Source organism: Echiichthys vipera (assembly GCF_963691815.1).
Source record: "Echiichthys vipera genome assembly, chromosome: 7".
Classification (NCBI taxonomy): Eukaryota; Metazoa; Chordata; class Actinopteri; order Perciformes; family Trachinidae; genus Echiichthys; species Echiichthys vipera.
This window is the reverse complement of record NC_139832.1, coordinates 16,628,638-16,770,011: the sequence shown is the minus strand read 5'-3', so window position 1 is coordinate 16,770,011 and position 141,374 is coordinate 16,628,638. Positions and strand designations below refer to the sequence as shown.

General features: G+C 40.4%; 1 protein-coding gene across 1 annotated transcript; it reads right to left on the bottom strand.

Annotated features, from left to right (window-relative positions):
* Positions 1–32,010: 32,010 nt before the first annotated feature.
* LOC310948744 (PDZ domain-containing RING finger protein 4) lies at positions 32,011–82,931 on the bottom strand (the record flags this gene model as incomplete). The annotated part of the gene is made up of 8 exons (XM_083915970.1): positions 32,011–33,453; positions 34,462–34,590; positions 35,376–35,477; positions 37,784–37,846; positions 42,051–42,149; positions 51,357–51,459; positions 53,660–53,913; positions 82,863–82,931. The coding sequence occupies 8 exons, from the start codon at positions 82,929–82,931 to the stop codon at positions 32,011–32,013; spliced, it is 2,262 nt and encodes a 753-aa protein (XP_083772096.1).
* Positions 82,932–141,374: the final 58,443 nt, after the last annotated feature.

Here is a 141,374-nt window from a genome sequence, read left to right as displayed (position 1 = left end):
TTAAGACTTTAAATATCCTTGGCCTTGAAAACTGCAGCTAACTGAGCTACTGGAAATCCTACAGACTACATTCTAAATAGAGGACAAAGAAACCTTTAATGAATAATACTTTTATCACCAGATTTTAATACGATTTAAAATTGACTTCTGAAATATTAATTTTGCTCCTCTTGTGCTATAGCTTAATGATCACCCTACTTACAATGGTAAAATATTTACCAGAACGTGTAAAATTTTATGAGCAAAAGGCTAATTAACAGAAACAGACTTCATTAACTGACCACATTTCAAAATCAGATTGATTTCCCCAGGATCAGCTAGTGAAACACTGGTTAGTCTCATATTGAGAATGCTGAATGTAAGATATTTTTATATACACCGGAGATCAAAATTAGAGAACAAAGTATTAATATTTGATGTATTGTCAAGACTCGGTTCTGTCAGTACCCTCCTCTCTTCCTTTTGTGTGAGTTTGTCTCCCTTTGTCTGTGTTTCCCTGCATGTCTGTGTCTTCTGTTGTCTAGGTCCGGTAGGCGTTCCCCCTAAGTTGCAGCCTGTTACGCTGATCACCAGGATCTGTACTTATACCCGGACAGGCATGCAGCGCCAGACCGTTGTCGACCCTTGATTGGTAAAACTATTCCCCCTGGATTGGCATCCCCTTTCTCGTTGTGGTTATCACGCTCCGTTATCACGTCGTTAAGTATATACTAATCGCGTTTGTTGTTCCTCTCTCTCCGTAGTTTCCCGTGTTCCTGTTTCCCGTCCGTCTCCCTGATTCTTTCATCGTCTCCTCGTTCCTGTTTTTCCCTCGACGTCTTGTCATTTGTGTTACCTATTTACCCTGTAGTGTTTTTGTGTTCGTTATTATCATTAAACGTTTGTTTCTACTTTTACTTCGTGTCCGTGTCTGCATAGGGTCCACCATTTTTGTATGTTATTTCTGTACCGTTTGTGACATGTATTCTGAAATACTCTTATTTTTTATTGTTCAGAATAGAACATCTGAAACATCTGACTTCTTTAGACACTTGGGTTCAGTCATTGCCAGGCTAATGCCGAACATACTGTTTTCCCATTTCCCAAATGTGTATGTGAACCTCCTTCAGCAACATGAAATACCTTCACTGTTATTGTTTCCCAATCAGCCAAATGGGTTATGAAGTTCCTTGAAGCTAAGAACATGGACACAATAAAATGACCAGCCCAGAGTCCAGATTTAAACCCCATAGAGAATCTCTTGAAAATCTTGGCTACAAAGTAATGGCTAAGAAACCCACTACAGTTACCGAACTATGGAAAAGACTGAAGAAGACTGGATGGAGATCAAACCAGAGCAGTGTGAGAAACTAGTGATGTCCTGTGGGCGCAGATATGCTGAAGTCATTCAAAGCAAGGGCCTCTACACTTCCTATTCATTTTTTAATCCTATAAAAGAAAACATTGTTTAAATCTTCTGTTCTGACACAGTGGTTACTGTTCTCTAATTTTGCTCACTGTTTTTTCATAAAATAAAGTTTTTTGTTGAAATGCCTTGGTTATTTAAAAAAAACAAAAAAACATGCTAGTACAGCAGTGGTATAGCCACAGCGGATATTCTATCAAATCACATTAAAAAAATAACAGTATTTCAGTGTGTGTGTGTGTGTGTGTGTGTGTGTGTGTGTGTGTATAGTGGATAAATGACAATTCACTTTGCAGAAATGTGTTTCTAATGTGTTTGTCCTCCCTTTCTACAAACATGAGGGGGTACAGAATATAAGAAGTGCCTCTGAATATAATGCAATCCGGTACACCGTCACCATTAACTCTGACCTTAGTGCTAAAACATACAATTTAATTTAGAACTAATGACAGTTTCACAAAAAAAAGAACATTTTAGGCATCATAAAACACACGTATTAGATAGTATAGATACAGTGGCCTGAGTATATGTAAATATGTGATTGTACTGTATATAATCATTCAGACAACCTTCTGCTACAAGCACCTTCTTATGGCTTCTTGATGAGATGATTGAAAACCCCTGCCCTTCCCAAATTGCACAACCCAGAGAGTTAGCTAAGCTTGTTTTCAAGTGTCGCTAACGTTACCTCGTTTTTTACCACCACTGGTTAACGTTAGCTAGCAGAGATGAGGAGAAATAAAGAAATAAACAAAAGACCGCCACAGCAACAACTGCAGAGTAACTTACGTGACATAAATATGGACTTAACAGAAAAGAAAGTGTACCTTGACGTCGAATAACGTGAGCAAAATAAGCTACACTCTCTCTGTCTATATAGCATATGCCTCTATTGCTGGCTGGTTTCTTTCCTGATAGTCGCAGCGAATGTATCTCCCTGCCTGTCAGTGCTGTCCTGGCTACACTCTTGTTGATGTTATGCAATTTATGAGAAGTGTAGGCTATCTTGTTTACCCCTGAACCTGTTGTGTTATGGCATACATGGCATAGACACAGTTGCAGGAACAAAGCCTGCTCGGGAATAATTTGGAATTTGGCTAATTTTGCATCTATTGGTTGTTCATTCACCTGTTGATTGTGTGGTATTTGTGAATTAATATCTATAGTGAGTCATTATATTCACTTGCCAAGCAAAGAGGATGTAAGGAGATGTTTGTGATACATGCATTGATAGGCCTACTGTTTGACATGAACATCAACTTTTAGATCTGTGAATGTAGGCCTAATCTTTTCAGTAGGCCTACTCAGTATTGATCGGCACCGGTATCAGAGAATAAGCTTTGTGGTAATACAAATGTGCTTAGAAGCAAAAATGTGTAAGTTATGTATGATATGGGATTTGACTTGGGCTAATTGTTACCTGGCTACTGAGTGTTTCAATTTTCATTTGATATTGGCAGCTCCATTTTTTAACACCAAGTTTTAAACATCAATCCTTCACAAAAATTTGCTTCCTATTTGTAATGTGACATACACAAACTAAACAGTTCCTTTGAGTGGCTCTTTGGTATGAAGAAAGGAAACCAAGCTGTACTTGCGAGACGTTCTTTGTATCATTGTGCACAAATCTCACTGCCTGCCCTAGATCCGCAGTGCCTGTTTCATGCTTGCACAAATGCTTTGCAGCACTTCCGCCTCCTCTGCGACAGTAACAACAGCAGTGGGCTGCAGGATCCACAGAGCTGTCACACTGAAAACACACCAAACATTCACATTGGTGACAGGCTGCACACATGCAATATTCCCAGATAAATAGTAACCCCCGCCCCTTAAAAAAGTATTTAAAAAAAAAGATTAGCTGCTCTTTTGAATAGCTCGGAAAGGAAGCCACAAGATCCGGCTCCCATCAAAGAGCCGTAATTCCCATCACTATTTGTGCTAGCCTGGAAACCAGATGAATCTGGTAGATACATCTGGCCCCTCTCCCATTCAGACAGATTTCCAGCAGCTTGAGATCGTGCAGACCAATGATCATGTGGGGCAGGTCTGAGATGACAATTGACAGCCGTCCAGTCTGTAGGTCCAGGAGAAACTCGGATCACACTGTCAAACTAGGCAGGACTGAAATATGACTCAATATTCTGTTACTGCCTATTTCTGTTTTCAGAAACGCATTTTAGTGTACTGTTTAGCTGTAAATTGACAAAGTATTTGACTGCGACATTGTTTTCCACTGACCAAGCACTTCTGTTTCCCTGTGATTGTAAGCCGCGTTTCATGGCTTTGATTGGTTGTAGGTCGCCGCGAGGCATTTTGGTCTATACTGCTGAGAACATCCCTTTAAAAATATATTGAGAACACCCAGAATAATATGCATGTGCGTTCAGTCTGGTGATGCTAGGCTACATTTGAACATGAACTCATAATAATTAGCCTATTCTGAGGGCAGCTGATAAAATAATTAATCAGAGAACCAATTTCCAAGCTTTCCATACTCAGCCAGAGAGCTTGAATTAAGATGCTGTTGAACTGATGTTTTAAATTACTGAGACACTTAAATTGATTTAGACTAATTCAATCTGTAGGATTCTGATTAGATTAAATATTTTCAGAATTGGAAATCAAACAATTGACAATCAAACAGTGCTTTTAATCAGGATGTTTCCAATGTTTTGTTAAAGGTAAATTATCTGATGTCATATATATTAAAAGATTGTGAAGATGTCAGATTATGAGAAGGTGACAAAAATGTAAGGGCTAGTTGATACATTTTACTTCAGCAAAAACAGACTACAGTTACTGTTGAATATTTATCCCATCTATTGGATTCATTAGATAAAACACTTAAGTGGTAGAGGAAATCAATTTTCACCATATTAAAAACAGTAATTACCCTCTTCCTTAGGTAAGTTTATATTCCCCAGAGTTTAACTTACATGGAATCACAAGAACACAGAGGTCACGAAAGGTTAAAGCCTCATATTGATTGGAAATGTAATTAACTTGAATGAGTCATGACAAGTACCTTAACAAACACCAGACATGCTCAAATGAGACAGGAAACTAATTTTATAGAGCCACTTTACCAGAAAATAAAATAAATATGTGGATAATGGACAGACAGGTGGGCAAACATGAGTATCCAGATTAAACAGATTTTGGGTGTTTCCCTTTGACGCTAAGTCCTAGGTACAAATGGTCATCTCAGGCTCAAAGTCCAACTGTATCCTCTTCACATAGTAATTCATCTTAGCAGTAAGCCGTCTGTGTCTTTCATGTAACCTTTATCCAATATTTTCTATCCTCAGCAACTCCCCAAAGCAGCTTGTCCAAGTCTTCTGAGTAGCTACACATTTGAGTAGCACTTGCAGGAAGAGACCACGTTTTCATCTCACCGTGTGGTAATATAAATTCCCATATACTCTGGCATAGCTAAATTCTCCTCATAACGCCTCCTTTTATATAAATATATATACAGTATATATCTATATATATATTTGTCCACTGGTCATCATAGACTTGTTGCAGGTTTTTTCTTTTACTGGTTTCTGGTGAGGTCAGGTTGTTTCGCCGACCAAGCACTGTGCTGCACAGAGACATTACTGATTTCAGTTTTTCCTGATTTCAAGGGTGGCATAGAGGTTAATGTTAGAAAGGTGTACATGTGCAATTTGTGCCAGTTTATTAGGTATACCTAGATACAACTAATGCAGTCTAATACATCAATCCTGCAATTAATCCTGCCTCATGTTCAGCTTTTGTTTACACTCTTTTAGAGCGCTGTTGATTTACCTGTATGCTTATCTTGGAGAGTGTAGTTTGTGAAGCTGCTGAATTGTTTTGCATTATGCTAGGCATTTTCTGTTATTTTGTCCAGTCCCTTTATGTGAATGAGGGTTGGTTTAATAACAGAGGCTCGTCTCTAAAGGTTCAACAGCACCACAATGTACATCCTCAAATGACCATAAAGTTGAATCAGCAAGGCTGTTGTATTAAACGGCATTAGTTTAAGCTAGGTGTAACTAATAAACTGGCAACTGTGTAAGTGCCCAATATGCAAGTCTCCTGTGTAAAGCAATAATAATAAAAAAAAAATGTTTGGGATATAATGAACTTCATGGATGAACTATGGCAAAAAGAACGAGAATCAACGAGAATGATTAATAATTATTTAATTCATAAATAGAAAATCCAACAGTTTTTAACTTTCAGTGAGATAATGATAAATAATTCTGCACCATTCAAAAATTAAGTTTCTAATTTCACCGTTATGAGGCATCTGAATTTAAAAATAAGATTGACAAATATAGATATATTTTCTGTCGTTCTTCACTGAAAGCAGGAATAATGATGTGAAGTTGACCTCTCAGTCACCACTATTCCCATATTATTATATCTGCTACCTGAATTCCGGTTTGCTAAGGAAAAAAACAGTTGCTGTTGTTGTCAGACGGATCGACAATTGTGTCCATTTTTAATGTAATGAGGGGCTGTATGCTTTTGGACAGAACATGTCATTAGTACAGTTTAAGGCCAGTCACTCTGCAATTATGTCTTAGCAATATACAGTATGTCATAAATCTAAAATACAAAAATGTCCACCAAATGGCAAACACTGACAATGCTCTACATATTGTGTATATTTAATGACTTTTGTTATGGGGAAATAGTTCTAATGCATCTGCCCAAACACACTAATTGAATAAGCAAGTATTGTGCAAAACATGGAATTTCTAATTTTGTGTTTGGGTATTGCAGCAGCTGTGCTTACCTAGTATTGTTTGAATCCCACAGACCACATACAATCGTTAAAATGTTGATGTTTGCTTCTTGGCTGACCAGAACACTTATTGTAAATCGCTTAGGATAAAAGCATCCGCTAAATGAATGTAATGTAGTCAGAAAAACAGATAGGACTCCAATTACTCCTCTGCAATAAAACAACCTTTAACATATTAGGTTCATGTCATAATGCCCAAGGACAGAGGTACAGCAAAATCAGCTAGCTATTTGCATTTAGATTGTGCTTCCTTACTAAAGTATGTGAATGAGCTTGCCATGGAAAAAACTAATCCAACTTCCATGTTTCAAGTAAAATCTCTGTAGAAGGCCATGGAAGTAGGCTTCCCTTTTGGCAGACCCACCAGTTGTAAACACTTGAGCAAACGTTCTTCAGATCCAAGGCTTGAATGACTTGAATGAAATATTTTGCCAGTGGGGTAATAATATAGTTGAAATTAAATGAATCTAATGAATATTTATTAAGGTCTTCTACTGGATACAAATTAAAAACAATTTATACATTATTGCTGTGTTTTTACTGCAGTTGAGAGATAAAAAGGGATGAGGCAAGAAATTTCAATGGTTTAGTGAAATTTTGAAAGTTTATGATCCACTCTTTCATATTCAATTCATATCGAGATGCTTTACTTCTCTCCCATATGACTCATCATGGTCCTTTGGTCTTGATAATCTGCTTCAGGGTGTCTGAAAAGAAGACTATAGTGCTGCAGATAAGATAAAAACTATTTCATTGTTTCTATATCACAGGTCCATTCTGTCCCACTAGGAGGTGTGACTCCTTTATTAGTTGTATTGATGAAAGCAGCTCTGGCAATCAAGTCGCATATACCTGGTCATTCATTTTCATTAACTGCTCGTATTTCTGTAGGCTTCACAGGGATGGAGAGGAGCAGGCCATCTGTGAGGCTCAGAGTGGAATCATCAGTGCTACCTTTCAAAGGATTACCGCTCAGTTTATAGGCCAGTGCTCCAATCTGCTCATTTTATCTGATGCATGGCTCTTCCAATGTACACTGAAATCAAAGCGGAGAGATTTTGTTGTTGTGTGGGTCTCCAGATAATCATATCCTTAATACTAAAGCATTCCTACCTACGAAGATGTCAGATGTGACTTGGTCATTGTCTGAGATTTATTACACTGCCTGTCTGCATCATTACATTCTGATATCGGAGTTATTTGACGGAGAATGCATTTGGAAAAGATTTGCTTCTTACAGACAATGGTGCTCCTCCATATTCTACTTCATACACGTGTTCCCTGCTCTTTTTGCCTCCTGGGTCGTCTGAATATGAATAGACAGGTTGAATGAAATGATGATATCTCTGAATAGCGCCTTTCTCTGAGGGCCATGGCTGACAACAAATGATAGCACATGCCACTATCAAAAAGCTCATTATTCCAGACAATTTCAGTACATTCATTATGTGCAGCGTTTCTTCATTCCCTCGCTTATTCCGTGTGTAAGGGGTTTCGGTCTTGCAATGAGTTAAAATAGTGGCGGACCTATTCATGAGGTCCTTAATATACTCTTTCATCCACAGTCAACTAACCCAGTTCAGAAGCTTTTGATGGCATAATGGTGTTGTAGAAAGACCTATCCACACAATAGTCTCCTTGTATCATTCTCACAGAGATTGAATGAAAACATAAAAGTTCATTATCAATGCTTAATGAAAGGCATATTCATCCGTAAAAAAAATAATAGCACAAATGTGTATAGATGCCCTTATTAAGCTATGAGGTGCACATGGAAGAGCAACAAAATATTTTGTAAATACACATAAAGCACATTCTATTTAATAACTGAAAAGAAATTCGGTAATAGAGACATGAGTATAAGTTTGCCTTTTATTTTGTGAAAACACGCCTATGTGATCTAGTGATGGATAACTGGACAGCTCATTACATTTTCTATGTGGCTAAACATGCAATATAATAAACAGGCAAAGCTCTCGATCTACCGGTCAATCTTCGTTCCTACCCTGACCTATGGTCATGAAAGCTGGGTCATGACCGAAAGAACGAGGGTACAAGCGGCCGAAATGGGTTTTCTCAGGAGGGTGGCTGGAGTCTCCCTTAGAGATAGGGTGAGAAGTTCAGCCATCCGTGAGGAACTCGGAGTAGAGCCACTGCTCCTTTGCATTGAAAGGAGCCAGTTGAGGTGGTTTGGGCATCTAGTAAGGATGGGAGCTGGGAGGAGGCCTCGGGGAAGACCAAGGACTATGTGGAGAGTTTATATCAGTTAGAGCTGGTTAATGTGGCCCGGGAAAGGGAAGTTTGGGGTCCCCTGCGAAAGCTGCTACCCCTGCGACCCGACCCCGGATAAGCGGATGAAGATGAGATGAGATGAGATGAGATGAGTAAGAATAGATATAATTTATTATGATTGTAATTATAGGTTACATGTTTTTCCTGTGAAAATAAAAGTCTTTTTAAATTTAACATCACACAAATCTGCATTTGCTGGTATGAGTGTTGATTATCCTTGTATACTGTGTTGTACTGACAGTAGACCAAAGGAAGAGTAGCTAGTAGAGATCTAAATAAACAAACAACAGAAAAACAGTAGCACTTTACATCACAAGCCTTGTCCGCAGGCAATGTCCTTAGCTTTTTACCTGAAGTAATGTTTGATTATCAAACCCTGATTTATTATAACCTTTAAAAAGCCTCATTTAATTAGACATTTATCCAACAAAATAGCAGCCTAATTATAGACAAAATTAATTAATGTAGTGATCAAAAATCAGCTATATGAAAGTGACTGAAATATTTTTCCTGCTTCAAAAAACATTTTACTGAATTATGAGCAAGTGTTAATTTGTTTTAACAAATTATAAAGTTAAGTGCACAAATAACAAGTTTTAATTGATTCAAAATTTAAAGTCTGATCTGCATATTTGACGGAATTTACAATGCTCAACCAAATGAAGAAAGAAACTGATAGTCAGGAACACCCTTGTCAAAATTAAATCACTAAGTATCAGAATCAGAAATACCTTAATAATCCCAGGGGGAAATTGAGTGCTAATACACTTTCATTTGGTGGTACAGGTTCTGTTCTCTGTATTGGTCCCAATGTGAAGCAGCATTCAAAGATTCAGTGAAGGCTGTGACTGAATTCCCCAGAGATTTTCAGAACAGAGCCCTGCAGTCACACATCACTGAGAACAAAGTATTAATACTTGATTTATTCTGAAATATTGTTATCTTTTATTGTTCAAAATTTGATAGAATATCAGCTGTGGCAATACCGCTACTGGCATATTTTTTTTATAAATTACCAAAGCACTTTAACAAAAACCTTTTTTTTGTGAAGAAAAACAGTGAGCAAAATTAGGGAACACTAACCATTGTGTCAGAAGAGTAGATTTAAAGAATGTTTTCTCAGGGCTATAGGATTCAAAACTTGACTTAGCCACATCTGTGCCCACAGGACATCACTAGTTTCTTACACTGCTCTGGTTTGATCTTGGTCCATTCCTCTTACTCTTCCACAGTTCGGTAACTGTTGTGGGTTTCTTAGCCATTGTGGCCAATGATTTTCCAGAAATTCTCTATGGGGTTTCAGATCTGGGGTCCGTTTCACAAAGCAGGTTTAGTGAAAACTCTGAGTCTGTTAACCCTGAAATGAGGGAAACTCTGAGTTTTCCGTTTCACAAAGGGAGGTAACTCAAACCAGAGAAAGAGGGGTAACTCTAGCCTGTTTCACAGAGAGAGGTAACTTAACCTCTCGGTCAGTTACCATGGTAACATGCTCTCTGAAACTAATCTGGTCGGGACCAGGTTTTTCTCAGAAAACCTTGAGTTTCTCTCTGTCCCCGCCCTCTTTCAGCCACACACGGTGTTTGATTTCCTCATTCATTCAGTCAGCACGCGAGTTTCTACGTAGTATAGTTCTGTCGTCTGTTTTTTTAGAAAATCATTGCAAAAATCAGTCATTATAAGTTATATTAGGTGGCGACTATTTTCACTACCATGGCATGTCCTTTTGATAACGATCCCGTGGATGAAGGTGCACCATTACTGCTCAGAGAATTAAATATTCGTCGGGAGATGATTATCAGACCGAGCATAGACGTTCTTGCATTTCCAGCGGTACCTTAGTTGTTGTGCCGTATTCAGCACCCCTGCCGTGAAATGCACCCCCTCGCATTATAGGTTATATGCTGGATCAGAAGGCTGTTGTTTCGACCTATAGGAGTAGTTTATATATATATATATATATATATATCCCGGTAACTCACAACGGCCAGAACACTGGTTACTTAAAGGTCTTTAAACTGTTTTAAAGAGTTTAAATCACAAACTTGGATAATAGCGAACACAAAACAACACCTTTTGTATGTTCTACTCTCATTGTGTTCTACTTTTTCTGCTCCTATCATAACATTTCAGGGATACAGGATGAAAAGAGCATATCTATTGAGGCAAGAGGGTCACCACACTTTGAATATCCAGTACTCTAGGCGAGTTATTTCAACAAAATAACTTGGGAACCTCTTGAATATTACAGTACAATCAGTACTCCCTAACAGATGCTTTACTCTAAATATCAACCTCATTGACCCACTGTGCAAACTTAGTTTCCCAGATCCATGCGGCATGTGCCAATGTTGTGTGTGCAGAATTAATTTCAAAATAAGAGATTTGATACACAAAGGCCATATATTTCAGTATTCTCCATCTGTTGTGAGGTTGTTTGTGGAACTGCTGAGGCCCCATGTATAATTTTGACAGGTGCCTCTCCCCATCCCACATGCAGCTGCCAATGACTCTGTCAGCAAACAAAAGAGGAGTTGGCATAAAAGAAAGAACAGCTGGTGAGTGCTAATATACAGGCCCACTAAACTGCCTTTCTGTGTTTATCCTAAATCTGGGTGCATACCTCGACCATGTGTGTTCCTGTACTTTCATCCAAAGGCTGATTTAGGCAAAACATACAGCTCCAGCTAGCATATAAGTGGATGTTGATGGGTACTTGGCAAACGAGGTTGTGGAGGAGAAGCATGATAACAGCAAACCCCTTCGGGCAATGATGGTTTTTGCAAATAGAAAAGATGAATAAATAAATAGATATTTCTTTAAAACTATTGTTGTTGGTATCCTAGGGGAAAAAAATGTATAATTTACTCTAATACACTTTCACTGAGAAAAGAGAAATACAAATAATGTTGTATTTGATGTTTGGTTTTGGGCAACAAGTACAAAGTTCAGTTATGGAAATTGTTCATTATTGTAGTGCAATCATTGTTTTAGCTGTAACCCCTTGTGGGATGTAGCTATGAAAAAAACAAATGGCAAATGTTTTTGCAAACAATTACCTATTTACACATCCTGTCAAAATGTAAGTCCATTAATTCATTAATTGCTCTCCTTTTCAGTCTTGCATTCCTCAACCTATCCTCACAGCGCTGTGTCAGTGCCGGAGTAAAACTGAATAAATGTATTTATACATGTTGCAACCTAGGCAGAGCAGAGAGCAGCACACTCTTCTCCCGTTTGTAATCCCACACTTTACGTTACCTTTATCCAGCAGCTAGGAAGCAAGACAAGGGGACTCCTTGGGTTTTGAGTCTTTATTTATGGGCTAACAGTAACCTTCACTGTACATTTACTACCACTAGACAACTTAACCACTAACCTTTCCTTCTGCTCCAATCTCCAACACCTGTCTGCCCTGCTGCTGGATGCTTTGAAATTTGCAGGCAAGACAGAACTGCTATAGACGGTATAGTCACTTTGGTGTTGCATAAATGCTGTCAGTACACAAGTGCAACGCTGACATGATGACACAGGGTTAGCCCCAAACGCAGAGATGGTGCGTTTGCAAAATAGCGTAGATAGTGGAAGAGGAGGAGAATTCTGTCTGAAATAGGTGGGAAATGGCAGGCTTTATACCAACAGTCTGCATCCGGGTGTGATACTACTCTCATTGTAGCTCTGTTTCAAAGATGCTTACTATGACTAGCTAGCCGTTAACTGTCTGCTGTTTGGTGCTAGTCAGGTAGGGTACAGTGCTTTTTCACAAAAAACAGCTACCATTGGAAACCAGGTCATTGAGAGTTGTGAGCGTGAATCAAAACAGTACAGTTCTGGGCCGTAAAACCAATGAACTGAAAGATACTCACACACTTTGTTGGAAAGTAGGGGAACTTAAGAGTCAGGTGACAATTCTCTGTGGCTTCCTCACCCCTTGAGAATTACACATTCAGTCATTTGAGCCAATGTTAATATTGATTGGTCCAGCTTTAAATATGATTGTCACTGACACCTGAGAAAACCTTTTTTTTGCCTGGAAGAGAATGTTAAGGAGCTAAAACCTGATAAAATGTATTATGAATGTTATGCTCAAATCCAGCATAACATAATACGATTCCTTGCTTAAACCCTATATCTCCATCAGTCACCTTCTGCTTCAGTTTTTCTCAGCCTCAATCCGTAATACCCAGATAAATCGCACAAAAACCACAGATGAACAGCCAAGCTCCATCTGTGTTATCTCCAACTGGGGGTCTCGGCCAGGTACACAACCCTGTGATGTCACATTAAAGCTGCGAGAGTCTGGGGATCTGGAAAATAGATTGGGGAGCAGGAAGTAGGACATGCAACAAGAGGGTAAAATCAGCTTAGAAAATTTCCTCAAGGGGCTCGGAAGGCTTCTTCACACAAATAGGTGCCGCAAACACGTTCTCAAACAGATGCAAGGAACAATGGCTGTTGTGATCCATTAGGGGAATGATAAGAAGGGTGTGTGGTAGGGAGAATACTATAGATCTCAATGCAAATTTCCTGCCTCTTGACAGAATAAAAAGACTATTCTTTAGGGGAAAGCATGCTGCTGTGGCGGTAGCAGGCGGCTTCACTGGGGCGAAAGAGGAAGGCTGGTAAACAAGAATTAAATGATGCCGAGTGTGCACAGAGGCTGCCGGCATGACATTTCTGCTCTGTGAGATTAATAATGAAGGAGATTACAGGCACCTCGATGGGGACACACAAATGAGACAAAACCCAGGAAGATTATTAGAAGGCTGACAGCCCATGTCAAATATAGGAGCGCTCTAGACAGCTATTGTGAAATTAATATTTTATGGCCTTCCATCAAAGACCACAAGGAAGAATCTCACTACTCACTACTGGGTGACTTTATATCTGCAAAATTGAGGTTCCCATGTAATGAAAGTACGTGCAATTCTCTGAGGAATTGAATGAGGGAGATTGTGACTGTACCTTGAAGGGAGAGAGTATGAAATAATTTATGTAGGAAAAGAGTTACATTGTTTTTTGTAAACCTCAATGTCTCGAGCTATAGTTATGTGAATCACATGGGAACTTAAATACTCATCAATACTCAGAGATCATCTTGTGATGGGATCACACCAGCCATGACCCTAAATCGGGCCAGGGGCATAAAAGTGGTGGCAGTGGCCCCTTCCCTACTTTCCATCCCCACTACTTCTGGCGCCTTTGCTCACACCTTTGACGGTATCTTGCACAGTTGCAACACTATTGCAGTGACAAAATCTGACTGCAGACAGACTTATAAACACCTGGAAAAATACTCAAAACCATCTCTGGACCCACTGCTGGCTCTTATTAGTAATAGTTTTACTGTTATTCCTGATGATGCTGAGGACACTTCCTAGTGCTTGGAAGGAGAGACCCCCCACCCCCCTTCCTTTTTTCTTTTATTTTTTATCTTTTTCCTTTTCTTTTTCTTGAATTACTTTATTAATTTTGCTAATAGCTATAGTTTTTACTCTATTTGGTTTCAATGTACCTTATCTACTACTTATCCACTTATGTTATATGTTATTTAAAAACTTAGTTGCTTACTTTCACATCTGACATGGGTTGTTGAGAGGGATAGTGGGATTTATGTTGTTTTTTTTTTTCAACTTTAAGGCAGACGCGTTGATACGCCGCACAACTGTTATACTTACTCTGGTTTGATTGTCTGCAAAATTCATTAAAAAAAAATTGGACCCACCTTTAAAAAAATAAATACATTTTTAAAAAGTCTTCCTTTGCCTTTTACAGCTGGCTAAAGGCAGACTAACATGTCTGAACACAGTTAGCGTGCCCCTTTGTGAAGTCTTCAAATAATGTGGTGAGGAATCTTGATGTAGACTGACAATAAGACAGGATCAAACAGATGTGGATTGACAGGTGAATTTAATTTGCAAGTTTTTTCCCCTCAATGTTGATTTTGATTTTTGACAGACACATCCGCTTCCACTGTGTATCCCCCCCCAAAAAAGGTGAGGAATCTCATGGATGGGTTTTTATCTTTTCTCTGAAGCATTTGTTTATACAAAGCCCCAACTGTGTCATGCAAGAGCAGGGTGACATGTTTGTATTCCCCACCTTAGGGGACAGGATGTGCATTTGACATACTGTAACCGTATAACTGGTTTAACAGTCACCACAGAAAAATAATTGCCTCTTTTGCAGATGTGGCAATTCCCTATGACAGGGCATTGTGAAATGTAAGCCATTATGGTTGCATAGTTTCCCTGGCATTTGAGCGTGAGGCCAAATGTAAATAGCCGTTGACGGGTGGTGATACACGTTTATATCAGGCTGCATCTCGGTGTAGCCGAAGGTCATACAGCTTGGCAAGAATTGTTTATCATCCGCCGTGTTCGCTTTGTTACAATGGGGATGGAATTCATTGCTTTTTATTTGCCATATTCATTTCATTTCACCAGACTATGAACCCCATTATGCATACAGCAATGCAATAGCATGCTGCAGATGAGATATGTTTTTAAATATTATTGTACCATATGAGAAGCCCCAATGATTAATAGTAAATGTGTTTGACAGCTTTCTTTGAGTATATCCTAACCAACAGAATCACCTCTATTATTGCCACTGACTTCAAAATGAACAAGGAAAAGACAGCTTCTTAAAATTGATTACCTTGGAAACCTTTCCATCTGAGATTTGTATAATACAAGGCTAATACAATTTGCATTAAGTGTACACTGTTCCAAATTCACCTTTTAGTGTATGCCAGCTCACAATAGTATTGAGGCCTCTAGGAGATTAATAGCGAACATTAGAGTGAATCGGGCATGAGATGTAGTAATGTCCATCATTCTCTTAAAAGATACAGGCAGGTGTCAAGTAGTCTGCCATTCTATGTCTGTAGAGGGTGCCGAAGCCCAATAATGTCTTATTGATGTACGCTTCATAAGCCTTATCACACCTGTTTATCAACATAATGCTCTCATTACATCCACTCCCCGATTCGGGAATAGCCTGAGTTGTGTTTATCTCAGTAGTTTTATTTCAGATTTTCCCATTATGAGGATTCTCTGATATGGTCAGTAAACTCTAAGGTGTATTTGACCAATTTATGTTTGTAAATTACAGCCTATAAATTACTTCGCAATTTTACATTGTGTCATAGATAAGGGGTACCAATAAAATGTCTAACAGAACCTATTATACGGAAAGGTTGGTACAAAGATAGAAGATGTAAAAGTAAAACAATGTGGTTGAGAGGCATATAGAAATGGATTGAAGTACAAGTATTATAGTAATTACAGAACATTAATATCATTATAGCTTAATAATAAATGGGTAATTCAGATTATACCATGGCTGAAAGCTTTGGATTCTGATTGGTTGGAAGGTTCGGATTAACTTTTAGTAACCGGACAGTTTAACTGGACAGCTATGGCGTAGGTATTTGTTTGCAGTTTCAAATGAATGTACAGCAGGAGGTCAGCTAGAGAGCTTTGAAATAGTGTTACTCGTGTAACAAGAAAAAGAAGACATGAACCAACATTTTTTTCGAACATAAATCATGGATAACAAGAGATGCACTCTGCATAGCCTACATTATTTTAATTGCAGATCTAACTCCAAATTTCTTATATTGAATATTTCTTACATTAACATAAAAGTATTTTTCTGACCAAAACATTTAACAGTACCTTTATGTGCTGAAATTCTTTGTGTGCATGGTTTTCAGATTCTCATCACACACCTCAAAAGATAGGAAATTAAAAAGGATGTTCATATTTGAAGCATTGAGCCCCGTTTATCATTGATGTATTAGTCCAACAATATGGCCACACATGAATGGCTTCTGATGATCAAAAGAAGTATTAGCCAAGCTATTCAGCTCCACTGTTGAATGGAATCTAATTTACAATATGCCCATAAGACGTTCTTTATAATAATATGAGGTGAGCATGTTCATGTTGGAGAGAGGAAGAGGACTATGCATTAGAATATTAGAGAGGACTACCATTGATTTGCACGCTACAATACAGTACACTTATATGATCAAATAATAGGATGTTGAACAGTGAGCAAAGCCAAGCTGTGCCACAAAGCCTGCGGTCGCTCACCCACTTGGCATGTAGCATCATGTGTTGAATGGTTCCTGGCGAAACATAAAATGACAAAATTGTTGTATTTTGCTAAAAACAGCAGTTTTTAGTATCCAATACCGTTAGATGCCCTTTGTGCTTATAATATGAACAGAAAACCTAAAAGTATGATTCATCTTTTCAAAAAGAACACACAAACGAAATACATTAAGAACTGTTTAAATTTTAGCACCCAGATGTGAGTATGAGTACATTTATGAAAGCAGGAAAAGAAACTGATATTGAAATCAGGAAGAGAAAATGAAACCATTTTCTGTAAATCACAATGGTCTGTTTATTTTATTACATTCTCAAAACATACAAACATAAAAAGCAGCCTGCCTAAGAAGAAAAGGTAAACAGAGATCAATGTAGGGTTGCTGAAGGAATCTATTAAAGAATCTGACATCTTGACAGTATAGGACCATCATGTTGAGCAAAATTGCAAATTTTTCGAAGAGTTCCTAGAATCTTTGAATGAGGTATTTTAATGAGAAAATATTGCAATAATGCTGCCTAGCTACTGATATATAAGAGCTGTCCAATGTGACATCCGTGAAGATGCTGCATTAAAACTCAGCATGATGCTGGCATGTTCCAAAGGTGACAAGAACATAGGTGAAATTGCGCTTCCTAGTGCAGTTTGACATTTCCAGTGTTATTGATAGAGATGTTCATATTTAAAAACATGTTGGCAGTATTCAATAAAGCAATACCTTATGAACTACACATAACAGAATACACATTCTATTGTACATTCTAGGCTCTATTTTTTTTCAGCAGTCAGTTATGGTCTCTGAATGAGTCCTTGTTCTGGTGTTGCATATTAAAATTAATGATTGATCAAAAGTCTACTGTTATTCATAGTATTTTCTGAGCCAATATGTCTTTGTGGCAGGAATTATTTATTTTGCAATGTGTTTTATGATAAGCTGATGAAGGACACAAGCCGAAACGCAAAGGTCTGACGATAACGATATTCTTTTGTAAGTGTTGCTGGAGTTTGGACCTTTGCAGACCTTTTCCCTTCTCCATGCACCTTGGAAACGGGTGAACATGTGCCAAAAGTCCCTACTCTACTTTAACATTGCTATCTGTGCCAGAATCTGACTGATCATGATATCTAACTATCATCAGTTTTAATATTTTCTTAATCAGTCCTTGTGATACATTAAACTTTGTACATCAAATCAATGCAATGATCATGTCCTTATTCTCAAATGACAGTACCTTGGAAAACCAGACGCACCACCAGCAAATTTGACTTTGCTCTGCTGCTGCATCTGGGCAAGCACTGTTGGAGCTCATTAACTATGTCAGAAAATCCAAACTCATGGGCGGGTTATGGGCGGGCGTAACCGATGACGACCGATGATCAAGCGACTCTGGAGGATGCTCAGGGACTTATGGAGGAGAGGGAAGGTGGCTCAGCAGTGGAGATGGAGTTGGATCCCTAAAGAGAAGGATTCAAACAAGATCGACCAGTTCAGGATAATCTCACTGCTGAGCGTGGAAGGCAAGATCTTCTTCAGCATAGTAGCAAGGCGGCTGGCGGACTTCCTCTCCAGTAACATCTACATAGATACGTCGGTGCAAAAGGGAGGGATCTCAGGAGTGCCAGGGTGTCTAGAACACATTGGAGTGATGACCCAACTCATCCGAGAAGCCAGGGAGAACAAGGGAGACCTAACTGTGCTGTGGCTAGATCTAGCTAATGCATATGGCTCAATCCCACACAAATTGGTCGAAACCACCATGACCAAACATCATGTGCCGAACCACGTTGCAGATCTGATCCTGGATTATTATGATCAGTTCAGGATGAGAGTCACAGCGGGAGAAGTAAAATCAGAGTGGCACAAGTTGGAAGTTGGGATAATCACAGGCTGTATCATCTCCGTGACCTTGTTAGCGCTGGCGATGAACATGATCGTGAAGTCTGCGGAGCCAGCGTGCCGGGGCCCACGGACCCAATCAGGGATCCACCAGCCCCCAATCAGGGCTTTCATGGACAGTCACCACAGAGTCTATGCTAGGATGCAGGTGGATCCTCCAAGGGCTGGAAAGACTCATCCGTTGGGCTTGGATGGGATTTAAACCAGCCAAGTCCCGATCTCTAGTGGTGAAGAAGGGGAAGGTCACAGACAGGTTCCGTTTCAGCATCAAAGGGTCAATGATACCATCAATCTCAGAGAAGCCTGTGAAGAGCCTGGGCAAAGTCTTCGATAGCAGCCTCAAAGACTCCTCATCCGTCCAGGCAACCTGCCAGGAACTGGACAGCTGGCTCAAAGCAGTGGACAGATCTGGCCTCCCGGGCAAGTGTAAGCGTGGATATACCAGCATGGTATATTGCCAAGGATACTCTGGCCGCTACTTGTGTACGAGGTCCCTATCTCCACGGTGGAGACCCTGGAGAGGAAGGTCAGTACCTGTCTCAGGATATGGTTGGGGTTGCCCAGAAGCCTCAGCAACATCGCCCTCTACAGGAACACACCACAAAGCTCTGGTTGCCCATGAAGTCTTTGGAAGAGGAGTTCAAGGTGACACGGACACGAGAGGTGCTGATGTACAGAGACTCACGGGACCCAAAGGTGGCCCAGGCAGGTGTGGTGGTGAAGACGGGAAGGAAGTGGAGTGCCCAGTCCGCTGTGCTGGACGCAGAATCACGACTTCACCACACCACAGAGAGTTGGTGGGAGTGGTGGCCCATGGCACAGCAGGCCTGGGGATGTTCCCAACACCACCTCAGCTCAGGGAGTGCAAGGGGAAGGAGAAGCGCAGGCAGATAAAGGATGAGGTCACGACTAAAGTGGAGGAAGGAAGGACAAGCAGAGCGGCTAGTCTGGGGCAGCAGGGGGCTTGGACCAGATGGACGGACCTGTGGCAGTCTGAGCCACACCGCATTAGCTTCCCGATCCGGTCAGTCTATGATATCCTCCCTAGTCCAGCGAACCTCTTCACCTGGGGGAAAGTGGAGACCCCGAACTGCCAATTGTGTTCCGCAAGAGGCACTCTAGAACACATCCTGAGCTGCTGCCAAAAAGCACTCAGGGCCGTTACACCTGGCGCCACAACCAAGTTCTGAAGCCGATTGCAGAAGCCATCAACAAAAGGATCAGCAGCTCTGGCCGAGTGCGCAACGCCACCTGCGGAATTGCTTTTGTCAAAGCAGGAGACCAGCCAAAGGCAGGCCGTAAAAAACCACCAGCCGGGATCCTGGCATCAGCACAAGACTGGAAGCTCTCTGTAGACCTGGAGAGGCAGTTGCAGTTCCCTGAGCACATTGTCCGCTCCGCTCTGAGGCCAGATATCCTTCTGGTCTCAGAGAGCACAAAGAATCTTGATCATCATCATCATGGAGCTGACAGTGCCATGGGAGGACCGCTTGGCGGAGGCCCATGAAAGGAAGAAGTCCAAGTAAGATAACCTGGTCATCGACTGTCGTGCACAGGGCTTGAAGGCTAGGTGTATGCCCATCAAAGTCGGCAGTAGAGGATTTGTGGGACACTCGCTCCACAAAGCCCTAAGTGCCCTGGGCATCACAGGAACAGCAAGGAGCAGAGCCATCAAGGACCTCACAGAAGCAGCTGAGAAAGCCTCGAGATGGCTCTGGAATCGGAGAGGAGAACCATGGGGAAAAGTGAATGCAACCTGAACACAAGCCCGGTTTGATCACCCGTGGCTGGGTCGCCTGAGTAGGATGTCTGACGTTTGAAAGACCCGAAACATCTGATGATCTCAGGTAACATCACTGATGATGTGTTCAGGTGCATCATAGGACTGATGTATTCAAGAACTAACTGCCTTACTTAAAGTTATCACACTCTTGACCACCTCAATTTTAGATAATTGAACATACATCCTCCACTTTTCTTTAATTTTTAATTTTATCACAGTAATAATGCCCTCTTTTTTGCCCTCTTTTTTTTTTTTGAAAAACATAGGCAACTCTGCATTTTAGACAAACATCTTAGATTCATCATACCTCTCCTTCTACAGCCACACATCACTGTGTTTAATCTCTTATTTGCAAAAACCCATCTTAATATTGCCATATGCCAACTGTACACTGGTTAGCTCAGTTTCAATATTTACTTACATTTATGTCCAAGTGGACAAATATGTCCCACTGGTTAGGGCACAATTAAATTATCCCCCTATAAAAGGGGCTGACTGAAGGCAATGTCAGACTGAATAATGGAGTGGTAATCAAATTGTCTCTAAATCTAAATCTTAGACATAAGACAAGGACAACATACTGTTATCTGTGGCTGCATTATTAATTAGGTGGAATTTTGGTCTACAAACTATGATTAATAGCCTAATTTCCTCACCAAAGATGTCTGATTTATGTTTTCAGTTGCACATATGGGCATATTTGCCCATAATAGTTTCCTTAAAATGCTGGCCTAAACAAAATCACTTGCACTTAAGATAATGAAAATAGCTACTCTGTAATGACTGTGTACACTGATCTTCTTGAAACATGACTAATGCTGCCCTCCCCAATCTATTTTAATTGATTGCACTGCAGCACAACAGCGATGTTCATAACATTACATATGAGATGTTTCTATGCTCCCCATGTGCCAAAGAGCAGAGGGCACACCTGAGGAGTTTTAAGCTGAAGGGTATTCTGAGTAAAAAGAGAACCACTAAAGCAGAATATGTGAACATTTGTGACATTTAAATGTTGTATCCAAAAAAAGAAAAACAAGATTGAAATTCTGATTGAAGTTCATGCACAAACAAAACTTGGAGTATCTCACCAATGTTAGCATTTCTCTTTGCAACATCATACGATAATCTAACTCAAATTTATGACAGATAAACAAAATTATCAGCCAGTCCGTACATACTGTAGCTGCCTTGTAACAATATAGTAATACACAAAAGAAACATAGTTTGCAGCCATGCAGATAGGGTATTCAAAAAAGGAGCATTGAGGTGACAGTGATGTATAGCCTATTTTCCCCTGGGAGCATAGATACATTTTTAGGTGGGTTGCTCCCAATGAGTATTCTACTGCCAGGGTTGATATTAAAACTAATAGCAGCATTTCAGCAGCAGCCCATCTGTGATGTATGTGTTGCTCTTGTTCCCTCAAAATACGACCTTCTATTAAATTTACCAGGGGAGTATCTTAATAGTAGCAACTCTTTAACCCCTAATGGAACGAATAAAGTAAAGATGGGGCCAAGAGAGGCCTGGGCTGTAGTTATAGCATGCTGTGATGTGGGGTTCTGACCCATTCTGTGTGTATGTGTGTGTGTATTCTATTGTAAGGTGGTGGCGTTACTCAGCTGACTAGTTCAAGTAACATCTAACTTTACTTTTTTTACTTTTACTTCATTCAAAACAACAGCAGCATAACCTCAGTGGCTTAAGTCACTCCTCCGTCATGGTCTTTTTTCATTATAAAACTCTGCACTGTCAAATGGTCTGCAACGCACTATGAAATCAGTAGCCATGAATCATTAAGCCTGCACAGACTTCTGCAACCTAAAGTAATAAAGTATAATGGTGCGATCCAGCCTCAAGGTCAGTCACTGTAAGAGACTCACTATTGTGCAGTCAACTGCATTCAACTCCCTTTTGCATTCACTTAATCCATCCGTTGTTCAGCACCCTCTTTTGGACAGCAGCATACCTTGTTCAGCTAACTTCAGAGGCAATGTAGATTCTTATCGACAGGAGTTGACTTGTGCTGCTTTTTTGTGTAGTCATCAATGATACTTCAAGGGATTTAAAGAAAAAATACTGTAAATGCACATCCTAATGGAGGAGAAAGGTGCATGTATAAATAAGGACGTTTTTGAGCTGCAGAATCATGGTGGTTAACCAAGAAAAGGCGCAGTTAAGCTTTTATTGTGTGCTATTTTCCCAGTTGATCTCCAAACAAAGCACCAGATGAGATGGGGCCATTACAATTTCCACATTAGAGAATCATATAAGGCTATCACTCACAAATTTCTAAAGGTAGTAAGAAATATTGGACAATGTTGGCCATTACGAAAGACAAGATGTATTCTTAATCACAAAAACATTCAAATCAAGCTGCACTAACTCACTTAGCCTTAATCACAATGTGGGGCTACAGGAGAGAAGAGCATACCACTCCCTGTAAATGTGACAGTGAAATTACTGTATTTTGTTTAAAAAATGAACACACACCAGTTGGGTTGTTAAAAATGCTGCTGTGTGCAGTTTACTGATGTCATGTTATGTGATTTGGGGATATTGAGGTTTTAATCTTTAGACCGTTTCCTCTCACTGTCATTTGGGGAGATGTAAATGTGCAAAGTTAGTCAATACAACTTTAAGTCAGTTGACTTTTTTTTCAACATATCGATGATCCAGTGCTGTTACATTATAGTGGGGTCATAACTCACTGGTTTGCTCTCTGCAGAGGCACGGTGGATCATTCCAAGCTTGACTCGCCTGTGGCAAAGCCTGGAAGCACTGAAGAGCTGAGCTCTGACCAGCAAAACCTCCTGGCAAGAATCTCATTACTCACTGTGCAGGTGCCCTGCTACCCAGAATACAACCGAACAGCAAAGTATCCTGCTGCATGACCCTGCACTGTATCAGCTCTTATAATGGCAAAAGTGCAGATATGAGTTTGCTTCATGCTCTACAACTGGGATGTCATTAGGAAGCGCACTAGGAGCCAATTAAATCAATATGAAGACAAGTCCAGTTAATTCCTTTATGACAGTTCTACAGTGTAGCATACATGAATGTGAAACAGAAACTGATGAGCTCACCATGACTAATGAAAGAGCCCTCTTCTCAGCAACTGGGCTGACACTCAAATAACATGGGGTGGACGAGGGGATCAATGTTTACATTGTGTAATAAAAGTAAAGCAGACCCTATGCACTGACTGCAAGACATTATTAATTCTCAACCTCAGAGAGGCAGTCAAATACTTAGAATCATATTAGTCTTTCTATTTGATATGGACTCTGACCCATACCTCATGAATACGAAAAACAGAATCTTTACAGGAATGTTAATGGAAGTCAAGTGTTGCATTTGTGTACAAGACTTTGCATGGTTGATCACACTTGTCATTTCCACCTTGGAGGTTAGTGAAAAAAAATAAAAAAATAAGAATAAAAATAAATATCTTTCCTGCTTAACCTTAAACTGTATAAATGAATATAAAACAACACAAAGCAGAAAATAGTACACAATTAATGCAACAAGAATAGTGCAAACAAAGTCTGAGTAAAACTTACTACTTAATGTACTCATCTAGCAATTATAAATAAAATATATTATTATATATATAATATTGTTATATATTTCTCCATACAATTCAGACATTCATTGTACTTTCCCATATTAACCTTAACCAGAGTGTTGAAATCCTTATTTACATACCATATCTGCCTCTGGCATTGCCTGGTGGACAATAAATTGGTCTCGGGTTCCCTTATGTTTCTCTTTGTGCTCACTACTGGAAGCCTGTCACTTTAGTCAGTCAGTCCACCAAAAGTCACAGCGCAGTGCACTTCATAGATGGTATCGTGCACTTTTTCCACCCATGTTTTTTCTTCTAATCATTCCTCTCTGTATTTTTGCATTCTTTTCTGTTTTTTTTCTTGGAGGAGTAGTTGCATTACTGCTAGAAGATGTACTGCCTGAGACCTGTAAAATACTGTCGTCATCACTGCCGTCCATGCTGCTTTGTTGTCTTCCGGTATCTTCTTCGCAAGCAACAGTACCTCGACCAATGAGAAGAGTGGGATTCTGGTTCGTCATACTTGTGTGTGGGTGTGCTGTCAGCTCATTGGTCACAGAGCTGAGAACAAGTTTACCCTAAATTTTCTTATAAGGCGTCATTTATCCATTCATTCTATTGACATTTTACAATCTACTTTTGATTATCCCGGTAATACGGGAAAAAGTGCGTCTCTTTTCAGCTCAATACGACGATTCCGCTTTTCAAGGGACAGTTGGCAAACCTACCTACCACCTTAAAACGTGTAAGTAACGTTAGCTACCTGCCCATGTTCCGACGTTTGGTTCCGACAGTCTCCTTGCTGACACATCCAGAATTAGAATCTGAAATAATTTTCATTAATAGGCAGCAGACTTATAGCGCGCAGCTGTGTGCACTTGTAAAATAATGGTATAATAATTATGTTGAATTATGATATTCAGTCGCTGAGCAAGCCCCCACTATAACAACTTCCTGGTTGATCCAATACGGAAGTGCCAAAAACTGCAGTTCTCCAAGTGTCCACTAGGAATAGTTTGCACAAAAGCATAGTTTCTCATTGACCCCCATGTTAAACAGGCTATTTTTCACAGCATGATTAAACCTTAAGGCCTGTTTCAAAAAACATTCTAGTCTGTATGTTTAGGTAATATCTCCATGACAACAGTTTTTTAAACAGGCTAGTTTTTATTTTATTGGAGTCTAAAGTAATAAGGGGTGCGGCCTCTTGAGTGACAGCTAGCCTCTGGCCCTCACCTCTCCTCGGAGGCTAGTTGTCAGGATTAGCATGCTAACTCCGTCATCTCGACCTGGACTGCAGTTATTTGTGTGGTAGTGTTACTATAAGATACAAGATGATTTGCTCTTCGATCAACTGTACAAACAGATGGTTTAGGTACACACCGTGTTAACATTAGCTTTGTTATGCTAATTAAATTACCGCACTTGCACCATGGACTGGTGGAAGTGGACTCCTGGACTCCTGGACTCCTGGACTCCGGACTCCTTCTCCATTGCATCCAAATCTCCTCTTCACCACCACCAGTGTCTACTATACTTGGTTTCACTACCCCTCTAACACGATGTCACGGTGGGGTCTAAGACCCCTATTCAATCAATATTTATCAGTCATACATTTGTAATAAATCTTTATTTTCACATTTAAACTGGAGTCAAGTCTCTCCTGATTGAAATACTAATATCTCAAATCACTTTGGACTTTAAGAAACTTAAAGGGACCATCTTTCACTATTTTCTGACATTTTATTGATTATTAATGATTATTTGATTAATCAAGAAAATAATCAACGGATGAATCGATTATGAAAATTATCTTTAGTTGCAGCCCTAATTATGATATGATGAGCTATGCTGCCCCACCATCTAGGGCTGGGTGGGCTGTCATAATATCAATTTTGTCTATGACCTTGTCTGATCCCCAGTTAAATCATAGCAGGATTTAAATGACTGACTAGTTGAATAAGTGTACATTTTTATTTGGTTGTTTGAATACACTGCAGTTATTAGATATCATTGCAACATCAATTTATGCAATAAACAATAATACAATAAACACATTTAGAGCACTCTTTCTTAATGGTGCCTTTTGCATTTAGTTAAATGTTCAATAATGTTGGAAATGATAATATAGTTTTTTTAATTTAACAAGCAATTACTTGAATTTTAGCAGAATACTGAATGTAGCAGAAAGGCAGAACTGAGTACACTTCAATATCTGTTTATTTATTGCGAGTGATATAATTATTGCAATATTCAATGTAATTGCATATTTTCCTCATATGGTGCAGCCCTAACTGCAGTAAACCTGTTGTATAGTATGAGCTGAATGTTGCAGAGAGATTTTTACACCAGCTCGAATAACCCAGCTCTTAAAATCTGCTATATGTGTTTATATAGGGCTAAAATTAATACAATAAGTTTTAGGAAGTACTATCCATATTCTAATTGTGATCTACATATTAAATGTTTGAGAGCTTTGTAGTAGGTTTATGTAGTGCAGTTTTGGTTCACCCATTTTATAAATAATGAATTGTAATTAGAGCTCTAATTATGCTCTGAAATATTCACAGGTTTTTGCTTAATAGGTCTCCTAATGCATTTGGCTGGGGTGAAAATGAAACAACAAATGACACATAAAACAAGGGGTGTGAAAGAAAAAAAAAGTCCAAATGGTTCACAGAAGCAATTAAAGAACTCTGCCAATAATGACACACAAACATATCCAGCAGAGAGTTTGAATACACAGAGCTTTGATGAAGCAAATAGTGAGGCAACAGAAGAATAGACTTTTGAACTAGAGATGTCACAATACCAAAGATTCAGTAGTCGGTGCCAATACCAGTGAAATTACACGATTCTTGATGTTAATTCGATACCACGGTAAAAAAAAAAAAAAGAAAGACGGATTTTCTAAGATCCCATTTACTTATACATAAACTTCATTAGCAAATTTGCAGAATATTAAAATGCCATCTCTATTACAGACATACAGAATATAATATAATAAAGTACAGTACAACCATTGGTCGTAGTGGAACAACTTAAGATTCATATATACTGGAGAATGCACACATTGGCACCAGCATGCACGCAGTCACACCTAATAACTAACAGTAGATGCATTCATATTTACAGACATGGTGGTGGCAGGTTGTTAATGTTAAAAATATTAACATAAAAATGTTTGCAAACATTCGCAAAAGTATTAAGTTGCTGACTGACTGAAATGTAAAGAGGTGCCCTAACCGATTAGCCAAGGCTGCATTACTACAAGGTACAGGCTAATGTCAAACCTACAGCACGTATGCTATAAAAGATAAAGCATTAGTGTAACAGATGTGCCTGCGAGCCATCCCAAACATCATCTAACATGTATTTCAGTATGACAGATAAAAAGAAAAGAAAATGTTAACTCATTAAAACGTTTGCACGTTGTTTATATATATGAATCATGAATCATCTTAAATTAGTTGCTGTACCATAGCTGTCCTCTCGAATGCCTCCTTGTTTAGTTTTTCATTACAATGTTAAAAATAACATTACCTGTCTGATCTGTCTTTTTGGTTTTGTTTGAGGAAATGTGTCAGTCGCGTTTTGAATGTTGCTTGTTCTTACGGTAAACGCTGAAATGTAAGTATTGCCTCCCTTGGTCCGAAGGCAACGGTAGCATAATTTCCATAGTGGCTCCTGCAGATTGATGATAACGCCACGGTCATCCGCCTCATACACAAAGTACGTCTTCCATACACGACGCAGGGTGCCCTTTTTTATCAACGAGTCGGGGTGATGCGCTATCTTCCACATGGGGTTTGTTTTGCCATGTTCCACTTCTTTGTGACCTACTTTTGAATGCAAGTATGACTGGAACTCGCTGTACTGCCCACATTATTTACGAAAGAGTTCCGGTGCCTCAAAAAAATAGGCATCATCTGTTTTTTTTTTAATTTTAGGATCAAAAGTTATCGCAAGTATAGGTTCTTGTGACATCCCTATTTTGAACTAATCCTTAAAACTATTGTTAGTTACTTGTGTAACTTTTGATTAGTATATTAACATTTGCTATAGCTATAAACACTTGCCTATAAGTCAGGAACTGAATATTTGTTCCTTTCATACCCTCAAAGTGTTTGCATAAGTTTTTCTGCACTACCAATCACTGTGGGCATTATATGAGGCAATATACTGTAGTGTAGTAGTGTCCTGAAGTGATCAACACACCACTGCTTTTCTTTCTGCAGCCCAGTATCTCCAAGGTTCATAGTACATGTAAAAAACAATATTATATATTTTTTAACTGTATTTAACATTGAAGTCCATAGGTCTCCCTCTGAGAAAGCAGCATCTTTTTAAAATGTGCTTTGCTTTATGGATGGCAGTTGGTCTGTTGGTTAGTCCCCTACTTTGGTTTAGGCTGAAATATCTTGACTTTTGGATGTATTACCATGGAATATTGTACAGATATCCCCCATTCCTTGAGGATGAAGCCTAGTTACTTTGGGAGGTGTTAAGTGATACCATGCCTCATAATCCTCTTTCAACAGACTTACTATCATCTTCTGCTTGATTAAGGCATATAAATTCAGAACAGCTGGTTCAGCAGTAGCAGTCTGTCCATATCACCCGCATACACACCGCTACATCTGGCATGATAGGGCCAATTATTACAACACAGCAGTTATAATATCAAAGATCAAAGCTGCCATCAATTTCTAAAGTGACATCAAGAGACGCATGATCCGAGGCAATTACCAGTTTGTTACAAGCCTCTGAGATTAGGAGGGAGAGGAGGCACTATGAAGTAGATTGCACCATCATGTGTCAAGTGGATTTGTATGTCAATAAATATGGGCTTCCCTGGGAGAATAATGGGGAGAGAATTTGTAGTTTTTGCTGTTCAGGGAATCCGAAAGGTTATCAGCAAACATTCATAACTCAGGCAATGGTTGTGTTTTATTGTGTGTGTGGAGCGCTGAAGTGGAGATGAGCCACTGCTATCTGTTTGACATTTCTGTCAGTACTGGTATTTGAACTGCTGGGTGGCTCTGACAAATGCCATGGCTGTCACAGGCTCGATTTTAATTACACCTGACTGGGTCTTTCAGGGGCTCAGGGATGAACTTAATTAGCTAGCGAGAACTCGGGCTAGTTCTGGCATTGGTCAGTACAATTTGCACCACTTTTTCTTCTGTGGCTTTTCATTGGCATTTAAACGGTCTCTATCTATACAAACTGAGAGAATTAACAAATGAGGGGAGAGCAAATGGGCTCCGGGGATGGTAGGAGTATACTTTTCAATACTAACTTGGATGTTAATGTTCATTTTATGGAGATGTGTGTAAGTGCCACAGACTATAATGGAAATGGAAGGCGTTGACATGGGGTACAACCTTGGAATCACACTGAACGTGATACCGTGGCGTTATAAAACACTATGTAAATGAAGTAGAGTATGTCAGTAGGAAGTGCTTTCATTGTGATACTCAACCTGAACGATGGCCTTTTTGTCTTTTAAGGAGTAGGAAGGAGTTGGAACAGGGGTGGTTGGAACACATTAAGTGTTTGGAAATATTAAACATTTTTAAAAAAGAAATGCTTGGCAACAAAAACGTAGACATTCTGCCAGTGGGTAACAATATCTACTCAAAATATGTTTGAGGATTAGGAAGACTTAGTCCTTTTTTTAAATATTTTATCAGTTTCTTAAAATGGAAGAAGTTTCAGTTAAATGGAAAAAGAAGTTCAAAACAGTCTTCAGGCAGTAGTGTATCTGTGACACTCCAATTTCAGCTACAGCACACTGACAACTAAAGATAACACAGAGACCACAGACACAGTGTCGCTGTAGTTCTCCCCTGCATATGACAAGGCCATAGCAACGATTAAGTGGTTGGTACATTTTAATGAACAAAAAGCCATCCAAGTGGAAGGTGATTTTAATTGAAATCTCCTTCTGTTTAATCACTTAAAATATTCAGAGAGAAGAGAAAAATACACTCTTGAGGAGATATCGTGTGTTCAGTGAACAAGTCATTTGGTTTCACATAACTAGACTGGTCTTTACCCCAGAGTGATTTCATGTGCTTTTTGTTGCTGTTTGCACTGTTAACTTTTCTGATATGGCACCATTTGCTAAGACCGTCCACCCTTCTTTATCCATTGTCCTCAGCATCACAGAAGACAACAAGAACAGCACAGATTGTTGTTTTTGTTGCTGCTCACTTTCACACAACGTTTACACCAACCACTTCACAGGAAAGTCACATTTTCAACAATCAACTCAGACAAATAATTTAATTACAAGGTTAGGCTGCTTGAATCTTGCTGAAATCTGTATCATGCAAGTTTTATGGTCAAGGTTGGTTATCCAAACACCTGGTAACAACTGAGTAGCAGCAAAGTTTGGTTCTTCCACAAATATCTGAATTATGAAAAAAACACATGATCCAGTGCGATGTTATACCAAAAAACAATAATTTATTATCGTTTCTTTTGCAAAGATCACCATTATCATACATTTTACTCGGCTACAAATGTGCCAACTACGCATTACTCGAAATTAGACCATTGACATTGACCCAAAACAAATACAGGGATTGATTTCAAATTCACAATATTTCAGTTAAAAATTAAGCATTTGGAATGAGTATACTGTACATGTAACTGGACTATAAAGTATCTTGATAAATGGCAACCCATTCATTTCACCAGTTTAGTTCCTTAATGATCTTATATGCTGTGTTCTGAGTCCTGCTCAGTGGCAATCGTCCTAACACGTTTAATGTGACCCCAAACATCATTCAGTAACGCCATGATTTTTTCCAGTTACTAAAAACTCAAATTATACAATGTATGAATAAGGCTGAATAATACCTCTCTGTTGCACAGAGATAACCAGAGACAGTATGTCTGTGTATGTTAAGGCTATGCTGAGTAAAGGTGTATGTTGGTGAAATTATTAAAACATAATATTTAATAGCTATGAGCAGGTCCATCTGTTGTTGAATATGTAGAAAAAAATTAAGCAAAAATAAAATACAAAATGATTTCTACCCAAAGCTGCAGCACTGACAATGAGTCAGAATATTTTGGACTCTTGGGGTGTTTGTGTTCCTTTACACCAAACTATCTCATAAGTATAATATAAGTAGATGCCTTTGTCTACAAAGTTGTCCACCATTGGCCTGTCAGTGTAGCAACCGTCTTAAGCATTGTTTCCTTGTTTGTAGCTTTGTAAGAAAAGTGGCTAAAGTTCACAAATTACAGAAACAACATGAAGAGTTTCACTGTAACATGAGGTATTGAACTTTCAAAAGAAATTATACTTATTATGATAAAATTGCTGCTAATAAATGATTTAAGCAAAGGTTATTTAAGTTGTTGAACAGAAACTTTTGCTTATTAACAATTGTTCAATATGGCAGTTTTGCATTTATTTCAAATTCATAACATTTTAGGGATTAAACACACTCGTCGTAATTATGTCCAATACTTTATCAGGAGCTAGCTATACAGTACTATGATTGGAATGTAAGATATTCATGTCCCTTTTTAAAGCGGAAATTTGTACCGTAACATTTTATTGTAAAACATACTTAAGCTATTACAATTTTCTGATATCTGTATGGTTGACTGGTACTTTGTGACTAGTTTATTTCCAAGCACCTATATTCTGAAATATAATTTCAACTACCTCTTTACAACACCGAGAGAGATACTGACTTCAGCTTTAAAGGAGAGGTTGATCTGTTAATGAAAGGAGCATTCAAAAAAGTAAGTGAAAGGCAGGAGATCGATTCATTGTGTATTGCAAATGTACATAATATACACAAAAGAAATACTTAACTTTTCTTAAGATGCTCATACAACCATTTTAAATTATAAGGTTAAAACATAAATATGAAAATAGCATTGAAAAGATAAAAATGTATAGAGTGAAGTAATAAAATAATTATATAGTCATAATTTCATAGAAAAAGGTTTTTCCCACAGAGTGATAAAACAATACTGAAAAACATGAAGAAAATGTTATGACAACACTGATAAATTCTTTACAAAATGCTTTTTGGGTTACAAAGTGTGAAAAATATTCCTATTGTCCTCATAAAAACGCCACATTGAACGAGGCAAGTATATTATACCACATGGGGTAGAATGTGTGAGTTTTTTATACAGTAGTGACTGATAGGAAGGCGTTGTGCACCTTGGCTCCCTCAGGCGCCTTAGTACCATGAGTCATCAGCTCTTGGATGGTCATCCAGTTGTCCAGGATTTTCTTGTTTCGTTTCTTCATCATCTTCTTCTGGCTAAGCTCTATGATGCTGACTTCCTTGCGGCCCTCGCTGCTACTCTGAGGGTTCTCCTTCAAGCTTTCCAGCCGACTGCGTTGCATGAACTCTCGTCTTTTCCTCTGTTCTTTTGCTCTGACCAGGTGCTGCTTTCTTTCCTCTTTACTCCAGTACCTCCCCATCTTCATTTCACTCATTGCATCATCATCCGTGGTCATTCCCCCGCTACGCTCTTCTTTAATCTTCAGGGCACGCTCCCTTAGGATCTTGTCTCTGACAGGCCTCTTGGTGATGTATCGTGTGCCATCGCTACGGATCTTGACCTTCCACTCCATCTTGGGCTCATTAATGGGCCTCTGAGGCTCTTTGCAGACACTGAGAAGGCTGAGCTGGCTCTGAGCGTACTCAACAGCTGAGCGCTGCTGAATCAGCTGCATGTAGCTCTGGTAGTGGCGAGCATGAGCTGGGATGTTGACCTGCCTCTGCTGGGAACTGTGGGATGGAGAGAAGTAAGGAATCTGGGAAGCAAGGAGCTGTAATTCCCCCCTGCTTTCCTCTTCAGCCTGAGCTGTCTGGTTTGACTTGTTGTGGTCAGGGCTGCTACTTTTCCCTGGAACTGGAGCACGGCATGCTGGGATGGGGCTTGGGCTTAGAGAAGCGAGGCCACTGCAGAGGTTCCTCTGATTGGTGAGACTAACCATCCTCTGGAGTGAGTGTTCCGGAGAGCGATCCATTGCCAGAGGGGTGCTTCGTGAACTTTCTGCCGTGTTATAGGCACTGGAGCTGTCCTTGTCCGATTTCTCCAGCCTCTCATTGATGTCAGCCAGCTTCCCCCTTGTAGGGTCACTTTGGTTTTTGCTTAAGGGTGCAGAGTGGCCCGTGGAGGGAGACTGCTGGCCCTTGCGAAGGTTATGGGCCTGCATGATGTTCTGACATTCTAGTTCGATGCTGCGCAGCTCCTCGTTGAGCATACGTAGCTCATGCTGTACGCCACCCTGCTCTCCCATGCTGCACTCAATAGTGCTGCGGCGGCTGTAGAATAGGTCGTACTCACCGCTGTTACGTATCTGACACTTCAGCTCTAAGAGCTGCTGGAAACGATCACCCTCAGTCTCATCATCATCCTCATCCTCTTTGTCCTCCAACCCCGTGGAGCCAGTGGTACGGTATGTGTCCTGATTGTCTCTCAGGCACTGGGACAAACGTCTCTGGATGTGTGCCAGGACATTATGCTCTGAGCTCTCCATTCTGTCTTTTATACTCAGTACGCTATCCTTATGGTGAGGGCGTGTGGAACAGGTGGGCTTGTCGTCTTCTGCTCTCTGAAAAGAATAAATTGAACAAGAAATGCATTTTTATATAGATATATGACATTTACATTGCTAAAACTATGACTCACTTCTTTCTTTTAAAAAGCCACAAGGATACATTTTTATTATCATAACGACCTATGGCACTTTGAAACTTGTGTTGTATATGTAAGTCTGTTTAGATTAATAGCGTGTGTAAGTATGTTTTCAACATATTTCCGATTTGCAAGTAAGCTTGCGGACATGTATTTAAACGTATGATTAAACATATTTACAAATACTTTATATGGTTATGAACTTTGAATGGTACTCTGGTGTTTTCTCATACAGTCGACTGTTTTACCTTCCTTTTAATGGAATGAAGACAGAAAACAACAAAGTCACCAGAACTACAGTATTTAAGAGTTCAATAAGTGCAACCCTATTCTGCATTCTCCTGAAGGATTACATATGATGCCATGCATAACTCTGTTATACAGCTCTGTTACTGCAGGGATTGTTTCCTTTCTGCCACTTCTTTGAAGTTCCATTTATATGGATTTTTGTAGCATGCTATACCCCAACAAAACAGAATATTAAATCGTGAGTACTAATGTTTGGAATTTAAATGGTTCAACAGTCCCCTGCCATAAATATTCATAATCATTATTTCAGATTCAGATTTCAAAGGGCACAGCTTGTTTTCACTGATTTGCGATTCCATCTCTACCACCACCGAGATTTGTAATAATTTCAAGGAACATGTTAATATTGTCTTTGAATATTGACCTAATGCAGTCAAAGCAATTATGTCCATCTGATGGTATGATGTTCATAAGACACAGGCTACGACAGCCTGTCATTCAGGGTAAGATTACCTTAAATCTTTCTTTCTAACACTGGTTTTTAGGGGCTTTATTCTTAATGAACCGAGCAAATGCAAAGAAACAGGCTTTTTAGAGTTTCTTTAACACAGATAATAAAGCTTTGTTACTGACTCCCTAATCCAGTTACTCAAAGCATGTTTTGCTGCTGTCTGACCTGCTCATACTCCTGCTCCTCCTGTAAGGCAGCCAATTCCATCTCCTCTCTTTGCTGCTCCTCCAACATTTCCATCTTTAGCTGCTCCAGGAACTCACTGTGTTCATCATCCAGCCAGGCCTCCTCCAGCTAAGCGTGAAGGGGGGGAGAGAGAGAGAGAGAGAGAGTGAGAGAGTGAGAGTGAGAGTGGAGTGAGAGTGAGAGAGAGAGAGAGAGAGCTTGTGGCGACACATTGTCTCAAAACAAATAGTTGGGTGTCCCAAATGGGATTTGCTGTTTGGGTGGGAAAAAAACAAAAAACACCTGCTGTGGTTTTAAAATAATGAACCGCAACCATCAATACAATTTGGTATTTGACTGATATGCACCACCCCTTATCTTTAAAGGTACTAGATACATAAGACTGACACCTTTGACCTATTTGCTCCACACCATCCATCATCACTGTTTGTCTACTCAATGCAAACCAAATGGGATCCATATCTGAAGAATATCAGATTTACTACTGAGAGACATTTAATTACAAAGAGTTTACTATGAGCTCCTGGCTCATCTGCACTGCGGCATAGTCCTTTCACTTATTTGCCATCGGCCTTGGGCCTGAACTCAGACCACATTAGCATGCCATTAGCTTTTATGGCTTACTGTTGGAAGTCAATTACAGTGGCGCTACATAAAAATAAAACATGATGAGGTGTCTCAGTGGTGGCTTCCACTAGGAGTGGTTGTGGCAGTGGGGAGGGTTGGCTACCCCAGACTGCTATGGTTTACTCTGAGCAAATATAATGTAATTGACAAGCCTTCGGGCTGTGAACCTATGCTCCCTTTACCAATATTAGGCCCACAGTAGGTGTTTTAGTCAGTGGCTGAAAGATACAGTATGTCAGTGTGAGGTAACTGTGGTTATTTCTAACCTGCATCTCAGGTCTGCCAACCAGCAGTACGATGTTCCTACTCTCGTCATTGGAGAGTGCAGCCATTGCTTCCTCTCTGTCCTGTACATCTTGGCCATTAATCTGAAGATAACAAACATGATTAGCACACTCAGTATAAAAACAAGCATGCATATTGTATACACAACTCTAAATATTTGAACACAAGTACATACGCATACATATGCACTCATAGGCACACACACACTTACACTGAAGCAAACTTCATTCTTGTCAATACAAAAACCCTTAAGAAAAACAAAGTACCACAATAAAATTGTCACTGCACAATAATTACTTTTTTTCCCGGGGAAATTGTAAACACTTTGTGATGCTCTTTAATATGAAACAGGACCCAGCAGTGATTATGAATGGGACAGTGGCTGTGGGCCGGCGGAGCTGTTGTGTTCACCAAGGTATCCGGCAGCGCACATGCATCTAGCCGTACAATTAACTGGCCACTGACAGGGGGCGTCCATCTTTTTGCAGGCAGAGTAATGGCCCTGTCACTGGTGGATAATAGCCAGAGTACTGGTCTGCCACACACACACACACACACACACACACACACACACACACACACACACACACACACACACACACACACACACACACACACACACACACACACACACACACACACACACACACACACACACACACACACACACACACACACACACTCCTAGCTCAAATCCGTCACACAATACATGGTAGACACAGGTGGACAATTAGAATTAAACCGTGCTTATGCACAACGAGAATAGTTGACATTATTGTGTAACAAAAACAACTTATCCCTCTACACTACTTTCAATCTGCACCTGTAGCTACACTAATCAATTTTTTTCAAAATTACAATGGATTGAATGATTTGCAATCTGAAAGACAGTTGTTGTGAAGAACCCACAGAGTATCATCACCCAACTCTGCTGTTGCCCCAAGTGCTACTGAGGCTTTTTTTTAGCTCATTGAGAGGTAACGTATAGTGCTACACTAAGTAAACATAATTAGCATATATTTCTATCATATTTCCCTCAGGAGTGGTGACCAAAACAGACTTAGAGACAAAAGAGAGTGAATATAAGACTTTGGGTGTTTTCACACCTATATACATTTTATCTGGTTAGTTTTGGTTTCACATTGTAATAACGTGAGCACACTAAAGATCTTTTTATTGACATACTTGTATTCCGTCTTCATCATCATCTACATGACCTGCGTCTCCAGATACTTGTAATTGTTGGTCTGTAGATGAGTTTTCCTGTCCTGTTGTATCCTCGTTCTCTAGTGTTGAAATTTTTGAGTATTTTCCAACTGACTCCTGCTCTCCCCATATACTACAGCCCATTTGGTTTTGCTGCTTCGTTGAGAAGCGAGACACAGGAACTTTACTTGGTCTTGAGGAGCTGCAGCATTTATTTAGAGAAAAAGATGAAATCTACATTGTAAATTTACTGCCACTTTAGATGTTTTACCCCTAATAATTTCTCCACTCTGATTGCCAACAGCTGTCTGCTCAGCCATGCAGCCACCACCACACCCTCCCTTTTTCATTTGACCATACACCAAATACATACATACTAAGCACCTAATTACTCCTCATAGGAGCTTCCCTACTCTTACAACATGACGACAGCCTGCCAGAACTTCCTGTAATTGGCCCGTAAGTCAGAACCATCCAAAATGCTTTCACACTAGTAATGAATCCAGACCTCCTCCCTTTTGTCAGACCAAGGTTCTGCTGTTGCTGTAATTTTGGTTCGGATTGAACTGAAAAGTCCGAGTCCTGACCAAAGGAGCTAGATGTGAAAGCACCCTTATATTCATCAGGTGTCTGAACACACATTTCCAAGTTAATACTAATGTTGCTCTGTCTGCTAAATATATAAATAAGCAATAGTTTGCCATAATAATTTAATAAGATGATAATATACTTGACATTACACAGGCAATTACTTGTCTAAACAAAAACAATTATCCACCTAGAGGCAACACTGTACAGCCCTCCGTCCCAACAACTGCTGCTTCCTGTCTGTAGATTTCCTCTGAATCTCAGGCCTGAAGATGAAGCTAGGGGCTAATAACAGTGATAGCCTCTCAGCCATCCCACAGGAGTTAGTGAACTACAGCACAGATCCATCCTGAACCAGAACTCTTTAAAACCCCTGTTGGTGCTGAGTCGGTAACTAAAACAGCCAGGGGGGCATTTCTCCCCCTCTAACAGTCACAGCGGGGGCAAATTCCCCCTTTAATGTGCTGCCATTAAAAATGAACGAGCTCTCATCCTTGGAGACAGGGGGTGAGTGTGACAAAATAAAAGCGTTTTATTTAATGTTGAATCTGATCAGAACTGGTGTAATCTAGTGAGTGGTGGTTTACTACTGTACCTGTAAAATGCGATCCCCCTCTCGGATACGTCCGTCTCTAGCAGCAATGCTGTTTGGACTGATCTGTGAAGGTAGAAAGACAACACTTTCAGTCTTCATTCAAGAGAATCAAGAAGTGCCTGAAAATGTTTTAACTCATTATGTACATCAAACAGAGTGACATGTGTAGACTCATATTAATGATATGAGCGATACATGGAATTTGACTTTGGTAGTTGTTCACTTTCTCAGGCAGGTAGACGTATACAATACAGACACAAAATAAGAAATTGGGACAAATATACAAATATACAATCCAGATGGCAAATAAGTTATGGATATATACAATATACATAAATGTAATATGAAGTAGGGTCTTATATACAATTATACATATATAAAACAAATGTACAGGATGAACATACTAAATGCTAAATGCAAGAGGTAGATTAAGAGGCAGTAAAACAGATCAGCTGTTCAGAAGAGTGATAGCTGATGGAAAGAAGCTGTTTTTGTGTCTGGTTTTGCTGGCGTGAGTGGGGTCTTCAGTAATTTTCCCAGCCCGCTTTTTGGTTCTTGCAAGATACAAGACCAGGAGGGAGGGCAGGGGGACACCAATGATTTTCTCAGCTGACCTGATGGTGCGCTGAAGTCTGTAGATGTCTTTTTTTGTGGCCATACCAAACCACACCGTGATGGATGTGCAGAGGATGGACTCAATGACCGCAGTGTAGAAGATGCAGCTGCCATAAAAAGTACATCCTCTGCTGGGCCTTTTTGAGGATGGCTTTGGTGTTGGGCTACCACTTCAGATTCTGAGAAATGATGACTCCCAGAAACCTGAATGAGTCCACTCTGGACACCAGGCTGTTTGATATTGTGAGGGCAGCCAGTGCTAGGGGGTGTTTCCTAAAGTCCATTATCATCTCCACAGTCTTTAGAGTGTTTAGCTCCAAATTGTGCTGGCTGCACCAGATTGCCAGCTGCTTAACTTTACGTCACCATCACCATCCTGGATAAGTCCAATGACAGTGGTGTCATCTGCAAACTTTAGGAGTTTGACAACTGGGTCCTCGGAGGTGCAGTTGTTGGTATAAAGAGAGAATAGCAGAGGGGAAAGGACACACCCCTGTGGTGCCTTGTACCGGATGTGATGTCTCCCAGCCGCACATGTTGACTCCTATCAGTCAGGAAGCTGGTGATCCACTAACAGATGGCAGGGGATACAGAGAGGTGGGAGAGTTTGGCAGTAGGGATTCCAGGAATGATAGTATTGAACACCGAGCTGAAGTCCACAAAAAGGATCCTTGCATAGGTCCTTGGTTAGTCAAGATGCTGCAGGATGTAATGCAGCCCCATGTTTACTGCATCATCCACAGACCTGTTTGCCCTGTAGCCAAACTGCAGTGGGTCCAGCAGATGACCAGTGACAGATTTCAGGTGGGTCAGCAGCAGACACTCAAAACATTTCATAGATACTGAAGTCAATGCCACAGGTCTGTAGTCGTTGAGCCCTGTAATGGAGGGTTTTTTGGGGACAGGGATAATGGTTTATAAGGGACTATGCACAGCTCCAGGGATCTATTGAATATGCGTGTGAAACATGCATGGGAAGACCGTTAGATGTCAAAAGGTTTTCCTACAGCTGCCTGGTCAGTTTTAAAAGCATCAACTATCATTTAAGTCCTCAATTGTACCCTCCTTATTTGTTATATTCAGGCAGGTTTACATAGCACAAGTATTTGTATATAGCAGTTAAAGCCTGAAACTCAGCCTTAACACATGATGCACCTGCTCTTCCTGTAACTAATGCCAGTAAACAAGTGGGCAGGACCCTCTTTCATTGGCCAATAAATCCCTGTCTGGATCCATTCGTTTCACTCTCTTGTAACAGGCGGGATTTCTGGAAATGGTGAGGTGCTGTGGCACTCTATCTTCATGATAGTCCACTCCCACACCAGAGGAACACTCATTAAACTAGGAGGAAGTCACTAGACAGGAATGGAGGGAACAGAGAAAATTGAGGGTAGTCTTTCTGCAGTTATGTGGAAAGCACCCAAACCCTGTAATCTACAACTGGAAACTGATATATAAGAAAAAAGAAGATTGTAGTATTTGTAAGATAAGATAAGATATTGCTGTGAGTGGTGAAATGGCTGTGGTTACATTTTGCCACCCAGCAAGAAGGACTTGGATTTGAATCTCCACAAGAGAGCATTGATCCAGAGGAAACATAAACAAAGAGGATTCAGATAGACTGAAAACTCTGTATTTCCAATTAATGTGAATGAGTGACCTGTCCAGGATGGACGTTTTGGTCTATGCAGTGTTGGATAAACTCCTGCCCCCTGTGCCCCTGAATGGAATTAAATAGGTTTAGAAAATGGATGGACCTAAGGAAATGTACTTTTGCTCTGCTGAATAATTTAACCACTGTACTGTGAGACACAATGGAAACAAACACACAGAGTAAAAGACAATGTAGCCATTCATCAAGTGCTACAAAGTTGGGAAATTAAACTTGTTTTAAAATGACCTTGCATTGTTCTTACCTCTGTGTTGATGTGTTATGGCTACTTCTATGGCTAGATCAGAGTTACACCTCCGCTAACACATCTTGTATACAGTGACATTCAGCCACCTCATCAAAATGCAGCGCACACATCCTAGCCCTACTTTTTTGCAGAACGAACACTTAAGGATTCAGCCAAGAGACACAGACCACTGCGATTTATATTCTGCTCAGCTCTCAAAGCGAACATCTTGCAGAGTCCGAGTCAACTTCAAACAAAGCGGAGAGAAAGTTGGGCAGCAAACAATATTTTTCTAAGAGTGGGATATACATGGATACAAGAGTCTTTTTGCCAACATGTACTTCACAGCTTGATTATTGGCTTCAGCTGTAGTTAAAGGACTTTGTGTACAACAAAGGCTATGTTCACACTGCAGTTACAAGTGACTTGAATCTGATCTTTTCGCTCATATGTGACCCATATCTGATTTGCGTTTGACAGTGTGAATAGCACAAGTCGCATTGAATCAAATGTCGTACTGAATCAGATATGTATCGGATTTTTTTGAATGTGACCGCAATCTGAACAGCACAGGTCACATTTAATGCGAATTTGACGGCATTCTGACTCGCGCTGCATTGTTTTGTAAAGTTGATTGAAAAAAAAAAAAGTACCACAGGTGAGCCAGGAACAGAATCAAATGCTCACACTTTGTAGGCACAAGCACATTAACTTGGGTCTTATGGTACTGACTCAAGATACAGACTTTGCATATGAACGGGTATCCTTCTCTTTGTTTGGCAGGATGTAACTGTATTATTTAAAATTGGAACGATTTCTTACCACATTAATGGGCCTTAAAGACAAACACAGGGCTACCTCCCTTATGCACGCACACATGCATTTGCTCACCTGGTCCATATAATGATGCAGTCTCCCCTTTTTGAATTTTTTAATATGGTATATTTGCATTGTAATTGTTACTTTTTTTGCTAGGTAATTGTCTTAGTCTTCTGTTTGTAGTTATATGGGTATATATTGTCCTTTACTGTCCCTGTTGCATGTTGGTTTATATTAAAAGTTAAATAAAGTGTTTATCGTAAAAAAAAAAGAAAAGAAGTTACAGTACAACCCATTTGACCATTGGCAATGTCAAATGATTAATACATGTAAAAAAGTTACAGAGTTTAACTTTAAAATGACCGTACCCAATAAAGAACCTGCTTTTCTTACATGTAATGTAAATCATAGATTCAAAGATGAGTATTACAACCATTAAACCATTGATTTAGTATTGGAAATGTGGTTTCTCAAGTTGTTTAATGTAGGTATTTACTGAGGCACTCTAACCATGATAGCTGTCGGTTTCTACAAAAAATGTATGATATGTAAATGTGGGACTTCAAAGAACTGACAAATAAAAGGACTAAAAGGATATGCATATACCTTTTGCCCCAAGAGTTTTAATATTTTCATTTTTCAAACAGCCAGCAGTGCTAACTGTCCTAACAAAAAAAAAAGGCTTGCAGGAAGTGGATACACTTATGTTGCATGTTTTTTTCAGTATCTCCAGGAGCAAAGTAGAGCAGGGAAAGATAAAAGAGCTTATGTGTTTAGAGAGTTCTCTAAGAAAAAACTTAAAGATGAAAAGTTACTGCTTCCCCATGGCAAACTAAGTTGAAAGATGTAGCTCATATTGTCTTACAGTATATGAAGGAAATGGACCCTTTCAACAGAAGTCTTTTGTCATCTTGAAGATGAAGTTATCTACTCACCTCACTGACATAGATGGCAACATCTTCCTCTTCATCTGTTCTGTAGCACAGAGTTAGCCCCAATTTCTCTTGGCTGGTAAGTCGACACAATTCCACTTCCTATGTACACAAGAAGGAAAATACAAAAAATGTAAAAAACAAGAATAAAGGCTTTATCTTGCACCCGGCGCATGGCTAAGTGTAACGCAACTGTCATTGCTAGTTTCAAATTGACCCAGTTGTCAAAGTTGTGTAGGTGACAAATGTACCTGCGCCCATCTGTGTGTCCATCTTAAAATGTGTATTTGTTTGGTAAGGTGCATTGTTGGTGCATTGCTACCTTGAGGCAGCAGAAAGCGATTGCACCATTGAACAACAAAAACCTTATCTACCTACTATTTAAAGGGTGCATTATTCAGATAGTAGGATTAATGATTCATGAACTGCAGTTCATGTCCACGGATCGTTCATAAAAATAAAGATTCTGATTAATACCACATGGATGAAATACAGTGTTAATGAGGAAAATATTAATTAAATTATCTGAAGTGTGGACACAACAGAGAGCAGAGCTGCTGTCCGCTGGTGCTCCGCTGTACGCATTTACACATTTATGAGGAACAGTAACTTAATTATTTCAAAAGCTGAAAGCTTAGTTCCGTTTCCTCTGTCAAGTTTCTAATGACAGTTTTTCGTTTTGCTGCTAAATGTCCCACGATATCCGCACATGGAATTGTTGACAATCACTGGAAGCAGCCTCTGATCATGAAGTAAATCACTTGAGAAACCACTTATACATCAATATAATACATAATTTAAAAGGCAACAGCCTACAGGCACTGCTAGAGGGGTAGGGAAGATATTTTAGGTGGGTGGCGGGTGGATGATTTAAGCGTACAAGTGGATCTGGATGGCATCAGAGTCCCTCTACTTCTCCTCCTCCTTTTAAAGGGAATGGGAGATGAATATCTGATTGGCTTTATTCATGTTTCACCCGAAACACACCCATGCTCCTTGTGCCTAACTTTGCACCCAGAACATGCGCTGTCTAAAACTAACAAAAGTGGAGCTGGCTGCTAAATTGGAGCTAAATGATATCATCTGCATGCTAACAGTTACCATGCTTACAGACTGATGTCAAAGAGGTATGAAGTTCTTTAAAGACCCTTTGCTGCTTGTCACCACCCTCTCTCTCACTTCTGTTTCGTGTCATTCACCAAGCTGTCCTCAAATAAAGGCATAAAAAGGCCAATAAAATAATCTTGAAAAAAAAAGAAAGAAATTGTCAATATTTAGAATTCTGTTTTTGGCCTTTTGTGCCTTAATTTGGATAGTACAGCTTGGAGGTTGACAGGAAATGGGTGAGAGAGAGGGGGTGACATGCGCAAAAGGGTCGGCTATAAGCTGCTCTGACCACTGAGCCACCCAAATTCCATTTCTTCAGAAAACTTAAAGCTAAGAAGAGAAAGAGAAATATTTGAAGTGCTCAAAATAAATTGACTACAATTCCCTGACCACTGCACAATCTACATCAACCGAGGAAGATTGAGTGCTAAGACTATAAGCTCCACCAACTTTGGGGTGATATTTTTGTGAAGACAAGAAACAGACAAATATATTCAATACACTTACCATAAAACTAATCTTGATGCACAACAAAGGCTACACAAAGACTAAGTTTCTGCTTCCCTGAGGATCAAATAACATTGTTTTTCAAGTTTCAGCACAAAATCTGGCTTGTTTTTGAGATGCTTATTGAGTCTGGATTGCAAACTCTCATCTGAGGTTTTTGAGTCTGAAAGTGTTTGATCATGAAAGACATTCTCAGCTTGAGTTTGATCGGTGGGGGCTTTGATAAATGCCAGAGGAACTCAAGTGTTTTTATTTCAAGCATTTGCCAAGTTCTAGAATATTAGACTATAAATAAACTATAATTATGCTAATGCTTCCAGATATACATATTTGCTGCAGCACTAAAAGTATTCCTCATCTTCCCTTGGGGGGAGATCAACAAAGTATTGACTCAGTGGTCGTCAAATTTCCCACAAGCCTCTTGGAATAGAGCAAAGTAACCTGGCGTCAACATGAATTATTGATTTGAAGTTCACAAATACAAACAAAGTGAGATTTGATTAACCACAACTATAACTTGAGTAGTTTTCTCAGCCGCCCCTTCATCTAATATCTAAAGCGTGCTGTGAATATGGAACACAACTTCCAATTTCTCCCAAGCTTGCAGAAAGTTAATGGAAATAAACCACTTTGCACTCTCGGTTTCCCACAACAGAGGTGCAGCCAGACACCAAACGGCAGAGGCCTGTGCTCCATCTCTAAATGCTGAAACATATCAAGGGTGTTGGAGGAAATCAAGTGTGAAATGACCTCTCCTCCCAAAGTCTTCATTAGAGCAGAAACACAGCAACTCTCAGCAGCAGGAGTGAGGTGGTCGAGTGGAGGATGATGGAGGCGTTGGTGAGGGGCTCTGGTGCAGCTCAGAGGGGCCTTACACAAAAAACAGAGATTAATTTCCTCTGTGACAAGTGTGGGTTGGCTGGTTACACATGTCAGATGGGGCAGGGCTTTGGGAATGGGATGGGTTGAAGTCTGACCACGGTGAGATGAGGGGAAGATGGGGAAAGCCACCTGCTGCCTCTGGATACCCCTCCTAAGCTGTTTGACTCTACACTTTCTCACACACACACAGAGACACACATTCACGCTTGGTTCCCATTTTCTCCGTCTCCCCCGTCACTCTTTCTTCTTACACTTCTCTACCTCACACATTGACAGATAACTGAGTTGTTTTTGGACAAGGGAGCTGCTGCTGCTGGGCTTCATACAAACTTCTACACACACTCACACACAAAAAAAGTATTTCCTGCATCCCTGTACAATCCCTATGCTTACACGTAAGTGTATTCAGCACAGCTCACACATTCACACTGACACAGGGAAAAAGAGCAGAAGAAAAACAACATCATCCAAGCTTTGTCGTTTTATCTTTCTCAACAGCCTCCACCTGACGGGAGCTCAGATCTTTAATTGACTGTCTCAGAAGCGATGACAACTTCAAATCCCAGCTGATAAGAATACAACGTGAAAGAGGGAAGAAGCTTCGATGCTGATTACCTGAACAAAGTGAACTGCAAAAACCAGTCAGTAGCTATATTAAAAATATTACTAATGAGCTACCTCCATTATTGTTTGTGGAGATATTATTAAAGCGCCACATCTGATGCAATGAAGCAGTCATGTAGGTAATGGGAGCTATGGAGACAGCGCCCATTCTGCATGCTAATATGATGTGAGACACTGTGTGATTACAGTGGGAAATATTGAGCTCGGAGACATCTGTCTAAAAATGAACCGCACAAATTAATTGTGAAGATGGAGTCAAAGCAGAGGTGTGAGCAGGTACTGCATCATCCCTATGTGACTCTGTGGAACATGCCTGAAGTAACTTCTGACTAATTAATGGTTAGATACAGCACAGGAGACCTGTGGTTAAATGATCAGAGAAAATAGATTGGTACAATTACTACATGTTGGATGAAACATCAACCCTGCATGTACTATGTACAGCAAACATATTTGACATCACAATTTATTGAAGAATCGGTTATCGTGAGAGGGAAGGGCAGAGCTATGCATTTATATGAAAGATATAGATTGTCGGAGGTATGATGCCAGTGCGCACTACACAGTGGAACTGTACAGTGAGCTGTGTTAGCCTAATTCATTGTATTTTCGTATAGGCATATTATCCTACAACAGAGACGGGTAGAAGGACTAATACACTGTTCACATTATGATTAAACATAAGCCTATTTGCCTCCAATCCTGTCAGGGTTGCAGCTGAAAGATGACGGCTGAAATTGTCATACGCACCATGTATAAAATCCATGTTATACATCTACACAACACATTAACTTGATTTAATGGTATACAAAGATGTAATTATAGTCAGATAGATGGGTCAGTGATATAATAAAAGAAACAAAACTCAACAACACTCACAGATACATTGTCGTCTTTACTGTGATGAAAACGTTTATCTGTAACAAGTTTGTTTTTGCTCACAATAAATATGTGCATTATTAATGAGAAGACTATAAAACAGATACATTGTTTTCTTATTTATTGCGCGCTAGAATGAACATCATTTCAGCTGTTTGATTAGTCACGGTCTAAGATGGTGTGTGTCTAAAAACTGCTTTTCTTTTTACTTTAAAGTACACCCAATTCACTGTTTCATTTGTAGTGTTGCAAGCTGCTACTTTCCATTATACAGTGAGCTTAGTGTGACTCCAGATGTAAGGGTTTATGAAGCCAGATAACCAAAAGAGATCCTGGGTATGTTGAACCCGGATGTTCTTTTGCTCTCGTTTTAGACAATATTGTGTAGAGAAAACGCCTACTCCCTTCCTCAGCAAAAAGAGGTTGTCTCCTGATCCATCAAACATGCATTTGATTTTACTTTTCTCCATTTTCCAGGCGAGCTCTTTGCCTTTCAGGCAGGAGATTGCGGTGTGGCACAGGGACGAGGGCTTGACAGTATATTAATGACTAACGACTGTGCGATGGTGTGATTAGGAGGAAGATTGCTGCCCACCATCAAAGCACGGTGGATGCTGTCATAATAATCGCACTTTTGATTACCAGTAATTGAAAAAGCATGCAGTCACAAATGCATGGATGGCTACTACTGGCAGGAAGAAAGGGAAGACGATCCCAGAGCTTGGAGTACTTCAGAGTCTTCAGAACTCACCGAAACAAATCAAAGGAATGGTTACTAAAGCGGTGTTGTGGCTACATACACATCAAGGGATCCTAGGAAATGCATGATTTTTCTGTGTGAAATTCTAGCTTTAAGGCATGGCCTGTGTATTTCATTAAGCCAAACACGCCAACCTTTAGAGAGGACGGAGACATTTTTAGGCTCCTGTGTTGAGCCCAGGGTTTGTTCAATTTTAACCATAGGGATGGCAGAGAAATTCCACCTCGCCTTTCCTAGAAGAATTAAAAATTACACTAGCTGAGGTACAATATACTGTACATTTTCACTCAAATCCTCCTCCTCTTCTTTGTTTAGTATAGCAGGAATGGTGTGTTCTTTGAACATTAAAACATGAAAACATATTCTAGTAGAAACGCAAAACATAAGTATGAGCTTGAAAATGAGCATAATAGGTCCTCTTTAAAGTCCAACCAAGATTTTTGAGATAGTCGATCAACAGAGCGAGACATAGTTGGGGAGGGAGAAGCCCCGGAGAACGTTATGGTGGAATTCAACTGTCGGTCCCTATTGAGTAAATGTAGAGCACAGATTTAAAGATTGCTGGGAAAAATCTGAACATGGCAGGAAATTAGAGAACGAGTTTACATAAACTGTAGTAACTTGGTCAATGTCAGTAATCAGATTTCTCTACCCACAACCCCTGGACATATTTTTGAATGAGTGCTGGCTTAGTGTATATGAGGCTTTGACATCAGGGACCCGGGCCTTGATCCTCGTACACTTGACCCCAAAGTCCAGTTTGTTTGATTAGTTTGAACACTGTGTACGGTACCGGGGTATGGTTTGTCAATCTGTGCCCGAGTCTACTTGAAGAGGTGGTCTTGAGTATGGTCCCTGTTTACTAGGGTACGGTTCGCATCAGGTGTGAAAACCAACTGTACCAAACTGGGGACTCAGGCACGGTACGGATCATCCTGGATACATCAACTTGCATTGCTTTTTGTGTCAAACTGGGGACAGAGCAACTAGCCTGACTCGTCAATTGGTTTGTTCCACAAACATCTGAGAAGTTTTCATTTGAAACAGATTGGGAAAAAGCAGGCTTTCAAAACATACCTAGCAGGTGATTGGATAAAGTATCGGTCTATTAAACTCTCGGAAGTCAATGGGGAGAAGAGAGAAAACATCTTTTCCAATGAGAAAAGCCTTCAGTGCTGTTCTATTTTCTCAATGAAGAAAAACTATCTAGATCTGATAAAACTAATACTATTGAAGAATCTATGCTAACCTGCGATTGTTGTTGTGAGTGAGCTGGCGCCTCTTACTGACAGTCTGATATCTGAATACAGCTTTTAGATCGAATGGAGACAGCAGTATGTGGTGTAACCTGTGGCCATTTATCAATTTAGTACACGGAAATGAAAAATCTGTGTTTTCCCATAAAACACTATACAGCTTTGAAATATACAGTATACTATGAAAGTGTAGTTCGGATGCATTTCTCCACCTCCTCAACCACTGTACTTCAGGACTCTCACATGTTGATTACCCGAACAGAAACATCAGTGTCCTGTTGTATTAGAAAGATAAATTAGATTTAGATGGTTTCTCTGTGATGTGATAGCAAACTGCTCTTCCCCACTGTGCGTTTAAAAAAAATGTAATTTTTAGAAATGTCTTCCTTTCAGTCTGTTTCATCTCCTTCAGCGGGGAGTGAGGGATAAGGTCGACTTGAAAGTGGCTTTTCAGCTTTTGCCTGCATCTCCCCATAGCGTTTTTCAGTTTACACGCAGTAAGTGGGGCCGCATTAGCTTATATCTAACTCCCCGAGCATGAAATAAAAAATAAAAAACGGTGCAGGCCACAAGGCATACACAGAATAATAGGATTTGTTAATAGCAATGAGGCATAAAGAGAGGCTTTAATATATTATATTTGCACCGATTTGACACTGGGATCCAAGCGGGTGCACAAATCTCTTTAGGATGTGAAGAAACAGCTCAAGCTCAGTGGGTGGAAGCATTCAGAACAAATTTAAATGAAGCAAATATGAGTAGGGAGGGGTGAGCAATCATCATACATCACACCGGTCTGAGCCCTCGCTGGCAATATGCTCGCACCTCAATGACTTGGAAATAAAGAATATTGGACCAGATCGGAGACATCTCTTCCCGTCACAGTTGAATCAGTGCATCAGTATGTATCCATCTGTATGTGTCAGGGATCAAACATCACCTACACAACTGCTCCTGTTACTTAGACTCCTGTAAAGATGCAGCAAAGAAATGTGTTACCATCTTTCCTTTTTTTTTTAACTAGCACCTGCCACACACACACACCTCACTTTAATTGGGTTTGATCAAGCTCAGAGTCTGCAAGCCTTTTCTTCCAGAGTTGTGAAAACAATTAGCAAATCTAAGGTAACACTGTCACTGGAGGTTTTCAAATGTCTCTCTGCCTTGTAGGAAAAAAAGCAAGAACATGGAGGCATGTCATTATTGCCAATGGAAGCAAGGGATTTTTTAAGCTGTCTGCAATGTGGCTCATCATCGGTCACTACTGTCCCCCTGGGATCTGCCTGTGGAGTCAATTAGTGTTTGGGCCCTTCCTCCAATTGCTAAGCATCATTAAGTATGGAGTGTGAGGGAATGTGTGTCCGTGCGTTGGAGAGGTCAGATGTGTGCTTGCGTTTGTGCATGTGTGTGTAACTGTTAAATTTTCAGCACTTTGCTACTGTGTTAACGATAAAGCCCTACTGATACTGTACTTTTTATATCCATATCAGCAACAAAGTAATCAATGTGATAACAGTAAATAGGTACTATTTTTTAACCTAATGACATAAACTGATATTAAACAACAAAATTAAATATTTAACTACTCCTTTTAAGGAGTGATGAAGATGTGTACTAAGATAACATTCCTAGTGATAAATTAACTTCTCAGTGCTCTCTGGTGTACAAACTGTAGTAATGGCAACACTATTTCTCTTTCTATCTTTGGCATTTCTGTAAAAAATGTATGTTCCAATATACAACCCCATTTACAAAACAGTTAGGACGCTGTGTGAAATGTAAATAGAAACTGAATTTGATGATTTTCAAAACATTGAAACACCATATTTATTTGAAAATAGCACCAAAACAAGTGAAGTCTTTTTTTTTCTTTTTAAAAAAAAACAAAAAACATGTCCATATTGAATTTGATGCCAGCAACACGTTTAAAAAAGTTGGGAAAGTGGCAACAAAAGTCTGGCAAAGTTTAGACATGCTAAAAGAAAGCACCTGTTGGAACATGTACAGTAGTCACAATTACAGTATTTAATTGGCAACAAGTTAGTAACTTGATTTGGTATAAAAAGAGCATCCAGAGATGTTGAGTTTTCTGAAGTAAAGACGAGGAGGGGTTTACCGCTCTGTGAAAGATTGGCTGGCAAATAACAAAGAATTTGGGTATTTAATCGTCTACAGTACATAATATCATTAAAATCTGAAGAAATCTCTGTATGCAAGGGACAAGGCCAAAAAACAATATTGGATGGCCATGATTTTCGGGACTGCATTGAAAACAGATTTGATTCTGGGGCGGCCAATTGCTCAGTGGTTAGAGCAGGCACTCCATGTTGTGAGGCTGAAGGTCCTCGACGCAGCGGTCAAAGTCGAACCTGCGGCCCTTCGCTGCATGTCTCCCCCCTCTTTCTCACCCCATTTCCTGACATCACTGTGTGGGCTCAGAAATACTTCCAGGAACCATTGTCTCTGAATACAGTTCTTGCAAGTTGAAACTCTACCATGCAAAGAGGAAAACATATATAAACCAGATCCAGATACGCAGAAGCCTTCTCTGGGCCTGATCTCATTTAAGATGAACTAGGGCCAAGTGGAAAACTGTCCTGTGGTCTGACAAGTCCAATTTTTAAGTTCTTTTTTAAAATTCATGAGCACAATGTCCTACGGACTAAAGAGGAGTGGGACCATCCCGCTGGTTATCAGTGCACAGTTTTCAAGCCAACATGGGGGTGCATTAGAGCACATGGCATGGACAACCTTCACGTTTGTGAAGGCACCATTAATGCTGAACCATATATGCAGGTTTTGGAGCAACATATGCTTTCAAGTAGACAATGTCTTTTTCAGAGAGTGCCTTCTTTCAGCAAGACAATGCCAAACCACATTCTGCCCATATTACAATAGCATGGCCCCATAGTAAGAGTGTGGGTGCTAAACTGGCCCGCCTGCAGTCACGGGGACCCTGAACTGTTGAGCAGAGCAAAACAAGAGTGGTGGTGCAACAAAGTGGTAAACATGACCTTGCCCCACCTTTTTCTGAAATGGGTTGCTGTCATAAAATTAAAAACAATTAAACAATTCTGTTTTAACATTTGAAACATTTGTGCTATTTTTAATAATTCATGGGGTTTTAATGATTTGCAAATCATTGCATTCTGTTTTTATTCATATTTTAGACAGCGTCTCTACTTTTTAGAAAATGGGGTTGTACATCAGCCAGCTAAAACTAGTCAATAATATTAGGCATGCCAGTGAATCTGTCAGGTTTTAGTAAGCAGTGAAGTCAAGTGTGATTCCTACCTCATATTCAAACTCTTCTGTCCTCTCTCCGTCAGCTGGAACAGGGGAGAGGTAGTCTGTCCCTTCATAGTAATCCTGGTCCATTGTATGAAGAGAATGACAGCTGTCGGGGGAGTCAGGCAAAGGAAGAAGGAGAGGAAAAGAAAGACAGGGTGGGAGGCAGAAAGAGGTGGTGAGTTGGGTATAAGCACAATCCTTTTCCTCATTTTCTTTTAAATGCGTTCAATACCTCTAAGTGACAGGATTTCCTCGCCTTTGTCTTTGCTGGAATCTGAAGAATAAAGGATTTGTCAAGGGCTTTCAGTGTTGCTGGAGTGCGTGTGATAAAAATACAGCCCCTTGTTAATAACAGAATATCCACATAATTTGCTTCCTACTCCTGACAGACAAAACCCCCCACATTGTACAGTACGGTGTACATTCTATTATGCTTCCCTCAGTCACTGAACAAAACAGTATTGTGAGGGCCTAACAAGATGAGCAGCTTCATTGCCACACAAGATAATCACAGTGGACAAAAACTTCAAAAAGACACTCTGTTGAACATGTTGAGTGATGTGTTCAGGGGCTGTCTGACTCTCAGATTACCCAGCACTGTAAAACTGTCTCAAAACGATCGTACAGTCACAAAACCAGACTGGTAAATGTCAGAATGCTTTATACTTTGATGCCTCAATAGTACACAAATAACATTTGGCAGTAGGCGCAAAGTATAAAATTACATATTTACAATCCAGCCTCAACAATAAGAGTGGAAAACATTTGTTACATCTATAAAACCAGCTGTATATTGAATTGTGCACCTGATCTCAGATGAAGAGAAGAAAATGCGAGTTTTATGGGACACAATGATTACATTTGGGCTCGGGCCTGGGGCTGTAAGTAGCCCGCGAGCACACGTTGCACTGTGTTGCCTAGTTTTTTATTAGCCCATTTGCTTTAATCACCTTGTAAACCTTCCATGAGTCAAAATGATACGCCAAGCAGCTCCAATTATGGCAAGATGACCCTGTGGGGTATCATATGCTGATATTGTTTTATTATTTATATTGAGATAAATACATGTGGCGATGATTTTGATCAAGCACTGTATGTACTTTATACCTTAGCTTGTAACACTGACAATAAAACACATTTTAATTATGTTTTTAATAGCGCAAGTCTGTGCAAGCAATGATTGTCTAAGAAAGTCGCTAGAAACAAAGGGCAGCAGATGCTCAAATATTCAAGATGTTTAGGATTGTTGGAATTCTGCATACACCGAGACCATTGTGACTTCCCTGTTCTGTGCTATGTTTTCATGAAACATTGCATTGTTTCATTCCCAAGAGGTGAAGCCCAGATATTTCTTTATTCTAAACTTTATGCACAGTTTACTCCTCCTTTGAGATGAACAGAGTATAAACTAAAATGCCAGAAGAGGAAATAATGAACCCTGTTCCTTTTTGTTGTTTTCCAAGAAACCTCTTGTTGATACTTTAAACCCTCAAGATCTTTTTTGTGTGCAGATTTTTATGCCTTCCTCCCACATAAACAATAAAAAAACATGTCTTTGAGGTATTGCACTAGTGGTATCCAGCATCCAGTTGAGGTGTGATTAGACATTAGTTATTGTAACAGTGTTATTTTCAGTTCTTTCATCCCTCCTAAATTTATAGACGCATTAGCCCAACAAACATGTTTAATCAAAATGTAGAGTTGTGTTTCTGTGCTTGATTATCAAAGCAGACAGGGGACATGTGAATGTCATCGAAATAAATTCTGTATACAAAACTAAACATTGAAATGCCAAGCCCACTTCACACATACATTCTGTATTAATGGTTAATTAGGATCACCAAGCCATGTCCTTTATTTCTCTTTATTTCCTAATGGTGAGAAGAAGATGTGAAGGACACTGAGAAGCTCGTTCATCAAACAAATCCATATTTGTCAGTCTCTGCAGCTGGGTAGACAATTAATTTATATTTTACAGGCGCCTTGCATACTTGTAATGCTAATCCTGCAAACACTGATATTTCTGCTTCATAGCTCAATAACATTTCTCACTACTTTTTTTTCCTCCCTTCTTAATTACCATCAGTTCCAGTCAAAGTCAAAACAAGGACACAACAACAAACTCTTGGGGCACTGAACCGGAACTGTAACGATATTAAATTAAATATTTTGAATTTGATCAAATCACTGACCACCTTCAAACTTTTATCCCTGCTATGAATCACTATCTATGAAGATTCATACTTATTTGGCCTAAAAATAGTGAGCAGTGAGATGTTAAACTACTCAAACCCTATTGTATGTACCTGTCAGAGAGCAGGAAGGGACAGACATCAGGCACAGGAGGGGTCGAAGGCCGGAGCTTTGCCAGCGCCATGATGTGTTCAAAGGTGATGTCGGTCTGGGTGCACACATCCACCACATGGATTTCCTGAGGGGCGCCATGGGGGCGACCGCTGGGGGTCCGCCTGATGACCTGCACCATGACGGGGTCCTTGGCAGCACGAAAGGCCTTCGAAGTCTCCTCATGGCTGGATTTGGACAACTCCTTCCCATTCACCTGAGGAGGGCAGGGAAAAAATGTGCATAATGAAAGTTTGCATATTTTGTCTGCAATATGACAATTTCATTATTTATTCATGCCTTTTTTATCGACTGTTGCTATAGGAACATTTCATGGAGGCAGAGCCGTTGAGATGGACTTAATCTTACTGATTCAGCTAAATCTCAGTATGCAGAGCCAAAGAACCAGAGTTTTCTGGCAAGCAACATTAAACTGAAATACAAGAGAGAAGCCAAGATACAGTAAATGTTTATTCTTGCTCTTATTATGCTCTTCATACTAAGTAAACAATTCAGGTCTGTGAAATGTATGTAAAGATCGAGATGTAAAACTACAATGGAATGGAGCATCCAGCATACACCCCCGAATCTATGTGCATGTCAGTTGGTCCGTATAAACGTTTGGTGCCCATTCAGTCTGTATCCAACATCCTTGCTACTACACCCTGTCTGCTCTCAGAAATGTGTCTCCTTCCACCTCCCCTGCCTCCTTTATTAGCATGTAGTCATATGTGACTTTTGAATGTTTCTTTTAATGTGCTTATTTAATGTTGAGTTTTTCAGCCTCTGCCAAAATCTTTACTGGAAAAGCTGAGTATCAGATGCAAACAATACCACCCCCATAGTGTCTGAACATGCAACATACTGTAAAAAAAGCAACATTGTGCCCACAGGGCCATTTCCCCATATTGCTGCTACAGTTGTGTTCAGAGTGAACGCATTCAGATAGAAAATTATATTTTTTTCCTGAACGTCTTCTCGACAGATAATCAGAAAGAAATCTTAATGACTCAAACATAGGAAAACATAGACACAAACGTCCAGTTTGATGAAACATTATCTGAATGTCAGATCAAAGCCCAAATAGCCTCTGTTCACTCCATCTTCCATCTTCACAAAATGAACTGGATTTTCTGGCAGATTGAAAACCATTTGCACTACAGCTGGCACATATAAAGAAAATCATTGCTTCACTTAACACCAGTAATTTCTCTGGAAGAGAAACCATGGCTGTGAAATACCTTAGAGAATGTGCTTTGGTATAAACGCTGAAGACAGAGATTATAATTTAGATAACAGGAGATAGAAAGGAAAAAAAGGTAGGAACAGCATAATTACACTTGCTTTTGTATTTAAATATGGTCTTGGAGTGGAACATTTTGCTCGCACAGCAAACTGTTATAGTTTAAATAATAATAAGAAAAGTAAACAAAAATGTCAGCTGTGGAAAAATAGGCTGAGAAACTTAATCAGCGCTGTTTCAGAATTACATCACAGACTCTCTTTGAAATGCAACATAGTGGTAGAAATAAAAACACAACTGGTTCTGTAAAGGACTGGTACTTCTATAGCACCTTTCTAGTCTGACTACTAAAGCAGTTTTACACTACTTGTCACATACACCCATTCAAACAGTGATGACAGACCTACCTGCATCAAACCACATTCACACACAGCACAGGGAGCCATTTGGGGTACAATGTCTCGCCTAAAAACACTTTGACATGCTGACAGAAGGAGCTGAGGATCAAACCGGTAATCTTCCAAATGGATGACGACCCGCTCTACCTCTGAGCCACAACCTCGTTCAGAATCTGACAAAATGACCTCAATTCATGCAGTCGACAGTTATGTGTATGTGGTGCCTCTAAATTATATTTTCAAGCCCAGATATTCCACCTCTGATTCTTCACTTGTGGATGTTCTGTGACATATCTCACTGAATTTGACACAATACAATTTTGAGAAATGTTTTGAGCTGCACTAGTATTGACAGAACCTAACAGCATACATGCTCTTTAAAGCCAGGCTCAGCATGGATGTTTTATTTTGTCCACATACATACATCCACACATATTATATTCTTGATGAGTCTCCATTTGAGATATAGATGAGCAGACAGCCAGTTTGTGTCTTTGAACAGATTTTCTTCTTTTTAGCAGATTTGCATGTGGTTATGCACTACACTAATGTATGTCTGTGGGTCCCAGCTGTAGCTGTTATTATTGATTAATCTATGGATTATTGTTGTGATTAATCCTTTAGTCTATGAAATGCAAAATAAAACAGTAAGAAAATGCCAACGAATTTCCCAGACCCCATGGTGGAATGTCTTATTGACATGTCTTTATCTATTGTTATCCCTCATCACAGTATGCATATCTATGCGAGTTGTGAGGCTTGCCACGGTAGTAGGTGTTACCGGTGTTCAGGCATATACCAATTACATTTCTTGCCCACCGCCCCGACAGTCGTTTTCTCTATCAGCACCAGTATTTATTAAATAAAAAGCCTCTTAATTTGTAAAATATCAGCTCTGAGATGAGCCAAATGCAGCACAGCTGCGCCCGCCTTCTCCAGCTCTTTAACCTCAACTGGGGTGGTAGAGATCAAAGTTAGCACTCAACATATATTGACGTTATCAACAAATGTAATTGGAATAATTAAGTATAGAATATTAATAAGACCAAACATTAAAGTCACCTGGGTTTGAATTATACAGTTGGATTCCTAACTTTGCTCCGTATTAAAAGGGCTACTAGCTGGAGAAAAAAATTAGGGATGGTCAAATTTGACATTATCTGGTTATCTTTTTCTAACTCTAGAAACATCCCTCCAGAAATACCACAGAAGACAGTAAACAACTGCTGGTAAACTGATCCTTGGAGAGCCCATTTAATTAATTTTTTCAGTTTAACAGGCTTCGGCATAGCTAACATTACCTGTTAACAGAAAAGAAATGTTTATAAAATAGTGATATAATAAGTATGTCATATAGTATACTCTTGTTCCTGATTAATTCACACATTGAGTGTGTGAGTGTGTATTAGTTTTTTTTTCACTTCTCAATGTGTGTCTCTGGAGAGTGATGCCATACAAAACAACTAATTGTTTCTCAGCCCTAACAGTAGCCATATATAACTACCTGAGCTCTTGTTGTGCTATGGCCTGCTCTCCTGCCTCCTGATGACCTTTGTTTGTAACAATGTTGCATTAATCACCTGAGTAGGTGATAAAGTGGGTCAACAACACTCCTGTGTAACTGCAGGGCAATTTGGAAGGAAAAATAAATGCTCGGCCTCCCTCATCCCTCCTTCCCTCTCACTCCAAACCTGCTTTCATTCTGTTTTTGGCCAGTCAGCAGGTATTAAATACCACAGCACGTACATTAGAGTTAAGTACTGTATTAAAGAAACATGAACAGTAATAATTAGCTTATATAGTGCCTTTGACTATGTGTCTCTCTCGATCTCCGTCTTATATTCCTGCTTGTGTCTCGCTCCGCAGGCTAATCCTGGAACAGGGAGCCTGGTGGAAACAAAAGAGTTGGAGTAGACAAATGAGGCAGCCTATGGTGTATGACAGTCCCAGAGAAAAATGATCAAATTTCCCAGCTCTCCCTCTGGTGCAGCCTGTCTGGTCCAAGCTCCTCCTCCAAGCCTCAGCGGTTGCAAGCTACTCCATGACCATAATATAACAAGAGGAAACACGTCAGGAAAAAGAGGAGGGAGTGTTGTTGGGTTTTTTTTTCTTCGCTAGTTTTCATGAGAGCCAGATGGAACAATTAATTCCCAATCAACACAGGAATATTAAATAGCCTTAACTCTTGCATGAGGGACTTTGCCATCCTTGTGGTGTCCCCATGGCTGATGTCTATCCAGCTAAACACACTTCCTCAGTTAGTTGTGTAGATCTGCAGTCCTATCTGACAGATGGGGAGGGTTTCTATAAGCCTGGCAACAGCTTCATAGATATTCTCACACGGAAGATCTGCCTTCAGCACAATCCTTGGGATGCCTTGCGACAGCTCTGCAAAGTGCATTATCAGCTAGCATTAAATGCTGAACGTGACTATACAGCGAAAATTTAATGAGAATATTTTTTGCAATTGGCTTAATTCCTAAGTAGCATTAATCTTGTCATACTCAAGCACAATCTCTTTCCACAGTTGCTGCCTTAGACTCAGTACAAGCTGTGGCCTCTTAAACTTTCATCACACATATTTTGATGTAGTTACACTAGCATAAACTATCCTCTTCAAGTGCGCATGCAAATTCTGCAAATACATATTCATTCATAAACACATGCTGGTAAACAAAATCTGTTTGCACCAAATTATTTAGAAGCTGTAGTGATTATCTAGTTCAATGCAGCTCTGCAAGTGCTCCATAGCCAAAATGGCTCCATATGCATGGAGCCTACATGAATCATTCAATCGATCTGGAACAAACAAAAAAATGGTGATTATTCATGACAGATCATTTGCTGTGCGACTGGGCCAGGACATGCTCAGGTAAAAGTGTAGTTGGAAAGAACTTTGGCGCTGGGCTGGAGTAGCTGGACTAAGACACATCTGCTGGCTGTTTGCACATGGATATGCAGCAGCTGTAGCCAGCAGAGAAATGTGTTTTCATTCAAAACCCCTGAGACGACCACCAGCCTTCCCACAACAAATCCAGTAAACGAGCTTAGTGGAGTGTGAGGAAAGGACGAAGCTTCTCTTCTTTCATTTTCCCTGTGGCAGGGGCCCCGTATTGACAAAGACATTCAAAAAAATGTGCACTTGTGATGCAGCCGAGTGCATTTAGACTCCGCTTCAGTAAATATCACACGTCACTTAAAACTGTTCTGGGCTGTTATGTGCAAACAAACACTTACTTGAAAACTTCACCAAAAGTCCCTGTTTTTACAACTATGAGCGTATAATCGCCTACGGCAGATTACAATCCCAAAGGTTCTCTCATCTGTGTCCCATCCTATCGCTTCCTCCAGGTATGAGGACAAGCAAGGAGGAACACGTAGCAGCTTAGCTCAACTCCTCAGGCCTCTCCTCCGTCAGTGCTTTTGTCTTATCGACTGCTCCCCCCATCAATATCTCCAAAGACCGAGGGCATAATGTAGTGACAGTGGTAGTAAAGTGGGGCCAGTTTATCTGTTAAGATGTCAACTTCAGCTTCATCTGATGCTGCTACTGCTGAGGGACCATTTCTATGGCAGGAGGCACAGCCACTGCCGGCAGCTTGCAGGGGATTACTGATAGAAGTGATTGATGTACTTCTGCAAGGAGAAAAGGCAGCCACAGGCAGTAGACTCTAATAGTCCATTAGCTTTTTTATGCCTTCAAATTAACTGCATACATTGCTTTATGGCTGTATGTAGCACTTTGAATCTTAATGAAATGTTTTTGTTTTTAATTGTATAGTTTATGCTGTAAAGAAGGAGAAAGTGTCTTCACTCCTATCCTGGTTAAACTGGAAAATGTGCAGAATGGAATGAAGGTCATCCTTTCTACTTCAGCTACGCAGACATGTAAACAAGGCTTTTCAGCAACAGCAGTGGAAAGAGCATCGGAGGCTATTTAACCGGTGCCTGTAACCTTGGGTGTTGTGCTTAACATCTGTACATGCAGTGAGCCTCAGTTACACACACTCTACAGTATATCTCCTGTGTGCCGTCACCTGCTGGTTTGAGTGGCAGCCTGTGGGGCGTTAAGTGTATGCAGGCAGATGGAGAAAGTGTAACATGTAGGTCATCCAGCCTCAGGAGTGTAGCGCTTACAGCCGTCGATTACACGCTTGTTCTATCTTCTAATCTTTTGGGGGAAAGCAACATAACATCTAGTCATCTGTGTGGAGCCGTCACATGAAATAGTTGGAGGAGACTGAGGAGTGCTGACAGGGCCAGAGGGGTGGAGTTTTATATTAGAGGGTGGCAAAGGAAGCCATTCGGCTGTGCTCTGGAGATAGAAAAGGGACTACTGGTCAACCATCACTCTGAGTGCAGATTGAATTATGAAAGAATTCAAATTGTGGAGAGGTTACTGTGGATGAGACATGACAAGACAAGGATGCTACCTGTTGTTTTTTAATTTTGGGAAGCATTTGATGCCTTAAGTAGTGAGACAATAGTCGAGCAATGACCACAAATAACGGGAGAAAGAGATGCGAAATGCTATGCAACAGAGGTCTCTGGCCAGGGACTGGGAACCGGGGACGTTGCATTTTGTGGTACGTGTCCTAAGCCCCTAGGCCATCAGAACGCCCCTTGGAAGTTATCTCCTTGTGTGTTTATGTAGAGAGGCATATAGTATTGGCATTTGATCAAAGAACCAGATATTTTTAAACACAGTGGCTTGTCTTTTGTACCAATCATTTATGCCACAGAATTGCTCCAATTTCCACTCGTGAAACATTGTCTGCGCAAGAAATGAACAAAACTTATACTCTCGGACTCTGATTGGCAAAAAAATAAACACCCCCACTTCGCTATTTAATTGTTTGTTGAATTCCCCAACTGAGTCCATGCAACAATAGAACAGCTTCCTGATGAGATCACTGCTGACTGACTCTGCCTCCAGGCACCTGAACAGCAGCCGCTACACCGCTCAACATCAACGTTTTTGTAATTCCGTCTTTCATCCTGCGAAACTTGCTTTGCATTTTCAAACATACAACTATTTCTACTACTGTATATACAAGTGAGCATAAGAACATTCAGTAGAGAGATGGAATTATGTACTCCCTGATGTTTTCCAAATGCTGGAAGGCTGAGTTTTGACGTGAGCTGCTGCTACCTCATCCTCTTAGTGAGAAAACGGCTTGGGTTCCTCTTTACACCAAAATGTCTCATTTCAATAATAAGTGTCAGAATAAAATACGGGCCAAGGTCCGCTACAGTACAGGCCTTATGACTGCATAAATCACTCCGAGTCAGTGCTTCTCTCTGAATGACTCAAGTAACGCTCCAATGACATGAGACAGAGAGAAAGAGAGCGAGCCACTGGGGAAATCTGACAATCCCCTCAACACCTCTACATGAACCAATGTACAGGCCTCTTTTAACCCCTTCAGCCACATAAAACACCCTCCATAAGGCCCCTGGGTTATATTTCACATTAAAAAGGCTCAACACGCTGCTGCTGAGGTTTTATGCCCGCTGGACATTTGATGAATTCCTCTCTATTTTCTTTTCTGAGTACCAATCTCATATGGAGTACTCCCTTTATTACGCAACTCTTTTAAAGTGTATCAGCTCGTTCAATTCCCTCTAAAATTCATGGGCCTTCTTTTTACAAACCTTTATTATACAATATCGTCTCAAAATCATTCAGTGCTAGGACAGCTGTTATAAGAGACAGACTCTCCTAATACTTAATGTCTGTGACAGGTGGCTGCCGTCACAAGCGGCGGGCATACACTGTAGGCTCCATTTGGCCCACCTCAGCTCCATCCATGCTTCGCCTCGTGGGTCATGCCAGATGACGATGGCCGAAGACACGTGCATTGAGCTTCATTTTTGCTCTTCAGAAACCTGCGTTGCGGGGACTATGTCCATATTTAAACAATTTACCCCTGGGATTATTAAAGTATTTCTGATTTTATTCCGTCTATGTCCAATACGCACAGCGTGACCAAAACACACACATATGTACACAGATAGGTCAGGCAAAAAGGCACATACCACCAAGTATAAAGCGGGGCTTACAATGCTGCATAAGAAAGATAGTTGGATAAAAATTTCATCAAATTATTTTATTGTAGTTGGCCCTTTTTGTCAGAAGTGTCGTGTAATAGTATCGACACCATCCTCCTGTTCTGCTTAGGATCACATTTCATCTTCATCACTAACAGATTACAGTTGAATGTGAGGTAATTGTACCATCCTTTTTGGGCTGGATGAAATTCTGGGACAGATTCTAAATATGATTTGGGACTGGTGAGGGAAACAGAGTGTTAAGTTAATCAGCTTGTTCAAGGTTAATGGTACATGCAGGGTATATTTGTTAAAGAGATTTAGAGATGCACAGTTAATCTCTGTGCTTAACTTTTAAGATCTTTCCATCTTGGAGTGAGTTTTAATGTAAAATGGAGGGAGAAAATCAAATTAGAGTAAAAGCAGCACTTGGGTGGATGAATAACTAATGGATGAACATCCTCCTCCTTGGTGATAACTGGTAATTGGTTTGGGGGGTGGGAAAAGAGTGGGAGATGGGGGGTAGTCTGATGATGATGTGTGCCGTGCAGATCAGCAAAATGGCCTGGCTGGTGTAAAAAGATGTTGTAAGGAGTAATGGTGCCATCCATATGCTGACTGAAGAAAAATCAAGCGGTACTGTCACGGAACACCTCTGTATGTGCTAAAAGTGAGGCAGAAAGGAGGTACGACAAATGAAGGTGCCTAGTAGGAGGATTAATAAAGCACAAAACGTACACCAAACATACAAAAAGTGCCACCACGTCTCTTTCCTCACTTTGTCTACTTGTGTGTAGTCCATTTCTGTTGTGTACAATTCTTCTAAACTTACTTACAGAAGAAGACCTTTGAAAATGTTAATGGAACATTCTAGTTTTGACCATCATGTGTATTAGCAGTGATGACATAGTACTCACCAAAGTACTTGCTACATAAGTATGAATCGACCGATATGGATTTTTTTAGGGCCGATGATGATTTTTTTTTTTTCCAATCAGCCTTAGCTGATGACCAATACAGACTCCCGATTTTCTTGAGCCAATATTTGGAGCCTATACTACTTTTGCTCCCTCAATTTGCATCCTAAAAATTACACAATGATGATAACAAATGTTATGAGTCTCGGTTTAGAAAAAAACATTTTACATTTTTTTTTCAGGATTTCTTTTGGCAGTTTTCAAGGCTTTTATTAGATAGTACAGAGGGTGTGAGAGAGAGGGGTAGACACAAAGTTGCCTCAAGGACCTTCAGCCTCAATACACGAGGCAACTGCTCTAACCACTCAGCCACCGGCCACCCCAAACATTTTAATTTAATTTGAATTAATCTTTAAAAAGGTGTCTTCAGCAACATGGAGCTCCCTGTGGATGCCTGTCTGTAAATAGTGCCGGAAAAAACAATTGACGGCAGGCTATCACTATTTCTGGAATTGCAGTGAAACATGACTATGAGGTCACTGCACCTGGCCAAAACATATTTACACTGAGATTTTTCCATTGATTACACAAATGAGTTTAAACATTTTAATTAAATAGTGAGCTATAGAAAAGCTGGTAGGCATTTTTTTACCTGCTGGCAGTAGCTTTGCATTCAGTATACAGATATGAGTGGTATCGACCTTGCCCAACTCTCAGCAAGACAGTGTATTTCCCAAAAAGTCTACTCAAACTAATCCTTTAGCTATAGGGCTGGGAGATAATTTGATATGGTTATCGTTTATTTTACGGTTTGCTAGTTGCCCCCCCCCCCCCTTTTAGAGCTGAATACCACTATGGTAAGTATGGCACAATAGCTAAAGCTGAGCAAGAAAGTTGGTCTGGGAACTGCCTTTTTAGCAGTACTGCCGCATTCCTAACCTGACTCTCGCCAGATGAATTTCGTTCCGCCTTGCTTTCACCTTGACTCCACCTAGCTCCCCTCAACCATCCGGGATCGCTCCAAAGGAAAGTGATTACAGGTGGTTGAGCCAATTAGGACTGCCGGGCAGGGGTTTTATAGATGTGATGTAGAGGAGAAGCGACTGTTGTGGTTCAGACAACAATGGCGGCTCGCATTGAGGAAGCAGGGGTCAACATCGATGCTGCTATTTCATCCGTGTTTCCAATCTAGAGAATATTTCTTCTTAAAAAGGAGACCAGAGAACGGCTCTGAAGGCTTTTGTTGGTGGAAATGATGTTTTCGCCCTTCTTCCGACCGGGTTTGGCTTTTCCCTGCGTCGCTCTCATCAGCGTCATGGGTTGGTTTCGATTTGAGTGGTTGATATAGCACGTCAAAAAGGTGATGGACAAGTGGTTTATCCAATCATATTCAAGGATTTTTGATAAGGCCCAGCCTCCTGAAATCACTTTATCATGGAGCGATCCCAGATGTATGAGAGAAGCAAGGCGGAACGAAATTCATCTGGCCAGAGTCAGGTTACCGCATTCCCAGATCTCAGCAATCGCCTCAGTGAGTACAATGTTCTTATTACTGAGACGAATAATACTAGAAAAATATGACTCAAGTTGTAATGAATCCGATTTATCCTTTTTTAGCTGCTGAGTACAGACGAGATGACACAGGCAGCAGATGGCACCGACAACACCTTTGAATGGCACGGTCGGTCTTACTCACGGTGGCCTGGGGAGACTTTAAAAAGGCGGTAAATTGTTTCCTTCACATTTAATATTCTCATCCTAGCAGCAGAGGCAATTAACACCGGATAAGCACTATTTACATAATGCCAGGCACACTCATGATCACAACAAAGGCGTCTCGTCTGACTTCCCCATCTCGACCCTCTCTTCCTGGATCTTTGTGAAGCTGTCGCATGGTTGCTGCTTTGGAAACGAGAGTAGAGGTCAGACGGTGGCACGAGGAGATTTGACGGTGCAAATAATAAACTGGAGGGGTTTGAAAGGTCAGCCAGAACCCCTGTTGCTGGCCACTGATCTGCCTGTTAGCTATTAGATGGAAGCCGGTTCAGGTGGGGTGTCAACGAAAAAAGGAAAGGAAGAAAGAATGAAGGAGGAAAAAAGTGTCCATATGTGCATTCTTGTACATAATGTGTATGATTCTGGCTTGGTATATTGTGCCTGAGGCTGCTGATTTTAACACTTTCCCCAGATGCAATTAGAGTAATTACTGTCCCATCATAAATGTCAACCACCGCAAAGGGTATGACAAGGGAGCAGACGATTATTGACCGACAGCAAGCTGGCTTGGTCAGTGTTGCTGATGTCAAAGAGAACAAAAGAACAGGATTACTGATGATAGCCCGAGGCAACACAGGGCTGAACTCTTCAAGCTTTCTTTGCTTGAAACTCATCCTCAAATCTTAATTCAAACACTGGAAATGTTTAAGAGAGAGAAAAGCTAATGGGGATGTCTGGCAAGTAAACAGCTGGTGTGTTTTGATGAAATGTCAGGTTTATGGAGTCGCAAGATTAGAAGGCCTCACCGGTGCCCGATGAGTAAACACAAGGTTATTGACTAAAGAGCACTCAACAAAGCTGACCACCCCAGGGATCAAGCTAACATACTGCAAATACAGCCAACTCTTTGATTTGACAAAAGAGCCCTTTTAGAAGGGAGTAATTACGTTCACCTTACAGCGAACAATCTACACTCCAGCAGAAAAATCCTTAAATGTAACACATTGTCTTCTCTGCTTGATAGACCAGAAGACAGACTAATACAGACATCCAAAAGTGGTCCCAATTTCAGTTGAAGGACACACAGCAGTAAATAAGATCAAAATGTCCAATGAGAAGCAGAGCTGTCCAATTAGGACAGCATTTACAATGAGACAGTGATGAAGTTGCTGATGATAATCTTATCCTTGTAAGAGCAGCAGCACAAAGCATGATTAAAAGGAAGGACATTATCTTAGAAGAGTGATCACAAGTGTAATCAATCTACTTCAATCCTCCCCGCTGTGTTGTTCGTGGCACAGCGAAAGTGCCAGCGAGAGGTTAGGAGGAGTCGATGTCTGTGGATTTCTCTCAACCCACTCGGGTCTCACTCCTTGTCAGGTCCCAGAGTCAATAAACAAAGGGAAGTGAAGGAAATTGGATGCAATTCAGTGCTTCCTACTGTGTCCTGATTACACAGTTGGAACAGCGGCGGCAGAAATGATGCTCAGAAGAGCTGTTGTATATGGTACCTGTTAACGTAGACCAGAGAGATACAAGGAATGAAATGAAACTTACCACTCAAACTGGCCTTGTTAGTTCTTCGGTCATAGATGTCCAAACACATGCCATCTTTTGGTTACAGTAGGGCAGTACACTTTATTTTATCTGCCACTTGCAGAGTAAACAATTAACGTGTCTAAAATTTGCAACAGTATTTCAACTGATTATTAAGTTTCCTCTAATAAAATCTAAACTTTGAATTACATTGAAAATACATTGAGTTCTGCAACTGATGGGACTCCTGTAGGCCCATTTTTATGTGTATAGTTGAATGTGCATACCCAAAGTATAAATATTACTATTAAACTCTGAAGGTTTCCATTAAAGCTGAAGTTAGTACCTTTCTTTTCTTCATATTTGCTTAAATTGTCACTATATCCTTCATGAGACAAAGGGCTTGTAAAAAAGTCATGTTCTTCTGTTTCCACCTGCATCTCCCTGAGTTCTCCTAATTGCATCTCAAAGATTCCAATGCAACCGACATAAAATAGTCAGAGCCGAGGAGTTTCTGACGTAGTGTCACTGACTGCTTGTGAGCTCGGATCAAACTGTGAAGCTAACTAGGCAGTGCAGATCAAATATGAATCCTGGTTCTGTAACTGAATTGTCTGTTTCTTGATAAAAAGTGTTTTCAGTAACATTTTTTATTGTACCTTTTAGCTGTAAAATGAGAATGTTTGTCCAGCTGGTGGGCAATCCTTGGTTTTGGCTTTACTTGGTCACAAACTTTCTCATTTCAGAATTAAACAGTACACTGAAGAATGTTTCTGTAAACATTTTATGTGAGAAATAGGCAATACAGTAACAGGATTTTAATTCAGATTTGATCAGCACCGAATAGTTTCACAGTCCCATCTAGTGTTAGCTATTATTCTAATAAAATGCAAAGACTTAAAGGAAAATATTAGACAGTCACCAATGCATCAAGTTTTGTTGAATTTAAGCTTCATCCTCGTCGTGTGGCAAAGATTTGGAGGACTTTTGTTTTAATAAGCCCTTTGCTGCTGATTTATTGTTCTGGCAGACTCACAAATACTTAGTTGAGAGCTACATTATTGGTATTACTTTATCATGATGGCAAGGTTGAAATTAAATTCAATATTGGCTGTGAGCCATAATATTTTATACATATAATTGTAAATTTTGTTGTACCTGAGTCAGGCTTCGGGACAAAATATCAGCTTCTGTCCAATTTTCTAGAGCCAAGCATTACATTTCAATTCCCATTAGCAAACCGTATTTCAAAATATTGTAAGAAAACATACTATACAGTGACAAGCAACAACAGAAAAGACTAAGAGCTTTGTAAGGGAGTATTATGATCTATTAAACGAATGAATGCTGTACTTTTTCAATGTCTAATAGCAGAGATTAAGTAACCTTTAAAAGAAAATACAACAAACAATGGCCAGTCTATTCTGAATGTTATGAAACACCTGTCAAAAGGTGTTTATATGACCTGAAGCTTTGCACGGTAAATGAGCTGTAACATTACCGTGCTCTTGATGGAGAAGACATTAATGAACAAATAGTCCACCTGGCAATTTTAATGTATGCAAAAAAAACAAGCAAACAAACTAATCTTGATTAAGAACACCTGGTGCTCTTGATGTTTGAAGAGTGCATCCAGAAATGAGCGGAATGATTTACAGGCAATACACAGCAAAGTTCCTGATTAATGATTCTGCCATCGCTTGAAGTTTATCCAAAAAAAAAAAAAAAAAATGTGTTGATGAACATATTGAGGTAGTGGAGGCACTCCAGAACCACAGTTATTAGCCAGCACTTCAGAAATATTTTGACATTACAAGAAGTGTGCAGACGGTTGTACTGCATACCCTGATTGTGCAAACGGATGGGAGAATGGGGGCGGTGGGTAATGTGGTAATGGTATGCATGCTCGGTGGCAATGATGAGAGGGGGAGTGGGGGGCGGTCTTCACACTGTCATGGGAACCATAAGTAGGCCACGTATGTGATGGCTGGTCTGCATGTTTGGTGTTCCCTGCTTCATAAGGCTTGGGCTCCTCCGCCTAATGGGTGTAATAAAGGATGGTTCATACCAGTGCCCACTCATTTATTCTCATTCCTGAGAGTAAAAGGGGACCGCTACAGCAATCACTAGTTAATTCTAAGGCAGATTTATAGTCTGTCTGTGTAATGGATGCTCCGGGTGTACGTGCATGCGATTGTTTCTGTGTATATGTGTACTTCCAACTCACATTACCTGTGCACAAAGTCACTATTTTTTTACAAGGCTTTATCCCTACCACTGCGAGGCCAAGATTTAATTTGAATCAGCTATTAAGTGCAATCACAGCTATGATTTGGATCCCAATGAAGCTTATTCCTGGAGCCCACACCTGAACCATACAGGCTGCACCGCGGCCATCATCTGTCCTGGCTCGGAGACAAAAACAGGTCACTTTTGGCTGTGGTGGAATGAGGGGTAATGAGACCAGGGGAAAGATGTGAACACTGTGGACAAGACAGCATGATGTCCAACTTAAAGCCTGATAAATAATTCCCACTTTTCCACTACAGGAACATAACTTAAGTAATGTAACATGAAGCCATATTCATGGACTTTCAATTCCTTTGTTCCTGCAACTAAATCCAAATTCCTGGTTCATTTAGACAGTGATAGCTGTTCATCATAACTGGTCCAGCAAATTTGCTAATTACTACCACATCTGCAACAGCAAGAGGTTATCAAAGAAACAAGTGGAATAGGGATATATAATAATAACCAACCATAATAAGCATGTTGGAAGAGAAGGGAGCTGGAATCCGATCTAAAAAAAAAAAAGGGTGTATCAGAGGGTATATTTGGAGATTCGGGGTTGAACCACACTGCTAAACAACGCAGTGAAAAGATTAATAAAATCAAACAAGATAATTCACATAGCACAACGTGTGCAGCAGAGCAAACAAAGCAGCAAAGCCACTTAATGCACTGGAAGCTGTTTTCAGCTACTGACAGGTTTGATTTGTGAAGACAGCCGGGTCACAGGTTGCCACATTAACTGGTCTCATTTTGTCTTTCTGCCCCCCCTCTTCCCTTATTGTCGATTTACCTTATTTGTCTTCCACTTCTAACAAATCCCTAATTATGGCACGGCACTGCCTAAGGCAACATGCAAGGACACTGAAGCTATTAGTCATTAGATGGTAGAGCAGCACCCTCTGACACACTCATACTCATGCCTCGTCACTGCAGACACCCAAACCAAACACCATGAGCTGAGGAGGGCTAAGAAGTGAGGCACCACAGCAGGGTGTAGCGCACCACTTTAGCTGAAGTGGAAGTTTTTTTCTCTTTTGTTCTTGTCTGCCGGACGGTGTGTGGAGTTGGCGAGCAATTAGGTTCATTTATACCACGGCAGCCACTTGGCAAGGATCACCACTCCATGTGGAGCCAATGTAACACTAGAATGAGACCAAATGGCTCTCTCAACTGGGAGGCAGGGAAAGGGAGGGAGGGTGTACTGGTGGAGGGCATCTGCTCAACATTTACCTAGTGTTTTATAATTAGATGAGCGCAACTGCTTGGGAGCAAAGCGTCTGTTTCACTGTGATTTTCTGATAACAATTCTATGACTTGGAAACAGGCGGAGGAGGGCTGTAAATGGAGACAATTAGTGGAGCTAATAAAATATGAACCATATTGCCAGTGAAAAGAAGTCTGTGTTCAAAGCATACAGACTGGTGCTGGGGTGGAACTTGGTCATGACAAATGCTAATTGGTCCAAAGCAGCAGTAGGGCAACCTGTTAAGCCTGCTCACATCTGGCACTTTTTGCTTCCTCTCTCTAACTCTCTCTCTCTCTCTCTCTCTCTGTTTTGTTCATTTCATTCTCTGCCAAGCAACAACATTTAGCACAGAAGGATAACAGCTCAGTAAGTGCAGAATAGTCTGTGTGAAGACAGTATGATACTCAACAAAGAGTCTCCCCACTAGTTTATTTTTAGGATAATTGGACATCTCCGTCAACGGACAGTTTGAGTTTTTGCACAAGTGTAACTGATAACATTAATTAATGATGGCTTTGTATTCAATTTCGGTGTGCAAGTAAATCATTGTAGAGTCAGCATGTACACTGCAGGGCACAAGAACTCGAGCACCTGAATGGAGTTTGGCCATTATTCATCTAATCAATTGCACCTGTGTTCACTATAACTAAATGTCTGCTGTAAATAAGGTCAGTTGCACCGACTTGCACATGATGTATTTGGCTTTGTCTTCGTCAAAAAATATGCATTTTGACTTCAAGGATGCAATTACATCATAAAGATCACATCACAACCAAAACAAAATGGCCCACATGAGTTTTCTAAAACTGTTTCTATAGTTAAAGTATGGCTCATACTCCTATAGATACTTTACTAAATGCTGACTGTTGAACCCCAGTCGCAGTCAGATACTAGACAAACCTCCATACTTAACATAGCTACAGACAGCAGTGCTATCTTACCTCTAACTTAACATACTTCCCAAAATGTTGAGCAATGCAGCTGATTTGCTGAACAGGAGAATTACATTCTCCAAAAGCAATCTGTAAAAACAAACGTGTATTATTGCTAACTAGTAAAAACAGTAGCCTACTGCGCTCCGTCTTTCAGCTAATGTTTTCTGCAGGACAAACGAGATTAATATAGAAAGAACATTTTTGTAATTGACTTTCAAATTAACCCACCTGTTCACCCAGCATTTATCAATAAATATGCTACTATAACAATTTTGCCATCACATGCTACAGCTAGGATTTGTCACTTGTCCTTTTCCTCTCACCCACTATCGAAAATTAAAGTTAACACAAGCACTATACATGCAGCGGACAATCCATGTGTTACATGATGGATAGCTTTTCACTTTACAGAGAATTTATCCTTGGTTGGCTAAAGAAACCTGAATACCAGTCCAGTGGTTTTTGTTTATAACCAAAATGGACTGCATTCTATAAGCATACATTTACCCTAGATGTCATTGTGCATTAGTGTTAAAAACATATATATATTTGCTCTTTTTATTGTTGTCAGTAAATCACAGATACAAGTGAAATCTGTTTTTACCAATGTTTCATATATGAGACAGAGGACTTGTCCATTTTTGCAGGTTTCAGCCCTCGGTGGCCATTTTCTGGCATACGAATACCTATATATCTCAGATTCACCTGGGGCTCTCGCTGAGGTGTGGGCCGCAGTGAAGACTTGTCAGACAGAGACAGGGAGGAAAACGGAACTCCCTCAGTTGTGTGACTGCCAAATTCATTCCTGTACAAAGAACAAGCAAGTGTGATTGATTTTCCCCAAGAAAGCAGGTTATTTCTAGACTGTGTGTTTCCTGAAATACAACTCTCTCCCCAGAGGAGGAAAATTTAGTGGAGAGCTGAAAAAGCTTGATGAGATGCTTTGACACACACACACACACACACACACACACACACACACACACACACACACACACACACACACACACACACACACACACACACACACACACACACACACACACACACACACACACACACACACACACACACACACACACACACACACACACACACACACACACACACACACACACACACACACACACACAAACACACAAACACAGTTTTTAACAGAGTTACTGTACCCCCTTTTCTCTCTCTATCTCAAAACATATGCTGCTATTGAGTAATTCACAAACAGTCTAAAATTGATTGTGCTATTCCCTCAGGCTCCCTCCGTTCCAAAGGCACGTCTCTGAGGAAAACACTGTCTCCAAATCCAATTCACTTTGTTTAACTGCTGGTAGGATGCAAATGGTGGCGATATCAGACCTTTAAATCACATACCTTGTTTATGGTTAAATAAAGCATAGTTTGCTGCTGATTATGTTTGGCTGAAGCAAGCTTTGGGAATTTTTGTCTTCATGCACTCATCAGTTACTGTCTGTTGTTGCTTAGAGAAGCTCTCAGCGTGACTGTGTGATGACATGCAGCCACTCCTACTTTGCATTTGACGAGCGATGGAGAGAAACTGACATGGAACGATGACACGCAGAGTTGGTGATGTGCCAATGACACTAATGGACTACTACTCAGTGCTTCCCTGACATTACCCAGTCTCTGTCTTGACTTTCCTGATCTGTGTCTCTCTCGCTCATGCAATTCACCCCGAGGACAGCCGGAAGAGGGGTGTCTGCACTTCCACTGAGATGCATTTACAGTTTGTCCAAAGCGAGTTTGGTTTTTGCAAAGTGACAGCCACAGTTGTGATTTCTGAAGAAGGATTAAGTTATCTATCTGCCAGAAATGTAGTATCAAGTACATCATACACCATTTACACCTGGCATTAAAATGTGTATTCTATCCAGAGTGTATCTAGATAAGGTGTAGCAAGGTGTAAAGGGGGCCACAGTGTATTTATGTAGGCTTGCACATCCATCTATTCCCCAATGCTTATCTAGGTCTGGTTGGTCTTGGCAATGCATCCTTCTCTGCAGCCCCATCCTGTAGTTCTTTCTGCGGTAACTCCAAGTGTTCCCAAGCCAGAAGAGATAAGAACAATAATCACTCCAGCATGTTCTGGGTCTGCCCGCTATCTCCACGCAGATAGAGGTTGCAGGCTCAGCTTTCTCCTCACCTCAACAGTCCAGTAAAAAGCTTACATCACAACAGATGTCATGCTAAACTACCTGTCGACCTTACCCTACACTCTGTTGCCAAAGGACCCTCAGACTCCTGCAATTGGGAAAGAATGTGAATTATGACTTGCTATTTTTTCCTAAGTAGAAGGCATCAAGGTTCCAGTGAATGGCCAGATTAAGGGAAAGATTTATGGAAAAGAGTACTTCACCCCAGGTATGGAAACCCAGGGCCAAAGCCAGGCTTCTGATTGGAGCTTTCAGGTCGGTAGCAGTTGCTTAAAGATTGAGACAAAATTGTAAATTTGGATTACACCAATACATTTTATTATTATGCCTTATGAGTCAAGACAAATACATCTTTAAGCTTTTACAACTCAATCTATCGATGCATCTTCGTATTGCAACAGAATGAGGATCTGAATAAGGCAGGTTGCCCCCTCCTCAGCGTGCCCGTCTGCCTGCTAGTCTTGAGGCTGTGAGGAAGGAGGACTGACTGTGAGAGGATCTGGATTGTGTAGGAGGTGCTGGGTTGACTGCAGTGCTGCGGGGGAGAAAACACGGTTGCCATTCCAACCTCGCAAAGATTACATCTAGATTCTACTGTGAACTTCAGCTAGCTGCTGTTTCACAGCAATGAGTTATGTTGAACACAAAATAGTTTATTTTCTCTCACATGTTCACACGTAAAAAGGAAGTGTGCCACAATGTTAAAATAATACTTTCATTTTGCTTTCTTCTGAAACAATGTATCATATATATGGAGATTTGCTTTTAAAAAAACTATGTCTGCCTACTTAAAATTCTAATGCAACTGGACTTTTAAATAGATCTTGCAATCCAATTAAATTACATTTACACGGAGGTGTCAACTGAAACTCATCCTACATTGATGCAGAATTGATTTCATTTGAGAAAGGCTGGAGTTTTTTTTTAAAAAGCCCTTGTGATGCTCTCATTGCAAAAGCAGCTTAAAATCGGGCCTTTCGAACTGTGTCAGTGTGTCAGTGTGACGGCAGCAGCAACAATCAAGCCACAGCTCTGCTCACCACTGTATACAATCAGCCATCGCCATCTGAAAACAGCAACCCTCAAGCTTTATTTTAAAAAATAGAGCTATGGCTTGTGGTCTTCCTTTTGTGCTCTTGTTAAGAATACCTGATATGGCTTTCTTTGGATTTGAGCCCTTATGAAGGACTGTTAGATAGCTAATGTCACTGCAGCAGCCACATTCATGGAGCTTCTTATCGCTTTCCTCCCCAGGGCCCGGCCATACGAGCTGGGGAGCACAGAGGTGTGAGTGTGTCGCCCTTCCCATCAAACGGCTGTCAGGCCGGGCTTATCATGAGAGTCGCAGGGGGTGCCTGCTGACCTGTGGAGTGACACCCAGCATGCCTCACCCGGGGGGGGCTTTGTGTCACCCTGACACCCCCAGCACCACCCCTCCTCCTCCACCAACACACACACTGATCTCCTGACCTACTCCAGCGCCACTCTCTCTCTCTCTCACTCACTCACCCGTCACAGACATTCCACACCTCCCGAGCCAACCAACACATAGAAGCATTAAAGTAAGAGCATAGTGGGAAAAAAAAATAGTGAGGTAAAAGACAGACAAAGGTTGAAAAAGGGCCGTCACTAAAGGCATCCACCACAAGAACTCAAGGCTTTGTCACCTTTTTATCAACTATAGATCACGCAGGCAGCCCCTACCCTGTCACCATCCTATTTCTCCAAATGTCAGTGGCGATGGTGGAGCTGATATCTTGTGGCTGGGGGAGAGACTGGACGCCGAACACATTGTATCATATAGATAAGAGAAAGCCTGTGTATTTTGTCAGCTCCTCTTTCATTCCATCCAGCAGCTGCAGCAGCGAAACCGACAAAAAAAATGCAGATTTCTGATTTAAATAAAGACAATATATTGTGTAGCTCAGCAATTAGTCAATATTATCTTCTCACAACTCTCAGTGATATTGTTTCCTGATGATAAGACCATATTTGGTTATCATTTTATGAAATGATGTGACTGAGTTATTCCAGGTTGAAAGTACATTAGTTATGGAGGGTTTTCTTGAATACATTTTGTCTGATGTCAAACGTAACAGAGGAGCAGTTTGTCGCACTGAACATCAATTTGCTGTACATGCTGCCTCCATTGGCCATATTTTGTAAAATTTCTTAAAACTGTTATTTTGATTTCAACCATATGCACAACCATAAACCAGTTCTGGCATTTGACAAAATTGTCATTGAATAATGACAATTAAAGTACCCAACTTAAACTTATTTTTTAAATTATAATTATTTCTCTATATTATTAAATATTCATCATGAATAAGAAACGATAATTTTTCATTGTTATTTATTATCTATTAAGAGTTAACACTCAGCTTCATCTGGATTGCGTTGGTGTGGTATGATCAGATTTGATTGACAAAGGCTTCCCCATGGTGGTTGCTGAAAGCCAAAAGGGCGGTTCATATCAAATAAGAGGCTGTCAGAGGCGAACTCTGAGAGAGCAGGGAAATATAAATGCCAAGAAAGTTGGCCTGCTGCATAGTAGTGGAAAACTCTGGTTTCTACAGTGACACTGGCAGAAAAACACCACAAAAAACAGAATTAATACAGTATGACTCCAGTGTGTAAATGGCTTAATTCTGATTGGTGCACATCTCATTTTTCCAAAAGGACCCTGCTGACATAATACATGAATACATTTCTCATGTAAAATAACCAGAACCCATTTGTGTTCATGTTGGACCCCATCACTCACATTAAAAGTTGATTTAAAAAACAAGTCTTAGGGTTAAGTCTAAGTTTCAGAGGTACCCGTCAGTTCACAGTCATAATGGTTGTTAAGTGTCTGGCGGAATTTTCCTTCCCAGCATACAGTACAATCCCCACTAATTGGGAAGATGCATTCTCGTGAACTGCAATAAATTAATGAGGGCCCTTCTGTCTGCTTAAACTCAGATAATCAGCTAAGAGGCACCCTGGATGCAGATGCACAACCCCCCGTGTGTATCTCATAGCTCTTTGTTTTCACCAATGTTTGTAGTGGAAAAGCACAAGCTGTCAGCTCTATTTTCCCTCTACATGTGATAAACACACATACAAACAAAGGCTTGTGCACACAGAGGTTCAGAGCAGAATTTAACAGTCCAAAGACTCCCATTAAAGCAACACACAGACAGAAAGACACACTTGACATACTTGCAGCAATTACGTCCAGACACGAACCAATTTAGTCCAAACTGTAACTGTACGTCTATGTAGATACACATACTTGTATTTCCATAAACAACCATGCATGCTTGAACACACCGGAAATGTGTGTGTGTGTGTGTGTGTCTGTAGAGGGAATAAAATAGTTGCTTTGAAATGCATAATGTCGTGTTCTGAGTTACACTGAGTCATGGCTAATAATAATGGGGGCAGAAAAATATGGCTCCTTTGTTTACATGGTAACAAACAAAAAGACTAGGACAGCAAATATTTATATCCCTCAGGCCACAGTAGCCGCACACACACACACACACACACACACACACACACACACACACACACACACACACACACACACACACACACACACACACACACACACACACACACACACACACACACACACACACACACACACACACACACACACACACACACACACACACACACACACACACACACACACACACACACACACACACACACACACACACACACACACACACACACACACACACACACACACACACACACACATCTTCTACCAGGTTCAATTCATTAAATAGATGCTCTGGTTCACTGGGAATTGGCATTGAGATACTCCAGCATATAGTTCATTTTCTCCATCGCTCCTCCAGTCTCATTGAAGTTGACGGCCTTTGATCTTGATTAGCGAGTGAAAGTAAAATGCGCACCAAGACAAGGCTTGGGGTAACTCAAGGATGATGCCATGCTGATGTCATCCTCATCCGCTAAAGTGGGATTCACCCAAAGTAAGATTACTTTTATCCCAATGAATTAATGAGGTGATGAAAAATAAAAAAAAGCAAGGTGAATGACTATTATGACCTCCAGGACTTTGTTTGCTTCTGTAATTGTTTTCTTGTTGTTTCTGTGTGCGCACATTGGATGATAACCTCCTATCGCAGCCCTTGTCTGAACAGCAAACAGCCAAAACAAGCACTTCTACATCCGACACCCAGCAGTGCAATGTAGAGAAATGGGTTCCCTGATAAACAGCTTTAGCTCCCTCAGGAAAATAGTATGTCATGGTTTGTTTGTGCAGCTCTTCCTTGGTGGTTGCTGTGAGTGAGATTAAAGAAATCAGCACAGACGGAGGCACATATGGGAGATAGGTTTAATTTTGAAGAGCTATGTTCATGTTGGGCTAGAGAGGCAGAAGGAGACGAGGGGGTCCGGAGACTTGATAAGTGGTTGAAAAGGTCAGCTAGGTTCTTATTGAGATAAGAAACAGATGAAAAGGAAAAGGTCAATTTGTCAGCTCCCTTTTAAATCCCCCCTGCTCCTCCGCAGCGAGATTAAGTTGACTGGCCGATAAAACCAATTGACTTCATGTCTGGTGGCAAATGTGGCATCATCTGTATCCGAGAAGTACAGCACACATATCCAAAAATGTGTGATCTGGATGTTAACTTCCTTTTTAATTTTCTCTTATCTAAAACGCCATTGTGTTTAAAAACAGACTATTAGCTTTATATTATACGGAAGCAGTCAAGCGATAGGATGTGTGATTCACACAGAATTAGACTGTGAAATCTAAGTGTTAGGTTATGGTTATGCAACACTCTCTGCAGCGTCTTCAACCTGATAAGTATGGGAATAGCATTAGATGCAAGAGAGGGGAGCTATAGAGGGAGGACGTAAATACTAATCCTTTGTAAACAGCATGAGTGGAAAAAGATCATCTCAGCATATTTAGATCTCAATTTCAGCTGCTGGGAACCCCGAGACAGACAGCGGCAGAGCATGCAGACATCCATTCGTGTTGTAATCAAACATGGTTGGCTGACGGATCTGGCTTCTGGTTAGAGGCTGTAGGATGAAGCACAGAAAGAGCAGTGGAACTGATGGGGAATGGGGCTGACTTAGAAACATGGTTATTTATATTGGCAAGGCATGAAAAATGAGTGTGTGTGTGTGTGTGTGTGTGTGTGTGTGTGTGTGTGTGTGTGTGTGTGTGTGTGTGTGTGTGTGCTGTCCATCTGTCTGTCAGTGTACCTGAAGTGAGCTTCAAAATTAGCGACATTAGTATTGCTTGGGAATTGTAAAAGCATCACTAAAAGCCCAGATTGTATTTGGGGCTAATCTCTCCTGGGTAGACACACGATCAATCAAGCTACACATTTGTTTTCTCTTTGCTTTCTTCACTCCTATCAGTTTCAATGGTTGAGGGACATCCTTCAAAAAAATATTATGGGACAAGAAGATAGATGAGAACATTGTAGCTAACTGTCTGGGGATAGTGCTGAAGATGTGGTGGCGGGTGAGAGCAAGGTTTGACAGCATTAATGTACAATCGAAGCCATCACAGGAACATGTACACTCATGGAGGTGAAGTTGGATGACTGCTGGTTTCAGAAGTACTATCCTCCAATGTATGTTACAAGGCTTAGTCATTTCATTGCTTGGTCTATACAAGGTCAGAAAATATAGTAAAACATGCACATCCCAGTTACCTAAAACCCTCAGTGATGTCCTCAATGTCTCAAGTAACGAACAAAGAGTCCAAAAATAGGTTATTCAGTATACTTTTGAGCAGGTGATTCTTACATTTAACAAGCTGAAAGCAATGCAATTTGGCATTTTTGCTTTCTCAATTGAAATTTGGAACAAAACCAAGACCAGGTAATAGTTACTGAATTTGTAAAAAAAAAAAATGACAAAAAAATCCAAAAGTGGACTGACTAAACTGCTTTAACTGAGTGTTTATCAATATATATATATTTTCAAATATAACCCCTCTTTTTCACTGGACAATACCAGCAAGCTAAATAGTATTTTTTTGGTTGATGATTGGATTGTTTTTTACAAAAATGTTTCTTGAGATTTGGAGTTGGCTTTGCCTCTTGTTTTTATGTACACTGGTCTGTGCCTTTTTTGTACAGTGCCTTGGTGCAAAGGTACCAAACAGAATTAAAACATTATGAAGCAGAAAACAAAAAGAGGGAGCCTGTACGATAAAAAAAAAAAAAAATAGAGCCCAGCATGCTGCCTTGAGGAACATCATAATCAATATCAAATGTCTGTGGCAAAAAAAAAATCACCTACTTGACTGAAGCTTATTGCGTGGTCCAACTGTAAGTCAACTTACACCTTATAAGCAGAAAATACATGTTTACTTTCGGAGCCCTAATCATCCAAGATACTTCACTCCCACTTTACAACTTTATAGACTAAATGCAAAACTAATCTCCTTGCTTACCAGATAACACAAATGTACAATTTGGCACTGGCTTTCTGCATGTGATGATCCATGCAGCCCGGTGAAGCTTGCCAAACCTTTTTTTTTTATAGAATGCCTGGCTCTTGTGATAGCTGCTCAACCTTGTATTGAATGCATATCCATTACACACATGACCGGTGGCGTCGCAAAAGCAGCAGCAAGTCAGCTGTGTCCTCCTTAGACCTTGTCCGGTCCACAGGTTTCACATGTGGTGCTACCACCCTGCTGCAGGACCAAACTCTGAGGAATTGGCCTTCACCCCAGGAACAAATGAATTCTAGATCTGCTTCATTTCACGTCTGTCTGTCCTGTCCTGTCAACCTGGTGACACTTCTCAACATGACATCACTAAACTCTTCCATTACAGCGCCCTCCTCAGTGCTGTCACACTCTAAAATGCATAAACACAGCTTTCTGGTTTTAAAGTTAAGATATTCACAAAGACTGTGTGTTTTTGTTTCCTCTAAACAGATGTGTGTGTTTGTGTGTGTCCTTCTCATTCATATGCATCAGAAAGTTATCAGGGACTGCTGTGCCTCATTGAGCTGGGGAGCTGCTTTCCATTTATTTCTCATGTCTAATAAAACTTAGAAAACTGTCTATGCTGCTTTCAAAACTGCTAGTAAGAAAAAGGAAAGCCAGGCTCATTGGAAAATTACAGGATAATAAAATGAAGAGGATCTGTACTTAATTTATCACCCAGTAACGTTAAGAGTGGCTGGTTGCTATTGTAACCTAGTGGCGCGGTGGCTCAACATCAGTGCTAACTGTTGTCACATAAAGGGGTATGTTTGGGTCATTTTGTTTTTATTGCAACTATTTGCAAAAAAAAAAGCCTTTTGTCAAAAGACACTGCACAACATTGATGCATCACACTCTTACACACTACAGAAATATTATCCTATCACATAACTCTGAGCTACTCTGCATTGTTCCTCTCATCAACATCTGCCACCCTGCTAATTAGCCCCCAAAAAGCCACACATCACTGGGTTTCAGCGGTGCACAGACATTGTGTGATACTCACGAGGGCAGCACACAGACACAATGGGAATTTCAAAGCTCTGCCAGATAACAGAGCGAATACAACAACCGTATGCTGTGGTCTGAGCAGTAGCCTGGTGGAAAATGCAAGCTGTAAGGGGTCTGGTTGACCGTAGTGCGAGAGACGCTGAACCTCGGGTTAATAGGTTCAACCAGGTTTTATCCTTGTTGACCAAAAATGAGAAAAACCTTCCCACTTCTTCCTCTGCACAGAGGTCAATCACTGCAAAGTTAACTGGAGTGGAATCCAGTAGAGATCAGGGCGGAGCAAAGGTTGAAACAAATGTAATTAAAGGAGATGAGAGGATCAGAGGAATAAAAAAAGGAAAACAGAGAGAAAGAGCCCCAAAAAAGCAAGGGATGAACAGTAGTAGGTATAGAACAAGAAAGTGGAATGTGAGAAAAAGAGCAAGGCTACCAGAAGATTCCTGTGTCCTCTTGTCCAGGCAAGCAAGCTGATACAATAAATAAAAAATGTCAGCCCTGTGAGATAGCTTTGCAGGCCAGCTGAGAAAGGTGAACACATTTCCATGCAGAACACTCGCAGCCGTGAGAACAGAGAGAAAGGGGGAATGGAGAGAGTGAGGGAGCCAGCAAGTCATAAATCTCCCACAGCTAGTGGGGTCAGGCGGACGGAGAGTGTGTCAAAATTGTTTCTGGGTGTGAAGGAAAGGGGAGAAAGGTGGCTAACCGACCACTGTGAATGACTCCTGCTTCTCGAATCAACCTGCTGAAAAGGCCGGTCAGTTACGCTGCGACACCGGCAAACCGCTTCCACCTCATTTGCATACAGAGATTCACCAACTCTGCATAATCACACGAGTAAAGTGGCGAGTGTGTGTGTATATGTCTTGGTGTGTGTGTGTGTGTGTGTGTGTGTGTGTGCGTGTGCGTGTGTATGTGTGTGTGTGTGTGTGTGTGTGTGTGTGTGTGTGTGTGTGTGTGTGTGTCTCTGAGCAGCAGACATACAGGACAAAAAGCCTGAGCAAGGAGGAGTGAGAATGATAGAAAACAACATGAATAAAGGGTGAGAGCTGAGGAAGCTGGACAGATGAGACAATATGTAGGCAAGAGGATTAGGAAGACAGCAGTGTAAGCGCAGCTTTCCGCTGTCACAACACATTTCTCCTGGTCACAAAGACACAGTGACACACTTCTGTAGCTGCAGGTAGAGCTCTGCTACCTGAAAGAGACTCTCCCACTGTCTGTCTTCCCCCCTCTTCATTTCTGCCAGTGTTGTGGTGCTGTTTTTATGTATTTGCTGTGCTGTTGCCAGGATGTACTGCTAGTCTCTGCAGACATATGTGAGCCTGTGTACAAATATGTGCATGCAAGACTGTTAGAAGGGGTGGTTTTCTGTAACACGTGTTTCTTTATATATTTGTAAAACAGTATTTATTTATTTTAGATTATTTTTTAGGACTTTTATGTCCTTTTTTATTAGAACAGTTAAGAGTGACAGGAAAGGGGGGGGGGGGGGGGGGGGGGCACAGGTCGGACTCAAACCCAGGCAGCTGCCAAGGACTCTTTATGGGGTGCACGCTCTACCCGGTGAGCTAGCGGTCACCCTGATAGACAGCATTTCAAACCAAGAAATCTACTTGTTCTATCCCTCTCAATTTTCTCTTTTCTTCTTAGTGAAGGTTCACCGCTTTGTTCCTTTCCTTCATTTTCCTTTTACCTTGTTTCCTCTCTAGCACTTTCTCTGACAACTGCATCTTTAACGGCTTACTCTCTATTCCCATGCCAGTCTTTATCTTCCATGCTCTATATCCTTCCCGCCTTCCCTCCCACAGTGGTGAACAAAAAGTAGGTGCTGATGTTGCAGCTCCCGCCTGAACCAGCTCAGTATATCAGTGGGTGGACAGACATGCCAGAGAGCCCCATGTCAACGAGTGTGCCCTGGAGACCGGCCCACTTGGCAGACACTGATCCCCTCTGCTAAACCACAAGGAAAGGAGTCAACACTATTTCTTAACAACTGGTGCGGAGAGAGGCGCAAGAGCCAAGATAAGCACCAAGACAGCACTATTTTTATGGTCCTCCTGAGGAGAGGCGGGCTACCTATTTATCCTTCACGGTCCCTGGACACTTCTGTCTGCCTGCTCATATTAAACAGACTATTAGTGAATTCTGCAACCTTCTTTACTGCTGATCTAGAAGCTTGCGACACAGCTTCCTCCAGTCATTCATGCAGTTCCAAATCTGACGGAGAATGTCTATCATCAGAGATTTGCAGAGCCTCAAGTTGCACACGAGTTGAAAGCTACAGGCAAGCTAGTTTACCTCCCCCATTTCTTCCTATCACGACTTTTCACAAGGGTAAAGAAAGACATTTCACGTCTAATTAATGCACAGGATGGTTGTATAAAATGGCTAATGAGGCTGTGATCACAGTGGCGTGAAGGCAGGCGCTACTGGAAGGGGGGGATGAGTACTACTTCACTTCCAGGAGACACTGAGCTTCACAGTTATTAGCCTGTCACAGGAAGAGGGCTGATGGTGGTTGGGTGAATGCTTGTTTATCTGTTCTGCTAAGAAATTGTCCTCTGCCTATTTTATTGTGACTCGCTAAAAGCCCTGAAATTTATTGGATATAAAACAGCAAGCATGATTGATTCTGAAATTGTAAGAGTACATATACACATACTGTATTGTGTTTTTGTGTTGAGCTCAAGGCCGTTAAAACCAGGTGTTTACCAAAAAGTTGAAAAAAATCTGCTGGCACAACACTGAACTGTGTCACAGTGACACCAGAAGTGCCAAAAGAAAACTATGAATGAAATTATATTCAATGACACATTCTGAACATCATCCAATGACTCAGAAATTGGCACAAATACATCATGTGAAATGTTCTTCATGTCCTCAGGTGCTATTTTATAAAAATAAAAAAAACCCGTCATCCTTCAGGATGAATGGGCTGCACACTAGCTGCTCTCAAAGTATAGTGTTCATTAATAGAAGCACATCTGCTGATGAATAAGAAACCCTCTCTCTCCATAATGCCGTCTCACTTTCATTTTTTGTATTAATCCCTAAATTACTCCTATAAGGATCCTCTTTCCAAAAACAAGCAGCAGCAGCAGCAGCAGCCTAGAAATGCTCTCAGCGCAGCACACATAATGAATCACATACAACACACAGTGCTCACCTGTGCAATCTCATACAGCAGCTTGTAGTGTTCCTCTCGCTTCTGTAAAGTGCACAGATTGCAGCCCATTATAGTCGTTGTGGAAACGCCAGGCGTCCAATTCTCCCCGAGTAGTGGTGGTACAGACACAGGGGGTCACCCTCCACACCGGACCGCTGGTTCTCATCAGTCACCCCTTAAGCAAGCATCTCTTTCAGGCATCCATTCACACATAAACGTTAGAAATAAGGGCAGCTCAAAAGGAACAGAGTGCTCCAGCTGATTTTAACAGATGAAGGTTCAGATGTGAACAGTGTGGCTGCAAGTTCAACACTGGTACAAGTAGCAGCATCAGCCGGTGTGTCTCCTCTCTCTCCTCTCCCGCTCTCTCTGTTTCACAGACTCACACACACACACAGACCAGCACGCTGGAGTTGTGACTCTCGCTCACTGAGACACTCCCCCCTTTTTTCCATCCTCTGTCGGTGCACATGACTACGCCGATACCAGCTCATGAATAATGAGGGTGGAGCACTGTGATATTCATGAGGGAGGGCGGGAGCAGGGGAGGCGACTGACGGAGAGGAAGGAGTGTGTGAGAGCACGAACGCCGGTTCATTAAAACTGAGGCACAGTTATGCAATAAGCTCCTTTGTGTGAGCAGCTCCTGTGAGGAGCATGGTTACGGCCGACTGTCGAGACGATACAAGCTGTGGGCGGAGAAGGTTCTCTAAGTCTTATGGGTAACCAAGCTGCATCTGAGGTGATTCACTGTGTTCAACTGCTTCATGGGAATGTGTTGGTCAGCAATTTTAAGACTTCACTTTTGGCATTTTTCAATATTTCTTTATCATTTCATATTTCATTCCTATAACAAAAGCTGAATTTAGTCAAGTGGATTAATTATCTAATTAGCTGATCAACTTTTCAATTTTCAAATGTTGCTGCTTTTCTCTGTCTTTTTTTATAAACCCTCAGTCAATCAGTCTCTCCATCTCTATATCGCTAGTAACATGATGACATCTTCTTGGGCCTAAGTAAAAATCCATTAGCATTTTTTTTTTTCTTACATTTTATGGATAAAGCTATTTATCAATTGAGAAAATAAAAAAAATGTTTTTATAATGAAGAGATAAGAGACTCAGCATTATAACTTGTCTTTCTGCATCATCACAGCAGTATATACACTTAAATAGTCAACTTAAAATGAAACGATGTTGCAAAGCTTTTACGATCTTAAAAGCAAAATTTGAATTGAAAAATACGTGCATTATATAAGAGGATTAATAAGGCGATAGGCACTACAGGTGTCATTGGTAACGGGATCAGCAAAGCAAGAGACTTCAGAGACAATATATAATCCACTGCCTTCCCTCCAATCATGATGATTGCAAGACAATAGACCTCTGCCATGGAACCCCCCGTTTGCTAGCAGGAAGCTTCACTAACAAGCAATAATTGTTAACAAATTGGCCTCCAAGCCGACAGTGGGGCTCGCTGTGCCGAATACAGCTAAGAGAGTAGACGAGTGCTCATCAGCTGGCTACTGGGCATCCCACCCCCGGGGACTCCATAATCCGATTTTCTGGGCTTTAATTTTGCTCCACTGCCTGGAGGCAAGCCAAAGACACACGTACATCATACAGGACCATTATGGTTAATACCATCCACCATCAACCCTCTACATCTCCGCCGCCCAAACTGTCCTTGCTACCATCCGCTCCTCATCCTTAGGAAGCCACAAGGAGTGGGTTTTCTGCAGTTGCCAGGCAATATCAAATCCACGAAGTACTGTTCACTAAAGTGTCAATTTGACATCAAAGGGTCTTGTTGGGAGACGAGGGAGCGGGGATATAATATTGCATTTGATGACCAGGGGTGTTGTGTTTGCTTGTGGTACAATGGACTGTGAAGGCAATGTAGTGTCAGAGCCAGTCTTCTGAAATGGTATATCAAGGACTGAAAGCTATGAAGTGCTTGTGAAAGAGAAGGACTGCCTGTCTAGTTGTCTATAGTCAGCACAGATGGAAAATGTAAAACCATCAAGGGTCGAATACAATGTCCTACCTGCATAGAAAAATATGAGAAATGTTAGATCAAGAATATGCTGACAGTATCCAATATTATCACACACTAAGAAGTGAACTCAGGGTTCAGGTCTGGATGACCATCACTCTGTGATGTTGTACTCATTGACCTCTTAAGGTTAAGATGCTCATCGGTCAGCCAAATGGTCTTTCTCATCATCTGTGCAGCGAGACTGATACAGTAGCCTCTGCCTGCGGTCAAGCAGCACCTCTCGATGGGACATGCAGAGTGAAGGATGCTCTTTGAAGAGTGCATTAAGACTGATAAAAGCCCTCCCGAGGTGCTTTATGGACCACGAGTTTTACATTGTGACAGGGTGAATTTACCTGAGCCTGCATTTCCAATGTGACCTGAGGGCAAGATTGGCACATTATAGATACATTTAGTAAAACCATTTACTTTCTGACAAGGTGAAGCGGTACAATTTGTCTCTTTGCCTGTTCCTGGTAGACTTCTTATGTGGAATTTATGATCAATATAAGAAACTTACTCTCTAGATTTTATTGTTTAACATTTATATGGAAAATGAAAGTAGCTATTGTATATAAAGTCAGTATTTCATAAGATGACCACCTGATTCTGTCTCCTTCTCATGTCCTTTCTACTTCCCTGCTGTCCTTTCCTACTGTCCAGCGGTCGTTTATCATCCGGTCTGCCCTTTGCCTGCTCGGGTAGAAACAGGCCCTCAATCGTGTTCATTCTCTCAGTTAATGGGCCTCACATCGCTGGGCATGGAGTAGAGATTTGTCCTCACTGTGATGGGTGTATTTTGAGGTTTCTTCAATTGCATTTCTGACAAACTGATATTTGAGCTCACCTTAAACCTGGAGGTATAACCTTCAGCCAAGTGTGTAATGCAGGTATATGGCAGAGTTGTAAAGCACTGTGCCCTCAACATCCCCGCCTAATGCTCACACAGCCAGTCTTTCTCTATATCCGTCTTGTCACACATATGCACAGTACACAAACGCAAGATGAGCAACAAAAACATAAGTGATCAAGATGCTGCCAGGGTGGAATATGAAATGAGGATCAGCACCCTCAAAATGTATTTGCATTGATTTCTTGTCCTAGGATAAATACCACCGTCCGTCACTCAGCAGAGCTCAAAAGTTGGATTAATTCAATACTTTACTGCATCTGGTTCAACAACCTGACATGCATCCCATCTGAATGACTTTTAAAGTAGGTGAAACATGGATTTTTTTTCATTTCTACAGACAGTTACCTTTAAAGACGATTGTGGCTGACAGTCACTGCTATTGTCAGGAAAGCTGTCAGCATCTTAAGTGTAAGACAGAGCTTGTCATCTGAGAAGCTTATATTTCAATATATATATATATATATATATATGAGATAAGTATTTTTTTATCTACAGTAATAGACATGAAGATTACGCTTGTGAACAAAAAGTGAGGGATCCGTGAAAGTGAACAACACTCGTGTAAGCTTATGGTAACCTTGACAACAACAACAAGAGAGCATCTTAACATAGCTAGGGGATTTAATAAGAAGCTGATATTGCTGTGATTACTTGTCTATGGCAATGTCTGTCAGGAATATCAAGAGTCCCCACAGTGACTAATACATAAACAGGTTTATTAGGCCAGCTCTGACACATCAGGCAGTCGGAAATCTCTTCGGTGTGAGCACTGAAGATTGAAATCCTTTTCATGTGAAAGGAGAGCCGTGGGGATCAGAGAGTGGTTTGTGATGTGACGTGTGGTTCAGATCTGATCACCCACTGCCGCTGTAAAGCAGCAGATCCTCCTGGGTATCCATGTGACCCGATTTGGGAGTAATTAAATGAGGCCCTTTTGTGACTGAATCATCCTCGCAGCCCGCTCCTCTGATGACAGCTTTGACGGGAGTTGGTCCAGCATGTACGCACGGATGCACAGGTGGGTGCTTCAAAGCCAGCGTGGCCAGACCGTGGGAAGCCAACCAAAACATCTTCTTCAATGACAATAAATTATTAAAAAGGCTTGTATCTTTAATTCATGTGGGAACATGACCATGGATAAAAATAGCACATTGTAAGTTGCACTGCATGATAACATGATAAATGTTGCTTTTCAAGCAATCAACATAATGGCCATCTAATTCATAACCTGAAACTCATATTTCTGCCTACACAAAGTGTCTGCGGCGTTATTTTCAAATCATGCAAATCACACTGATAAATTACTGATTTATTTGACCCTGTGATTAGAATATAGCTAATAAGACTGCATTTATGTATATACCTCGCTAATAATTTGTGATGAGACATTTTGCTGTAATTAGCCTCTGCACTGAGACATCACACCACTTTTGAGTTTCCCCACACAAAGCTGCACATGACAGATTGTGCTTACACAACATAACCTTGATGCCCCTGTCTGCATGAAGATGAAAATGAAAGAAAGCACAAATTAGACATGAAGCCCCAGCTCCACTGCTGGAACTGCTGAGGAGCTGTGAAGCGTTCAGTTTAGTCAGGAGAAAATACAGAAAGAAAGTTTTCCATATGTGGGATCAGGTTGAGCTATGTTGAAAAGTTCAGAGAAATGCACACAGCTCATAATCAGTAACTGTGCCTTTAAACGAGCCGTCAGGACTTCTGTATGGTTATGTCACAGCTATACTATATGTAAGTAGAAAGTGCAGCAACCGTACCGTTACAGTAATTCCCCAGCTGCAATGGCGGTTCAGAGACACAGAATGGATGGGGGCTTAAAAAGGACAAGTGCTAAAACAGAGCTTTTCAGAAAGAGCTCTATACCTACCTAGGTATAGTCAGTCAGACAGTTTAAAAAAAATGTTTTTTTGAAAATTAAAGCATGTAAACATATTCTAGTAGAAACCAAAAATACAAGTATGAACCTGAAAATGAGAACAGTATGGGACCTTTAAGCATCACAGACCAAAATATCTTGACATTTATTGTAGTCCCTCCAATTTAATGTAGCTCCAATAATGCAAAACATCAACAGAAAAAGGGACCTGCATACTGAATGGATGCTTTCAAAAAAATATAATTTACTTTCTGTAGTACAACAACAGTGTCTTCATCGGGTAGTACTCAACATGTGACCAAGAAGGTCTGTTTTTCCTTGCCGATAATGCAACAATAACATATTTTCAGTAGACCCTCCCTGTCTGGTAAATGTCCTTTGTGTGTTGCTCCTTTTATTGAATTCTCCAGTAGATGCATCAATATCCCTATATACAATTACATGTAGTATCAAAAAATATTTTATCCATATCGTCGTAGCTTAGTTTCCATCACAGCTGTGCACTTTGCTCGGCGGCCATAGTGTCAGAAATGCCTATCATGTCTGAACCAGGTGTGTTTTTGAAAAATGAGCAATAAACGCAACATCGGTTTAAACATGTAAGAGTGGTGACCTTTTCAGAAAGGAAACAGTTTGATGCTTTAAGCTGCTGGAGAAGAAAGACACGGTGAGTGAAAGACAAGAAGTTCCCGCTTGGCGGTCTGCTGAACACTCCTTTCTAGTCTCATATTCATTCAACCCCAGGCTCAAAAGTGTGTAGCCTGCACTAACTGCTGCCATGAAAACACTTACAACCATGTGACACTGTGACCCCGACACCCCCCGTGTAGCAAGACACCCTCAGGATATGATGCACTACTGCTGGCCTCCCTGTGGTTTGGGGGGGGTGTTGGCTCCCTTATATTTAGCCTTGATGGTTGATAAAATTTCCCCCTGCCGCCCTGTGATGAATAGTAATCGTTTCAGATGCATAAAGCCACTCCAGCATAGCTGTGAAGCATGCACCATATATCTGTAGATCTAACAGAGACACATGAGAGGTCCATAGGTCTGCCTCCTCTTGTTGCCTAAGGTGTTTAATGATATTTGTGGACAGATACAATCCCTCTGTGTGTGCTGGGCTCCACCCTTTTTATTATAGTATATTATTATCTGACATAATGTAACAAGACCAGTGAGATCCCACGCTATAGAAACCTCCACTGGGCATTAAAAGGATTACCAAGCTACCCGACTGTAAGACGACACTGAATAAGAAATGAAAAAAGGCCTTAAACGACAGAAGAAATACTGTGATAAAGAACATACGATAGTAAATTATTTTTCGGATGACAGATTTTAAAAAACGTGTACAAAAAATATGGACTCAATGTTCAGAGACCCTTAGGCATTTCTAAGTTCAGATAAGTCTGTGGAGAAAAGATGGGCAGGAGTGTAGCAGACAGGAGAGCATATTTTACATCTTCTTCTTATAACATGAAATTAACTCACTGTGTTGCCTTTATTAATGGATCTTCTGTATTTATACACGTTTCAATAATTAATCGATGGGTGGGAAATATTTTTCACGTTTTAACATTTAAAACATGAATGTTTAAGAGGGTTAATCAATGCGTGTATTGTCAAGGAAGCTCAAGGTGGCAATTCTAACTGACAACAAGCAGCAAACATGTACAACAGGCATGTGATTGATTCCAGACTCTGCCCACTGCTGGCTGAGTTCTCGTCAATATGCAGTCGATACACCTTTGATTGTGGATGAGAGTTTTGTGCTCCTGAAGAGAGAGGCAGATCTATAGAGACAATCAGCTCAGAGGGCAAACAGGTTAGACTCCATACCAACCTGTTCTGCTCCACCCATTCAAGTCTTATGCTGATTCTAGCATAAACAGAAAACCTGCAATCTCTTATTGTGTCCTACGTAAAGCCTTTTGAGGCAATGTCAACACCAGGTCATCTCATTTCAGGGACACTATACCTCCCGTTCTTTCCCAATGTCATGTTGGGAGAAGGTCACATAAAGCACATCCTGCAAAGAATGGGGCAAACATGCATTTGAACAACTTTAAAGCTAAACTAATAAGTCATCTTACATCAATTCAACAATGGATCAAATGGCTATTAATGATGTGGAAGACAACCCCACAGAAAACAGTAATCTGTCTCTGCAGCTCTATGTCTCGACAGAGTTTTTTAAGCACCTTTTGGCATGTTCTTTGGCAGGTTTTTAAAACCACAAAGCAATAAATCTTTCTCAGGAGTTGGTGGACATGAACCTGAGTTGTCAGATGGTTTGTTACACCATCTGAGAAGCCTTCATTGGAAATTGTTTGGAAAAGGGCAAGCACTCTCAAAACATACATGGCAGGTGATTGAATGAACAATCTGTCTATCACGGGCTGCTGGTCAGTCGGCAGTCAGACTTTGGCAGCAGCAATGTGTGTTTGCTCTACAGCGGGCCACCACCGGCAGCGGGCCACCACCGGCACCCTTCATGTATAATTTGTGTTGTGATCGGCTTGTTCATCATGCTCCTCCAGGCCCTTCAGCTAGCCTGGAGAGTGCACAAACACACCTCCATTTCCTATATTCAGTTTTTTTTTTTGTGTGACTTCTATCCCTTGCTGTGCCAGGCGAGAGAAAGCGGTGCGCCTGAGGATCAGCTTAAAACCTTCACCTAAACTGCAATGCTCCAGAATGAGAATGGCAACAGATCCGGTGGTAATAACAGACCTGCAGATGGATCACGAGCTTGTTTTCCGTGCACAGATTAGTCTGGAATTATGATGATACCCAGGGGGCAGGAATCTTATTTTCTGTCTCTCTGATAAGAAAACAAGAGCAGACGACAACCAAAAGGAAAAAGAGGGAGAGGGAGAGGTGTGTGTGAATTAACATGCTGTGCGGCATGCTGGTGTGTTGGCACTCCAATTTAGGGGACTCGATCAGATAGTGTCTGATGGGTAATGTTTCAGTGTTGGCTACAACAAATACAGCTTCATGTCCTGCAGCACAATAGAGTGTGTTGTGTTTACCTCCATTTGGCACTTCACATAACCATGTTTAATAACATGTGCTGTTATCCAGATGTGTTATGTATGTTTTGAGATAAGTGTGTAGTGTGTGTGAAACATCTGTTGGTTAAACGAGTCACATATAGGTTAGCTAGGTCAATGTTTTGCCACAATGTCTCTTTACAACTTCATCTCCTTGTATTTTTGTCCTGTGTTAGGTCTTTACAGCAGTTAGGGCACATGTATTTGCATCATTGATTTGCTATTACAATATCTGACTTTTATTGTTTTTTTAAGTGTCCTAATGTCTTTCCTTCCTCCAACTCATCCCTCATGGCTCAAAGATACCATTACTTTCATTTTTATACAAGGACAATTTAAATACAGCCAGACCACTTTATATAAATGGGAATGGGATTTTATTTTATGTAAATTCTGTGACTGATAAGAAAGTAACAAGGTTTCATGTTAATGAGTAAGACTTCACCTTTTACTTATTTTTGTTTTTCATTGTTTTGTAAAAGATATATTCGTTATTTTGTTTTAATTTCGTTTTCATTTTTTATTTATTCCATGTCTAATCTAGATGTGAACTTGGTTGAGGGATTAGGAAGTGAGGGAAATACTTTAGTTGGTGTTGGTTATTTCTAAAAATGAAAATAAAATGCAACAATTCAATTTTTGTCATAGGTTAGGATTACGCCTATAGAAAACAACCATTTGCTAAAACAATTAAGCTAATTTATCAAGTAAAATTGCTAAACAGCCCACATTCCCATCTTCTCAAGTGTAATGACTTGCTGCACTTTTCTGTTTTACATCACTGTATTGAATATTTGGGGGTTTTAGACAGATGAAATACGTAATTTGATAGCAACACTTCGGCCTCTGGGAAGTTGCAATGGCCGTTCGCCGTTGCCGACAATGTTTGAAGAACACAAACATGCACTTCCATTCTTTTTTGCTTTGAACAAAGTCATTGTGGTTCATCTCTATTTGAGGGGTGACTTTGATAAAAAAAAGACAAGGAGCAAAAAACAATTTCACAACTCACTGAAATGTCTGATTTGTTTCCCACTCTGATATCTCTGACAGAACAGAGAGTAATGTCTGAAAATCCAAGTCTGTAATGATTTTTATCTTGATCAAAGAATACAAAATGAGGAAAATATCTCACACAATTCTAAGATTCACAATCAGAATATCAATTTGAGACAGTTACTTCTCACATTTATACACTGAAAAACACTAAATTAGAGTGTGTCTATTAAAACTTTTGGCACAGAGTTTTGTCAGCTGCACTTGATCATTGACAAGTAAATAAACACAAATAAATAAAGAGGGTTGACTCCTCACCGTGGCTGTCCGTCCCTCCAGCACCCTATATACCAAAGGATGGCCATTGATTGTCCAGTTATAATCAACACCAAAATTATTGAATGTCAGATGATTAAGTGTTGGGGTCCTCAGGCAATTCTCCACAATGGGTTTTCTGAACCTGGTCGTGTCACCATGGAAACCCTAGCCGTTTGACAGAGCTTATGACAAAGAACTCTTCTGCACAGATTCATCTTTTAAAAATCCTTTTTGCTAAAGGCACAGACAGGTTATCACTCACACACACACACACATGCACGCACGCACGCACGCACGCACGCACGCACGCACGCACGCACGCACACACGCCTTTCAGAAAGGCTTTCAGTATTTGATTCTGAACGACAAAGATAGACCTTTAATCAGGGGCCACAACAAGAAAGTTTCATATCAAAAGAGAATTTAAAATTCTTGAAAAAGATTTGTAGTTGCACATCTGGTACAACAACTGAAGCATCAAAACATTTCACACAAGCATCGATCAGGACGGACAAACCAGGGTCAACTAGCAATAAATATCAGGGCTCTACATCTACACTGCGGACAAAAACTATTGCATACTCATATGAGGCCATATTTCTTTGTAGCAGCCATCTAATGAAATTATACATCTTGGACGTGGTGTTTTATTGATTTGTCTCTTTTGTTTGATGGACCTCAGAGAGCTGCAGGGCATCCTCACTACTCACGGGGGACAACAAATCTGCGGTGACCCTGAACTAAAGCATCACAGGACTTCACACCCTCATACAAATATGTCTGGTGTCCGGTGGAGAAATCAGCTCAGCATTTTGTTGATTGGATATTGCAGTATCAAACCTACAATAGTGACCCCATCAGACCCAGAGCAACACAAGGTAACATACTTGTGTATCCCTGGATAAATGTCTGTCGGAAGCGAGGGAATGCGGGAGGGGGAATCATAAAAAGCTCCAGCATGACCTCAGATCACCCAGCTCATAGTTTAAAAAGAGTCTATCTCAAGGATTTCGGTCATTGCAGGTCAATGTTTCCCCTGTTTGGCGAGGGGAAGGTCGGGGTGCACTCTTCTGCCTAATACACTGTTAATACATAAGAGATAAATTAAAATCACCCACTGGCAGCCTTCTGGGAATAGTTTCCGCCTCGCAACACATGGCAGATTAAACCAAAGGGGAACAATATTCACAAATCAGCCAATGGTTATGAGGAAAGAGGCAACACTATCTGTCAGAGGGCTCTCTGTCCTCTCTAACCCCTCCTCAATGATCTCGCAGGTCCTCACAAACAACCAACACCATCTAGATTTTGCCCACTGGATGTGCTGAGAGGGCCCCTATTCTTCTTTTAGGGGACATTAAGCATATGACAAGGCAGGTGAGAAGGGTCCCCACCAAATCACAGTAATGCATGGAAGTGTATTCCTACACATGCCCATTAAACAATTGCAATCCTGCTGTGTAGTAGGCTATATGCAGCATATTGATCAATGTAGCGTCATTAGAATTTCAGATGATTGTATGTATTGGTTCCAAATATCAGAAAATGTTTTATTTCTTAATTACATTTGAAAGCATGGGGGTACATTTTATGTTCACTTTTACATATTCCAAAGGGCAGAAATATGATGTCATTGAATGTCATATTCGAAGGTGATGAGTCCAAAAAGACAGTTTGAAAAATGCAAACAGTCAGAAAAAATATTTTCGAAAAAACCTCCAAGAGATTAAAAAAAAGGATTAGCTAGCAAAAGCTGACCTCTAAACAGTACAGACAGAAAAAAAACAGAAAAATGTACTCTTCATGATAAAAACAGGCTTCATGACATATTACAGGTACATTTCCTAACATGCAATAAAAAACAAGACAATATCATTACCTGCATTGCCATGTCAAGCAGTGTGCAAGTCAGAAATGGGGTTAGGTTATTACCATTAGTCCACCGACTAGAGCTGATTCGCTTTCAGATTGTAAGATGGACAAATGTTAGTGTGTGTGTGTGTGTGTGTGTGTGTGTGTGTGTGTGTAGAGCTGATGCAATTAGTAGATTACGACAATCCAATCGACAGAAAATTAATCAGGAACTTTTGGGATAATCAGGACTTCCTGATTTTTTTGTCTTTTTTTGGATATGTGTAAAATGAAAACGTTGGTGTTTTTAAACTGTTGCTACCAGCAAGTTAAAGACATCTCTAAAGTTTCTGGGGACTTGGGACAGGCATTTTTTTTTTAACATTTTCTTAATTTTTATGGACCAACAACTAATCAACAAATCAGAAAAATAATTAACATATTTAACTGATAACAGAAACAATTGCAGCTGCAGCCCTCAATGTGCGTATACATGTAAGGATTGAATGAAAACATACCAAATGAACAATCAAGTATTGTTGGGTCTCTGTAAATCATAAATAAGTCATAGAGTGTGGTCTTTTACCTACTCTATATGTAAAGTGTCTTGAGATAACTTTTGTTATGATTTGGAACTGTAAATAAAATTGAATTGAATTGAAGTATGTGAAACGCTTAATGAATGATCAGTGCCATACAGCTGGCATGTTGACAACAACACTGTTGAACCACACAGTTTTTTACATTAAGTTGAAATAGTTCATGTTGTGTTCATATATATATATATATATATATATACCCTCTCCGGCCACTTTATTAGGCATACCCGGTGCATAATAAAGTGTCAGTGTGGCCTTCTGCTGCTGTTCCCTATCTACTAGAAAGTAGGTGCTTTCCTGCATTCCTCTGTTGTCACCAGTGGATATTTGAGTTACTGTTGCCTTTCTATCAGCTCCAACCAGTCTGGCCATTCTCCTCTGACCTCTGGCATCAACACAGCATTTACGCCCACAGAACTGCCGCTCACTGGATATTTTTTCTTTTCCGGACCAATCCTAGAGATGGTTGTACGTGAAAATCCCAGTAGATCAGCAGTTTCTGAAATACTCAGACCAGCCCGTCCGACACCAACAACCATGCCACGTTCAAAGTCACTTAAATCACCTTTCTTCCCCATTCTGATGTTCGCTTTGACCTGCAGAACATTGTCTTCACCATGTCTATATGCCTAAATGCTTTGAGTTGCTGCCATGTGATTAGCTGGTTAGAAATTTGCGTAAACGAGCAGTTGGACCTAATAAAGTGGCCGGTGAGTGAGTATATATATATATATACTCATATATATATATACACACTCACTCACCGGCCACTTTAGGTCCAACTGCTCATTAACGCAAATTTCTAACCAGCCAATCACATGGCAGCAACTCAAATATAAATATATATATATCCACAGGGACCCTGGTCTTGATAAGCACAACAGCAGTACCCTATATACACAGCTCCCTCTGTGATTCTATAGAGGAACATCCTTGCCCCTTTCCTCACCCTGCTCTGCTCCTCACATCATAAAACTGCTGTTAGCTAATACTGTGTGTTTAATTCCTCGTTGTGGTGTTCACCTCAGGGTGCCCCTGCCAAACCCTTCCCGCAGGAGATTTACAGTCAGCCATTTTGTGGACTAATTGCCCAGTCCTAGAGCAGGGAGGTCAGCCATAGCCAACACGGGGATCCCGCTCACACACCTGCTACAAACCATGCCAGGCAGAGGGCAAACTCCTCTAACAGCAGGACACACACACACACACAACACCAGGACTCTCCTTGAGTTGTCTAAGGTCTGTCAGATGCAATCATTCGCACTGCATTCCACTGTTTGGAGATAAACAAGTGCCAAATAATTTTTTCCCACCGACTGAGTGTTGCTCGAACATAAATCAAAGTCAGATAAGAGGCGGATGTGCGATAGTGGAGATAGATCTGCTGCATGCTCTCCTTGATATAGATCTAATCTCTTCACTTTGGATCATATTTGTGATTCATCTTCTCCTCCTTCTCCACCCATATCATCAGTCCCATCTTCCTACATAACCTGCTACCAATCTCCTTTTGATTGGATGGATTAGACTGATTCTCAGACCACTGAAACATGAACAAACCGAGCCAGTGTGCCACTCAATCCTCCTCTCACATTAACATTTCCAGCAGATCATGCAGGTATTATTATATCTAGCTGTCCACCTCATTGACTCCTCTTATTGGCGCTGAAGAGTTAACAGATCAGTCCACCCCTCAGCGTTTACTACACGGAGTGGAGTGGTGCTGCAGATTAACTGACAGCTAAGCACAGTTTTGCCTTTGTCTGGTCATTTTTAATAGCTCTTAATGACCATATATTAAGGGCCACTACAGAATCTACTCCCCCTTTTTAGCATCAACGGACATCCCCATCATTCAGTGGTTCCCTTGACTCTATAACTGCCAGTGAACCTTCCATCTATCTAATTAGCCACAATTTACTAATCACATAGGCCACTTTCCCAGAGCCATGTGCCCTCCATCAGTGAGCAGGGACAATGGCTCGTAAACGGGGGGAGCTCCCCTCCATTGCCCCTGAGAGGTAGAAAATAGGGATTCCTCAGGTCAATTTAGAATCAAGAGCCATAAGATATGCAGAGGTACTGCCAATGTGCAAACTAAGCAGGTACAATGGCTCCAAGCCAGACATACAACAATATAAAACTGTGTGGTGAAAATAGACATTCTGCTTTCCCGAGGCTCAAAAAGAGTATTATATAAATCACAAGCTGCAAAGTTTGTCAAGAGTGAGAGAGGAAGGGGGGAGGGGGGCAATTTCAAGTTTCATTTTACAAGAGGAGGTGGAGAAAATCAATAGGCTGAATGTTGGCTTATTGCCAACTTGCTGAAGGAAAAATGAGAAGATAACCAACAGCAGCAGGTTGGTGTTTTTTTTCCCCTTACACTACACTCGCAGCCCAGGATATTACATCACAAACACCACAACAATGTATAGCTCAGCAGCACTCCAACACACATTGAAAGGTGGTGGAGGGAGACAGAGAGGCTCTTATCAGACATATCAGAGATGTTAGATCTAGGTGTTTGTTCCAATTATGCTGCAATATCCACCCACCTAATGGTTTCGAACAATCCAATTTCCAGAAGGCACCTTGTTCATAAGGCACATAAAAAGTTAAAGCAATGATTAAGCCAAACATTTTCTGGTTTTAGCTTCTCAATGTGATAATGTGCTGCTTTTCATGCTACAATACGTTTTCATTTGCTTTCTACAATAAATTACATATCTTTGGGTTTGGGCCTGTTGGATGGAAAAAAAACATTTGCAGGTGTCACCGTGTGTTCTAAAAAATTGTGATGGGCATTTTTCCTGAGCCCTTGGTTAATATTAATGGATGATTTTAGCTTGTTACAGATATATCAGTGTAGAGTATACAGTATATGGTCCGAAACTGCAGTTCAGAAATTCTAAAGACATTTGAGTTCCATACGTTGACATAAATAATGTCATGCAACATTTTAAACCATTTTCTGACATAATCAGCCATACAAGAATGTGTACAATTATACAATTTGTCCTGGATTACCAAAACCTTTCAGTAACAGAATCCAAATCAATGACTCACACAGGACGCATCTTTGTTTCTTTATTTTAATGTGTGTTTCCATAGTTCAGTGAGTCTGACACACCGTGGCTCACATTAGGGAGAGAGACCACAACCCTTTGCAGCTGCTCATGTCAGTGATGGGCATCAATAACTGGCGCCAGGCCTGTGGTTCGTAATTGTGTTGGAGGGGTCAGTGTGGGGTCAACAGGGCATTCCCCCAGCCTGTCTAATGAAGGGAACACAACTCTCCCTCTCACCAATACTCTGCACAGCCATCTCCAATCCCAGGCCCCATTGCCTGTGTCAATCACACCATCAGTAATAGATGTGCGGTACAGCCTAACATTGGCAGGAGTCCTACAAGCCATCAAAATATACAGTACTCTGGCCAGGGAAATCATGCTTCGGCTAATGCACTGTGTCATGTTTGTTTACATGGCATCCATACCACAGATATTAGTATTGATACCACAAAGCAGGGTTGGATGACTGACTCACATTACCAACATTGTGATTCTTTTATCTAAATCTACTCTTATCATAATTTTAGTAAAGTCTGAATACTGTACAGCATTAAGAATAACAACCAATGAAATCTAAAGCCCAGTTCAGACCCAAGAAACCTGCGGATTCACACCAATGAGACGAGACGGTGTATTATCTCCAATGCAACGACTCTCCTCCGTTCTAACTTATTACTTTTCAGTCTTTTTTTTGTAGCTGGATATAGTTTGTACCATCTTAAAATAATGATGGACAGGTAAAGTGAGATACTTGCTAAAGCTGCATTTCTAGTTGTAATGAAACAGCAAAAAATAACATTTTATTTCCCTGATTCACTGATTTGTTCTTGATTTCAGGTCTCCCTCTCCCTATTAAGTGTATAGCCGGCTCGACCCTCTCACTGTGCCTCTTTTTTTTTCTCTCTCTCTCACGATCTTCCTTCCAAAACTGCCATTTCGACCAGCTGACAGTTTGTAGCTGACTGGACCAGTGCACTTGTCTTTAAACCAAAAAAACAGATTCAACCCCAAGTCCGATCTAGATGTCAAGAACATTTAAAGCTGCAGCAAACAATATTTCTTTGTCAACAATGGGTCAAATGCCTGCATGTCACGTGAAAGGTGTGGCTCCTATGTGACAGGAGTTCAACCTCTTCTCATCCCAACTCGTCACGTACATATGCTCTGTCAGGACCCATTGGTCTCCTGGGTGAAAGTGTTTCTTTCAGCCATCCACCAACCTGGCCGCCTTTGGTCGCTCTTACTTCTGAAGCACTTGCTGAATGTCTAATATTGCTGTGGATGGGTTTGCAGTTGAAAGCCCTGTGCGTTCCATACAGATGCTTAAGCGTGCCAGTATCAAAAGCTGAGTGCCATGACAAAATGGAGGTATTTGATGCCCTGGGAATGACAACAGGCTTGAGAGTTAAAGACATGATGATTAACTCCCCCTCAGTTCTACAAAGCAGTTGAGCATCTGAGCTCACGGTTCTGGTTTTACAGGCCGTAACTTTTGGTTCAGTCTCTCAACTCTCATCAGTGTGTAAGCAAACAAGCTCTGAAAAATAAAAACATACTCTACTTAAACAGCATCAAACAGCAGAGAGACAAAGTCAGTAATTAGCAGCTGGCAAGTTGGCAGATAATAAAACAGAGCTGAAAGCAGAGTGAATATTGAACTTACAGGCTCCAAGAAACACAATTCAAATCAGTGTTAAAGTTGCTCCGTAACTGCTGGCTATCTAAATAGAATGATTAACATATTTGCCAAATCAACATTATGAAGGTTATAACAGTTCATCACCTTATTAAGTGCTGATGTATTTATCATACACCGGTCGAGTCGATGGTTAGAGACAGATGCAAAAATAACCAAAAGTTAAGAAAGGCCAAACAACAAAACAATAAAGCTCTGGACGAACTTCAAATGTATTGATATTTATTTTAAAACTTATATTATCAAAAAAACAACATATATGATGTTTTATTTATGTAATGATGGCTTGCTTATATTACTTAGCTTTATTGTAGTAAATTAATGCGTTAGATAACCTCTGTGCTATTTACAGTGGTAAAGTAGCTAGGCAGAACTTTAGCTTCTGTCTCGTTGCATTTACAGATTCTTCTGCTGTCCCCAAGAATTAATACTGTCTGTACATAATTGCATTCTCAATCGTTATTGACGGTTTATTGTGTTATAGATTTTGTTCAGCCCTACCAGAACAATGTACTTCTATTTAATATTTTTCTTTATCATGTGTTCTGCATAGATTTCCTTCACTTACAAGAAAAAAAACACTTCTTTCATTCAGCACAACGCAATATGCAGTAGCCTCACAGTAGGCTGTTGCATCAGTGATGTTCTTATTTATTTAAAACTCCAATTACTTATGGTAAAGGGGCCAGACAATGAAGTCCATCATCCACCCAGCTCCAGCTCAGTGATGTATTACAAGTCATCCATCACCACTGGCTGCTGTGAGCCAAAGGAGGGCCGGATACACCCATGTGTCAGACGTACGCCAAGGGCAGGCGAGGTTCGTCTTTGAACTCTTGAAGTGGAGGTAACAGGGCTCATTTTTGCCATGAGTAAATTAGACCTGAAATGCCCCCAGGGGAGTGTTTGCACATGAGAAATAAAGTTAAAACGCTTATTTTGTTGAAAGTAAATCTGAGTCTTCCTTATCAAGAAGCGAGAGATAATGAGTCGAAGAGAAACCACAGAAATGTTGTCTTGCTGAGATATTCAAAGTAATGTGTTTGTTTGATGATGAATTAATGACAAGTAAACAAAAACATTGAAAAAAAGAAGTTATCCAATGCCTGCATCAAATTTTCTTTTGCTTCCAGCTAAAGCACAATTAGAGGGTTGGAGTCTAGCTGGCATTGAATTGGAACAGTAGTGAATGGCTTTGGTTGAATTATATACAAACCCTGTCTTGAATTGAATTTCCCCATTGCAAGACTAATAAAGGAATTCTTCTTCTTCTAATCAATGTCTATTTTAAGATACCCAAAAACATCAGTCAATTATGCATTGCTCGAATAGCGGGGCACCGGAAAATGCTGCAGAGGGAAAACAATAGCTGATAGTGAACTGGAGGTAAGATGGAGGGAGTAAAAGTGAACAGGAGAGAGTGAGGAGGGATGACCTGGAGGAGCAAAAGATGGAGGGAGGGAAGAAGGCACGCGCGTAGGGAAGATGGAGGTGGTGAGGCAAGAGTGGGAAAAAAATTAAGAGAGAATATTTCAGAGAAATATGGCTATACATGTCAGCAAGCAGCCTTAGATGTCAGCATTGTGTAAAAATAACCTGTCCAATTATGTAGAGAGACTGTTCGCTATTCTATCTGGGATGCTTTACAGTAGACGAACACCCCGTCTCTCTCCTTATATGTACATCTCCTCCTGTATATATTAAGATGCAGTCATATATTGCCTCTGATAATGTGATTCCAGAAAATAGATTGGAATTGTTCACTGTCTTTTATAAAGATTAATTGTTCTGTCAATATCCTATGGCTGGCTAGCGTTAGCTCGCCACGCGGCATATGACTTTCCATTCCCCAGCAAAAATGGTGTTTAATGCTTCCTTGAGAATGTATGGCTGCTGCTGTTTCCATTATCCATTTAACAGCCTCTAAAAGGAGGATTTATTTCTGTAAATTAGCTCCTGTATAACATGATTGTATCATGGATCATAAACTTTAAGTCAATACAGCATGGGGATACCGTGGTTAGAGGGAGAAAATACCTAACTGACCCGTTGCTCTCCTGACTGCTCAGTATCCAACAGGCCCGGCAGGGGTGGTGGCAGCTGTTCCTGGTAGAACTTTATCTTTTTCTTCCTCCCACTACAAGGCTCTCCAATGTCCCACAGTAGCCATTTGCTCATCAGCCTATTACTTCCAATAGGTGTTGGAGTAATTGGCTATTTCACACATGTAAGGGTTGAGCTGGCAGAGGGTAAAGGCCAGGCAACCAGGCTGTCAGTGTCCTGCACCACAGTCATCCATCAATTATTATCAGGCACAGAGAAAGGCACTGCAGCCCTGAGCCGGCACTTTGTCAAACCTCATCCAGGGCTCCCTGGTTAATCCATTAACATGTGTGAGCTTCAGCAGTGTTTCTGTGCTCCACTGTATACTGTGTTTCTGCTTGAGTGTGTGCCTGTGAATGTTCTCATTTGTCCAGGTCCAGTCCCAGCCTGGTCAGATGCGTACATGAAGTGATGAAGCCTCTTGGATGAGAAGTGAAACATCTTCCTTGACAAATAACCAAGTCCAGTTGCTTTTGACTGAAATTGCTTTGGGGACTTGAGTGTGTGAGTTTGTTGCTTCAATAAGAAAGATAACATTAACATCTATTTAGTGTGCTTTGTCATCTATAGACTGAGTACAGGCTTGTCAGTCATGCAAATGTCTGAAATCGCAAATTTTACAATAATACAATATAATATTTTGCGAGATTTTTATTTAACAAATTAATTTTAGAAGTGTTGTATTTGTGTTTTGATAGGAAATATATAAACACTGCACATAACATGTATCAGTAAGTAACTGTCTGGTAGAGGGATACGCTACAAGAGAGGAGAGTGAAGTGATGTATTATAGCTGCTGTAAGAGTTCAGTTGTTGAAATGTACTCACAGCCGGAAATTAGTAAAAATAAGAAGTAGGGCCATACCTTGATATCAAGTTATAAAGGAAAGGTTGCTTTGACCCATGACTGAAAAGGAGACTTTTAATAATAGGAATGTTATGGTGTTTACATTCTTTAATTTACTATTGAGCCTTTTTTTCATAATACTTGTCTTTCCTTTTAACAAACTTTTTGGCTTGGCTCCAAGTGGTGTCTCTGTAGTTGCCTCAGACCCAACATATTGTGGAGCTGCACGTCAGCTATGGCAGTTATGGTGTCACCTCTTCACACATAACTATAAACCAATCTTAAGTCTCATTAATTATCACACTCAAAATAACGATAGTAGGCAGCAAATGATATCACCAGGAGGCAGACGATGACACAAGGTGGTCATATATCTGACCTGCACAACCCACGCCTCTGACAATGGTAAAAGTGAAGTACAGTGAATTAAAAAAAAGAAAAACAAACAGTTGAGCAGATGGGCTCTTATTGTTGTCTCAGCATTTAGAACCAGGGGAGAAGCTGCTTGGCAGGTTTTCTGATTGTGCTAAAACACAGCCTGTTCCTGGACACCAATGAAACAGTTCATTTGCAGAACGAAAATTATTCTTTATCTGGATTACTCATACACATTCACCGTGATGCTGATTTACATGCAACAGCTTTAGGAAGCATGCAAACTGTATGGTCCTCTATATGTAACCAGTCTAAACCGCTCAAAACTGCATTTCCTGTTCTAATGCAACTTTTATCAAATAATTCGACCATTTAACATGCCAACATCCTTCTTGAGAAACAAGGCCCATTTTAATGTAATGTATGGGTCTCAATGCTGTGAAGTAACACAGCATTGCATGCATCTTTATACTCATAAAAGGCAATGAGTCACTCTCTTTGACCACCATCTCTCCATCTCTCTCAGCAGTAAAAACTGGAGGTGAAGATAAAGGAGACCAGGCTTCTGGTTGGTTGGCTAGTCGGCAGGCTGGGTCCCTGCTGACAGGTTGTGATAGGTGTCATCTATCACCTATGAAAAGGCCTGAGGGCTCACCACACCAATCACACTAGTGCCAGATGTTACAGCCGAAGCACTGCGCACATCGCCCCCCACATACAAAGACACACACACAAACATAAATCACACACAAATAAACAACCTGTCACTCAAACACATGCAGAAAGATTCCATTTTTATACAAAATGTATGCACCGACGAATGAGCAGAATCCTATATACTGTGTTTTTCCTTTCACAAAGACATTGAGGACATTGAAGAGGATATTGACCAATTCAAGAAATTGTCCTCAAGGTTGATGATAGCACAACAAGTTTGCTGGACTTAACCAGAAAGGGACACTTTTGAATCCAAATCCCACATTTAGCATAAGGGTAAGCGGAAAATAAAGCACAGTGACTTCACCATCAAGTTATCAGCACAGACAAAGAAAGGAAACGCCCCCCCACCCCAGCCCCCACTGTCTCTGACGGACTTGTGAAGACAAAAGAGAAGCCCACCTCATTGCATGAGCAATTACAGCAACAACTTCACATGTCTCTCTACCCCCCAAGGGGCCAGACATTATGAGCCCACCTGTCAAGTACCCACAAGCCTTTCTACCGTTTCACCAGACGCACACAGGAGCAGTAACTCTCAATTAGTCCAAGGCAAAAAAAAAAGAGCACTGAGCTAACGTCGTCATCAAACCCGAAAAACAACCCTAATTAAAGGGTGGGGATGAAAACCAAATCAGAAATTTAAATTATACTGCGGAAAAGCTGTCATAAGGTTAACATGGTCTAAACAATTTTAGTAGGTTGGAACACACACACACACACACACACACACACACACACACACACACACACACACACACACACACACACACACACACACACACACACACACACACACACACACACACACACACACACACACACACACACACACACACACACACACACACACACACACACACACACACACACACACACACACACACACACACACACACACACACACACACTTTCCTTCATGCTATGCTTGCTAACCAATTCATCCAATTACTGATTGGAAATAGCCATATTAGAATATGTAATAACCCCTCTAAAAAAGCATCTCAGTCCTAATTTGATTGATCACTTTTATTTAACCACCATACACTCTGAACATGATTCATTCACTTTTGAATCTGCAGCATTATTCAAATGCAGCCCTGTGAGTCTAGTTTGGTTCCAGAGAGACTGAACGCTGGTCAGGTTCTCCGTGTCAACTCTGCTGGTGTGTTTCTCAGCTGTGTGAAGGGGGAGGTTGAGGAGGGGAAGGGGTAGTGTAGAAGTAATGGACCTCTTCATGCTGTGCATTCCTAGCATGGCTGAGAGGTATGAAGGGCGATCCTATGGCTGCCTTTACATCACACTCCAGGATCCATAGCGAGCAAGGCAGCGGGAGAAATGTTAATATGTTGATTTATCAAGACGGACTTTGATGGTTGCATTACACTGGGGTTTAAACTTTTGTATGCCAGTGGTTTCTTTAACAATATATGGATCAGAGTATTTGATTATTTAAGATCATTTTCATTGTAACATCTTACAACACAACAAACCCCAATGAATCTATCACAGCTCCAGGTATCTTACGGTCTAAAATATTGTTACAATCTGAATAATTCATCTGCAATTACATAAAAAAATGTTGAAATGCCTCTTTTTTATTATCTGTTTATTAACGTTTATGTTACCACTTCAACACCATAGAAGTGTAAGACATATCCCCTGGCATGGGAAAGACAGAGCTCAATAAATGATGTCGACTCGCCATTGTGGTGACAAAATAAATTTCAATTACGGCCATGTGAAATTGGATTTCCTTGGAGCATTAGGGGATTGAGAATCGTTGAAAGGCTTCACGCTTCTGCTCAGGTCCTTTTCTTCTAGACGACAGCTCGTCTTAGTCATGGGACCTGCAGCTTGTTGCGGCTGAGCTTCAACGCTGGCTTTACTGGCAGTCTTATGAAATCAATAAGTCACTTTGGACAGATGTGTTTTCTCTGGTAACAGCTCACAAAGAATTAATACAGGTGATTACAGGTTGCAGCCACTCTTGGTCATTTTCCTCCACCTGGTGACCTTCCACTGTGACTGAGTCCTCTTAGCGGCCATTGTGCATCCATTCTGCCACATTCACTGAACAATAACATGCAGAGCTGTAAATCAGCGCTGTCCATAAAATTTGCGAGAGCAATACGTATGTTTTATTGTAGATCTGATTGTTTGTAGATGATGGTGTACTGTTCAAGAAGTCTGATGTTCTAAATTAACCCACTGATAATACAACAGGCTTTTATTTTTTATTTTCACATTGACTAACTGAAGTAGAAGAACCAGGGTTTACTGGTATGTATGTACCACACATACCAGTAAACCCTAGTTCTTCTTCATATGGATTTCCAAAGTTGCAGAATGTCGATGTTTTATCTATAAATAAAGATTATGCTGTAATCTGTAACACTGTTACATATGTGTATGGGGTTTGGACTGTTGGCCAGACAAAGAAAGACATTTTAATTAACAGTCATAATTTCCTGAATCCAGCTTCATAATGGGAATATTTTCTGGTTTCTTTACTCCTCTGACAGTTTACTGAATATCTTTGAATTGTGGACAAAACAAGACATTTGAGGACATCATGTTGGGCTTTGGGACGCACTTGTCGACATTTTTAACCATTTCTGACATTTTGTAGGCCAAACAACTAATTGATTAATCAGGAAATAATCCATAGTTACAGCCCTATTTTGAATAAGCCACCTAGAACTATAGGAAATATTGAATGTACAACACAGGAGAAGCACATTAAATTTGTTGAGTAGAAGTCTGAAAGTGTGGACAGAAGCTCTCTAAAACCTCCACCAGACTTGTCTTTAGGGTGCTCAGTGAAGTGTTAATGCCAGCTAATTGATACACAAAGGAAAGAGGGATTTTGGGACACTCCATCTGGACCATTTCCCCCCAGGGTTAACTTCAACTAAACATGACCCTCTTATCTAGCGACGCATGACCCTGGCCTCTGGGTCCTTGGGAGCACTGAGTAATGCAAGTATCTCACACTCCGCAGTCAGTGTTCAAACTCTCTCCCCCTCTCTCTGACATACAAACACATTTTAGGTGACATTTCCCTCTAAAGAGTCTTACTTTCCACCCTGCTGCACACTTTCACTGTTCCCTGAACCTAAATGTGCCAGGCTTCAGTGAAAGACTCATTTTCAAAATGGGTAATAACGATAAGAAATTCACCCCGAGTCCTGCTGAAACCTGATGTTATGTACCACCCTGCTTGAGGAAAACCTTTTTATGAAGCTGGGCATTACTGTCAGTGAAGACACTCTCAGTGCTGTTGAAACATCCATCTATGCTGCTGGTACACTTTCCAGACAAGTGAACACTGATGAGGAAGTGAATCACAGTATAGCCAAGGCTTGTGGTGCTTTCTAGGAGATATTCTTTACCATAAAGCCTAAAGTGTGACAAGACACTGTTATACTCTCCAAATCAATTTTCACATGCAAGTCTTGGAGCAGACAATAAGCTTGGAGACGTGTCTCTGCAAGCTCAATAGGATGTCAAGATAAGTTTTCTGAAGCAGCAGTCCTCATCCGTGCTGGCATGCCAGGAATCACACTAGAGAATTAAGAGGTCAGATGGGCTGATGTCAGTGGCACACTGGAGCACCGCCCCAGAAAAATAAGATACAAATGAAAGGTTGGACATTTTTTCTGCAACAACTCAAACCTTCCGAAAGCTTTTGAACTGGTGAGCTAGCCATGCGAAAGGTGTTCCATCAGCCAACCAAAATCTGCAGCTCAAAGACAGCTTTAACTGCTCTACAAAAAGCCTGGTCATTTCTGTTGACCATAGACTTTATAAAAGATGGACGCAGTCTCCATGACATCACCCACAGGTTCCGCACCTTTCCAATGGCTGAATAGGATGGGCTGCATTCAATAATTTCTTTCCGAAACATAGAACTCATCAATCACGTCGACTTTGTGCAGTAATCGTCGAAGGTGTGTGGAGATGAGACAGTAAGCTGAGTTTGAACTTCCCTCTCAAGTTCTCTTTAAAATTCTTCACACAACTATCTGAACAACTGTGCCACCACAGGATAGTGACCATAATTTATTTTACATTATTATGGTTATTATACACAATTCCCTATGCCTAAATTCTTAAAAAGAAAAGAAAATAGCACCATTGCTTCACTTGCATTATAAATACATTTATTTCATCACATGCACTACTGTCGACATATTGTAGCCATTTGATTAACTACTTTCTTCTCATGCATTGCCCATGTGTTTGCGTGCTGCAAGATTTGCTGGGTATCAGCGAGTGTGCGATATGTCAGCCTGGTTATGAATTCCTGTCAATGACTAGACCTCATTTCCATATTATGCTCAGGCAGCTTTGATTTGAATATCACTCTTTCCAGTTCACCACTCCAGCCTTTAGAAGCAGGATTGGAGGTTGAGAGCTCTCAGCGGGGGGTACTCAAAATGTGGAGATGGAAAAGTGAGTGGGTAATTTTTTTTTACATTCAGGAAATTCTGACATTTCAACTAATAATTTGGGTGCTTCCATGAAACAGTTTCCAAATAAGTCTTTTTTTATATAGAATATTTAGATAGATGTTTATTAAACACGAACGATCAGTCATAAAATTGAATTATTTCAGCCTGTGCATGTATGTATACGGATGTGCTTCATCCAGTGTTTAGTCTTTAAAAAAGTTGTTGATAACTCAAATCAAAGCCAGCCCCAATTGTACTTTACAGTGTGGTCACTTTATCAGGGGCAACCAGACAGTAACAGGTAGGACTACATCATTGCCTTCATGCTTACGTTTCTCAAGGTATATTCATTCATTCAACATGGTCTATTAAAATCCTATATGCAGGGCACAAAATTAGTACCATCCACTAGCTGGTAAAATATGCCATTGGCCAACCAAAAAACAATGGCAATCTATTTAGTAGCTGGTGGCTGAAATTATCGCTAGCAATTACGCTGGTGGATAATAAAGTTACCCCCCTGCCTATATGTTGACTTATTATTTTACATTCCTGTTTTTCCTGGTGTCATATCCATCCTGTATCACCTCATCCCAAAAGAGTTTTATTGTGTTTATCCTATACATAGGAACAAGCGGACCAGTGGATACAAAACTCACTGTTTACACTTCATATTATCCTGTAGTATCCATTTGAAAAAAATCTGCTGTCGCCGTGTAGAAATGTACTTCTTCAGCAACAACAGTAAGGTGCGATGTTGCAGTGATGCATCATTCTTAATGACCAACACATCAGTGTGGCCATTATCGGAATATTTTTGCTTATCACACACGTGTTGCCGTATACTGCGTGTCAGCGAAATGCATCAAGAAATTGCTGTACAAAACTAGCAAATATGTGCTTGAGGTACAGTCATTTGTAAACCGTGTCACCTTTACATAGTTTGTTCACTTGAGAGTATAGACTACGTCTCGCTCGGTACATACAGTATCTTGGTCAGGTTAACCTTTTTTCAAAACAGACATTTCAAATTGTCATAGTATGAAAAGCACAGGTGTTACTAATAACAGTAACGATTGCTCTGTTCTATTCAAGTGTGTCAATCAAGCACAGTCTGCAACCCCAACTCACACACCTCAGAAGAGGTCTAATCAGGAACAAAAAGTGAAGACACCTGTGTGGCTGTACCAAACGCAGAATATCCTTAGCAGAAGTGTTAATATTGTGTGCTTATGTTACAAAATGAATCCCCTGCAACATTTGACTGCTAACAGCAGTGTAGTAGGATCATTCCACATATCTATTTAATGTGTGTTCATCTTTTATTAGCATATTGCAACAGAAACAAACCCATATACAGTATCAGTTTGTACGCAGTCTTGAGTTGGTTTGGTTATGACAGATTAGCCTATTAAAATGCTATGTAGGCAATACGTTGCTTACGTTGATATAGACGTAGATGTTCTGTAATATGAATGTATTTAGTCTCACCGACCATTAAATGTCACATGTTCTGTTAATAGAAGGAACCTTGAAATCGGACAAATATCAATCTAAATCTCTCCAATTCAACAAAAATGTAATAATTTTATAAAATGTATTGTTGTGATCATTATCGGTGAGCCCACGTATGTCACGAGTGTCACGTAAGCATGACACCCAAGCAAGTCTGCATCAAGTTGGACATAAATCTAACCGGCATGCATTGTGTAGTGATCGCCGGTGATCAATTCTGCATAGGCCAGGGTCGTCTCAAACGAGCCTACTGTCTACAATCCTGATTCTTCAGATGGTTTTACACAGAACCATCCGAGAAGGTATCATTGGAAACTGATTAGAAAGGGCAGGCATTTTCAAAACATACCTCTATCAAACTCTCGCTGAAGTCAATCAGGAGGCGAGAAAAAAAACATTTTCTATTGAGAAAAGCCTTTAGCGCTGTTCTTTCCTTTCAATCACAAAAAAAATAAAAATTCCAGTTGTGGTAAAACTGATGCAATTTTGGCATCTAAGCTAACCTCTTTAGGAGCCGCCATTATCGTTTCGAACGAGCAGTCGCCCCACGTATCGTTGTCACCCCTTGCCCCGTAGCTCCTCCAAGATGGATTTTGGTGTGACATGTGAACGTACCATTCTCACATGATCTTGTGTTATTGTTGCTGCTGTGCAAGGTTAACTTTTTCATTTTAAGTATGAATATTCAGATTTTTACACATAACCAGCTTTACAGTGTGTGTGCTACCCATATCTGCAGGGGTACTGCCCATGTATAATGCCTTCCTCAGCCCTCACAGCTGGCTCTGATAACACCCTCCAATGGCCTCATCTATCAGAGGTTCGCTAATGGCAGCGTTAGCCTGCAATAATAGTCTCTATTACCATTCACATATTCTTACCATCAGATGAGAGGTGAAGAGGGCTGCAAACAGACAGGATAGAGGAAAGGAAAAGGGAAGACAGGTTTACATACTCCTGTGACCTTTAAAGTATGCCTTTGAAAGTTTTTCATGATTTTCAACATTTACTAGCTGAACCCTGGAAAAAGCATGTAAAAACTGAGGGTGATAATAAACAAAGCTTCATGAAAAATGCATGCACAATTAAGTTTTTTAGATCAGACATTTTTTAGACAAATACAGATGCATTTTATGTGGCATAAAGGACACAAGATTGAGCTCATTACCATGACAGTACAGTTTTTATGTGGTTTAGTTAATTAGAACACATTATCATAGCATTGCAAAGCTGATATGGAATTGATTTATACAAAAGGAAGCTACTGACAATATCGAAGGACAGCATGTACATAGAAGCCTTCCACTGAGGATCACCTTGATATTTAGCATATTTAAGCCAATATCAGATTTTGGAAATGTATCAATTTTATGAATGGGATTCTGCTGTCGCGGCTCAAGAGAGAACTAGGCAAAGAAAAGCTGTAGATATTTCAGAGTCTAGGGACTTCCCAATGGAGAAAAGTAAATTGTTAATCGTCTCCAGTGGTGTAAAATAATTAAGCACATTTACTTGTTCTTTACAAATTTGATGCACTTGTACTTTATTCAAATATTCTATTCTCTCACACTTTCTGGTTATATCCACTACATTTCAGAGAAAAAATATTGTGTTCTTTATTCCTCTACCCTTATCAGCTACAGTTACTAGTTTCTTTAAAAAAAGAACATGTAAAATAAAGGCAGAATTTTGAAAACTATTTTGGTAAGTGATGAATGATGAATTTGGATGTTAAGACTGTAGACTGTTGATTAGATAAATCAAGATATTGACCGTTTAAGGTTAGGTGAAGAGAAGAGTTTAGAGGGCATCAAACTAAAGAGGTGACCTCTAAGTAGGCAGCCCATGATATTATTCACAGTCTTTTTCCGAATGATTGGAAGTCTTTCCAGCCACCAGGGAAATTTAAAAAGTGTCTGTTCAGACATTGAAGTCTTTGAGAAATGTGCTGCTTTGTCTTAAAAGACTGATAACAAAATAATACCGTCTCCTCAAGTATTTGTTTTACATTTTCATCTTTGAATCCTATCTAAAAAGCACTTTCTCTGAATAATGATCAGACTTTAATTCCCAAAGAAGCAAAACAAATCCAAACAGACTCATCCATAAGAATAACTGCTGTCATTATGTGTCTCACTTACCTTGCACAGCAGCCGAATTCTTGTGATAACACGAGATCACCTGAGAATCGTGTTCACATGTCACATGAAAATAAGTTAGGTTAGTCCCTCACCACAGTTGACTATACAGTATATACATACAGAGAGTCCCGGTTTGAGGTGGCTTTTTGTAACGCACGGATGCACATGTGTGGGCACAAGCGTGTGCACGTGTACGAGCAGAAGCGCGAACATTGACGGCTGATGTCTATTTATGAGTCTGTTCCCTGCGACTGAGCTTCAAAATTATGCGTTGAACGGTTCGCTGTGGTCTGATGCGGAGGTGGAGTGTTTTGTGCAGATTTGGTCAGATGACAATATTAAAAAAACAGTTGGACAAAACGAAATCTTCGAGGGGTGATGATTTATAAGCAAAAAGCACGCTTGTGTGCATCCATGCTACAGTTGTACTCACACTGGTCAAACGAACTAGACTTTAGCCGTGAAGCGTGCTTGTGCATGGTACGAACGGACAGTGGGAGTGCGCCCTTAGTCTTTGCTCAAACGCCAACATACGTTGTGCTGTCATGCTGTAGAGTGCCCTTGCAATGCACAGGACATGAGCACACATTAAAAAGGGAGAGAGTAAAATTATCTTCACCATGATCACTTTCCAGAGGCTGATATAAGTATTGAAAAAAAATTATAAACCGATGTACAGTGTTTTGGCATCTGTTAAGCCTTAAATCTATTGCTCAAACAGGCCTAACATTGTTGAAACAGAACAGCTAATATTGGTAGCGGATTGATGAGTCACTCATGCAGCTCCCTGCTGTGCATACAGCCCTGGTATGAGGAGAGGAAAGAAACATGAATGTTCATTTCAATGTTCCTGCTTGTTAAAGGAAAGTTGCACCTGTGTACTCAAGGGGAATTGTTGGGTCTATGGAAATTATAAATAAGTCATAGAGTGTGGTCTATACCTACTCTGTTAAGTGTCTTGAGATAACTTCCGTTATGATTTGGCACTGTAAATACAATTTAAATGAAATTTAATTTAATTAATCACAGCAAAACACAGTAAAGACTCTCACACCAAGCTGAAATGGAAACACTGTGGTGGAAAACTTGTCTTTCGGTTTAATTAAAAGTCTTTTTTTTTTAAAGATTTTTTTAACGAGTAACTGAATCCTAAAATTAAAAACCTACCCAACAAAAGGATGTCTGAATAGTCGATATTCTGGTCCAGCCATAGTGAGTACTTGGTCTCTTCCTACATTTGTACATTTTTTAACAGAATAACACTAATTTTCATATTGTAACATTTATCGGAAAAGTACATCGAATGAAGTGAAGCGATAGTTGGTTATTAGCGATTCTCATTTACCCTGATGACCAGAAACGTTCAGCTCCCGTCCAGCCAGCTTCCTTATTTTGTATTGTTTTAGTAATGAAAGGAGGAGGTATCGTATAGATAACTCAAAGAAATGCCAAAAATATCAGGCAGGCAATTTTTCAGATATGCATTTATCTAAAATGGTAACTAACAAGGCCGTTACATTATGGAAAGAGCTCCTATTTACCAGTATGTATTCAGATGTTACCTAATGTACATACATAGCATCTGCATTACTCTGGCATCCATCAGAGCTTCTCAAAAGCCCAATGTGTCATTACAATGTGTGGTTGAGTAAAAGCAGTAACACAAATCAAAGCTAGGACACTGAGTGACGCCCTCTATCTGCCCCCCCTCCTCAGAATGCATTGATAAAGGGCATGGGCGGCATAAATTTAGTGCTAAATGGCCAACTGTCATGTAGAAGGTGAAGGATCACATCACGTTGCAGGCATGAGCAGATGCCTGTGAAGGTCTAATGACGGTGACCGTGTCACCTCTGTGTGTATGTGTGTGTGTGTGTGTGTGTGTGCCTATATGCACATGCATGATGCTCAGACAGATCGCCCACACAAACCACACACCAGACTGTATAAGAACGCCCACAGTATAAAGCCTTTAGCATGTACAAGTCATCTTATCGATTGATTTTACAGACCTCAAAATTATTCACTCTCATCTAGAATGGGGGAAAACTAACAGAAAAGTAGAGTGGACAGGATCAGCGTTGAAAATCTTGTTTGTCATTTAGGAGAAATGTGAGGGACTGGTGATGTAAGCCAGATGTGATGATGTAATGCGCCTATAGATTCATCTGAGTTAATTCAATGATACTTAGCTCACCATCAAGGTTAGAAAAGGTAACAGAAAAAAACACATCAAGCCAATTAGCTATATTACACAGGCAGAGCGCAGGAAAAACGTGTGAATGTGTGTGTGTGTGTGTGTGCGCATTGGAGATAGGTAGCATTTGTTTGCCTTAATTTGTGTAATGCACAGTGACAACAGAGAAGGACTGAGAGCATTAATACACCATCCATCATCAAGCTAACTGTTGACTCGTTCAGGACTCAGATGGACCAGACCTGCTTCCTGATGTGAACCAGTCCTGGTGCCTCCAAGCACTCAGTGCTTCAGCTGTCCCTGACTCAAATGAAAGACAACAGCTGTTTTATTGTCCACTTGGCTGTTATGTTCTTGAAGAGTTTAAGAGTAATGGTTGGAAAGGACATTTATTAAGTAAAGTGTACATTTACGGTCCCAACTAGAGCTGATGCTATTATATTTTGAATACACGCATAATTTTGTTTTTACTTTTTCCACCCAATTTATGCCCTATATTCAATCTGCAGCGGTGGTGTTGATGAGGGCTATTGTGTCATTAATATCCTCTGCTCTAGTTTCACCAAGTGCCATAATACACAGGCACGGACGTCTGCTGCTGCATGCCCGTTAGAGCAGCAGAGCACAGCCATTATACTCAACAGCTGCTACACAGACCATGGAAGCCACTGAGGAGAGACAGGTGAAGTGAACATAACATTGTCAGTCCCGGTTAGCAGGCTTGAACAACTGACACAAGTACTACTGCCGGATTGTTTTGGAAGAAGTTAGTAAACCAGCTTTAAAAGTAAAATTTTGTTTTTAAATAAGTGCTGTGCCGTGAATCAAATTTATGTTAATGTAAAAAGTGGTTCATATAGATGTAGAAAAGTAACTTATGAATAATTAAAGAATTTAAAGAAACTGTAAAGAAAATAGACCTTAAATTGTTCGTTTGAGAAGGTGGTTTTGTGGTAGAATGGTTTAAGTGTGGCTCACCAAGAACTAAATAATAAGACTCTTTTTGTTATTTATTTTTATCATGTTGCTGTTACCAGTTTTAACCTAAAGTTTTGTACTTGATATGTAAACCTTTGTTTACATTTTGTTTTGGTCAAAATAAAATTAAGTTAAATGAAATGCTCGATTCGATCTTCTGGAGGAAAATTAATTGTTTGGATTCATCGACTAATTGATCAAATGTTTGATGGATTAATCGATAAAAGAAAAATAGTCATTAGTGGCAGTCCTAGTCCAGACCAAATGGATTTCCCCCTATGTAAAAGGTGTTTTGAAGTCTCAGTGAAGATGTAGTGGAAAGTGCTCACTAATTGGACAGTTTGACAATAGTAAACTTATGAGAAGATTTATTTACTTTTTTAGAGCTGGAACAATCAATCAATTAGTAGATCCAAAATTGTTGCTGTATTTCTGTGTTTTATATCATTTTAAAGGGGACAAGGGATCTGAAAATGTCACCCTGGGTTCTCAGAACTTGTGACACTATGAAATCAGTTGTTAAAAAAATGAATCAACATATCAATTGACAGCGAGTTATCATTAGTTTTAGCCCTAATATTTCCTATTTTGTGAATGCAATAGAGTTTTGCCAGCTCTGACGCTTCTCACCAGCACAGGACTCAAACAAAACCTTTTCAACCTGTGTGAGATTCTGTCAAGTTTGGGGGAATTTTCTAAACTCATAACAACTAATACCAGGGAAAACCCCTCTCTCCACCAGTCATAGCTCTTGTGCTCCTTGTTGTAAAAGCTGTGAATATATATTTCTGAATGAGAATATATCTTCAATCCAATAAATCACTAAGCAGGCAAAGCCTGGCTGTGGCTACGGCGTTCTGCAAATTATAGCTCAAAGCTTTATGAGATCATCTGATTCAACTTTGTACATAAACAGAGCGGCATCTTCAGGAAAACAAACTGTTTAACCTTGCTGTGAATAGATTTACATCCATTAAAGTCAGACACAGTATTGTGTGAGGAGGACAAAGAAAAAGACTACTTTCTATTTCCCCCCCATGCAGAGGCAAGTCACATCAGTATCTAGGAGGATAAGCAAATTCATTAACGGCTTCTGGCAGCACGGGAGACAGGATTAACAATCCCTTTATGCTGAAATGTAATTGAAAATATGGCCCGTCTCATTTTTCACACAAATGTGATTGGATATGCTCCTGTTGTGTTGGGGTTAGCTGCAGTTAAGCCATAATTCGATTTTGAAACTACCACAGACATGGAACATTACAGTCACCGGTTACGATAATGTCAAACGATTTCATTAAGATAAATTGGTGAATTTCTCTGTAAGAAATACTATTCATTTTTTTTTCTAATGAAAAGGCGAATAGATGTATTTTCAATATTCTAGATTCAATAATGACTGTATGTATTGCAATGTGCAGCAGGACCAATAAAACAACAGTAAATGTGAGATTTAAACAAATACTGCATTTGAATTAACAAACAGTATGCACCTATGGCAGCTAAATGTGATCAACTGCAAAGAGAAAAGTGATACTGTTCCTCAAATACTATAAACACAAATAAATCACATATCAGGGAAACATATTCAGTCATGGAAGGCACATTTTATATATGGAATGAACTCTTGTAGCTCAAGGTTGATGAAAAATACATCAGTGATATTTCTTACTCAGCTGCTCAAGCAAGTTATGAATTGGCCAGGCACATATATATTTTAGCTTAACATGCTTCCATCCTTTTGTGATGAAACTGCAAAAATACTAATCATGATGGACGGCGGTCCCTGTCAGTGGCACCGCCTTATTTCACCAATAAGCAGCACTCGGCAAAACATGCTAAGCAACAGCATCCAATCGTAATCAATGTGACATTCAGGTACAGCAACTCTCAGCTATCGTGTCTGCAATGAAAGGTCAATATAAGGACATGACAAATATAATCTATGACACCAGGTGTATTTTATTATTCGATGCTCAGAAATCAATAGTGTGTCCGGGACCATGGAGCTATAAAAGCACCCTGAAACCCTCATTGCACCTGGCATTTCAGAAAGAGATTGTATGCTAACCAGAAAATGTGAGCCCAATGGCATATTCTATTGAAAAATGCAATTTTCCATCTTTCTGCTTGGCATCTGGACGATAAATTGGTGAGAATATTCCAAATCAAGATATATGTATGATATTTAAAAATGTATGACAAAAATCTCCATCTAAGCTGTTGATGTTCAGAAACGGCTGTACACCCTAAATTGCCTTATCTTGCATGATTGACCTAGAGAATCTGCATTGGTTTTTGTGGTAATGGCATATGCATGAACCAAACCCAAATACAAGCCTGAAGAACATGTGTCCCACCTCACTTCACACCATGTAACACCTATAGTGACATATAGTCTGGCTTGGTGCCGGATCTCATGCGGGGCTTAGCGATGCCCAACACGACTGTGATTGGTTTAAAGAAATACAAACCAGAATGTTAAGTCATGCAGCCAGACCACACTTCAGCTCTGAAGTAGTATTCTCTGGCAATTACATTACATTTCATTTAGCTGACGCTTTAATCCAAAGCAGCTTCCATTCACAGCTATGCACAGCACAGGGAGCAATTTGGGGGTTCAGTGTCTTGCCCAAAGACACTTCGACATGTGGACCAGAGGAGCCGGGGATCGAACAGCTGATCACCCACTCTACCCCCTGAGCCACAGCCGCCACCATAACCGGCAGTGAGAGACTTAGTCAAATGTGAGCCTCTGTTGTTTCATTTAACATTATAAGAGCGGATCCAGCTGTGGTTAATGTGCCAGCTTGTGTACTTTAAAATATAGTAGTAACACATAAATGGGTTATCAATTCATTCTTCGACAAATAGACTTCTGAATACTTGTCACATGCACCCATACATACACACATACATTGATTCACTGGTGGCAGACCTGCCCATCATCTAATCAGATCTAATCATTCAAACCACAGTTTGGGGTTCAGTGTCCCTTCAACATTCAACTTCGATCTTTCGAAACGAGGACAACCCGCCCTACCTCTGAGCCACAAAGTAACAAGTAACAGCACTTTATTACAACAAGCTCACACAGGGAAAGGCATTGTGGGAAATTGATGACTGAAGAGGAAAATGTCAAGGCAGACTAACAGGAAGTGGATTTTTCAAGAAAGAAAATAACAAGAGATGAAATTATAAACGTGATGAATCTATTTAGTTGACTGACATAAGAATAATTAGCCATTTTTTTTGATAATTCATTAACCATTTCAATTTCCAAGAAAAAACAGTGAAATAATGCTAAATAATGTTGGACTTCTCTGATATTAGAGGATCTGCTGCTTTTTCTTTGCTATATACCATTGGAAACTAAATATTGGGGGGGGGGGGTGGAACACTGTTAGAAAATAATAAAAGACATTTGAAGATGTCACTTTCACCTCTGAAAAGCTGTGATGGGCATTTTTTGGCATATCATAATGACTAATCTACGAATTGAAATTATGACACTTAAGTGTAAGATAAATGCATGACTGCACTGAAGATCACTAGTGGTGCTTTGGAAAAAATGTTACAGTACATGTGGTAGAATTTAAATGTGTGACATCTAGTTGCATGCTGTTATTGGTGTATTGGTGGACAGAGGATTGATGGATAAACACCAAGAGCATTCGGCCCCTTGCGTGAGCTCAAAAGCTCCCCAAAAATGTATCGCTAAAACCACATGTGTTATATTATAAGTGTCATTAAGATCGGTGGGATGAAGGGTCATATTGTTTACAAACTGAAGATGACATAATTGGTTGAAATTTGTATGTACAAAACTGCTTGAAATAAAAACCATAAATACACAACTTACCTAAAAATCAATGAGGCTTTAATATAAAAGAAGAAAACCTGCAGGTACAACAGCTACAGTATTCATTTATTTTGACTTATGACACTAATATAAATTTGCTCCAAGTGTTCATCCACCACACAGGAGCGGTAGCAGAGACCTCTATAATGAAACATGGAGAAAATAATAACTCCACTTTATGATCGATATTTAATCCATTGAGCAGAGGGAGCCTTCAGGATGGAGGAGGCAGGTTGGTCTGGTTATCTCAGAAACACAATGCTGGGGCCATCCTTTCTGCGGGTGGCCTGAGAGACGTCTGATTGGCAGCCACTGATAGAGCACACCATGATAAGACACCAGCGTTGGTGGCTGATGCACCACCTCCCACTGACCCCCTCATTGTTTCTGCCATGAGGCCTGGCACAGTGCTGATCTTTTTGATAAGAACAAGAACTTTACTGCTGTTTTTCTCACTGATTAGAAAAAAAGGGGGAAAAAGAGAAAAAGACGCATCCAAAGAGAAAGGGAGGAGTAGCTGAGGCAAAACCTCTTGTGTCTGTATTTATTGGCTCATGAATCAATATGGCTTTTCTTATACAAAAAGAGCTGGCTGTCATGGAGAGTGAGTATCTATCACTTCCACCTGGAGCTGGGGTGCAGTGGCAAGGTCGCTGCTGATAGCCTCGCATTGGTTTGTGAGAGGAGACTGAATGAAGGGGATGACAGCCAAGTGATATGAGGAATATAGCTCATATAACTCATCTTATACACGACCAATGGCAATGGCCCTGATTATAAGGGGTGATTTACTTTATCCCCAGCTCAGGGCTCATAAACATCCAGGCACAGGACACTGCATATGGTCCCTGTTTTATGTTGATTTTTTGCACCATTAGGTCTATTTGCTGATCTGCAGATCTAACGCGGCCTAAGGTGATAAAACATGGCGTCTGTGGTTTATTAAGCATACTTTTAACAACATTTGCTGAATAAACTATATGCAAGAATTGGAAAATGATTCTTAATTCAATTGTAATGACAAAGCCTTATCAAATCCAGATCAGAGGCACTTTTTTTACAAGACAACAGAGGATGAATCCTTTTTTATTCTTCAGTCAGTGGTCTAACTGGTGCCTAAATGTCAAAGTGTATGATTTCAAATGTAAGACAAAGTACTTCCATGAAATGAGGTTTGAAGTGGTTCCTGTTTATGTTACTCTCTCACATAAGGGGAATAAAGATCTTTTTTTTTTAAATACCAGAGCCCTGCTTTGTAGCATTGATCAGTATATTAATCTAATATAATACCACATGAAATTATGTATGCAACTTGCATGTTTAACAAGATCATTGTTCAAACATGTCATTTTGTTTAGGGATCCAAGACATTGTAAAGCAAGAGATTTTGTTGCATAGCACAATAAAAGTAACTGTGGTTTCAGGCTAGACACTTAACTGATGAAATTTTTTTTAATATTGGTGAAAAAATAATTGTAGACAACTAAAAATCTATCTACACTTGTAGTATAAAGAACAACTTAATTGTGAGACCATCAAGTTTGTGGCCTATCAGATGAGCTGCGTTCTTTATACCCCCTATCTTGAAGAAGTTGTTCCAGAAATCCTTGCACTGGGAAATAAATCAATGACGGGCAATGAAAAGGAAGCATCAGCACCTAAAAAAAAACATTGATAAGTAGAACCTTATCCTAAGTCATAAATAACTTTTCACAGTATAGTACCCACATTCATGTATGCAGTTTCTATAAAGTGACCCATTTCTTGAATGGCTATTTATAGACTTGCTATTTTCTAACTTCTGTAGACACCCTGACTTTCCCTTCTGGAATAGACTGCAGGGAATTCTGTAACATCCCAGAAATCCCACTGGGAACGTTAATGGCAAATAATTGTGGGAGGTGAAGCATAAAAGAGGCATGCAAAAGAAAGAAGAGAATCTTCAGCATTTCATCTCAGGCCAGTGGAGCCATACATTTGTAGCAAGGACTGCAGCACAGAGCTCTGAAAAATACTGATAACCCACTTATCGAAAAAAAAGATTAACCAAGAACAAGTTCGGAACAAGGGCTGTGACTATCGATTATTTTAGTAATCAAGTATTCTACCAATTATTACATTGTTTAATCAGATAAGAAATACTTTTGTTATATTAAAGATCAATAGTAAATATACATTAGACAGATCTCTTAAAATGAAAAGCTTATTGATTTCCTGCAGAAAAATAATTTCGAAAAACTAAACACATATAAGCACCCGTACCCGATTGATTGATTGATAGGTTTTGTTCATAAATGCCGCATTTCATGACTTATTGTTGTTTGGAAGATTATAGCTAAGCTAATATAGGCTAGTGCAACGGTACAGCTTTGATGGCCTCATATCTAACACTAAGTATAGCTCTTAGTTTATAAAGTATAGTAGTAGTTTTAATAATGTAATTAATATAATGGTACTCTGTCACTGATGTTACCTGAATGTTTACTGTAGCTATGGCAATAACAACTGGCTAGTGTTTCAACAACAATAAGCCATAAAGACAGAATTCTGCACTTCTGAACAAACCAATTACAACTACCACCTTAATGATGTGTTGTCACAAGTTAAAATATCAACTAAAAAGCATTAATCCATCTCCGATACAGCACTCCGATCCTAGGTACTCTTACTGCGGATATGGCAACTCCCGGTCGGAAAAAAATGTGGTTTATTCTTCTAGTGATTTAAATTTTTGTGATCATAATAGACAGACCCAAAACATACACAGACCGTAAAACTAAACACTGAAGGGAAAAAAATATATGTATATTTTTCTACTTTAAATTTAATACATTGTCAACTTTTTTATAGTAGATTTGCTAGCTTTTAAACACATAAATCTGCACGTTTTTTCTCGTGGATTTGCTAGTTTTTAAACTATTAAATCTGCAAGCTTTTCCTCATGAATCTATGACATTTTTCTCAAAATATTAACCCCCTTCCCCGGGTCCGTAGTCTTTTTTTCTTTTTCTTCATACTTAGCCCTAATACCCAGATGTACTGTTACCTTATGATCCTTTAACCTTTTGGATATGAAATGTCATAAATTCCATCTTTTTTATGCTATTAGACATTTGTGTGAAATGTCAAAAGTATTATGTGGTTAAATATGCACTGCTGTGTTTACATTTCATTGACTAAATACGCGCTAAAAAACCTTCATCTTTTGTTCAGAATCAGCTACTTATCACAGGTAACTGGTGCAACTTCCTTCTCATTCATCCCCACAGCGCCACAGTGCTTTACAGAGTCAGACGCTCAGCTTCTACTGACTTCAATGGGGAGGTGTAGAGCGGGTTGTTCCACTGCAGCAGAACTAGACGGTCATTGATTAAATGCTGGGCTTTGTCCCAGCGTCTCTGGGGGTCTATCGGACAGTGGGCCCGGACGCTCGGCTTCTGCATGATGATTGGATGTGCTGTCTGAGGCAGAATCCTTTTTTGATTGACAGCTAAATGAGTGAATCAGCGACTTTGTCTTTGTTAAAAACGACTAGCGTTGTGTTTGGCGACTCTGTTCTGTCACTCTGTGGTGTCTTTCCCGAACGAGCAGCGGCAGCTGCGGAGCTTCTCCCCATGTCATCACACTCATAGGCGGTCACACTTCCCAGTAGCCTGGCGCAGAAGCTCTAGCTGGGCCCACGACCTCGTTCTTTTGGTCATGACCCAGCTTTCATGACCATAGGTGAGGGTAGGAACGAAGATTGACCGGTAGATGGAGAGCTTTGCCTTCCGGCTCAGGTCTCTTTTCGTCACAACCGCTGATCCAATCTCCGACAAAACTCACGCTCCATCGTCCCCTCACTCATGAACAAGATCCTGAGGTACTTGAACTCCTTCACTTGTGGTAGAATTTACATATAAATAAACAAACACATTTATGATGTAGGCCGGAAAAATGAGCTTCCCCTCCTTGACAGACCAGCAGCCGCCACTGCTAAAAATGCATTTTGTGAGCTCTCAGTGACCTTGACCTTTGACCAGTTCATCCTTGAGTCCAAGTGGACATTTGTTCCAGATCTGACAAAATTCCCTTCAGGGTTTCCTGAGATATCTTGACACAAGATTGGGACGTAAAGTATGTACAGACAGACGAATACCCTGAAAACACCAGAAAACATCTGGCCATGAATATCACCGGCACAGAGGCATAAAAATATGAAGCTAAAGGGTTCGGAAGATGTGGACAATGTAGTCTAGTAAAACTAGTTTTAGCCACATCATGTAAAATACTGCTCCAATAGTTTCAAAACAATTATGTGGCAAAATCTTACCCCAGAAAATTACAGATGATGAGGGGTCCTGCAGGAAGCTGAACCCATACTATGCTTTTAAACCATCACAAGATTCATGAAAGAGGGAGAGAACAAAAACTGCTCCTGTACCTCTGATATAGTATTTTCATTCTTTTAGAATGGGTTATCAGATCAGGTCAATGCCAGTGCCTCTGCCTCCCAGACACTTCCCTCCCTCTGACTGTAATTAACTGTCAAGACCGATCTGGAGAAGAGGTCCCATGTCAGAGTGTCAGGATGGTTAATTAAGAACCTTAAAGGTGTTTGAAGAGAACAAAGACCAATCCACCCCAGCAAAGACTGCGACATGCGGAAACACTGCCTCTGATTAACTTCAATTAACTAAGCTCTGGGAGATAACCCCGTGTTTTTTTATGTTAATGCGCTCCCTAGGCTGATGGATAATAAAGAACTCCATCTCTCCCTTTTCTTCCTGGGATAGGATTGCAGTCGATCAGGAGAAAGGAGAGGAAATCAAACGCATGGCTGATGTTTATTTCTCTTCCTCTGTGCATCTGGGAAATGAAGCCACAGCCTTTGATGGCATCGGTAATATTATTATGTACATATCTGTCAGTGATATCGCTTAATTACACGGCTGTGGACATGAGATGCTATCATCTGTATTTTGTTGCGCCTGCCTGGCAGCTATTATCTCATTGGACATCAATAAGGTAGGATATTATTCAAAGGATATTTCATCTTTCTGCACTCCACACTCACTTTCCATTTCCTTTTATTTCTCATTTTCATCCATTCTCTTTTTTCCATTGTCAAACTGTATTTTTTCCTTGCCATCATGTTCTTTTAAAGTGCTTGTTTACGACTTATTTTTCTGCCTTTCTTGTAGTGTCTGACTCTTTTCACTCCTTGTCCCCTCTTTCCACCTCAATCCCACTTTTCTCCGTGTGTTCGAGCACCACAGTAATGAAAAAGAGAGTGTGTATGTGTGTCTTGGGGTACTTAACAAGGCACCTTCTCATCCTGCTTGCCTGATTGCAGACTGCTGTGACACAGTTAGACAGGACGGCTCAGTGCCAGCCCTTCTGACCCCACCCCAGAGACCACCTTCAGCCAATCAGCGCTCTCATCAGCCGCTGGGAGAGACAATCAGAGGGAACGGCACCACAGGTAAACATGAAGAGGTAGAGGGAGATGGCGGGGGTGGGGGGGGGTGGGGGGGGGGCAGCATGAAATTAAGTATTTGAACGAGAGTTAGAATAGAGAGGTAATCAAAAAAGGAGAAAATGAGAGACTGGGAGAGAATCTCATTTAACCGAATAGATTATTGTGCAAATATGCATCTAACTGGGGGGTCAATTGAAAATCAAGAAGGAACACCAAAACAAACTGGACAAAAAGCTGGCTTGCCATCACATGCTAGCAGATGGCTTTGGACTACTGGAAAATGAAACCAATCTAATCCTTATTTTAAGACCCTCGTCACTCTCCCATTCTTGGAGTACTGCAGCCAAGGAAATCCAGCTGGATATTGCTGTATTAGGCTCCTCCGCTATGGCAACCCAAAGTAATCAACTCCATATCTTCTAACCTTCCCGCTCATCCACCCACTCCTCCCACCCGGCACCATCACACACTGCTTCCCCTGCCTGGTAACCCCACACAGATAGGTCTCCTCCATGGCAACCCCCGGCTATTTAATCTAATGATACCCGCTTTCCAAGCCGGCCTACCCACTCATGAAAATGAAATTACACGAATAACAGGTGGACCTTGGATGCAGATTCTGCAATCGTGCATGTGGATATTATTTAGACATTATTATTGATGATGACAACTTCTCAATAAAACTGAGGATTTTTTTCTAAATCTTGTCTGTTTCTGTCATTACATTCTGTACCAGAATTACTATCAGTTAGGAAACTTCAGACTAGGAAAGGAGACTGACCAGAATAGAGTCCCCATGGAAACAGTTGCTACGAATTACATTTTAATCTTACACAACAAAATTATATTCAAGCAATTCTGTAACAAGACAGCTGTGATAGAGTTAAGAAATCTGAAATGTCGAACATCCACATTTCCAAATCCTGGCTCCACTGGTAGGCTGTTAAAAGTAAATATGTTCCAAATCAAATGTGTACTGCTTGTATTTTATCGACTACTGTTACCATCATTTCTGATAATAGGTTTCCTGAACCTCAGAAAAGTTGCAAATGTCTCTTTATTAATGTCTAGGCTATGGTCACTCTGTAACAATAAATGTGTGTGTGCGTGTGCGTGTGCGTGTGTGTGGTACTGATGCCAAAGAAGCTGGCTGGAAGTGGGTTGTCTTGGACTCGACTCGAGGCTGCAGCTTGCTCAAGCATCAAAGATGTTCTTGTTAATGTTTTGTTGTTTGTGGACGATCCAAAAAGGAAATAAATCTGGAGGTAGTCTTGGTAGGCTTGACAGTTCTCAGCATAAGACAAACAGGTTTAGGCAATCTCTCATTAGGGAGTTCAATGCAGACTCACTAAGTCATATATAAAATAGCAACACACCGTTGTACATGTAGCAACACAATAATATATACAGAATCCAATTACACTTTGAATTGTTGATTTCTGTCATTTCAAGCATATCTGTCATTTTTAAAGCACTATTCAAACCACTATAAATAACGATGCATATTTACAGTGTATCCTCCAGAGGACAAAGTACTTGTTATTTGCAGTTTCTTATATCTAATAACTCAAAGTGACAGTATCCCTGTTACAGTCCTTCGCAACATGGCCGTCCATCCATGAACATAAAGGGCAAACCAATGACACTTCCACTGGAGACAACGGTTATTTCTCTTAGGACTCCAAAATAATACAATCACGTCTTAAATTAAATCTAACGTTTCCTTGTGTCACTTCTGTCAGAGCAAAGAGAGGAGGGATATCCTCGAATGCAACAGTCTGGTGAAATGATGGCCAAGCTCCGTCCAGTCGCTATCTTGGGGTTAAGCCTCAGACTGCTGATAACGAAGCTAATTGAAGGGTAGTTTTGTGAGAGAGCAGGAAAGCTGTGATGGCTTGGAAATGAAGTGACAGTATATGTGCATCTGTAATGAGGTTGAGGTGGAATGCTTTCAAGGAAAATTGGATCATTTTAAAAATAGGCAGGTGAAACGAAGTTGTCTTCTTTTTCTCCTCAGATGGAAGGAGATGAAAAGGGGTTGACAGAATCATTCTTCACATTGATTTCAGAGGACATGAAAAAGGAATGGCTTCCATCATTGGTACTAAGGGCGAACAAAGACTTTTCAGCTGTGGTGCCTACGAGTAGAGATAAATGTTTGACTGAAGGCTATTCTCCCAGCTGTTGGATCCTAATGATCTGCACCCGTCACACTCCCATATCTCTTGTGGTACACGAGGCCCTATGACACACTTAACGCTCTGGTCCATCGGTCAGAGCACAGCCATATGATGTAGGTCTACCATTTCTCTGCAGGTCACAATTGTGGAGTTCCATCAAAAAAAAAAAAAACCTTCTGTGTTTGTTCTTTTTGCAAGCAGCTCTGCACAACACATTGATTATACAACAGCTCAGACTCTTTAATGATGGTAGATTGTTTGGGCCTCAGACTGGGTGAGATAGCTATCAACATTAATATTGCAATTTATCGAACCAAAGAGGATTAATTATATTTATCTTTTAATCCTCAAACGGAGCTGTGTGCATGCCCCTAAAGAAGCAGGAGCAATACTCCTGGGTTACCAGCTCTCTCTAACAAGAAGGGTTAGCTCTTTGTCAAACAGCGTACAGTGAAATTAGCTCTTAATGTCAATTTCTAACTATGACCACCCTTGCCCTCTTTTAGCTCTATAAACGAGCAGCAAGCCACTGTTGCTGAGCCAACTAGTTGAAGAGTGAACCTCTGTAAGATTTGCAATTACTGCTACATATAAAAAACGGTCCCTGACTCAACCGCAGAAATCAAATGAAATACAAATATGAGCTTAAACGTTAACCTTCGGCCACAGCATCCTTATTATCACCGGTTGCCCCCCCTCTCCCCTCTCTCAACAAAATATCACTAGAGCTGGCAACCAAATGATGCCAGTCATTAAAAACATATCCATCTCAATTAAGCAGTGCAATAAGACCATCGCACGTGAGGTATTTTGCATGGTTACCTCTCTGGACTTCTCTGAAAAAACCTGGCACAGTAATGTAATGATCCACACACTCCACAGATGGTAAATGGGCACACACTACCAATGATTGCCTAATTAAAAAGAATTTCAACATAACATCAACATTATTTTCCATTATTTTTGCTTCCATGCAGCTACGCATGCAAAACGGCATCTATACAATCATAATCTACCAATTCTGTAGCAGTGTAAGGAAAAGTTCTCTCTTGTTTTTTGCAGTCTTGATTTGCTTGCATTGACAGGCTGTTGAGGACATTTACTCTACTAGCACTCCCCCAGCAGTGGGCAAAGACAACTCCAGCTACAAACTTTAGAGGAACATCCTGGTATAGTAAGGTTAACTCCAGTGCCTGTCTGCCCAGCTTCTCTCTGGCTACCCACTCCCATTGATTTTGATTAGCCACTGTCCCCCCAGTTGGCTACAGGGGAGCGTCGGTAATGACAGCCCCTCAGATGTCTTCATGTCAGCAGCAGAGCCATCCATCAGCCTGCAGTACTGTGCAAAAGTGGCTGACGTGCTACCTCTGTGTCTGATGGATGGAGCCTGTCTCTGTACTGCCAACCTCTTTTATCTGCTGAGGCAGGCCAATCCCTCTGGATCCGCCTATAATCAGCTAGACCCCTTTCTGATCCTTGACGAGAGCCCCAACCTCACATCTATTCATGCTTAATGTCAGATAAGAAATTGTTTGTGTAATATATAGCCTGTGTGTATGAAGCCATTTTTGAAAAATGACCGGTCTTCAACCACGTCGAGTGTATTTTTCTTCCTGTTTTTGATAGCTTTTTGATTGATTTGATTGCTTATTTAACCTTGATAGAGACAGAACAGCAATAGTAAGCAAGAAGGGACTAAAAATAGACTTGCTACATTTGGTGAGCAGTATGACGTAGTAGCAGGAAGAGGAGGTGCAGGGTGGAAATGTGTGGGAGACATGAAAATAATATTTGCTTTTGTTTCCAAACTCAAAACCTCAAAACACTCCTCATGCAAGACCGAACAGTTTTTATTAGAAATATACACTCTGCGCAACATACTCCATCTGCTACCGAGCATATAAACACACTGAGATGCTACCACCCCTATTGTGTTTGTGATTACCTTTTCTTGATTTTCCTGTGATAACACAATGTGGTCACACATCTTGAGCTATTTCAAGTTGTTAGATGTGTGAATGGAGATAAGGGCATAGGTGTCCCTGTAGGACTGTATCTAATTTTAGATCCAGCAAGTCTTTGGTGTTCTAAACCTACAGCATGTTAAGGAACAGCCGTAGGCTTCTGCTGGCAGCAACTTCCAGTGCCACTGGCAGAAATAGGCCATCACTACCACCTGTGATACCGGAATCAAGTTTTTCTTCTCTTTTGCATTTATGATGTTTATAGCTATGCTAGCAACATGCCTCGAAGCAGGGCAATGTCAGCATGTTTGTCCAGACTGAAATATCTTAGAAACTATTGAATAGGATGCTATTAAATTTTACACCATAGCCATGGTCTTGAGTTTATGAATTCTTTTGGCTCTGGTGCTCCCCTGACTTTTTATCTGGTGCCACCAGCATGTCAAAAGTTTTATTCATGCAGTGAAATATTTCTATTTTATACTTGATTAACATCAACAAGTTAACCTGGTCATTTTAAGCATATTGGCATGCTAAAATTAGCATCTAGGTCAATCACCACTGTGCTCAAGTGCAGCCTCCCAGAGCTGCTGGCACGGCTGTAGACTTAAAAAAAGATGGTCAGATTTATCTATAGCCATAGTTTGACTGAGTTGATTAGTTGACTTACTGTACCGTAGGTTTTGAAAGCCACCGAGGCAATAATCTTAAAACTACACAAGGAGTCACACCATATACATATCATTAGCTACAGTGCATCCATAAAAATCAATCTCACGCTGCTATCGGTCCATACATAGTGCCACTGCCAGCTGAAATGTCAAGGGTATGTTGGCATGACAGCAAGTGGGAGTATGAGCTCTTCTTCTCAAAAAGCGGTCTAATTTAGCCCCTCGATACCTCTTGAACTCTTAATGACTTTTCTACAGCTCTAGTTCACAGCGTGCCAGTGTGAGCTGGTCTGTGTCTTTCTGTACTCTAATAAAACCTTAAGTGAGCAAAAATGTCTTTCATAAAATGTGTCGGTTCAACAGCTTTATCATTCTGGCTGTAGCAAATGTCAAATGGGAGAGTTTCATTGGCACTCTATCAAAGCCTCTCATAAAATGACCAATAAAACTTTACACGGTCCATGAAATCATCTATTTATTAGGAATGTAGTTACACTAGTCAAATGTGTGTTGATTTCTTAAACTGTTCATGAATTACTGAGCAATGTACAGTTTGTAGAAATAATTGAAGTGTTAGCTCTCACACTAGAGTAATCTATACAAGTCTCATACAAGAAGGGCTGCCCCCAAATAGTCGACATAGTCGCTTAAATCATTAGCCGACCAAAATTTTATTAGTACATTGGTTGCAGGAAAAAAAACTACTTTTGGAGCCATGTCTTGTCAAATTTAAATGAAAATCTATGTGACTGGTGGCTGGCCTAAAAAGCTGGAGGGCTTTTAATTTGAAGGGTCAGAAACAGGAAGTTGCAACACTCTTTTTTAACATGGCAGGTTCTCTCGACATAGCGGTTAGACGGTTAATAATTAGTAGTCAATCATGCCGGGAAAGATGTCTAAAATATGGGATCACTTCGAAAAGAACAAGGATGACCCCAAGAAGGTCATATGCAAACTTTGCAAGAGAAACTCTTGTCTATCACGCGTCCACTACGAACATGACCTACCACCTAAAGAACTAACGTTAGCCTAGCTACCTGCCCATGTCTCCTTGCTGATTTTTTCTGCCACATTCAGAATTAGCATCTGAAATAATTTGCTGGTGTCATAAACAGGCAGCGGACTTCAAGAGCGCGGCTGTGCGCACTTGTAAATAATGGTTATTAATTAATTTGAATTGTTATTCTTTCGCTGAGGCTATTCTGGGGGGGTATATGTATGCACAGATTAGTCGACTAATTGCTCTAAATGACGACCACTGGTCGACCAAGAAGATCCTTGGTCGGGGGCAGCCCTACATACAAGTAATCTAGTCATCCTTCATTGGATTTGTGGTGTTGTTGGAAGACAGAAAGACAAACTGCACAGAACCTTTCCAAAAACATTGACAACCCACAGCCAGTGGAGGGTTTCTCCATAAGAGACTGCAGCCTTTTAGAATATCATAAATATTATTTAAAAAAAGTATTTTTCTCCATTTTTACTTCTTAGACATTCCTCCGCCCTTTCGTAGATTGCCAAAAGGACACGTCCATTAGCTCTGCAACAGTTAAGACAGCTGTTAACCTCGGCAATCTCAGTGACCAGGCCTCATGACATGAAAAATAAAAACCCACACTGGCGCAGCCAGAACAATAGATCATAAGAGGCATCAATAAATAATTACATTTAAATGTCTCTTAATGAGTGGAGTTTGCTGACTGGGCCAATGTTTATGGCCTCTGATGAAACTGCACGCACAAGGCATCCATAATACAGAATGTCATAAAAGACTGGCCTGTTAATGGCTCTCAGTGCACTGACTGCCATGATAACAGCATCCTCAATTACACACTGACGACATGCTACAACTAGATATGCAAACACACTGATATTTCCTTTGAAATGTTTGCTGTCTCAGCACAGCAGCTTTGCATTTATTAGTTATCGTAATTATGAATTTTATGGTGTGGGATTTTGGGATATAGAAAACAAGAAAAACCCATTTCCTGACTTATCTCAATGGTATCTAGCCATGCAGATAGTTTCGCTTTCATTGTCAAGCTTTTGAGCTATTCATCTCAAAGTTTTCTTCCACCACGCCACACAAATTTGTGTTTGGGGTTCTCACAGCATTGGAAAATGACTGCTGAAAAATAAGCACTGTTATCCAATAGAAAGTACTTCCAATTAAAACTGTTGACAGCGAGGTCTGTGAATTATCCAGAGTAACCAGGAGACTGTTTCTGGCAAGAAATGTTGGCATTTCATTTTTTTAAGAGGTCAGTAACAGAAATCGTTTTTTATTTGCTAACCAGAGATTTTTAACAACTAACTATAAACTAACTTTTGCTACCCAATTGTTTATTGTTAACTAACATTAAATAAGTAACTATTAACGACCTACCTGTAAAGTAAATATTTACTAACTGCTGAGTGTATATAGTCACAGGGTACATGAATTGATTTACATTGCAATCACATGTACTTTGGCAGTCAAGCAGTGTGCCGTGATGGGCAACAGTTTGTGTTTGTGTGTGCATTAGAAATATGTGACTTTTCCTGAACCTCGACACGACTGACAGGTGAGAAGCCAAACGTATGACTGAGGAAACAAAGAACGTTCAATCTAAGCGTGTTCGACAGGACGGCTGCAGGTGAGATGCTCCTTCAGGTACACTGGTCTCTCATCTCTGTGGCTGTGTTCTTAATTATTCATCAAGGGGTGTGTGTGTGTGTGTGTGTGTGTGTATATGTGTGTGTGTGTGTGTGTGTGTGTGTGTGTGTGTGTGTGTGTGTGTGTGTGTGTGTGTGTGTGTGTGTGTGTGTGTGTGTGTTTGTGTGCGTGTGTTCATTTCTGGGGCACTGGGACCTGTGGTTCACGGTTTCGTGAAATGATGAGCATGTTAAGACACATGAAACAGGTGCAACGGCGCAACAGCACAGCATGTGACCACACGCACAGACACAGTCAAACACACTCACAAACGTGGGGTAAACGCATACGTATCAGTTTGACGGTGTCGTGCAGGGAGCGGGTGTGAAGAAATAAGAAGACAATCGGATGACTGCTGTTGGAGCACAGTAGCTCCACGCAGGCACGCACCACTGCCTGTAGAACAATGTGCTGTCTCTCTACTGTCTGCTCTGTGGCATCAGCAAGGGTCTCCAGTGATTGCAGGTGACAAGACAGGAACACCTCGTCACCTACAAACACATACAGACATCTACACAAACACACAGATGTACTCAAGCACACACACACACTCATCTCTTTCAACATCATGGATATTTATCACCTTAAATAATTAATGTGGTGTGCTGGGACTGTGCGGTTACCAAAGCACTACCATGCTGGAGATTAGAGGGGAGTGCAGAGGCGTGTTTTGTTGAAGGCTTACTGAGGCAAAACAAAAACAAAGTTTAAAAAAAAAGAAAATGACTATGAATGGGAATTAAAACAACTACCCTCTTCACTTACACATATACACAATTTGTCAAGGACACATAGGAGGAACTTGGTGACAGGGACCTTGACTACATCTGAAACTACCATCAACAATCATTATTTTCATTATCAAGCATTGATTATTGTGAAAGATTATTGTGGAGAAGAGCCATGTATTATTATTCATTTAAGAGCAGGAGATAAACATGAGTTCCCAGTTTATTAAGCACACCCAGCTGCATTAAATCCTACCTTTGTGAAACTTTTAATGTTCACGTTTTGCTGATTTGTTGATTAGAGAGGTATTGATTTAACTTTATGATAATTTTTAAGGCTGCAGTTTGTGGTGCTGTTGAATTGTGTAACCATGTTGAATCAATAACCCTCTAACCCACTAAACAAAAAAGGAGCATTATAACCTTTATGAAGGTTGCATTTATTGAAGGACTGTTGTATTAGACCAGTGGCTCCTAAACATTTTTCAATAATGTACCCCCTTACAATATTTTGTGAGTCAAGCAACTACTAGGCTATTCAACAACTCTGTAACTGAAAAACACTAAATACTATACATACATTTTTTATCATCACTAAATGAATTATTATAGTTTATTTTTTAAATGAACACAATGTATCCCTAGAGGTACTAGTACCCCCATTTGAGAAACACTGTATTAGACTACATCCACCCTACTATGTTTAAACCAAGCCCTAACCACAGCGACTTCCTGGTTGATCCAATACGGAGGAACCAAAAATTGCAGTTCTACGAGCAATTTCTCATTGACCCCCAAGTTAAATAGGCTGTATTCACAGCATAATTAAACCTATTTAAGGCCTGGTGCAAAAAACATTGTAGTCTGTATGTTTAGGTCATATCTCCATGACAGTGTGAATGTTTTTGTACCAGGCTAGTTTTTATTTAATTGGAAGTTAAAATGTATGAATAATTAGGGGCGCGGCCTCTTGAGTGACAGCTAGCCTCTAGTCCTCACTTCTCCTCGGAGGTATACATCAACAAGATGGGCGTATCCCCCTCCACCCAATGTCACATCAATGCCCTTTTTTGGTCTAAGTCTAACAAGATGGTGACACCAGTAGACGAGTATGATTGGATCAAGTTGAGAGAACGGACCTCCACGTAGAGGTTACGTCCATTTTTTAAAACAGTCTATGGTTTAAACAAGCATATCTTTTGCTACATCTAGAGTATATACTTCTCTGTCATTTTTTGAGGTGAGTCTGTTTCAGTTTGAAAACTCCAGCATTGTGTTTTAGTCTGAACGGGCAAAAACGGAGATCTTTGAAAACGATGACGCAATCACCCACATCAGTCATTCATTGTACCTTTTCCATGGCTTCCTCCGGCGATGGCACCCGGTACTGCTCTAATATGTTGACGCATTTGCTTTGCAACGACTCCCAATTTTTTTTCCACCACAATTACTGACTTATACTTTCAGTTACAGTTCCACCATTTCTCGTCTTGCTTTTCATCATTACTGATCTAACTTTTCCTTATGCAAATGGTTGTCAGACATGTTAATATGCATAAAGAATATTTGTGATACAGATATAAAAAACTTCTGCGAACAGAGCTTTTTTTTGTCTTGAAACACCGCTTTAAAACGAAAACACGGTAGTATGGATCCAGCCTTACTGCATCACATTTAGCTAGGTGTACCTTACTAATGAGCAACTGGAGCATATTAAAGCCATCATGTGCAGAACTTAAAGATTCCTGACTTTAGTAGCCGTTAGCGGTACTTGGGCCATGACTGAAGTTTCACAAATCCAAGAGAACACATGTTTAGACAAGAACACATTGAGAAAGTTTCAGCATGGAGCAACAGAGAATATTGTCTCTGTACTCTTCAGTTGGTCCATGGGTGAGGTTTCTAAACCGAGTTTAAGACATTTTTACTTTTAATTAAATTTGATCTACGAGTAATCATATCAACCTATTTGTGATTTTCTGCTCAAGGGACGCTTATTATTAGTCGATAGTGTTGCCAATCTGAACACCCACACTATCACTGGGTTCCTTTGTGGCCCACTGCAGTCTTTCATTATATTCACTGTTGTCGCAAGTGATCGGCCGTGGGCTTCATCCCGAGCTGGAACACTCTTACTGACAGTGAGAAAGAAGATTAAAGGAAATATAAGATAATAACTTGGCTCACTTCTGAGACCTACATTTTGAAGATGAGCTCTTATCACATCATCATACTTAAACATCAAACTAGAAAAGCGAATGAAACGACAAAGCTTATTCTGCCACGGCTCGTTGGGTTGAAAGATGCATTGCAATTTTCTCCTCAGACACAGATTATGTTTAATGTTTCCTCATCTGCTGATGATGTTTCTGTGCAGAGCAGGTCAACACTGAATGTATAAATTATGACAACACACCGATAAGGTGTATGATGTGTGTGTACATCGCTGTGGGTTTTAGCTGAATGAGTTTTGCGTTGTGACAGAAACATGTGCTGGGAGGATAAAAGTACAAGCCTGCTTAGTTAAAGACAAGAAAAGAGGTTACTTACACTTCACTCGCTCTACCAGGATGCTTTACTCCGAGACAGTGAGGGAAACCCCTCCCCCACATGCTACTGCTGTATGGAAATGTATGAAAAATAGCCCTGGATTGGCCCAGACAGCAGCCATCTATCAGCCCAGTGACAGAGGCAAGTCCCCCACTCTGAGCGTGTGAATGAATATGGTCAGATTTGGGCTCAGATAACTCCAACCACCCCAGGCTTTGACCCTAGGCACATCGATCAGTAAGCGATACAGTATCTGATCATTAGGCACCCTCCCCAACCTATGCAGAAACAAGCTGAAAGTATATCAACCAGGCAGCCCAGTGGGCTCTTAGGAGAGCACCACATCTCAGACACAAGTACTCCTCACAGAGTAAACAGACTCATAAAATCCCCATAGAAGAGCCAATTATGCCAGGAACCTGACATCTTCCTTGTCGTAAAAGCTGCAGGAGGCCGTAACTATCGGACAGCACGTGAAATACAGCCAGTTGTTAGCACCGGCCATTTGTGGCGATTAAAAGCCTCCCTGGAGACCTGCGGTACCGGGTAAGGAGGGCATTCTGAATGCCTTGCCTCACCGTATGGCACAGCTCCGGGAGGCCTCCGGTGGGAGCTCCCTGTGCCAAGCAATCCTCTCTGTGAATGCCTGATTTATCACCAGCCATCCACAGCTAATGTACCAGGCTCTCTGGCTCTCCTGGTTGGCCCACGTTGATAGAAGCCTGCTTTATTATTATCTGCTCTGGCATCGAAGACTGAGCAGCTTGTATTATTCATAAGATCACCCACATTTCCTCATCCAAACATGAGATACATTATGCAGAGTGCAAATGCAGGTCTGATTTATGGCCTGTTGTTGTGTGCAAACATATACATTGATAAGATGGAAAGATCTTTAAAATAATGTAGCGTCTTAATGCAGAAAGAAACAGAGACAGAGGATAAAACTGAAATGAAAATTCTATGGCGTATGCTACCAAAATGATGAATCACGCTGCTTCAGCCTTGCAAGGCACGGCAAGTTCTCCGTCCACAGGCAGCTGACTCAAGACAAAGAGAATAGCAAATTATAGAATCGCTCAATATCATGCACTGAATGAGGGTGAGAAATAAAGTCTTATTCTCTCAACTGACATTCTCATCTGCTACCGGCCTGGTGGATTTTATGTACCACAAAACAACATTGAATTATGGACAAAAAAAACAAACATTGTCTCTCCATTCTTTCCAGCCTGTATCAGCTCAAGCCAATTACACAGCCCTACAAACAATAAGAAGTAAAGCTGCCTTCTGCAACAGGGGGCCAACTACTCACTTTGATTAGCCACAGACTGCTAGCTGACATCGATTTCAGCCCCATCTCTGTTGGGAAGAGGACATCTCTGTCATTTGTATAGAAGGAGGTTTTTAAAGAGATGCCTAAGCATTATCTTGGAGAAAACAATCATGCATGTTAAAAAAAAGGATGTAGAAATATACATACAATCTTGATTTCTCATTTTCTCTGTTTTGTGTCAAGTTCCTTTTTTGCACACAATCATTATATTTCTTAATTTTCCTCTTTCCCCCAAACATGTCCATTCGAAAACGCACACACACATAGATACATACTGTATATATATATATATACACACACACACACACACACACACACACACACACACACACATTAGCAGCTAAACACCTCAAATAACTCTCATCAGTAATCTGCTAGTGTTCGAGGCGCTGATAGTCCAAGGCTATTGATTTCACAGTGCAGCAGCACTCAGCGGTCATTTGCAGTGATGAGGGAAGACAATCGCAGCCAAATCATCCCTGGCATTTATTAGGAGTCTAAGCGGAGGAAACCAACTAGTGAGAGTCTATTGAAACTTAATCAACAATTGGTGCAGGCTAATGGGGAAAACAACAGGAAAGTTTGTCTTGGTTCTCCCAGCGGGTCAATCTGCCCGGTGAAAGCCGTTAAACAACAAGAAATCAACACTCCAAAGTGTTTTCTATCAATCTTTTTGGTAGTTTTGTGTTAGATTTTCACAGCAGATTTTTGTTCTGATGCAAGCCATAGAACACCACATGTAGACCCACTTTCTGGGAAACATATAACATGGAAAGGCATGCCTTATGTGAGCTTCATATGATCCACAAATGCACGGAACAGAAGCAGAGTGCATAGCTTAGATGAGTCACGTTGGGAGAGAAGACGAGAGCGGTGTGAGAGAGGTGGTGCTCGTCTATGTGGTAGTCTTGAAGAGGTTTTCTATCCAGAGGAAGACAAACAATTCAATTATTTTTACCATATACTTACAAAATACATTTAAAATGTCTTCATGCATCTAAATGTTTCCTGCTCAATGAAGACGATAACCACTAATGTTCAGAGTAAACAAGGCTACTTTGAGACTTGCATGTGTCAAAACATTTTCAAGATTAACAGAAAAATGGGGAAAAAATACAAAAGAAATGCTTGTTATGCACCAAAATACCAGACAGGTTATTGTTGTTGTTCTGGAGCTTTCAATTGTATCACATGGTCCTTGTCAAAAGGAATAGTTAATAGAGTATCTGCCCTGCAAATAGTATATTTTTGTTAAATCGGTTTTACATATTTTCACCTATTTTTAATATTCAAACATTTAATATTCAACACAGAATACTGTATATATTGTCACTGAGGGACCACAATTACAGCAAAATTACCAAAACATCTATGAGAATCAAATACAGACAGCTGTCAGATGTGCATCAAAACAACTAAACAACTTCGTCATGAAGCAATCCATGCCCATATATCCTAATTAGTTTGATAACTACAAATCAACAGCCCTGCCAACATCTGTAGCAGGCTGCAAATAAATAGGAGGCTGTACATGTGTACTTTCTGCCATCTGCTGGTGAGATGGCACTGTTACATGCTGTAACACTACATATACATTCAGCTACTTTGGGAAGTAGATGCTGATGTCAGGTCAGCACACACAGAAGAAACTTTTAACACCACACTTGCTTTACTTGGTTTCTACAGAATCTGCCAAACAAACGCCACTTAATGAGAAATGAGAATGTGTTCTCAATGTTGGGAAGCTGCAGTAAAGCCAAACTCAATCTGGAGCGTTGAGATAGAATCAGATGTAGTGAGAGATTGGTACTCCTCTCTGTTGGAACAACCAGAAGGACTGTGGACTGCTGTGACCTCAACATGCTGACTCAACACCACCAGCTGTACTGTGGTCCAATAGATCTGGCTCACTGTTGGTGGTAGTCACACAAACACACACAAACACATTTACAGATTGCTATCTGCCTCCTGCTCTACATGGTGGAGATCAATTAGCAAGAAATGTAGCAGAGAAAAACTGACGTTTGTCTGCTGCCCTGTGAAAATACACTGCAATTTCAAATTCATCCACGCACATCCAGGCTGCCACATTCATGGGCTCCTACTGATGAAGAAGCATGTGATTTTTGCAGCGACAATCCCTTTGAGGGAAAATACTAACATTGGTTTCCCTTAAAGCATTTGCAAAAGTCTCTTTGGTTCCCCATAAGCACCACCTTTGGTGATTGAGCTTCTTGCAGAGTCATCACAACTGCCAGTTTAAAAAGTGTTTTCTTTTTTAGTAATAAAAATTGCCCATGTATTTTATATTAGTCTAGTCTTTGTTCTCATTTAAAGAAGGTACCCTGTGGAGTTTTGGTCACCAGTGGTGCTAAGGAGTAAGGTTTATACAAGTGGAGCCCCGTTTTCTTTTAATGTCACATAAGTGCACGAGAAATCAGTCACATACAGCAAGACACTTTCCTGCTGAAGGTTTACTGTTATGCGCCAGGAAATGTAACAATGCACTAGCAAAGGTAAAGAATGAGATGATAGCCAGTTAGCAAACAGGTATGTCAAAATTGAGATGTAAAAATGGAAGACAATTTATTAGACTTCAGAAATAAAATGCTTTTGTCCTAAACACTGAATGTAAATATAACACTGTTAACAAGGGGCAGCGTTTTGCAGGACAAAGTATAAGAATATTATATTATCTGCACTACATGTGGGCGGAACTGTATACTTCAGAGACAAAACTGCCTTGACTTGAGACTTGAAATCAAACATATTTAGGCCTCAAGATTCCCAAAGTGATAAAACAAATTACTAATAAATATGGCAGCTAATTGGCAAAACAATGTCAACTCAAGATCAACTTTCTCTGGATCTTTCCATAGCATCACAGTTTTCTCAGTTGCCACTGAATTGTGGTTGTTCACACATGCCATGATTTCCATGACAACTAATCATTAGGTCTGAGTTGTGTAAAAATATACAACACCAATTCAGGGACCTGAAAGACCTATGCTTGACTTTCGACTTAAAGGCAGGGACACAAAAAGCCAACCTCAACGAACTAGTGGGGACCTCACGTTGCCTGTGTCTCGGCCAAAAATTGTCAATCAAACTCACCACAGAAACTACAGCCAACCAGCATGTATTTCTGCACATGTTTGTAGGAATTACCTATCCACACTAGCAGGAGGCTGTCGTTTTAATCATTCAAAAAGGGAAACTTGAAGACCAACAAGATGGCTCAAGACATTAATTAGCCAGTTAGCACATTAACAACCAGATATTGGCAGAACAAATTATAGTTAACATTGTCAGAGCAAACAGAGCGTTTTCTCTCACCGTCAGTCGAAATACAGCCGTTGAAGGCCGACTAGTGCCAACGGTGCAGGAAACACCACAAAACATGGTGCAACATTTGCTCAACGTTAGCCTGACTTCGACTCTCAGCTTGGTGTGTACCTGCCTTAAGCTTTTCATTTTGAGACTTGCCATTAAAAGATTTGAGACTTGACTTAAGTGCCTGTAAGTAAATAGTGCTATCAATAAGCCCATATGATTATCTTTGAGACTAAAAGATAATGTAGTCAATGGTGATGAAATGACTGCAGTGCATTCAATTATCTGCCTGAATGGGCAAAAGTCAGACAGATAAAATTAATATGGTTGTTTGAAACAATTACATTCCTTTCAAGACATTGAAACTATTATGATTAGAACTATCTGTGGGACAACAGTGATCACAATGAATATTAATTCTCAATTTCTCTGCAAGCCCATTCAGCTAATTAAAAACACATCTGTCAGAGCTTCACTTCTCACTTCCAGCAATAACACGAAGGCGATGATCGGAAAAGAATTAAAAAGCTCTATCTGGCTGCAAAAATTGTACTCTCAGCTTGTCACTAACTAGTTCCTAAGAGGTCACGCTACAACAGGCAAACACCAACTCAGTACAGGGCCAACTCAATCACTGTGATGGGGAAGACTTGACATTTAATACTACTGTTGTTCAAATATTATTATGTAACAATGGGACGAGTCTTTGAGCCAGAAATAAGGGAACAAAATGAATATTTACAAGGGAGCACTGCTGGAAGTTTTTATGAGGTCCACCTCATAGGGGGACGTGTTATTTTGGCTGCTCAGGGGTCAAACTAAAATCTATTTGTGAAGCGAGAAAGGTGGTCAAATGTACATTGACCATCATTATTGGCAGGAATTTCTGAATGCAATGTAAATATTTATATTATATCCATTATCACTATATTTGAACACTTTTAGAGATGTTGGTCAGTCTCTTTGGTTCAAACTGAACTAACTAAACTGTATCTCATTGCCACACAAATTTGTACAAACATCCCTGATGCACAGGGATGAATTGCATCAGCTTTGATGATTGTCTGTTTTTTCATCCATCGCCAGAATGAGGGGAGCAACTATTGAATGGATTGCCATCCAATTTGGTGCACACATTCATGTTGTCCTCAGGATGCTTTGTTATGTAACTATGGTGATCCTTTCACATTTCATCTAGTGCAATCAGTTCAAAGATTTGGTTTAACTAAATACCTGCTAACCTAACCGAGTTGTACTTTCTGTTCAGTGCTAATTAGCAAATGTAAACATGCCAACACATTCAACTAAGATGGCAAACATTATACCATCTAAACATCCACTTGTCAGTGTTATCACTGTGAACATGATAGTTCTGTCATTTAGCTCAAAGCACCACTGGACAGCCTCACAGAGTTGCTAGCATTGCTATAGACTCTTAGTTGTTCATTAAAATTTACCTCTACAGGTTTCTAGACAAACAAATAGTTTTGGATTGATTTTTATTAAAACTGTCCATGTGACAGCTGCTCACAGTAAGGTCTGAATTTTACCAAAGGAAAGACAACATTAATTCAGTGTTCAAGTCCTGTGTGGACCACAAACAAAATTCCTCCTTTGTACTGGGATGAAGCCAGAAATATCAAAGATGGATATCTTCAAATCTAGACAAAGAAGACTGTCTGCATGGCTAGATACCACTAACCCACTAGTAAACCAATGTAATTTCTCCTAAAATCGGCCTGTATGAGTATGTATCTTCATTTTATATTCTACTCTCTGTGATCTTGTACAGTTTTCTTCAAATCAACAATGCCCGACACAGGCGAGTGCTGGCCTTCAAGATGAAATGAGAGCTAGGACTCAAAAGGGTAGGCTTGTTTTGATCCCTTGTCTTGGCAGGCACACAGTGCCGTGCCAGTGTTTGCTAATACCTTGGACGCACCTGGCATATTACATAGGCTTATCCCTCTC